This window comes from Mya arenaria, chromosome 8 (assembly GCF_026914265.1).
Source record: "Mya arenaria isolate MELC-2E11 chromosome 8, ASM2691426v1".
In the NCBI taxonomy this organism is placed as follows: Eukaryota; Metazoa; Mollusca; class Bivalvia; order Myida; family Myidae; genus Mya; species Mya arenaria.
Window position 1 is genome coordinate 47,094,106 of NC_069129.1, and position 144,179 is coordinate 47,238,284.

The 144,179-nt window shown below is 34.5% G+C and overlaps 3 protein-coding genes across 4 annotated transcripts; 2 read left to right on the forward strand and 1 right to left on the reverse strand.

The window, feature by feature from the left end:
- Positions 1–256: 256 nt before the first annotated feature.
- On the reverse strand, positions 257–4,956 carry LOC128244822 (ankyrin-3-like). Its single transcript, XM_052962912.1, has 3 exons — positions 4,895–4,956; positions 2,727–2,858; positions 257–2,231 (listed from the first exon to the last, which is right to left on the reverse strand). The coding sequence occupies exons 2-3, from the start codon at positions 2,824–2,826 to the stop codon at positions 319–321; spliced, it is 2,013 nt and encodes a 670-aa protein (XP_052818872.1). The 5' UTR covers positions 2,827–2,858; positions 4,895–4,956; the 3' UTR covers positions 257–318.
- A 2,403-nt stretch (positions 4,957–7,359) lies between these two features.
- On the forward strand, positions 7,360–20,552 carry LOC128243866 (uncharacterized). 2 transcript variants are annotated; one of them, XM_052961844.1, is made up of 4 exons: positions 7,360–7,815; positions 11,413–11,568; positions 17,026–18,391; positions 20,224–20,552. In XM_052961844.1, exons 1-3 carry the CDS (start codon positions 7,476–7,478, stop codon positions 18,360–18,362), a joined length of 1,833 nt encoding a protein of 610 aa, XP_052817804.1. In that variant the 5' UTR covers positions 7,360–7,475; the 3' UTR covers positions 18,363–18,391; positions 20,224–20,552. The 2 variants fall into 2 exon arrangements, with proteins under 2 accessions (XP_052817804.1, XP_052817806.1); XM_052961846.1 differs by lacking the exon at positions 20,224–20,552 and having other exon boundaries at positions 17,026–18,462.
- An 18,501-nt stretch (positions 20,553–39,053) lies between these two features.
- Positions 39,054–52,215, forward strand: LOC128242085 (forkhead box protein F1-like). Its single transcript, XM_052959124.1, has 2 exons — positions 39,054–40,188; positions 51,647–52,215. The coding sequence occupies exons 1-2, from the start codon at positions 39,054–39,056 to the stop codon at positions 51,775–51,777; spliced, it is 1,266 nt and encodes a 421-aa protein (XP_052815084.1). The 3' UTR covers positions 51,778–52,215.
- The last annotated feature ends 91,964 nt before the right edge of the window (positions 52,216–144,179 follow it).

Below are 144,179 nucleotides of genomic sequence, written 5' to 3' on the forward strand. Positions count from 1 at the left end.
TGACTTAGAATACAACCTCATTGGCTGACACATTGTTTACACAAACTCTGGCGCATGGATTATGTATCGAATGAGTGGCAATTTGGCGGACTTTTATACACCCGCGTAAGTTGAAATTCTTAATAATTAAGCCTGTTACTTAATGATTGAATATCTGCAATTTTTTTAGCTGGAAATGTGGGTTGTATTCTTAAGACTTCTTTTTAGTATACCGATGAAAAAATGAAACGGAAGGCAGAACAATATGTATAAAATACTATAAATCCAAAAATATACGACGATGACACATTCTGTTATAAAAAATCTGCTAATTTACATTTAATAATTATCATCCCGATATCTGAGTCTATTTTTCAGTTTTCTCGGGATTGGAAGTTCCTGCATACTAGAGAATGGTATACTGTTACTGATGAAATATTTCCTGACTGTCACCAAGCATACCAGCTCAAGCTTCCTTGACCTTGAATACATGTCTTTTACCAAACCCCTAAGTCTCGGCGCTGGTTCGTCGTTGTCATCATCATAGTCTGAGTCGCCGTCATCAGTATCTATGTCAGAATCACCATCGCCATCAGTATCATCATCATCTTCGTTTCCATTTAACTTACTCGACGTAGTAGCCATACTATCGTTGTTATCTTGGAAGATCCATTCATCTTTTGCAATATCAATACCATTCTCGACCAGAAACTTTGCTACCTTCACTTCAGCAGGAAGACAAGACAAATATAGAAGTGATACCCTTCTACCTCTAAACTCATATTTTTGATCTATATCCGCCCCGTGGGAAAGTAGTACCCGTAGCATTTCAACCAGACCAAGCTCGCAAGCACGTTTTAGCATTTCAATCATAGATTCTTCATTCCCATGTTCAATTTGATCAAAGGTGGTCTTATTATGCTCAAGGACGACATCCATTAACACATGATTTTCATATTCAAAAGCGTTCATAAACACGGTCTGGCCCGTATTATTTGAAGCAATTCTACCTCCCCGGGCAAAAATGCAGTTCACAAGATCTTTGATTACATTAACGGACTTGGCTGTGGTTTGTGTTATTTTAACTACGGCGTGCAATGGTGTGGAACCGTCCACATTTTGAATATTGACATTGGTTTCAGGACAATCTCTTAGAAAATAAAAGGCAGCCGAAACTGAATTGGACCATAAAGCATTATATAAAGGCACGTTCCCCATATTGTCCGGTTGATTAACATCCGCAACGTTTTTCACCAACAACTTTGCAAGTTCAAGGTCATTGTTACACGCCGCTAGATTCAAAGGTGAAAGATCAAGGTCAGGATTACTAGTAAACCTGAAGCCTCTCACCGACGCCCTTATGTTGGGATAAGCTCCCATCTTCAGTAACAGCTTAGGAATTGCAATATCGCCAGTCAACCAATATTTGTCAGAGCAAATTGAAAACAAAAGCGGTGTTATATTCATGGAGTCTTTTTCGTCGATGCTTGCCCCCCATCGTGCCAACTGACACACAATTTCCTCGTGCCCATTACGCGCTGCCAAGTGAAGACAGGTCTGTTTTTCAAATTTTGTTACGGCGTTCAAGTTTAGGAGAACACATTCCTGGTTTTTAGATCTTTCTACCTTTACTTCATGGATTAATTTCCTTTCACCGTTTATTTTTTCAACTAGAATTTGCATGATTTCCGTGTGACCTAGTTTCGCACATGTATGAAGCACAGTTAAACCCTCCCTGCTGAATGGAAATCCGACAAACACCTTTTCTCCTGTGAAGACTTTCTCCATACAAGTGTCACTGGCCAGAAGATGTTTTACCATATTAATGTTGCCGGTCTCAACCGCTAAATGTAACGCCGTCTTACCACCCGCGTCTCTAGAATTCACTTTACATTTGACGTCACAACGTGACGTCATAAGCATTTCCACTACACCGGTCAAATCCTCTGAAATTGCGTAATGTATCGCCGTCTGCTTAGTGATAGGATCAACTTTATTCAAATTGCAGTCTTTATGGTTGATAATGATAGGAACTATTTCAAGACAAGCGGCATCATCTATACTGGGTTTGAAATTCAGTGTCATCGCATTTTTCTTTCTCAAGACGGGAGCGGCTTTACGTATAGCGAGCATGATCGGGGGTTCTCCGTCAAAGTCACGTGCGTTGACATCACATCCGGAAGTCAGCAGGAACTTGGTGATTTCTAAACTTCTTGCTTCAATCGCCGCACAAAGCGATGTTCCCCGCATTCCTAACAAAAGAAGATCGAACAGTCGTGCAAAATTTATAAAACACAATCGAATTGGGTATTGGCAAATCTAGATCTGCAGAAAATTAATAATAAACATTAAACGTCCGCCCCCCTAAATAGTCCAAGTTTACTCTTTATTTCAATATAGGACAAAAAGGTTATAAAATACGCCCGAATTGCACTATTTTAAACTAGAAATTGTTAAAATTTCCTTCGGGGAGAACGGCTACCCACCCTCCCACTGCCAATACTTTAAACCAAATAAATTGCGGTTCTGACGGAGGGACGCAAGTCACAAGCTTACTCCCCTAACACCCCAAACGTAAAATCCTGGATCCGTCCCTGGTAAATAAGTCATCAATATTGCACAAATATCCGAGACCTTATTTTCTAGCTAATGCAATTTAAAAAATGTCATCTTCTTGTTTAAGTTATTAAATTAAATAAATTTCATTTAGTTATCGATGTAATGCAAATAACGTGTGAAAGCCGAACCGAGTACGTGGTCCATGTCCGCCCCCTGCACCACTAGCCGCCTTACTTCCGGAACTAGGCCGACCTGGATGGCCCTATGTAGCTCCTCCGTTCTTTTCATGGCTAACAGGTTGATAGTGTTGACGATTTCTCCTTGAAAACAAACAACAGCAAACATGTCAGTGAGTCAATATTACATACAACACATGTACATGTAGGTAGTGTTGGGAATCGGTTGCAATTTTACTATCGATGATCGGTTCCACTCAAGTAACCGATTATCGATAGTACAATCGGTTTTTAAAATACTAGATAGAACCTGAGTTGTAGTTTTATTCATGTACAGTATTAAACTCTTAATCATTATATGTATATACGTTATGTCTAAGATTGAAGTTATTAAGTGTTGTTGTATAAAAAATAGTTCATTTTCTTGCTCATTGTGGCTTTCATCAGCCATTTTGTTAAATATAACATCTGAACACTTACTAATGTTTATTCTTTTTCGATAATCGATTATAACTAAATACTATCGATTGTCGCCGATTTCAGGTCCAACCAATCGATTTTCGATTATAATCGATCATCGGAACATCACTACATGTAGGTCCATATCCTTTGGTCCAATGCCTTCGGAAAAAGTTTGGTAAGAAATATTTGAATATACCAAAGTGCAATATTTCAGGCTTAAAAGAACCAAAATGTTGAAGGGGGAGGTCCCCGAAAAACTCACTTTAACTTCACATATACCCCCATCCGACCCCCCCCCCCCCCCCCCCGAATAAAATAAATAAAAACAACAACAACATCACACACACAAACTGAAAAAACAAAACAATAACACAAAACAACCTGTAAAACCCGGATCCGCATGTGTAAAAAGATACGATTTATGGTGTAATATTGAGTTTAACTCTTATAATACCATATGCTTGCATCATCGGTCAAGTTAATAGGCCTTTAACCTTTTCCAAATGCGCCCGTATCATATTCCGGCCAACTCTGTCACACTCATCCTGGTAAAACAATTTTATCTACGGATGGACATATACCACACAGGGGCTTCTCTCGAAAAAACACACCCTATTTATTGTCCTCTTTATCGGAATGCTATGTACATTAGTTATATGACAAGAACTAACATTTTAATGATTAAGAATGGGCGGAGTAAACGAATCGAACGAGCGCTTCTTAATTATTACGATTTTAATTCAGGTCGTCTGACTTAGAAGACACATTGTCAACGCAAAATCTGACGAAGGGATTGTGTATCGGATGAGTGGAACTCTAAACACCTGCGAAAGTTGAAATTCTTAAAGATGTACTCTTACTCCCAAATAAGATGTACCACAACTAATACAATTGTTTTGATTTACCGAAAAGAATGAATAAATATCGAAAAAAATGTTTCTAATGAAGAATACTATGTTAAATGTGAAAGAGATGTATAATAAAACACGGAACTTTTACCTTATGTAGTATGAGGCGATCACAGGCAATGAAAAACTTTTTTGTATATCAAAGACACTAAATATCTTCAGATGTGTTGTTTATCTCATTGTATGTACCCAAAATGGTTTTAAACAACATTTAAGTGACAAACAATGATTCAGACAATAGTTGATCACAGGTCTTATAGGACTCACCAGTCATTTAATATTTGTGCGTATCAGATATTAAATACGCGCCGACGGTTCCACTATTGTCATCATTAATTAATATTTTCCATATATTTAGCAAGCAGTTAGAGGTTGATCACTCAAAATGGTAGTTGCCTCCTAATGTTCGTCTCTTCGTTAAAAGAGGAACTTTTAATTACGTTTTTTCGCTTTAAGAACCCGTATCAGGATTGCGCAATCGGTGCTGTACCCATTGTCCTTGCGATATTAATGCATTAGGGTTAAAAATCGAGCCAAAGTATATATTTGACTGAATACAATCCTAATACAAGTATCTTAGTTTGTAGTTTGCGGTGATGATTGATAAGATTGCGACATAACAGTATCGTTCATGTATCAGATAACAGTCTGCAAATGTTCGAGGTCATATTTGGTATCGCGAAAATGTATGACTAAATTCAGTTTATGTCATAATATTATATTATTAATCTGTTATAAAAGAGCCGATTGTCAAAATGCATAAATCGAAACCATACATTTAACTGCCACAGTCCGAATAAAGTCGCTTACCTTATTATGAACGTAATAAGCACCAACTTTTGAACGATATATTAAATTTTATAGAGCGTTGCTGTTAGTAAACAAAATGAAATAAGGGAAGTAAGTAGCATTTTCTTTAAAAATTAAAGTTTGTAAAGATATACGAGTTACCTCCCTTGTTGACAGAGTTATTCAGCGCACTTAATTAAAGTGACACTCTTATTCCAAATCAATAAAAACACATGTATAACAAACATAAATTTTGACTGATAAACCTTTAATTAATTACTAAATAATGCATTTATGGAAATATTAATAACTGATTACAAGACTGTAACCGTGAGTTTAATAACAGAAGGCGCAAAAATATTAAATAATTGGTGAATGCTAAAAGATTTACTGTGGTCTACTATAGTCTCATGAGGTATAAATACTTTGATATATGCTCATTTCTTTCAAATTAAACTCGATATATTTCATAAGAACCATTGTTTTTTATATTTATTCATCCTTTTGGAATATTAAAACAATATTATCATTTGTGGTAAATCATATCTGGGAGTAAAAGTGCATCTTTAAAGACACAATTTATGATCATATGGGTACGAGTCTTTAGAGTCTGAGTACTGAATAATGTCCATTTTAGTTGAGTTAATTTTTGAGTACTGCTTTTTTACCTGAAACGCCGCCACCTGTTTGTCCTGATAAATACAGTCGAACCCTCTTGGGTCGAACTCCCAGGGAGCGTCGAAAAAACCTCGAGCCTCGAAAAATTCGAGCCAAGCGGGAAAGCTTAGATTCAAATTAAAGAAATCGGTCCTTTAAATCCAGTTCGAGCCAACGAGGAATTCGAGCCAAGAGAGTTCGAGCCACAGGGGTTCGACTGTATTACCAAAAGAGGTAGGTAACAACAGTTAAATGTCCAAAATATTCTTATAAAAACAAGACGACTTAGTGGTTTGATATCTTTCTTTTTAAATGAATATAAGCAACAGAACTCGTAATCTTATTGATATGAAACATTTGATTCAAAGAGAGAATGTTCACTTGTTATTGGACCTTGTATATAAAAGCTATTGAACTAAAATTATATGCATTTTCGCTACAAGGTCTATTTGTCCAGCCCCCGTACCCCAGGCCACGGCTCTTGCACTAAAACAAACCATTGTTAATTTATTATATGCTTAAAAAGGATATAAAATGACATTTAAATACTAGTTTGTTCAATACATTGCGCCGATTTGTATTCGACCCTAACGTCATTTCGAAAATGACGGCGTGTCCCAGCCCTGTGCCCGCAGGTGTTTGAAACGGTATACCGTAAGGGCCATCGCCTGTGAATGTGGTGATCTGAAACGCGATACTCGATCGTACGCTGATGATGACGCGACAGTACGTTGACGAAAACGCGAAAGTATGGTGGTAAAAACGCGACAATACGATGGTGACAACGCGAAAGAAAGGTGGTAAAAACGCGACAGTACGATGATGATAACATGACAGTACGTTGATGAAAACACGAAAGTACGAAGGTGAAAACGCGACAGTACGGTGATGATAACGCGACAGTACGATGATGATAACATGACAGTACGTTGATGAAAACACGAAAGTACGGTGGTGAAAACCCGACAGTACGGTGATGCTAACGCGACAGTACGATGGTGAAAACACAACAATACGATGATGAAAACGCGACAGTACGATGAAGAAAACACAACAATACGATGATGAAAACGCGACAGTACGATACTTCGATAACGAAAACTCGAAATCACAATATTACGATGGCGAAAACGCAAAAATACGATGGTGAAAACACGCTAGTTTATCGGATTTTCATCATCGTACTGTCGTATTATCGTGTTTCGTTATCGTACTGTCGCGTTTTCATCATCATACTGTCACGTTTTTATCATCATAGTTTCGTGATTTCGCGTTTTCATTATCGTACTATCGAGTATCACGTTTCAGATCAAAACATTCATAGGCGATGACCCATAGGACATTCTGTATGGATTTGAAATTGAGAGCTAGCTAAAAAAAACGTGAAAATATCAATTGAAACCATAAAGTGTCAATTTTATTTCACTGATAAATCTCTATAAATCACCAGAAAGCATATAATAAATGTAAGCACAACCCAATTTTGCAACCTAAACTTTGCCTTATCAAACCAAACCATCAGGGACTCAACTGGCTGCTCATTGAAAATTTTAAACGAGCATTTATATAAAAATGTTTTTAAATGATCATTTAAATACTCATTCGCTATCAATCAGTTGCTGTAATCTTCATCATAATCAACCCACCAATGCCCCACTACATTAAACACACAACTTCTTACATTTTATAACAATGCATTTATAAAATACGTTCTCTTTTCAAAAATTACTGAAGCTAAAACAATTTCCATTTTACTTATTAAAACCAATGAACCTCAAACGAATAAATCAACCCATGCATTTCAACATCTTTTTTATTTGAACGTTCACCATTGTGGGTCTGTAAACAATGATCTAATATACGATTGTGTTTATAGTTTTTACTTTAATAATATATTTGTTTGCAACAATCCATAACAGGTCATGTTTGTCAATTGTTTTTGAAAATGGCAAGCAAGGATGAGCCGAGAAATAAAGAAAACGGAGATATTTTAAGAAAAAGCGTTTCGGAGGAGCCAAAAAGCTATTTTCGCTGGGAACTATGTTTGATTATATTGTTTGTGTTGTGCACGTTCTTTCATATCGCGGCTATTGTAACCCCAGGATGGAAGATAGTGTCCGTGGCGGCCGGAAATTCCAGCAACGTGACGGCTTGGACGTCGGTGTATTACGTGACGTCATGCGTTGAAGCGTCCAATCGATCTGAATGCGAATCGAAAACAGCTCTGCAGACCCACATAGAGACATACCTAAAATCAACTGATGAGGTCGAAAAAGCTTCTTTAGGTGTGCTATTTTTATATGCTTAGAAGATCTGAATGCTTTATTTTAATTTTAATTTTTAATCTATTTTAGCTAGCTTGTGACAACATTCCTGTATATTAAAGGGGCTGTACTCCGTATGATAAATTGCGAAAAAAGAAAGAAAATTGTCGAAAACTGACATAAAATTGGTATCGATGTGTACAATGCATTGAAACTTACTAACTAAAGTACCACATAGTTTACAATTAATTTATTTTTCGCAGTTTTTTCGTATTTTTTCTATTAAAAATGATTACTAGGTATGTCTACCTAGTAGAATTCATTCCTTATGCGTGATTGGCTAGTCGATGTTATCACGTGATATTACCAAGTTAGGTATATAGTTTAAATATTCCAGAATTAATCATTTTATTATATAATTGTCCTGAGATTCGTTACAGAAATAAACTTTTTTCCGTGCCAATCTGGTGTACAGTCCCTTTAACTGATTTTAAACTCGTTCGGTCCGTGTTCTATAAACAAATACTTGTGTGTTTTTAAGAAGCCATGAGAGCGCGACACTGGTTCGGCTCGAATCTAGAACCTCCTGGATGACAGGTGGAATATTTCTTTTACTTTGACAGTGGAAACAGCCCTGTATTAGCTAATAGTAAACACTTCCGAGTCAGTTTTCTGAACAGAAACCGTAGTGGTGTCATTTTAAGAGGCAATGAGAACGTATAAAGGCTTGAATCTTTGTTTGGGCTCGAATCTCCGGATGAGCTCGGATCTCTGGATGGGTTCAAATCTCTGCTTGGGCTCGAATATCTAGTTGGGTTAGAATCCCCGGATGGGCTTTAATCTCTGGTTGGGCTAAAATCTCTGGATGGGCTCGAATCTCTGGTTGGGCTCGAATCACTTGTGGGCTCGAATATCTGGTTGAGCGCGAAACTCCGGATGGGCTCTAATCTCCGGATGGGCTCGAATCTCTGGATGGGCTCGAATCTCCGAATGGGCTCGAATCTCTGGTTGACCTCGAATCTCTGGTTAAGCGCGAATCCCTTAATGGGCTCGGATCTCATGATTGGCTCAAGTCTCCGAATGGGCTCGAATCTCTAAATGGGCTCGAATCTCCAAATAGGCTCGAATCTCTGGTTGGGCTCAAATATCTGGTTGGGCTCCAATATCCCGATGGGCTGTAATCTCTGGTTGGGTTCGAATCTCTGAATGAGCTCTAATCTCCGGCTGGGCTCAAGACTCCGAATGGGCTCGAATATCTTGTTTGGCTCGAATCTCTGGTTGGGTTCGAATCTCTGGTTGGGCTCGAATCTCCGGATGGGCACAAGTCTGAATGGGCTCTAATCTTTGGTTGGGCTCGAATCTCCAGAGGAGCTCGAATTCTGGTCGGGCTCGAATCTACAACGTCCTTGACGAGAGGCGGGATATTTAACCTCTGGACCTCTCTCACGATGTTTGCTTTCAATATACGTGCATTTACTTTTATTGCAGGTGAATTCAACAGGTGAATTATTTCTGAAATTTAAAATTGCTTCAGGTTGATATTTCATTATATACGTTCGGTGTGAAAACGACTTAATCTGAATATTAAATGGGGCTAACGTAATAAAAGCAATCAATATCAGTCAAGCAATAAGGCAAAGTGTGTTTCATCTCTAGGTATATTATATTGCAATACAGATAAGCGAAAGTTGTGCATGAGATATACTATTTACTTTATCGGTGTAAATTACAATTGGATGATATATGAGAAGATTATTACACTTTAGGACAATGTTTACATAGAAATAAAGCTGCATTTATTTTTTTGTCTTTGAATCAGCCATTTTTGCGTAAATGTCTGAACAAAAGTGATACAAAACTGCTGACGAAAGATCAGATCGCAGGTTTTTATATTAGCGTTCAAAATTGATGTTTATGCCGAAAACGTCATTTTCCTTAAAGTGACACTCTTATTCAAAATCAATACATACACATGTATAAGTAATATAAATTTTGAGTGATAAACCTTTAACTACTTACTGAATAATGCATTTATGGAAATATTTATTACTGATAATAGAATTGTAACAGTGTATTTAACTGCTGAAACGCAAAAATTAAATGATTGGTGAATGCTAAAAGATTTACTGTGATCTACTATCGTCTTATAATGTAGAAATACCATGTTCACCTTTCTTTCTAATTTAATTAGGTATCCTTCATAAGAACCATCGTTTTCAGCATTTTTTCTTCCTTTTTTGTCTATTAAAACAACGCTTTTAATTTTGGTAATTCTTACTTTTGAGTAAACGTGCATCTTTAAAACGTAAGTAACGCTTTAGCCAAAAAACACCGATTAATATTCAATTAAATATTAAAAACCCGCGATCTGATAGTCTTATATCATTTGTTTCCAGACATTTACTCAAAAACTTGCTCATTGTGTGGTTTTCATAGATACTGAGTTGTGTCCCTTTATCCACTTAACAATGTACAGGAGCGATATCATATGCTTGCGATGTTATTATTACTGTGTAAGGGGCACACCATAAGTTATACTTAATAGATGCACAAGTGTTTTTTTTAAATTCTAATGTATCATGTTAAACTCATCTATTTAGATTAAACAAAATAAGCGTATGATTTATACACAGATTAAACAATATGACATTTATTTTGGCGCATCTATCATTGGGGAATTTGTGACCCCATGGCTATTAATTGAAAACACAATTTATGAAGGCTATTATTACATGATCTTTATGATTGCACGATTTATTAATTTTCGAAGACATAATAAAACGCAATAATAAACCTGTCTATGTAAATACCGGAAACAATTTAGCATATGACGTCATAATATATCACGCAGTATCATGTAATAACACTGTTATTTACTTATTAGCTGTAAAATATGCAGAATACCCCAAATCTAATCTCATTAAAATCATATCGTGACGTTCACTTCATTTCATTACGTTCTGTACGTAGCATAACAAACATCAATTTTAGAAAGTTAACATGAACAAAAAAATGCGATCTGATACTTTGTAGGCAGTATTATATCACTGTATTTCAGAATTTTATGCAAAAATTTGCTCATTCTTAGAGAAAAAAATAAAAAAGTTGTCAAACGTTCCATCTGTGAGAGTGCAGCTTTAACTCCTCCATGATTCAGCGTCATCAACGTTGTCGCCGCTTTAGCTCTAACTTAAGATTTTATCTTTTCTACAAAAATGATTTAGAATACAACCTACAATTACAAGCGAAGAAATTGCAGAAAGGCAACCATTTAGTCGTAGACTTAATAGTTAAGAACTTTAACTTTTGCGCGTGTTAAAAAGTCCGCCTACTGCCAATCACCCGATACACTCTCCCTGCGTCAGATTTTGCGTTGACAATGTGTCAGCCAATGAGGTTGTATATGGAGTCAGTTAGATGACCTGAAGTGAATTCTTAATAATTAAGAAGGGCTCGTTTGCTAAGCTCACACCGCCCATTCTTAATAATTAAGAATTCACTTCATGTCATCTAACTATTACATAGTATTTTTTTATAACATAAAAAAAGTTAAAAAAAACATTTTGGGATAAAAGAGCAAACATAACTAAAATGGTACAATTTATCTATTCCCGGCAGATCGGGACTACAATCTGACGGTGCGTGGGCAGGTTGACGTCCAGGTGGCGTTTATCCTGGTTGTCGTCTGCTTCATCGTCTGCGTCGTCAGGTGCACTAGGAACGGCCATCACATCAGGGCAACTCTCGTCTGCGTTATCCTTATGACTGTGGCGTGTAAGTTGTAACTTTATTTAATATTTATATGATCTAATTCATTTTTATTTTTGTCAAAAAAGCCGGACCAAGCATGTTTTTTTTTCAATCCAGTTCCCGTAGTTTTATTTAGAGAATTTGATAACTAGTTCCAGACGCAGTACGAATCAGAGATGCTATTTTTTAAGATAATATACAGTCGAACTTATTGGCTCGAACTTGCTTGGCTCGAATTTCTTGTTGGCTCAAGCTGGTTGTAGAGGGCCGATTTCTTTATACTGTAGGGTAGAATTTTTTCACCTGTCCTTGGGAGTTCGAGCCAACGGGGTTCGGCTGTATTTATAAATAATGAAAGCCTGACTCGTGATACTAACACATCAGATCAAACTCAGCTTAGTTTCACCCCCCCCCCTCCCCACTCCTACGAGCCCCCGCTACCAAGCCTTCAACCAGTTCAACCTCTTAAAAATAAAACTTATAAATGCTCACAAAATTTTAACGATACGATCTGTCTTTGTGTTTGTAGTACATTGAAAAAAATGATGCATCGTTATTATTGTATTTGCAATAATATTAACGATCCGACTGAGTTAAAATGTCTGTGTGTGTTTTTTCTGTCTATAAGGGGGTAACAGTTTTAGGAGGGTGTGTGGCAACAGAGGGAAAAGGCTCCAGGGACGGTGCAAGAGTTTAGTGGTGACGCACTCGATGGAGAAACTAAGGACATGCTCCCATGACCCCCCCCCCCCCCCCCCCAACATCCACACTCCCGAAAAAGGGCATCGAACTCCTTCTCGAAATGAATGGCTAAATTTAATTTAAAATGGTGCAATTTGTGTATATTTATTCTACCAAACTGAAATGAAAAACTAATTTGGACACTTTAAGGGTAGCGCGCTCATCTATTTCACCGCCCCCCCCCCCCCTCCTTCCATCCCCACAAGTGCGATATTTATTTAGGTACAATGCAAATTGCAGTAGTTCATGCTTTATACGTTTTACTTATTTTTCAGAAAGCTGTAGAAAACCAATTTCATATTGTAATTCACATTATATGTCGACATATAATGATTTATTTGTTTTTAATGAAATGTTGTAACAGCCTAATACCCCCATGCGAGACTAATTGTCGTGTCTAGCTAATGTGTCTTGGTATAGAGAGTTATTTCTAAAATTTCATAGATTTTCACAGTTGAAAATCATCATTTGAGTGTTTAATAGAGACGAATGTTCAAGTCGATTGGGTTGATCGAGTATTGATTGAGCGCAGTGAAAGATGAAAAAAATATGAGCAATATATGTCAGGTCAATATAAATTAATTGTTTGATTTTCATCCATTTTTTTCGAATCGGGGGCGGGTGTGACATTATTATTTTTTGTTTTTCTTAGATGACTGTTGCACCGTCGAATATGACTTTGTGTTCATGCTCTTTTTATTGCATAAGATACCATATACATGAGTTTCTAGACGAACCAAAAACACGATAATAATAATTATATTTTTTACATGTGAATGTTATACATCGACACCGGATGGATACGCAAAAACAGACCTTGGCTTAGCATTTTTATTTGAGTCAATAACATTTACGAGACGGCGGAAAAAGAGGTGGGGATGAAAATCAAGCAATTAGTTTAAAGTCGCCTCATGTAAATAATTTACTTTAGTATCTCTGTTAAGTAATATTATTAAACACTATAATGGAAAACTACGTACCCTTTTCTTTTATAAACAAATGCAAACTACCTACACAAATCATTGAAGTGATAACAAATCATTATCTTCAAAGTGTTTGTAATGTATTTGTACTTGTTGTTGAACATAATACGGTTGAATTCGCTTGACAGCGAAGTTTGTCACAAATAGAAGTTTTACAAGTAGAAACCCTTAACTCTTTTAAATGAAAAGTGACGATGTTTTCCTTGAATACGTTACAAGAGTCAATATACTACCAGACATATTTTAGAACACTGAATATGCCGTATTTATATGTGCATAATAACAAAAATGTCCCTATACTACCACCATCACGCTCATAATAATTGTTAAAGACTTCAAAGTCAAATATGATTTCTCTAAATGCTTTAAATTATAAATCACGATGGTTTTACAAATGTATTTAATGTTCCTTGAATACGTGTAAGGGTTCGCAGCTCAAGTCCCAATATACACACGTTTGACCAGTACCCTATATTTTCATAAATACTGATTAATCATTGTCAAACTTAAAAAAAAGCACTATGGATCAAGAGGGACTCAGCCCCCCCCCCTCCCCTAAATCATCCAATTTTACTTTTTATTTTAATTTAGGAGAAAAACAAGTAATAAAATATACCTTAAATGAACCATTTCGACCTAGAAATTGATAAACTGTTTTTCTTTAGAGAGTACCCAAACCCTTCTTCCAACACTCTAAAGTCAAACAAATTTCGGTTCTAGGGGAGGGGCGCAAGTTAAAAGGCTACACCTCTAACAACAAATCCTGGATCCGCTCCTGAATGCCATACATTAGCAATATGAGCTTCATCATAATTTCTGATGAACAAAATATTGGCATTTTATAAAATATATTCATGTTTCTCACTTGAAATATAAACGCGTCCAAAAATACCCCAGTGGCAAATGTCCGACATGTAAACGCAAAACAACGTTTTAGAGTTCGTCCTTTCAGTCCTAATATTCACACATGGTAGACCACTAGAACATGTGCAATAATGCATTTATGGAAAATATTAATAACTGATAAAAAGATTGTGTATGTTAAAGCTGAAAACGCAAAAATGTTAAATGATTGGTGAGTGCTGAACTATTTACTGTGGTCTACTATAGTCTCATTAGGTAGGTGCACTCTAACTCCCATATAAGATTAACCTCAGTTCATACACATGCTTTAATATACCAAAAAGAATGCATGAATGTCGAAAACAATGGTTCTTATGAATAATACCGAGTTGAATTTGAAGGGAAGGTGCAGAAAACACGGCATTACAGCCTTATGAGACAATTGTAGATCACAGTAAATATTTTAGCACTCACCAATCATTAAATATTTGTGGATTTTCAGCTATAAAATACACGGTTACAATCTTGTTCTCAGTAATTCATATTTTCCATAAATGCATTATTTAGAAAGAAATTAAAGGTTTATCACTCAAAATTGATGTTTGTTATACAAGTGTATGTATTGCTTTTAAATAAGAGTGTCACTTTAATAGTTGAAATACAACTGAATAACCTTTGTCACGCTGAAAAACTCAAGTCATGTTACTAACTATTCATTATCAATGTTTGTTGTGGTGTAGTTTGTTATTAATTGTTATTCACGATACATCTCCATCTATATCATACGGAATAAGGAATGGTTACAAATGTGAAAAAAACTAAGAAACAGCAAAATAAAACGATATAAAAAAACTATGATTTATATCAATTATGAACGTGTTTTATGGGGTGTGTCAAAAATATAAAAGATAATGACCTTAGTTACGTTTTCAGTTGATGGACATTATTTACCTAAAGCGTAAAAAATAATGTTTGTTTCCGGTTTCCGACCTACCCTATTATTTGTCTCGACCCTGAACCATTTATTGCTGTTTATTTGGCTGTTAACGTTTAACAATTCCGGTGATGCTCATTCTGATTAAGCATATAATTTAAAGGTTTTGGATACAGAAAACTCTCAAGAAACAATATAATTAAAGTAAAATAAAAAAATGAGGATTTTCCATCGTACCCTCCCTATTTATTTGGGGGATGTAACCAAAACACAAACATATCATTATTTACTCTCTTTAGACATTGTTTCTCCAGCCCGTAGTTTTTAAAAGGTGTACCCAACACTTGATTTATTATATCATATTTATACAAAGACATAACTACCATAAATACCATAAATATCACGATCGGACTCAGGGGAGAGGGGGTGCACCCGGCTCCCCCTTAAGTCCAAGCTATCGTTTTATTTCAATACAGGATATAAAAGGCAATGAAATACGCCAAAATGCGTCACTTCGGACTAGAATTGTAAAAATGTAAAAACAACCTCCCAACACGTTAAGCAAAACAAATTTCGGTTCTGAGGGAGGGGCGCAAGTCAAAAGGTCACGTCCCCTCAGTTACAACCCCTCTAATGTCAAATCCTGGTTCCACCCCTGAATACGGTGCATTCTGAATCTTTTTGGGGCGCTTCGTATTCGTACAAAGAGCTTTAGTCATATTCCAATTTGCTATAATTTCCGCATGAATAACAAAACATGAATTAAAAAAAAAGTTTAACAATAACTAATTGTTTTCTTTTTCATGTTGATTTCGATCTGTTTTGCTATTTATTGTTTCGTATATACAAAAGAAACAATTATTCTTGACAAAAGAGACAACTTGTTAGCTTGACAAATGCCTTTATACATAACTAACTGTTAAGTGGTTCGGCTCAATAAATCACAAAAATACCTATGTCAAATTACACGATCAATTTTAACTCGTTAAATACAACAGCAAAGGCATTCGGAACTCTTCGGCCGTTTTTCATCGAAAACAACCTCGGTTGTATATGGACAGTTTACAATGTCAGAAATCTTTACACTTTAACTACGCTGCAAGTAGATCGCGTAGTAATTTCAATTAAGCAGTTGAACTTAATGACATAATGTAACTCTTGGGAATCTTAATTATGTTTGTAATAATACACTTCGCTGGTAATCAATTTAAACACAGATAAACAAAATACACCTTAAAACACTACATTTGATTAATAATATTGAAAATTTACGAACTTCTTCTACTAATGTACCGGCATACATCCGAGGTTGTCTTCGATTGGAAAAGGCCGAGGAGTTCCGAATGCATCAAAAGTAACTAAAAATCGGACACATTTTTTCCTTTACAATAACACATACTATCATAGAATATGTTGATAAAAACTCATTGGTCAAAATTTCAGAAAAAACAACAATGGTTATAAATAATACACATTGTTTCTGAGCAATTAATCAAGTCCATTTTATGCTCTTTGAAATACTGACAAACTATCTTTTTTACCAACATTTGTTTTTGCGAACATACGTTTTAAAATGTTTCAACAGTAGTACAATAAGGTGGGAACACGATTAAGATTTGTCTTCAGTCCCTTACAACAAGATTAAGCTAAGATCATTATTTTTGTTTTGGTATATTAATTGGGTATTTTTTTTCGTTTTAATGAGTTTTGAACGGACATTTTAAAAGATAATCATGATGAAATATGGTTTGGTTTATTAATGTTAGTTGGATAAAAGAAATATAATACTTAAACCTGTTACGCTTAAGATATGCCGAAAAATAATTGGGGCCTGTCCCCGATAAATCTGCCATGCAACGCAGGCGACATACTATTGAGGCGTTCAGTAACTTACCCGATGAAACCCGATAAAACCCGATAAATCGCGAGAAAGTACTTTTAAGCCTTCAGATCGTTTTAACCTTTTTTTTTAAATTTCAGGTATCTTGATGTACCACAAGATTTACGAAGTCTGCGTCCAACTTGCCTACGTCACAAGTTATACGTCATCAGTCGGTGGTCACGTGCAATTGCCATATTCGCTGATCATCTACATTATAGCGTTCTTGCAAACGATCGCCATTTTGGTTATTGTCGTCTGCTTATTCTTTCGTGTCGTCAGGGAGATACAAGGAACAGTTGTCACGTACCGGAAGCGTGAAAAGTCGTTAGAAGAGGAAGTGAGGTATTTACGTTGGTGTCTTAAGAAACGTGACAGCCGGAACAGCGACAGACGGCCGACGCCACGTGACCGACGTCCGCGCGTGCAAAGTGACAACAACGAGCCGCCACCGAAGAAGATCACAGTGGATGAGCTGTTATCGCGTTCACATAGCGTCTCGGCACCGCGGCAAAAAACATCTAGTGATATAACGCCTTTGGTAAAAGAGTTTGGTGTAAACACAGAAACACAAACAGAAGTTAGGGATGAAAGTGTTGTTACTAAGAAAGATGATGCTGACAATGTAAAACGTTCGCGCTCTTTTAATGCGACGTATGCGACAGAAAACGAGAAAGGTGTCAGGTATCCAAATCGAGCTCACTCATCAAACACATTGCCTAGAAATGTTAGGCCATTTAACTACATGGACCCCGCCTCAGGGGATGCAAAGGTAAACGAAACACCAAAGTGGCGAGACACTCAACGTGCAACTGATTATACGTACGACACTGTCCCACGGACAAAGAAACAACAGAAAGAAAACGCGACAGTTACCAGTATGACGCCACCGGACAAAGACGGTGATCGCTTTTCTCTTGAAACACTAGACCTGTATTCATTGTCGCCAACGAAAAGCCCAGCGCTAGGTGTCAATGGCATCAAGAATGTTGGTCCCCAAGCAAAGAGCAATCCGAAAATCGATAAAAACCTCAATGATATGAAGAAAACATTAGCAGAGACCCAGAGCATATTAAATCAACTAAGGCAAAAACGCGACTCACACAAATCACACCTGTCCCCAAACAAACAAGACAAGGATGATGAAGATTACGTGTTGGAGATCAAGCCCCTTCTGCCTCAAGGTCAAGGGCCCAGGTCCCCTACCACGCCCACTTCTGAGAGAAACATTAAGCAAAACTACGCTCGCAACAACAAACCCGTTTCAGTGAAGAACCTCCTATTCGTCGAAGGTGACGGGACAGCTGATACGGCGAAATTGGTACGGGGACACGCGATATGGGGGTACAGGGATGACCAAGACTATGATACACCGAAGTCGCCGGCATCCAGGGTGCCTATTCCGAAGAGAAGAGGAGTGCGAATGAATGAAACATAGATGGAATTACATGGAATGATATCATATTGGTATTGACTCAAGTTTAATATATTTAAATTGTGTTCTAATTTCAATTTCGAAAATACAAATTTTAATGCTACTAGTAATACTTATGCATGAATAATCATTTTGCGGACGTATGCAATTCCTAATTTATTCATGATTTATACATTTGAAGTTGACGGTTGTAACTGTTTAAAGTTTTACAATACAAAAGAGTCTCAATCAATCAGAATCTCGATCCAAAAGAGTCTCAATCAATCAGAATCTCGATCCAAAAGAGTCTCAATCAATCAGAATCTCGATCCAAAAGAGTCTCAATTCCAAAGAGTCGCAATCAAACTGAATCTTAATATAACAGAGTCTCAATCCATATAGCATAGTCTTAATATAACATCAATCACACATGGACTCAATCAAACACAGTCTTAATCAAACAAAGTCTCAATAAACATGGTCTCAATCATACAGAGTCTCACTCATACAGAGTCTCACCCCAGCAGAGTCTCAATATAACATAGTCTCAATCAAAACAGAGTCTAAATCAAACAGAGTCTTAAAACAAACAGAGTCTCAATCATACAGAGTCTCACTCATACACAGTCTCACCCCAGCAGAGTCTCAATATAACATAGTCTCAATCAAAACAGAGTCTAAATCAAACAGAGTCTTAAAACAAACAGAGTCTCAATCAAACAGAGTCTCCCCCATACAGAGTCTCCCCCATACAGAGTCTCACCCAAACAGAGTTTCAATAAAACATGATATCATATAAAATAGATCCTCAATCAAACATGGTCCAGTCAAACAGAAATTCAATCAGACATGGTCTCGATCAAACAGAGTCTCAATCAGACACGGTCTCAATCAAACATTGTCTCAACCAAACAGAATCTCAATCAGATATGGTCTCAATCAAACATGGTCTCAATCAAACATGGTCTCAATCAAACATGGTCTCAATCAAACATGGTCTCAATCAAACATGGTCTCAATCAAACATGGTCCAGTCAAACAGAAATTCAATCAGACATGGTCTCGATCAAACAGAGTCTCAATCAGACACGGTCTCAATCAAACATTGTCTCAACCAAACAGAATCTCAATCAGATATGGTCTCAATCAAACATGGTCTCAATCAAACATGGTCTCAATCAAACATGGTCTCAATCAAACATGGTCTCAATCAAACTGAATCTCATCAAAAATGGTCTCAACCAAGCAGAATCCCATTCAGACATGGTCTCAATCAAACATGGTCTCAATCAAACATGGTTTCAATCTCAATCAAACATGGTCTCAATCAAAATGAATCTCAATCAAACATGGTCTCAATCAAAATGAATCTCAATCAAACATGGTCTCAAACAAAATGAATCTCAATCAAACATGGTCTCAATCAAAATGAATCTCAATCAAACATGGTCTCAATCAAACAGAATCTCGATCAGACATGGTCTCAATCAAAAACGGTCTCAATCAAATATAGTTTCAATCAAACATGGTCTCAATCAAACTGAATCTCATCAAACATGGTTTTAACAAAACAGAGTCTCAATCAAACATAGTCTCAATCATACGGTCTCAATAAAACTCAGATGATGATGTGTTTAATGTATTTGATCATAGTCATTACAATTGAAATCTCGGTCAGCCCAGTGTCTTTAATAACGAACGTATTTGGCATGGATCCAGGCCTCCTGGGAACCAAAACCAACTCGTGACCGTCACTCGGCAACCCTCGGCGTTTTTCCCGACCGTCATTCATCATACTGACGTTCATTCCCCCTCGCTCCCACAATACCACACGTACAAATTAATTCACAGAAATATAATTTCTCCATTATACATTCTCCTTCAGGCTTATTTTCTGACACGAGCCATCTGGACATTTAAAGTACAGGGAGAAACGAAGTCTAAGAAATCTCGTCTTTGCGAACGAGATTAAACGAGAAAGGCAGGCATCAAACAGAGGCAAAGGAACTGAAGTGCACTTCCAGAAATGCTTTCAAAGCCCAACCAGACCTCCAAGCAAGTCAATAAATTGTTTGTTTGTATATACAATAGTTTCTCTCCGGCTTTCTTCCAGCGACTCGTTGGCTCCGCATTGTTGGCGAAATTTGTGACTGTCAGTGGCTATGGTTTACATCTATGTTGTACGAAACGATCTTGCGCTAATAAAACAATACTGCGATTTTGACATTTATTTCAATGCTTTTTATGTGAGGCGAGTGTTTTTTGGGAAGGTAAACTATTTAATTTGAGTACAGATTTGATTGGTTTACGAGTAAATCGCCTACATGGGATCATTCTTTTTGGCAGGTCATACATAGTTTGGCAATATACAATGGATGATCCCAAATAACTTCTATTCAGTACTTAAAGCTAAATAACATCTCAAAGTGTAATGTTTTCACCGTTTAGAAAGCAAATTCCGAATTGTAGCATCACCGATTTGGTTTAACCAGAATTTATTTTGATAATATAATAAATTTGAAACACATCAATATGTGAAAGTATGAGATGGCAAGAATTAGCCCTACTAGCAATTAAAATACACATATACAGACTTGAGAAGTAAGCATCACCCATTTAAAGCTGCACTCTCACATATATATTGTTTTTACAACTAATTTTATCTTTGTCTTGGAAAGAACAAATTTTTGGTTAAATATCTGCAAACCAATGATAAAAGATTGCTGAAAAAAAAATCAGATCGCAGATTTTCATACTTCCGTTCGAAATTCATGTTTTATGGCTTACACCGTTAGTAACGGTTTAAGAAAAAATCATTTATCATCTTTTTTTGCTCTTAAATATGAAAATCTGCGATCTAATTATTGTCAGCAGTCTAATATAACTGGTGTCCATGCATTTTTGCAAAAATTGGCTCGTTCCAAGACAAAAAAATAAAAAAAAGTTGTCTAAATGTTCAATCTGTAAGAATGCAGCTTAAAAGGGGCACACGATAGGTCACACTTGATAGATTATTATAAATTATTAGTTTTAAATTTCAATGCAATAGTACATCGAACTCATTTGACTTTTATCATCAAAACAAAAGAAAGCATATCAGTCAAGTCAAGTCAAGTCAAGTTTATCAATTTATCAAGTTAAGTAATTTACGGCCACCAGCCCATAATACAAAACATATTTACATCAATGTCATTCAATAATATCATTGTCATTTTCATGACTATTTTAACAATATTAACAATATTATAGAAACCTATCAACAATTTGATAGTTAGTTTTCATAATTGCATGAATGAATTGGCATTTCTTTAACAAAGTGTTATAAATTTTGCATGAAAGTTTGCTATAAAATACTTCTACAGAAGAGTGTGCAGTTGCAATACTATCTAAGTAAAAACATCGTAAATTATTTGTGTACAGATAAAAAATATTAGCGATATTTTCGCGCGTTTTTAGCCATGGAATTTATGACCACGTTACGATAATTAAAATCACCACTTCTAAAGGCTTATCTTTAAAACTTAACACAAAAAAGAAAATGTTTTTTTTTCTATTTTTGTTTTGATCTTTAAAGTCAAAAACGTAAAACATAATAATACAAAAAAATACTTGTTTTGGCATCTATCAAAGTTTGAACCTATATTGTCCTCTGTACAATCTACAGCCATTCGCAATAACAGTAGTTTTATGAGCATGAACTCCTGCTTTGTTGTCATATAATCTGTATTTCTAGTGACATTTAAAGATACAGTCTTACTCCCAAATACGATTTACCACAATTAATACAATTGTTTTATTATACCAAAAGGAATGAACAAATGTCGAAAACAATGTTTTTAATGAAGGATCATGTGACAGAGTTGTATTTGAAAGAGAGGTGCAGAAAACACGGTATTTCTACCTTATAAGACTATAGTAGATCGCAGTAAATCTTTTAACACTCACCAATCATTTACTATTTTTGCGTTTTCAGCTATTGAATGCATTTGTTACAACCTTGTTCACAGTAATTAATATTTTCCATAAATGCATTATTTAGTAATGTAGTTAAAGGTTTATTGTTCAAAATCTATGTTTGTTATACATGTGTATGTAATGATTTTGAATAAGAGTGTCCCTTAAACATATTGTTATCAAATTTATATCCGATATTTAGGCATTTCGAGATTTTCTGACATTTTTAACTGCAGTAATTCATAGTTATTTTATGCTAGATAGTTTGTAGGAGTAAACCCTGAAGAAAATAAGTCTAAAGAAAAAATACATTCAAGGTTAAATGTCACTAAATTTTGTACAAGCCATATAACACCAAAGCAGGATTTCATTCCCTTCAAACATGTGTGTTCGCAAACATATAATTTCTAAACCCTGCACGTAAACTTCAATCTATTGAGTGTATATTATCAAGGTCAGATACCACTTTGTAAGTTTCCTTTACATTTTACATTCAATTAACCGATTTTCACGCGAAATAACAAGAAGTTCTAGTGTTTCACGACCCCCAACACCAAGTATGGAAATAAAGTTCCACATGTGTACTAAACATCTAACAACGTAAAAAAATGAACGTAATTACTATGCATTCCATAACGTGACCACATCCGGTATAAGTGACCACATCCGGTATATTAGTACACAATGAGCTGAAACATCTTAACAAAAAGTGGATACAACATGTTCAGTGAGGTTTTTAAATCACAACCCATTTTGATACCAATATGTTTCTTCATCTGGTTGTGTTTTTGTTTCTAAAACCACTGTAAACAGTATAAGATATTGTTTCCTTATGCTAGCAATGACCTGAAGACTATGTACCAGTCAATTGTTACCACGCCACCCCCCAGATCCGGGGAACAGCGGGGACTTTGACGGATATTTTGCGCGTAGACAAAACCACTGCATCCACCAGCACTGCGGGTAAAAACACGGTCCACTTACCTGGTATACCCCCGGACATCGGGGGGGGGGGGGAGGGGGGTTATAATTGACTAGTGCACAAGCGACAAAAGGTCATTAAAATTCCTTCTGAATATACGTTTCTCGTGCAGTTCTATCATATCAAACAGTTGCGCTCACACGCACACGTGCAAATACATGTACAACTTAAACCTTTTTGTAAAGAATATGTGCTGGCTTTTACCAGGATTCTTAACTGCAAACACCTATTATTTTTGGGTAAGCATTTTCAGAGAATTTTCTTCTGCCTTTTAATGGCAAATATACCCAAACATCTACATACGTTGGGCCCTGACCAATACCTACGAATTCAGGGGCCTACCAAACAGATACGAACGTAGGGGCCTACCAAACAGCTTAGAACTAAGGGCCTACCCAAACAGCTACGAACTTAGTGGCCTACCCAACAGCTACGAACAAAGGGGCCTATCCAAGCAGCTACGAACAAAGGGGCCTATCCAACATAAACGAACAAAGGGGCCTATCCAACAGCTACGAACAAAGGGGCCTATCCAACAGCTACGAACTTAGTGGCCTACGCAACAGCTACGAACAAAGGGGCCTATCCAACAGCTACGAACAAAGGGGCCTATCCAACAGCTACGAACAAAGGGGCCTATCCAACAGCTACGAACTTAGTGGCCTACCAAACAGCTACGAACAAAGGGGCCTATCCAACAGCTACGAACAAAGTGGCCTACCCAACAGCTACGAACAAAGGGGCCTATCCAAACAGCTTTGAACAAAGGTGAATATCTAACAGCTACTAACTTAGATTCCTACCCAATCAGCTACAAACTTAGTGGCCTACCCATCAGCTACGAACAAAGGGGCCTAGCCAAACAGCTACGAACTTAGTGGCCTACCAAAACAGCTGCGAACTTAGTGGCCTACCCAATAGCTACGAACAAAGGTGCCTAGCCAAACAGCTACAAACTTAGTGGCCTTCCCAAACAGCTACGAACTTAGTTGCATACCCAAACAGCTACGAACAAAGGGGCCTATCCAACAGCTACGAACAAAGTGGCTTACCCAACAGCTACGAACAAAGGGGCCTATCCAAACAGCTTCGAACAACGGTGCATATCTAACAGCTACGAACTTAGTTTCCTACCCAAACAGCTACGAACTTAGTGGCCTATCCAACAGCTACGAACAAAGGGGCCTACCCAACAGTTACGAACAAAGGGGCCTATCCAAACAGCCACGAACTTAGGGGCCTACCAAACAGCTACGAACTAAGGGGCCTATCCAACAGCCACGAACTTAGGGGCCTACCAAACAGCTACGAACAAAGGGGCCTATCCAACAGCTACGAACAAAGTGGCTTACCCAACAGCTACGAACAAAGGGGCCTATCCAAACAGCTTCGAACAACGGTGCATATCTAACAGCTACGAACTTAGTTTCCTACCCAAACAGCTACGAACTTAGTGGCCTATCCAACAGCTACGAACAAAGGGGCCTACCCAACAGCTACGAACAAAGGGGCCTATCCAAACAGCCACGAACTTAGGGGCCTACCAAACAGCTACGAACTAAGGGGCCTATCCAACAGCCACGAACTTAGGGGCCTACCAAACAGCTACGAACAAAGGGGCCTATCCAACAGCTACGAACAAAGTGGCTTACCCAACAGCTACGAACAAAGGGGCCTATCCAAACAGCTTCGAACAACGGTGCATATCTAACAGCTACGAACTTAGTTTCCTACCCAAACAGCTACGAACTTAGTGGCCTATCCAACAGCTACGAACAAAGGAGCCTACCCAACAGCTACGAACAAAGGGGCCTATCCAAACAGCCACGAACTTAGGGGCCTACCAAACAGCTACGAACTAAGGGGCCTATCCAACAGCTACGAACAAAGGGGCCTATCCAACAGCTACAACCAAGGGGCCTACCCAACAGCTACAAACTAATTTGCCTGCCTTACAGCTACGAACAAAGGGGCTTATCCAACAGCTACGAACAAAGGGGCCTATCCAACAGCTACGAACTAAGGGGCCTACCTTACAGCTACGAACAAAGGGGCCTATCCAACAGCTACGAACAAAGGGGCCTATCCAACAGCTACGAACTAAGGGGCCTATCCAACAGCTACGAACTAAGGGGCCTACCTTACAGCTACGAACAAAGGGGCCTATCCAACAGCTACGAACAAAGGGGCCTATCCAACAGCTACGAACAAAGGGGCCTATCCAACAGCTACGAACTAAGGGGCCTACCTTACAGCTACGCACAAAGGGGCCTATCCAACAGCTACGAACAAAGGGGCCTATCCAACAGCTACGAACAAAGGGGCCTATCCAACAGCTACGAACTAAGGGGCCTACCTTACAGCTACGAACAAAGGGGCCTATCCAACAGCTACGAACTAAGGGGCCTACCTTACAGCTACGAACAAAGGGGCCTATCCAACAGCTACGAACTAAGTTGCCTACCTTACAGCTACGAACCAAGGGGCCTATCCAAACAGCTACGAACTTGAGTGCCTGTCTAATAGCTACAATTATGGGGCCTACCCAACAGCTACGAACAAAGGAGTCCATTCAACAGCTACGAATAGCATTGACTTTTCTTCCTCTCGCTCTATTATATACTTAATTATATTGCGTGAAGACAATACGAAGAAAAAAAATGTACAAATAACATTAGGAAAAAACACATGTCTTCGATGATTTATAAACAAAATTAAATCTGAATCGGTGCCAACTTTTTTATGGCAATTATGAAACATTTTACGAATTTTATTCAATAATATTAAATTTTATCTGTATAGAGCAGTTGATTTGAACTCAGATTGTTTTTCCATTAGCTAAAATTAATTAACTGTAGCCCACTATCAAATCAATGCTAAAAGAAATTCTATACAATGTTTAACCAAAATTAGCCATTCTATTTGACTGTAAAAATGAAACAAAGATGTTAGCAGAAATAATAGATATATTCGCAATTCAACCAGTAACGCACGGAAATTTGAATAAAACAAAAGAAATTGGCCGTCTCGCGAATGGAACAATCGCGCTTACCTGTCTACACGCGATAAAAACAAGTTTTGCATAAAACTCCCCGCCCACCGCCGCCTATAGCCCCGCCCCCTCTAACGAGATTAAACCGCGGAGCCGATCTTATCCAGACACCGTGACATGCTCCGTTACTATGGTAACCACGTGTAAACATTCTGACACCTAAGATCTTTTCGAGGACTTTGATGTTATTTTTGTGATTAATTGCGGAATTGGGATTTTTATCTGCAGTTAGTTTCATCTAAGGTTTCAACCTGTTCACGTTTTTGTCGAGACGTGAGTGTTTGTTTTGGCGAGATTTGGCAGGAATATCGCGCCGGCCATCACACGGAACCATTAGTATTGGACTAACGGTCGCCGGTTGATTCTGCATGGTTGAAATCTACATTTCTTTCATATGAATTGCATTGAAATGATTATTCGCCACAAACAACGTGAATATTAATGCATGTTACAAAAAGTCAACTCCTTGAAGATTATTCATTTATTTCCAAACAAATATTTATATATGTATGCCAAGATCTTTATCACGTCGATATTATAAACATAATAAAATATATATCTTTGTCTGTTTACCGAAGTAGCATTTTAGATATTAAGTTAATCCCAGAGTTAATGTTTAAAATTATTCCGCGTAAAAATTAAAACAAACATACAAATATGTTGTCACACAGAATGGCTCTACCTTCACCAAACTGTACCATGTAATAAAAATATTCCAATAAACATAACATATCCGATGGGAGTGCGGTGGTGTCGGCTGTGAACTGTCTACATCCGGGGCGTCATTCTCTGGCCGACCGTCTGTCAACACCCAGGCGTGTCTGTCAGCGTGAGGAGAGGCTTTCAGCGCTCCGGCGACCGCCGCCTGAGTTCCGTCATGTTGTCAGTGGAGTTCACAACTCGACTAGGAATTTAGTGACGTACCTTATAGTCCAGAATTTCCTTATAACCTAAGAACATGTATAAATATTAAATAATGAAAATGTTTATAAAAGATCCAGTATTTAGATATATATATAACACGGTCGGCCAATTGAAAGAAACATGTTTTGATGTTTTAGGTATGGCAGATAATATTGACTGCCGGACTGAGAAAAACAGTTAGATAAAGTACAATATCAATATATTCGTTGAACATAATTGCTTCCAATGAGTAGTTATTTGATGACGACATAAAATATTTAGCAAGGTCACCATAAGAACGAACATCTGGCATAAGTTTGATTGAAAAAGACACACCAAGTTTCATAAGTTTACTATCATATCAATACGACAAACCTTACTTAAATATCTGACCGACGGTTGACAATACATGAGCAGTATCTTATATGTTTAAAAATGCAATCTTACTCCCAAATAAGATGTTCCACAATTTATACAATAACGGTTATTTTATTTACCGAAAAGGATGAATAAATAACGAAAAATTGTTCTTATGAAGGATACCGTGTTAAATTTGAAAAGAGGTACAGAAAACCGGTATTTCTACCTAATGAGGCGATAGTTGATCACTGTAATTCTTAAAGGGTCAGTGATAAATATTTTCCATAATGGCATTATTAAGTGGCAGTTAGAGGTTTATCAATCAATTTGATTGTTTGTTATACATGTGTATGTATTGCTTTTGAATACGAGTATCACTTTAATCATAACAATACTATTTATGTTACCATGTCAACAAGAATTGAAAATAAGAGTGAAATCGTGTCCAGAGTTTTATGATATTATATAAAGACAGGGGCTGATATTCATAATACATCTTAAGCCTTTCCCTAACTTAAGTCATTTTCCTAAATGTTGTATCTCACTGGTCATATGATATAAGAATTTAATAATATCTATAATACATTATTTTTTAATGAACCATATGTACTATAATACATACTTTTATCTTAAATGCACTTTTTTAAAGTTGACTATGAAAATCGACTTAAGTTAAGGAATAACCTAAGATGTTTTATGGATTCCGGCCAGGGTATGTTAATCTATCATTGATTTTTTAACAGATATAGTATATATACTAGTATATTCTATTCATAACTGTTATAGACAAATATAACGTAAAATGCTTCTATGACTACATGTGTATGATTATGTACACTGTAATTTACACGTACGTATTGAAATATAAAAGAAAGTTATAAAAACAGAAAAAAATCAAATGTTGCCAGTAGAATCAGGGTCGTGCTAAAGTATAATTATTGATGTTTCATTATTATGATTAAAACCAGTTACAAGAAATAATTTATCGTTAGTTTTCAGTTTTGACTGTAATCATAATTATATGGACGCATCAGAGGTTGCTGTTGTTAGAAATTAAAAAAATAATATCTTGCGTAATAATCTGTAATATAAAAAATACCTGATCGAAGGTAACGTGAACTATTGATTTTCTCGTTGGCTCGAACTGTATGAAAAGGACCTATTTCTTTACACTAAAGGACAGCATTCCCGCATGGCTCGAACTCCCCGAAGCCCAAGGTATTTTCGCCGCTCCCTGGGAGTTCAAGCCAACGGGTTTGACTGTATTCTGCTGAAACGTCGTTGGCAGTGTTTGCGATTAGAGATTGACAAAATTGAGTTGTGTGGCGTACCTTGCAGTCAAAAATAAAACGCATATTTGCACACGGATGTAACTTATCTACACAGTTATGTGCATATTGTAGTTCATTCTTATGAAAGTCACATGTAATATATACTTTAATACAGAACATGTTTGTAAAACGCATGTTTTGGGGGGTCATTAGCTGACGTGACTGTCTCCGCGGTCTCTGGCAAGCATCGGGTGAATGAAAGAATGATCACTGTCATAATCGTCCTACTCCTACTCCTCCTCCTCATCATTTATCATTATCATCATCATCAGACGATGACGATGGCGAGGATGGCGACGATGATGAATACCATGATAATGTTGATGATAATGTTGATGATAATGTTGATGATAATGTTGATGATAATGTTGATGATAATTTTGATGATAATGTTGATGATAATGTTGATGATAATGTTGATGATAATGTTGATGATAATCATATGGTTTATATAGAAAGGTTTTATTTTGTGTGTGTTAAAATACATCTCTTAATAGACAACATCGTATTGGTCTAAAACCTATATCAAAATCATACTAGAGCAGCTACGCCGAAAACCCAAGACATGCGTACAATGGTCTTTTGTGGAACTTTACTTTGTTTTTTTAATTAGCCATGTGGATGACGCTATTATTTTTTTTTTTGAAAAACGACCTTCAGAAGGTAAAATGTCCTACTAGTAGGGCGCCATATTGAAAGTGGTAGACGCCATATTGAAAGTGATAGACGGTAAATGAAATACCATATAAGGATTTATCAATGTTAATGCTGTTTAATGTAAATTTGAAATGTAAAATATACAATTTGTTAAGAAGAATACTTGACTTGTACAGACATTACTTATTTGGAGGACAAAACTCCAACGCCACAGAATCTATGGTTGGTCCATTTCCAAAACAATACGGAACATGCCGAGAAGTTACGGCCATTGCCGAGAAGTTACGGCCATTGCCGAGAAGTTACGGCCGTTGCCGAAAAATTACGGCCATTGCCGAAAAATTACGATTGACAATTAATAAGTACTTACCAGAACTGTAAATAACTGTGTCCTGACATTTTTCGGAAGTGGCCTTTTACTGTTTTCTTTTAAGACCAAACAATCAACTACCATCCGGGTCGATCGTATGAATGATGCGAAAGAGACACATGGTTACTTTTTCTGGCAGATTTAGAACCTGGACATACAGGATCACCCTCACGTCAGGCTCTTTTGTTTTTCTTGTTACCTGTGATCAATAACAGCCACGAACCCTACAGAGCTCACAGTGGAGCTGAAAAATGTGTATGATTGCTGCGCGTGCCAAGTAATCAACGCCCAACAACGCTTCAATATAATGTCGCTATGGGGATGCTCCTTCAATTTCAAAAAAAATCTTGGCACAATCTGTAACGGTTCCTGTCAACCATCGTACCACACCATTGATGGGAATTCATAGTTATAGGTATAGTTGTACTTATTATTAAGTACTTATTATTAATCAACTGTTACGTATTTTAAACGATACCGGGACAATCGTAGTACTAAAACTTGACAACGACGAAAATATATGCACACTCTCGTCCAATATCGAGTTTCTGCTGTTTTGATTGGCTACTTTACTCGCCAAATATGGGATAAGGGGAACGGACCATTTTCATTGGCTGTCTGTTCACTCGCCCTAATATGAGACTGCTGTAAATAATTTTAAAAGGCAGCCATTTTGTTTTCCGTTATACCGACTGTTAAAACGAAAATTGTGTGCCTCGTTTAAAATATATATGGAATTGCAAGCCTATTAAATACTTAAACTACGGTTTGCTATAACAGTTGTATATAACCTGTCGTTTAATTTACAAAAAATGAAGCCAAAGGGGGATTTTGCCCCCACCGGTCGCCAGAGGTGTAATTTTGTACCCAAAATGCCGCGATGAATGATATCTACAGTGGTTCCCATCTCTGGCTATTGGATATGGTATCAGCAGCGTCATTCTTATATATGGCCTTTATGGCAAATGCATTTCTTTGATGTTGTGGAATAAACAACGCCCCCCTGCCGAGGCAAAATGTTGTCCTATTCTATGCAGTCCACACATTTTCCGGGACCGTTACATTTTTCATGAGCGTTTAGCACCCATCTGAGTACTGCTCTTACACCAGACATTTTTCGTGATCGTTGCTTTGTTTTTGCTAATGAAACAACCATCTACCTACTGAGACCATTCCATGGATGCCATTAGAACGACACATTGTTGTTTTCTTTTGGATGAATTAAGAACCTGGACATTTGGTGTCACCTTCACGTCGGGCGCAGTAGAACATGTCGGACGACTTTGTAGTATGATTGCTGCGCGTGCCTTATAATCAACCCCCCAACATACGCTTCACTATAAAGCCGTTATGAAGGTGGTCCTTTCATTTCAATATCACAAGCACAATCAGTAACGGTCCCTGCCACTGCTCGCGCAACGCGTGGGCAGCAGTTCGTGGTTTCCCCTACCAAGCGCGCCAGTATTACATGTCTGACGACTCGTGTGATTGCTGCGCGTGCCTTATAATCAACCCCCAACAAACGCTTCACTATAAAGCCGTTATGAAGGTGGTCTTTTCATTTCACGACCACTTAAACAATCAGTAACGGTTCCTGCCAATGTTCGCGCAAGGCGTGGGCAGCAGTTCGTGGTTGTCCCCTACCAAGCGCGCCAGTAGATAGTTCTTTCATTTCACGACCACAAGCACAATCAGTAACGGTTCCTGCCACTGTTCGCGCAAGGCGTGGGCAGCAGTTCGTGGTTCTCCCCTACAAAGCGCGCCGTAGGAACCACCGTTGGCATCTCGTAAGAACGCGAGTAATGTTTTGTTTCTTTCTTTTGCGTACACGATAGCGACATTCATAATTAACGCGAATTGTGTTTGATAAACTTTCACACAAACTTAAAGTGACACTCTTATTCAAACTCATTACATACACATGTATAAAAACATCAATTTTGACTGACAAACCTTTAACTGTCTACTAAATAATGCATTTATGGAAACTATTATTAAATTACCGATAACAAGATTGTAACCGTGTTTTTAATAGCAGAAAGCGCAAAAATATTAAATGATTGGTGAAAGCTAAAATATTTACTGTGGTCTACTATAGTCTTATAATGAAGAAATACCGTGGTTTATGCTCATTTCATTTAAATAAAACTCGGTATCCTTCAGAAGAATCATTGTTTTCGACATTTATTTATCCTTTTTGGAATATTTAAACAATACTATTAATTGTGGTAAATCTTATATGGGAGTAAGAGTGCATCTTTAAGCTGCACGCAATATAGCCAGCATTGACATTGCTCTAATCAGTGACTATCTTATAACGTATATCATTACGTTTTTCAAAATACATGCAAATCTTTTTCGCAAGCCTACATACAGCTCTATCTATGCAGAAAATCTGACAGTGTACGTTGTCAAATTAGAGAAGAACTCCCAACGGCTAATAATTAAGAATGCTCTCTGCATCTTATTTTTTACTCACATGCACAGATATCGCTCAGCGGCACAATGTAGCTTTCGGCGAATCATGATGTTTTCTCAGAAAACTCCCCGATCGTCCAAAAAGAAATTAATTAAATTCATGTCATCACGATGCTATCAGCGCGGCTGAAATACGGGATATCTGAAATTATAAATCTCCTTGGCATTAATGTGCACCTCAATAGATACTCAGTTCCCCATCATGATACTCATTCATTCAACTGACACAAACTTTAAAAATACATAAGTTTGGAATCGAAGAAATTATCTGCTGCAAATGACATCGTAAAGTGTGGGAATTCTAAGATGCTGCTTATGTTTTTATTTTTTCATTAACGGATTTGCTATAACGAAAAATACCTTATGCAAAAACTTAAAATATCATTAACCAACATATTTTTTCTGTTTGGTAAAAGTTCTATAGCATATCATATCTGGTCGTCCGGTAAGCTTTACTAAGGCGTCCCGGCTTTGATTCCCGGTCTGCGAGTGTGAATTGTGGTCACCAAGCCGGACACGAGAGTTTCCTCCGGGTACTCCGGTTTCTCCCCTATAACATATACATTATAGTAACAAGACCACACTCTCGACGTTTCTTGCCAACGACAGCGATTTACATAATGCTGTTGTAACTTGTTCCCCAGTCGTTGTAAAATAATAAACTAAAATAATAATGATGAAAATGCATTCGATCGAAAGCCCAGCACACTCAACATTTTTTTGTCATGTGACACAAATATGGTAATGTATTAACGCTTTTGTTAAATAGATATAAAAAAGAAAACAACGCAAATGTTTCTGAATTTACTTAAAATGTTAAATACATGCATTATTTTCTTGGGTTAATATAAATGTCACTGGTTCCTCTGTTTGTCTGACATTGTGTGTCTTGCATGATTCTCCATATGAAAAGATTTTGGCATACGGTCATAACATTCATCAGTTCATCCGTACCTTAAAGTATGTACATGGAATACCCTTGCTTTCCATTATATCTATACATGTACATGCATTTAAGGAAATAATTGGGTGAGTGATGTCATCATCGGGGTATGAACGCAGTTGGGCTGGTTAAAGTGTTTGGAGTCCGAAGGACAATAGTTTATTTATGTATGAAAACGCGATGGTTCGCGATCCAAACATATCCGAATGTGGGATTCATCGGAAAATATTCGCCGAAAGGCCGTTCAATGCAGGAATGGAAGTTGAGGTACAAATGAAATTTCGACCTCAGAAAGGTTGAAAATGATAACCAGTCGAACTACAGGATTTACCTAAGGCAAAGGTGTTTCGTTGGCAAGTGGTTTGACATATCTTCCGATCATTCACTTGATTGTCTTCGATAATGTCAGAACATATCCGATAACGCTAATTGTCACGTGGCACCGATGTTGCGGTACTGAACTGTGTTGGTACCGTAACGTTGATTAGTATCATTCTTGTTAGCCTATTAACAAATAAGTGTTAATTGCTATGATACTGTTATAGATAGTCACACGAGAAGAGACTGCAAGTGTGCCCCCTTTTACGCCATTCGGAACTCCTCGGCCATTTTTATCGAAAACAACATCAGATGTATGCCGGTACATCAGTTGAAGTAGTTCGTAATTTTTTTAATCAGATCATTAATTAAATGTAGAGGTTTAGAGTTGTATTTATTGATCTAAGTTTAAATTGATTCCCAGTCAAGTGTATTATTGCAAACATAATTAAGATTTCCAAGAGTTAAGTCATATAGTTTAACTGCTATATAAAATTACTACGCGATCTACTTGCAGCGGACTTAAACCTACCTCTTTCTGAGTATGTAAACCGTCCAAATACATCCGAGGTTGTATTCGATAAAAATGGCAGAAGAGCTCCGAATGCTTATACGCATCTCCGGTCATTGATGTTCTTACCAATACGTCAAAACAGAAATAAAAATATATATTTGTTTTTTACGAAATAAGGGCATTTAACGAAAACCCTAACATAAATATCATTTTCTCCAAATACATACATCTAAACAATAATAGGAGTTTATTTTGTACATATCTTTGTAAAAAACAATTTAAATTTCTGGATTACTTTAATGAAATTTCTTACCTCCTTCCCACCACAAACCAGCATTATTCCATATTCCACCACCAACCAATGTTTCTTTCAACATTTCTCCTAGTAACGATTGGGCATAGGGAACTTGCTCTTAGAATACCAAAATATTCAACCTTATAAATTTTATATAAAAACCGATTTTCTGTATTGCATCTTTAAAATTAATTTGCAACTTTTGTTAAAGGACACAATTGATCAGTCTCTTTGGCATAGGTGGTACTTATAGGCAAGGGAAATCATATGAGCCAAACTTCCGTCTGGTTTAAATGTTGCATTGATGGTGGGAGATTAGTTATTAAATTGTCTCATTCCCTCAACAAACGACACTTGAATCTTGAGACCAAAAGCCTTTCAGGGAAATGGTTACTTTTCAATTGAATAAAACATAAGTAGGAATCCAGGATTTGTAGAGTGAAGGAGGGTGCACCTTTGGACGTGCGTACTTCACAAAAAAGAAGAAAAATGTATGGTTTGGTCACATTCTGAAACACATCTTTTCATAAATGTTTTATTTCTTCTAACACGTATTCTGTATTATTTCATATACACACATATCAGTTCATGTTGAACTTGGAATCTACCCATTGGGTTAGCGATCATGCCCGAGTGTTCGAGGGGAAATTCCTGTGCCAACGTTTATATAACAGGTAGAACGAGCAAATTGAACATAGGTGGTGTTTATTTAGCAATTATCCTTCGTATAATATACCCAGTGCAATATTGTACGTACATTTCTAGCGTGCATCCAAAACATCTTTCTATTACTGTAAGATGAAAAACGTACATTTCGTTTTTGTTAGAATTCTAGGCCCGTAGTCCTGTTTTTTCCGACGTCATTGAAACGCATGAGAAAATCAAAAGAAAACACTCTTAAAACAACACTCTTACAGATGGACCGTTTTGACAACTTTTTTTAGTTTTTGTTTTTGAATGTTTCAATTTTTGAGTAAATGTCTGGAAACCAGTGATACAAGAATCCTGAATTTTTTTTATATCTTTAATATTTACGTTCGAGAATTGATGTTTTATGGCTTAAGGCGAAACTAAGTCTTCAAGAAAAATGTAATTTTAGGCAGTTTCTCAAACAATTCAGAAATGTTTTATTGTGAATTGAAGGCATTGATACCAAAACTAGCTTATTTTGAGACAAAAATGGTCAAAACTGTCAATATGTGAGAGTGCACCTAAATAAGACAATAAGTTCTCTTTTTATATACATTTATTGACGTTTGCCAAGATCCGAGCTGAATGCATAACCTAGTATATGTAATATCTTAAAACTGATGTTGATGAAGTTTATTAAGAGTTATTTTTTACAGGATGGCAATGTTAATGGCCCGACTGAACCTTAAAGGCAAAAACAGTACGTGCATTAAAATCATTTTGTATTATTTTAACTCACCAGTATCCCAACCTAAGGAATAGCCTGTCTTTGAAAAAGTAAAATCATCATTAAACAGTCAAAAATAAGTCATATGTTCCGCTTGTTACAAATGGACATGTTTATTTCTGGAGGCTGTGCGACATCAAAGACCCGTAAAGTAAACACGAGCCGGTACTTAAATCCGCATTTTAGCTCGGGTAACAGTCAAATTCAGTCAAATTTCGTCGAGCAATCCAGTAAAACGTGATGTATGGTGGATCTGGAAATCCACTTCATAGAGAACAGCAACCGCTGATGTATTTCTGATAGTAAAGGCATCGAAATAATTATCTTGTAATTTCATAATGGCGGCCCTTTGAAGTCACGTGATTTGCAATTGCTTTGATTGATTGGAAACAAGTTATTTTTTGTGTTACTTCAAACCTTTTTCAGAAAAGCATGAAACGAATTCGGTTTTTACTTTGTATTGCAGTTTAAAAAAAGTTTGAACAAACGCCCAAGCCACGATTTGACGTTATTTATATGAATGCTCCCCTTTAACAATTGTGTGTGCCATTTTAAGATTTACTTTCCTCCAAAGAACTTGAGATCCGTAAATTCTAAAATGTTTACAAGGTTTCTGAGATTAAACACCTGTAGGTGGCATCTGTCGAAATATGTTATAAGCCTGACCCCATTCTAAAACCAACCCAGTGGCAGTTATACAATTTGTCAAAATCTTGATGACCGGCCATCTTCAGAGATTTAATCGTTTAACTGGAAATTACGCTATGTACACAAACAATCGTCACATCCTGTGGCGATGCATGCTGGGATCGCTCGGGAGTCTGACGCGGTCTCGCGAAAACCCGCGATGCGAAACGAGGTCCATGCTGTGACACTTAGTCGAAACTGCTGAACGAAAATTAGCCAAAATTCACACTTTAAATCCTTGTTCTATGTAAGATAATATAATTAAAAGTTTTTAATCGGACCGAGTTGGGAAAAAAATCAATGCGGCAAAATGCAAAATGGCGATTTTCGAAAATGCGAAAACCCCCCAATTGTTTTGGGTCATTGACTGTTTTAATACAACAATCATGTAACCCTGCATGTGAGAAAAACAACAAACAAACACATTTTACAACATGTGACCATTCTACGTATGGAAAAAGAAGTCATTTGCGTTGCTTAATAAATTTTCTAATTCATACTGCGCATAACGCTGTCAAATGTGGTTATATTCTTATTTGTAGAAGTTAGAAGATCTCTTGTTTAGATTCGATGCAATACATAATTTTAAAATGCAATTTGACAACATTTACCATTCCCAAACAAATGAAAATACCAAGAAAATGAATCCCATTCACGGTGCGTTTGATATGAAGTAAACCAACCTTAGAACAACAGGGAAATATCGCTCCTACATGTAAGAAAGATGATTTGCCTCAAGTCATATTTCCCGAAAACAGGTGAGTGACCAGATTAATTCTACAAATTCCAATATCTCCACAAATATAAACAGTTTATACAAGCAGTAATTATAGAAATCAGCCACTTTACTTCCTGCGCGCTATGGACCAAAGGTCCGACGCCATGTGTGGTTTCATTTGGCCCATTCTGGCACACTTGTGGCTTATTTTACTTTCGCATAGTTAATTTAATACAACAAAGTCACAGAGTAGTACCACGTGTCAAAGAAATGCAATCGGCCACTTATGTCACGTGCATGGTATTAGCGGTAATCCCTTATCATTTGAAAGATTCAATTCATATCCATATACCATGATTAGCGTCATTCTTGGTGAATTGAATTACAGATCAATTTCGAAAATGCCTCCCAAGGCGGTCATAGTCGATTGTGGAGTTTGTTCGACTTCAAACTCTGAATGGAACATCTAAAAAATGCATAAAATATCATACCAGCTTTTTGCTTTTTTGTTCAAGTTAAACCACAAGCCCAATTCCTGTTTTCTGTTCAACGTCTGTTCAACAAAAGTATAAATAGGCAGATCAATTAAAACGTGTTTTAAAATCTTCTTTAAAGGACGAAAAGGCATGACTAAATTATGACGAAAAATATAACCACAATGAATTCATTGTTATTCATTTTTTTTTTGTCAAACCTGTTGAATGCCACACAGCCGTTCGGATGACTCTGACGTTTGTGTGATGACTGCAATGACGTCACATGGGGGTTAATGGCATGCATGTCAACGCAGACGACGAGAACAAGCTGTTCTATACTTCTAAGAAATAAGAGCCAGTAAACTTACATGATTTGGAATTTTACTGGCATTCTTGAAAAATGTCAGTTATGTGAATGATTTATATTTTGGTGTTAAACCTTTTGCAAGCAAGATACCTCAAGCAATTAAGTCTAGCATCATATTGAGCTGCATTTAATGACACGGTTTTAAAGAAAAGTTTTAAGATTTTTTTCGGCGATCCGTTCGTATGGTAAAGTAATTCGTATTCAGCCGCCTATACCTATTCAATACTGCATAAGCATTCTTGACTAATTACTAATTACCGGAGTCCGGATAATAGCCTTGGATGGACGGGCTTGTTAGCAGGCTGAGTGACACCAGCACTTACCAGGAGGCTATCATACATATCCAATCACATCTCCGGGATCTCGAATTACGTGAGATACAGCGAGATATGACGCGATCTTGATTTATCCTTCCTCGAGCTTATAAGCCCAGCCAGACACTCAAGTGGTGAATGTAGGCGGAGTCGGCTTCTGATAACGATCTTTTATTACCCCACCCACCCAGTGCTATCGTACAAGCTCGTGAAGCACGAACATTTTAGCATAATTTCTGAGATACAGATTGACTTTTGTTTGTAAATTATTTCGCGGATAATTTAGATAAGAACATCTGAGACAGTTGTAGAAAATCGCCACTTTGTATATTTTTGTGCGTTTTTGTGTATTTGTGCGATTTAGCTTGCCTTGGATTTTTGTTTCGTATTTACTTCCTCCGTTGACGACGGTTAAGTTAGTGTTTGATTATTCAATATAAATAGTTTATATTGAGATTTGGAGTTGAATCAACATGGGAATTAATTTTAAATAATTAATCTGTGTTTAGTGTAAAATATTTGTTTGGGTTGTAATCGAAGCAGTAAGCTGTAAACACTGTCTTATAGAAAGACTAAATAATGGATGGGTCTCATTTAGTTCCCGAAATAAAGCCTTTGGAGTCGCTAGACCAACTGGAGGACATTGATGATGCGAGTTTATCAAACATTCATGGACATGGCGAAGGCGACGACGATGAAGTTGACACAAGTCATGACACAAGTTTGTCAGAGGGAGGGGAGGGTGGTCAAAAGTCGCCGAAGAAAAGCGGGGTCGGCGTCCGGCGGCAGGAAAAACCGCCATACTCTTACATAGCCCTGATCGTGATGGCCATCCAAGCGTCCCCTAACAAGAGGTGCACACTGAGTGAAATATATCAGTTTCTACAACAAAGGTTCCCGTTTTTTCGGGGTTCCTACCAAGGTTGGAAAAACTCCGTCCGCCATAATTTGTCTTTAAACGAGTGCTTCATCAAGCTGCCGAAAGGTCTCGGCCGCCCGGGAAAGGGCCACTACTGGACCATTGACCCCTCCGCCGAGTTCATGTTTGAAGAAGGATCCTTCCGCCGCCGGCCACGCGGATTCAGGCGAAAGTGTCAGGGACTGAAACCGTTCGGAATGTTTAACATGAACGGAATGGGATCATCGCCTTCCATGCTAACCCCCCATTATGATTTATTTCATCAAAATAATATGTCAGCAATGAATGTCTCATACGGCGTCAATTCCGCCCCTAGCTATGATAACTCATCACTTATGCCAGCAAACACAGGATATCAACAGCCGTCATACAATGCCATGCAGCACCATACTGCTGCAAATTTAGCGAGTTGCAGTTTTAACGTAAACGTGAACGTCAACGGACGATTTGGTCCGAACTGCGCCATGTCAAATGGCATGGCTAACTCAGACTATCCGTACATGGCCAACACCAACCATACACCTTCTTTACAGACGTCAGTATACGATAGAGAAATGGTACCATCCGCTCTAACAACAAACACATCTCTGGCGTCCAATTTACAAAATCTCTCATCTCAGTGGACGTCGTCTTCGGCGTCAATGGCATCACGTTACGTCAAGCAGCAGCCAATGAGCCCGACCGGAAGTACGGGCTCGATCCCGAGCATGTCCCCCGGAAGTAGCGAGTCGTCGCCCTATCAGGTTAACAACACACCGACCACATCAACAGAAGCCATGGATCTCGCCCTTGCAGGTCGGTATTTAAATTACTTTAATTAAATCAATAATTGATTGAATATTCTTTTTCTTTGTATATGATTGAATTATTCGCTTACATTGAAGGTCCAAATCAAGTTTTTCTACCATTTAAAACACCTTGATAAAACTTAATACAAGCCACCTTATTGGATTTACTAGTATTCGTTGAGATTTCCAGGGCTGGTGTTCAATATCGTTCTTAATTGAATTTAAGAACGATATAGCTAATCGGATTAATTGTTATTAATAACTAACCAATAGAGTGAATGAAGTCAATGATATATGACTATTAGATTGACTTAAGTTGAATATTGATTATGTTTGTTTATTTTTTTATATCTAGAACATGTATTAAATAATGCTTACAGTTGAGTGCGGTAATGGTTTAATGAATGCAAATTTTCTACCAAATTGACTTTATGTTGTTTATTCCTTTAAGATTATTTATTATACTAAAAGCGATATATATATTATATATATTTTTATTATATAAACAATTATATTTATTTATATTTCATAAATGCTGTAATCGCTATAATCACAACCACCAACGTTTAATATAAATTCAATACACCAGTTCTCTGTCAATTATAGTATCAATGAACTCCGGGAACCATCCGGTCCAATCAAGGTGTGTAGTATCAGGTTCCCGGCCTAGAAATACTTGTCAAGTTTTGTCGAATAAACGTCATAATTTTTATGATAACGATTCATTAACGAAGCAGTAACTGCACAAAAATGCACGTGTTATCTGCGGGAGCGAGCCTTGCACGTTATCAACGTGCAGATTTACTTCCCAGGAGCTTTGTTCTGACAGGTCTAAAATATAAGTCAATCATTTTCGATTTAAGGCTTTTACTGTAAGTGTGAAAGTGCCAAATAAATAGCTTGTTTTTTGTGAAAGTAATTTTGATTTAAATGGTGTGTAAGTTGATCTCTTTTACAAGTGTATATTGAGTTATACAGAACGTTTTTATACTTTATTATATTAAAAACTATAGTTTCTTGGAAATTCATGGATTTTGTCCATGCGTCCTTTGTAACCCGGGGTCCTGTGTCAATATGATATTATCGTTGTACAATAAATATGCGAATCTTATTAGGACAGTCCGGGAACTTTACGACTGTCCCTCGAAGATCTTACACTGTAAAGAGTGGTCAGGGGCACCGCCAGAATCTATACAATCAATATTCTAAGGTTATCGTTTTACTGAAACGCAGTTTACGCCCAAAATACGACGTTACGCCTGGAAATTTACGATCTTAAGCCGCATTACCCCTCTTGAAACGGAACTTATATATTTGTCACACAGCAAAGATGGTTATACAGTCGCAATTAATCTGTTCTACAATGAGGCTCACATCATTTTGCCAAAGTTAGTTACATTATAGATATTTCGTAACATTTAAGAATTCAGTTTTCCGAGCCGAAACTCAGATTCAAGGTATTACTGTATACGGACTCTACTCATCAACTTTCAATAAGTAAATGATATTTGCATTATACATATTACTAAAAAGCCAATATATTCAAATTTAATTCATGTTAGGAAGACAGGTTTCAAACACTGACACAAAATTAGCCGACTGTTCCCAACTTAAAGTTAACACCGTTGTTAACGTCATCGTTGTTAACTTTCAAAATTGTACTGCCCTTGATGTTTAATGGATACCCTCTGACCTGTACTATTTCTACAACACTTTGAAACAACGGTTTTCGCTTAGCTTTTTTTTTAAATGTGTGATCACATAATACAATGTTTGACGTTTAAAAGTTAACAACTATCTCGCTAACCACGTTGTTAACCTAAAGTTAACAAAGCTCTAAAGAATCGACTAATTATGAGTATCATGTATAAATAATTGAATGAACACAAAGGTCATTTTTATACGTATACATCGAGGGGTGAAAGCGAAAAGGTTCCATCTTTTTCTTTATTTAATATCAGTTACGACCTTTTCACATTCACCAAACGACATGTACATTATATTGTAAGTACAATATGTGAAACTTCACACGATTTTGTTGGCAATTCCTTCAAAATACGCGTACATTAATACATGTTTTAAAGCGTAATTAAGTGAAAATGATATGGACCGTTATATGTTCTTTAAACTAGCTTGTAAAAAAGCTATGAGCGGTTCAGGGCCATAAATAATGATATGGAAAAACTTGTTAAAAGATGAGAACCATCCGGTAAATGACAGCTATTTCATTTCATCAACCAGTTCAGTGGGAAAATTTAATTTAATTTCCATGTGAATGCTTGTACGGAATTTGTATCCGAATAAAATGCCATCTCTTGAAATTGAAGAAATTTTATGTTATTATTTTTCTTATTCTTTTTCCTATTTTCATGAGAAATTGAAATAAGAATAAAAATCCACCAAAAACACGTGTAACATCAATTTCGAAAGAATAATTAATGAATGATTAAAATGCAACACTAACCGATTAACGAGTGCACGAAACTTCGTGCACGTTAAGAGACCAGAATTTCATGACAAATGGCCACGTGTCAAAAGAAACCCGTCCATCTGCGCATCGCAGCTCATGGGAGTAATTCTAATTCGGAAGGGGTATTAGTTGGTATGTTTTTATTACACGATTCCTTAAGTATGACCGATGAAAGAAAAGCGTGTATGAATAATAAACATTAATGCCGAAAGCCATATCTTAAAGAAAAGTTTAAAAAAATACTTAATAATATATCAACTGAATAAATTAGTAAATTAGCGATGTACAATATACATGAAGGAAATAAACTGTCGGTCTGTTTGTCTGTCTGTCTGTCTTTCTCTCTGTCTGTCTGTCTGTCTGTCTCCTACTAATTCATTTCCCTAAATTTTTCAGTGTAAAAAGGCTACCTTCAGATTTGATAAATGCCATTTCTAGAGTCTACACGACGACCATACATTTCCCCAGTCCAATCAGTTCAAAGCCAATTAATTTAACATTAATAAAATAAGTCATATTTCTCCTAAAATCTCCACTCACTTTAACGTTTAGCACCGTTAATTTGTCACGGAATCCATGTTCCGTCAGACCGGAAGTAAACAAACTTCTCGTCAAGCAGAAAATAATTGATCTGCGAGATATTTATGAATTTCTGTCTCTCTGCTTTCAGGTATTAACTGAGTTCAAAGTATAGCAACTTTACATTTTGGGAATTTATCAGACTTAAATAAAATATAAGACTGAAGTAGCAGTCCTGGACCACATCCGGGCACTTGGTATTTAGTTATAACGTACCTTTCATAGAGCGATTCCTCACAACCGCAAAAAGTACAAGAATGAAAAAAAAAAACATGACAAAAATCGTCGAAAATATTCACAGTTGCGATTATCAACGACAGGGCGAATGGGGAAAGCGTTGATGTATTTTAATTAAGCGATTCCTAATGACCGAATAGCATCGACGTGAAAAAGAATGTAAATACTCGTCGAAAAATGATATATTTTACTATACGGTGCATACATACAAATTACTCACTTGTGATAATCGCTCGGATAACCGGTATGCAATGTGAAAAGACCGTTGTCTTATCTCGGGAATAAATACGCGTTTTACACGTGTTATCGATGCGTGCCATGCCAGTAGACTAGCAGATAGCCCAAGACAGACGACATTTGTAATGCCAAGAGTCTAGCTAGATTATTCTTTGGTTCCCCGATGTATGTATACTGCTTATACACTGCTCAGGATTATCTTTTAAAATAAATAGCTGTTGATAGGGTGACTAACAGTTTAATGTATACGTTATCAACAGAATTTCGACAGACAGTGGGGCGATTGTTCATAACACTGTTAACTTGATCATTGTAAGCTTTCAAATATTTAAAGTGACACTCTTATTCGAAATCAATACATACACATGTATAACAATAATAAATGTTGAGTGATAAACCTTTAACTACTTACTAAATAATGCATTTATGCAAAATATTAGTAACCAAAAACAAGATTGTTACCGTGAATTTAATAGCTGGAAACGCAAAAATATTAAATGATTGGTGAGTGCTAAAATATTTACTGTAATCTGTTATCGAATCATAAGGTAGAAATACCGTGTTTTCTGCACCTTTCTTTCAAATTAAACTCACTATGCTTCATAAGAACCATTGTTTTCGACATGTATTCATCGTTTTTGGTATATTAAAACAATTTTATAAATTGGTGTAAATCTTATTTGGGAGTAACAGTGCATCTTTAGTACTCTGACAGTTTCATAGATAAAACATGTGATCTGCGGTACTTTACACACAAATTGAGGCAACTGATACAGCTATGCTTGTTTTACGTTATTATATCAGCAAGTCGTAAAATAGTTCACCTTTAAAAGTTAACAACGATGCCGTTAACAACGTTGTAAACTTTAATAAAGTTCTGAACAATCGGGCATAGTTCAATAATGTGAACTGACGTCAAATCTGACGTCAAGATAAATAAAAATATCCTGACAACAATAAATACCACATGATAAGTATAAAGCAGAGACCATTATGTTTTTATAATCAAATGTCATAAATAAACGTGAATGAATATCAATCTTAACATTTATGATTCATATTTCCTTCGTCCGTAACAATTTAGTTATGTCCCTCAAGTGGTATTAAAGCACATTTGAGTAAGATTTTGGTTAGAATTGTTCTGTTTATCGTTGTATAACAAACAACTTGATGAAGGCCAAAATGGCCAAGGCGTTGTAAGAATAAACGTTTGGACCCTCGTTAGAATAATTGGTAAAATTCTTGAAATTCTGTAATAATTTCTTTTGAAAGTACTCGCAAGCATTGTTCTGCCAGTCAAAAAGTTCTCAAAACTTATAGGCTTATTTATACATGATGGACAATTAGCACTCGCCCTCCTGATCTTGTAATTCTGTAACAATTTCATAAAAAGGTACAAACAGACACATTTGCCTTTACGCTATATATGATGGCATGTACGCACTACCCTTCGCCTCAGACTTATAGGCCTACACGCTATATATGATGGCATGTAAGCACTACCCTTCGCCTCAGACTTGTAGGCCTACACGTTATATATGGTGGCATGTAAGCACTACCCTTCGCCTCAGACTTATAGGCCTACACGTTATATATGATGGCATGTAAGCACTAATATTCGCCTCAGACTTATTGGTCTATACGTTATATATGATGGCATGTAAGCACTAGCCTTCGCCTTAGACTTATAGACCTATACGTTATATATGATGGCTTGTGAGCACTAGCCTTCGCCTCAGACTTATAGACCTATATATATGATGGCTTGTAAGCTCTAGGCTTCGCCTCAGACTTATAGACCTACACGTTATATATGATGGCTTGTGAGCACTAGCCTTCGCCTCAGACTTATAGCCCTATACATATGATGGCTTGTAAGCTCTAGGCTTCGCCTCAGATTTATAGACCTACACGTTATATATGATGGCTTGTGAGCACTAGCCTTCGTCTCAGACTTATAGGTTTATACGTTATATATGATGGCTTGTGAGCACTAGCCTTCGCCTCAGACTTATAGACCTATATATATGATGGCTTGTGAGCACTAGCCTTCGCCTCAGACTTATAGACCTATATATATGATGGATTGTGAGCACTAGCCTTCGCCTCAGACTTATAGACCTATATATATGATGGCTTGTGAGCACTAGCCTTCGCCTCAGACTTATAGGCCTACACGTTATATATGATGGCTTGTGAGCACTAGCCTTCGCCTCAGACTTATAGGCCTACACGTTATATATGATGGCTTGTGAGCACTAGCCTTCGTCTCAGACTTATAGGTCTATACGTTATATATGATGGCTTGTGAGCACTAGCCTTCGCCTCAGACTTATAGACCTATATATATGATGGCTTGTGAGCACTAGCCTTCGCCTCAGACTTATAGACCTATATATATATGATGGCTTGTGGGCACTAGCCTTCGCCTCAGACTTATAGACCTATATATATGATGGCTTGTGAGCACTAGCCTTCGCCTCAGACTTATAGACCTATATATATGATGGCTTGCAAGCTCTAGGCTTCGCCTCAGACTTATTGGTCTATACGTTAAATATGATGATGGCATGTAAGCACTAATCTTCGCCTCAGACTTATAGGTCTATACGTTATATATGATGGCATGTAAAAATAGCTTTCGCCCCAGACTTATATAGGCCTATACATTATATATGATGACATGTTACGAATAGCCTTCGCCCCAGACTTATATTGGCTTATACATTATATATGATGACATGTTACGAATAGCCTTCGCCCCAGACTTATATTGGCTTATACGTTATATATGATGACATGTTACGAATGGCCTTCGCCCAAGACCTAAAGGCCAATACGTTATATATGATTTCATGGTACGAATAGCATTTGCCCAAAACTTATAGGTCTATACGTTTAATATTTACATGATGACATGTGAGCATAACACTTAGCAACCATTGAGTAGTGCATATTAGTCTAATGTCTTTTTTTCTATTCGTCTATGTAATTGTATTATAGTTACAAATATTTGTCGATGCTGTTATGGTGATCACATATTAAAGTTATATCAGGTTATTTATCAAGTGTTTCGACATATTCACAATTGATTGTGTATATATAATTATACATGAGTCGGTTGTATATTATTACGCCAATACTATAAATATAAAAGGAATACCCAAACTAATATAAAATAAACAAAATTGAAAAAATTGACTCAAATTCTAAATACCCTCAGATTCAGCCAAACCTAGCCTCGTTTGCGTAAAACGTAGGATTGTTAAAAAAATATGTAGAATTTTGTTGTCGAGGGTATGAAAACCTAACATTTGAAAATGAGCCAAAATCAACGATTTTACAGTGCTTATTATAATTAGAAGATCCTGTTGCTCTATGCTCTAGAACTTTGCAAAACAGAACAAAACTTAACACATGCAATTGTATAAAAGTCAATGTCAAGTGAATATTCATTGTAAGTGCGAATATAAGCATACATGCTGTATAACATGAACACGGTATTGTGTAAGAAAAACAATATTTTCGTATAAACAATAGTATGGCAAATAAATATATTATTCTTGAACATTAATTGCAGGCAAAACTTAAAGTGACACTCTTATTCAAAATGAATACATGGATATGCATAACAAACAAAAAATATTGATTACAGGATTGTGACCGCGAATTTAATAGCAGATAACGCAAAAACATTAAATGATCGGTGATTGCTAAAAGATTTTCTATAGTCCAATCAGGTAGAAACACCATTTTTTTCTGCATCTTTTTTAAATTAAACTCGGTATACTTCACACGAACCATTTTTTTTTACATTTATTTATTCTTTTTGGCATATCAAAACAATTGCACTAACTGTGGTAAATCCTATCTAGGAGTAAGTGTGCATCTTTAATAAGCTCACATTTATTTACAGTTTAATAGTTGATGGAATTTTAAAAAAGAGGGGCGTACATAATATATACTGTTTGATGTTTTTCTGCCTTTGTAACTAACTATATAACATGAGCTTACACACACAAAATCGAACTCATGTTCAATATCAACTTGGTTACAACATTTCTAGCGCACCATCCAGTTTGAATTCTTAATGGATATACCGATATTCGCAAGCTTCAAATGTAAAAACGGTATTTCCTTGGTAACACATTCAAATTTTCTTCATGATATCGGAATACATTTACAAATATGCTTTTAGGAATGCTCAAAATTTCAGTTACAAAATTCTGCACCTAGTATCAAGTTTTGACACTCGGAACCGCGATAAGCGGTCGTGTAAACCCCCATGTAACTCATGTAATTAGGATCGTTAATGACCTACCAATTAGCTAATTGATTTCCGGGAACAAGGGGCCCCTTGTCGGCACCCCAGGTGACCCTTTCGGCAGGGAACGCAGCATCCGGGACATTTATTACATCATTGTGTCATTTGCGCGTGCGCGAACTTTTTCATGGAATGATTAATTTAATTCAGTATCAACTCTTTATGCTTGTTTTTATATGATATAATATATCAACAACAACAGCAACAACAGCAACAGCAGTAACAACAACAACAACAACAACAAATCATCAACAAATTGGTTACAAGTAAGATATGTAATGTTGATTACAAAAACAACAACAGCGACGACGACGACGACAACAACAACAGCAACAATGCGTTTTCCAACTAAACGATATTATTTATGAAACGGAACACGATTTTGTTCCAAGCATTTTGAAATCAATTGCAACCAGCAAACTAATATATCGGGACGTCCGATTCATCTTTAGATAATTGAATTTTTTCTTAACATTTGATGGTCTTAATATTGTGTTTTAAATGAATTTGCTTCCAGGAAATCAATGCAATGCAGTTCAAAAAAATTTGAAGACACCATTCCCCCACAGAAGTTATAATTGCAAGTAACATACATGTGCAATCGGAGCACCTCGGCCAATTTCCGTCGAACCTCGGGTGTATATGGGCGGTTTACAATGTCAGGTTTCTTTACATTTAACTACGCTGCAAGTAGATCGCATAGTAATTTCAAATATTCAGTCAAACCTAACGATTTACTCGTAGGAATCTTAATTATCTATGCATAATACAATTCACTGGGAATCAATTTGAACTTAGTAATACGAATTACACGTTAAAACACTAAATTTGATTAACATTATAGTTATTAATTTTACGAACTTCAACTACTCATGCACCGGTTTACATCCGAGGTTGTTTTCAATGGAAAATGGCCGAGGTGTTCCGACTGAGTACCATATTGCTGCCATCAAATCCGGTGTGCCAAATATCTCATTTCGTGAAATCTATATTGCCGAATATAATAATTACCCCTGGAATAAATATTTACAAACTATTGTCATTGAAAAGTAAACCGACATGATAACATTTCTTCGAATTGATAAAAATGCCATAACTCATTTGTAAACGGTACTTGAGCGAGTAAAAAAACAGGAAATATAAAGAGTTTCGTGTAGTGGACATTAAGTTTCTTGTAAGGAAAAGAAAAACAAACAAACAAACAAGAATAGTTTCATAGTTTTTTTCATCATTGATTTGATTTAAAAATACATAATGGTCTTATGCCAATGAGCATACGTCATTCATAAAATAACATATTTTTTAAATATTTTTATTAAAGCATATACAGCATATATCACCATATACAATTCAGCAATTCATAAATCATAAATAAACATATACTCACACATTGAACGGTATATAATTCAATTATAATTTATAACAAAGCGTAGCATATTGATATACATAAAGATACGTAGACAAATATTAAGAAATCAATCGTTGTCCGTATATAGTATATATAGTATATATAGTATACACAATATTAACGAATGCATTTAACATTTATAAAGAACAAACACTACTTATAATATTATCGCCGTAATATTATGCATTTATAAATATTGTATGTTTTACAAAATGAAATGTTGTTCACTAAAATAAAACTATTTTATTTGACGTAACAGTAAAAATAAGACTTTTGTATTGAAGACTTTTAAATTATGTTCTTTTTAGCAAAGTAAAATAATACAAGGGTTATTTAAAATATAATTTTACATATGTAAAAATCGAAACGATGTGGGAATCTAATGAAATAATTTGCATTTGAATTAACACAACTAATTTATCAAACAAGACATTAATTTTGACTTTGTGTGTTTTGTCTCGATAAAGATATAGATGTAGTTGAAGATGAGTACCATGTTTTCTTTGAATGCAAGAAATATAATAGCATATAATACGATGTTTTTACTTAGATAGTATTGCAACTGCACACTATTCTGTAGAAGTATTTTATAGCAAACTTTCATGCAAAAATTATAACACTTTGTTAAAGAAATGCCAATTCATTCATGCAATTATGAAAACTAACTATTAAATTGTTGATAGGTTTCTATAAAATTGTTAATATTGTTAAAATAGTCAAGAAAATGACAATGATATTATTGAATGACATTGATGTAAATATGTTTTGTATTATGGGATGGTGGCTGTAAATTACTTAATAGACTTGACTTGAATTTCAAGAAAAAAGGTGATGAAAGAAAGCAGGAACGAAGCATTGTGGTCCGTGTCACAGCTTGCGTTATGCAAAAGAATATTTACGGGCAAAATAACATTTAGGTTCCTGTGACCAGACGACACGGAGTATTATAAACGAGGAATAAATTTTAAAAATATTACTTCAGAAGAAGCACAAATTACCATGTTATAGTTTTGTATGGATTAAAACAATGCATTTAGTTTTTCATATCAGGAATTGATAATGTCTTCATTTTAAAATACCTTTTTTAAAAGTGACTTTCAAAGAATAAGTTCATTACTCAAAACACTTGTGCTAGTAACTAGTTAGGACGCGTTGAAGAGCACAAACGCTTTGTTTCAAATATCCTCACCCTCTATAGCAAGAATGCCAATACAAACACTTGCAAACATTACCAGCCAAATGAGGCGTATCAGTAGTCTGTCGACACGTCATTAAAGGTCGGTGATCCGCGCAGAGGTCGGAGATGAGTTTGCCCATACGGATGGTTTACTGCGTAGAAAGGGAATATTGAAGTAGGCCCGTATAGAGTTAGAAAATGTTTTAAGTCTTTGTCACTCGGTCATCATTTCTTTTTACAGCAAATACTGTTTGTTATTTATGCTTCTGTCAATCAACGTATCATTTATTATTTGCATAAATATCGTCATCATAATTTATCATTATCATTATTATTATTATTATTATTATTATTATTATTATTATTATTATTATTGTTATTATTATTATTATTATTATTATTATTATTATTATTATTATTATTATTATTATTATTATTATTATCATTATTATTATTATTTATTTTTATTACCATTATTTGTTTTTATTACTATTATAATCATTATTTTTAATCATCATTATTATTATCATTATTATTATTATTATTATTGTTATTATTATTATTATTATTATTATTATTATTATTATTATTATTATTATTATCTCTATCATTTTATTATCATTATCATTATCATATTTATTTTTATTTAAATATTTTTATTATTACTATTATTTATCATCATTATTATTATTATTATTATTATTATTATTATTATTATTATTATTATTTTTATTATTTTCTTTTAATTATTTATATTATTTCTCTTATTTATATAACTCTTATTACTGTGAACACTATTATTATTATTATTATTATTATTATTATTATTTTATTATTATTATTATTACTTTTATTATAATTATTGATTATTATTATTATTTTTATTATTGTTATTATGATTATTTCAGATCTATCTTATTTTCCCGCTTAAATACCATTTCGGATGTCCTTTACTGTAAAACACAGTTATACTTAGGAATTTATAGTATCTAAGTCGCATTTGTGTAACTCTCTAATGGTCGTGTATTTTCAGGAATGCGGCTGCCACACCAACAGTACAGCCAGAGCTCAACTTGTGACCGGAAGCCGTACTTCAACTACGCCCCTAACGTCATGAACCCCGCCATCTCACATTCACCGTACTACGAGAAATGTGTCATGTGATGTCATCATTCTACGTGTATACTCCGTGTTATGATGCAATGTGTAATGTGACGTCACCACCTGATGGTCTGGTACATTACGCATAATGCTTATGTGACGTATTTTGTATGACGCTTGACTACGAGAAATGTGACGTCAGCATTGTTTACACCGTAAATTTATTGAACGAATTATGTGATAACACATTTTCATACAAAAAATAGCCAAGTGTGGTTTTATTTGCTGCCACCAGAAATATGTATATGTTGACTCGCGTAACGGAAGGATTTGCTTATGGGTTATCTCGCTCAAAATGCCGACATCTCTGCATTTTCTACAAGAACTATTTTGTGGGATATAATAAAGTCAGTTATGATATACAGGAAACTCAATTGGATTAAAATATTAAGCTATAATGGGTGCCCTGTTATTTAATAGTTTAATGTATGTCAAAAAATAATGCAGTCATAGATTATTTTTTATTTTTCCTTGACTAAACTTTCTCCTTCTTCTTCTTAATTTTCATTAGCGTTTAACTAACGCTTTTCGGCTAAAGAGAGCATCTTCTGTCGTTTATTTCAATTACTTTAAACAATACAGCTAATTTGAACTTTTTGTTATCATTGTTAAAAGCATTTTGTTCACTTTTCGCATGAAAAAAAAGCAATCGATGTTTGACCCTTTTAAACGTGACGGAGCCCTTTTGAGCTGCCTCTCACAGATTGACCGTTTTGGCAATTTTTTTACAGCAATTTGCGAACGTAAATATGAAAAACTACGATCTGATTATTTGTCAGCAGTCTTATTTCACTGGTTTCCATGCATTTTCGCAAAAACTGGCTCGTTCAAAGACAAAAATTAAAAATAAAAACAAGCTGTCAAAACCTTCAATATGTGAGAGCGCAGCTTTAAGGCAATCCTTCCATCATTGATACAAACATGCTACTGGTAAAGTTTCAATTTAAAGTTACAAACTGTTAAATTTTATGATTTTTAAACTTTTCACTGAGAGCATTTTTTAATATAGACATTATGTTATTTAAGAAGCAAATTGATAAAATTACTGTTTAATCATAGTAAAAATTATTTTATTACCTCCCTTTAAGATATAAAGTTATACTTTTAACGTCATTATGGTGTTATTTAAAAATGCAAAAATAAACTAATGCTTAATCAATTTGAATTGAACATAAAAATAATGTCGATGTCAGTATAAAATCATTCGGAACTCCTCGACCATTTTCCATCGAAAACAACCTCCGATGTATATGGACGGTTTACAATGTCCGAAATTGTTCCTTAAATCTGAAATCTTTATTATTTATGCATTAACACACTTCACTGGCAATCATTTTAAACTTAAACTGTGACACGTTATTACAATTCAACTAATTAATACTTTTACTTAAAACTTGACAAACTACTTCTAGTTGGTGGATCGGTATACACCCAAGGTTGTTTTCTTTGGAAAATGGCCGAGGAGTTTCGTATGTATAAAATTCACTTACACTTGTTTGCCTCCTTATGGTGGACGGCATACCTTCATGTTGAAGATTTTTTAGGAATGCCGTGGATAAAATATTTGACAGAAATGTGTTATGGATGAACGTGCAAAAGACACATATGTATTGTTTTAGAATTAGCGACACATTCTGGTCATCATGTACATATTATTTATTCATTTATATTTTAAATAAATGTCTATTATAAAAACACTATGTTTACAAATGGTATTATTGATTATTGTCTTGTTAAATAAACGCTGAAAAGTACTATAATTCTTCTCTTTGCTAGACTCAAAGATACCATGTAGTGGTAAAAGGTTTGTTAGTATGTACCCAGTCACATTTATTCTGTGTAAGTCCATTCTAACAATCCTCAACTTATTTAGTGGTCTACATAATATTGTGTAGACTAACCACGTTCACTGTTTATATACATGTATACCGCCAATAACGACTGAATGCTGATTTACTGAAATAAATGTAGTGGCAAATTTGAAGTATACTGCCTTCTCTTTGGACAAAATATAATGTTGACCACTAATAATTGCAATGATTTATATGAATCACATGTATTTGTGCAGTCCACAGGTTGTTGAACTTTTATTTAACGTGCAGTGCAGAAACAATACAATACATAACTTGCTCTGTATTCCATGCGAAATGGGTTAAGTAATTTAAAAGTGCCCGAATTGCGTAACCCGAATCATTGAAGTATACTTCATTGATACAAATCTGCAGAGTATTATTTTACTTATTACATACATACTTAAACTACTTGTATTTTACTTAAGTCACGAGTTCCATGCCATTGGGTAAAATGCATAATATCACAAAAAGCAAAGGCGTTTTCTTATTAATCATTTCGACAGCCCTTTCATATTTTCAATGCAAAAGTTAGCATCCCATTTCAGTTTTCCATTCCGATTTCTGCCATTCGCATTTAAAGCTGGACACTCACAGATTTGCCGTTTTGGCAACTTTTTTATTTTTTTTATTTTTTGTCTTTGAATGAGCCAATGTTTGCGTAAATGTCTGAATATTAGTGATAAAAGACCGCTGCCAAAGAATAGATCACAGTTTTTCATATTTATGTTCGAAAATTGATGTTTTATGAAATTAAAAGGCATTTCTTTAATGCGTTAGTAACGCTTTTCGACGCCAAACTTTTCGAACGTAAATATTAAAAACTGCGATCTAATATTTTGTCTCCAGACTTAAATCACTGGTTTTCAGATATTAACGCAAATATTGGTTCATTCCAAGACAAAAAAAAAGAAAAAAAAAGTTGTCAAAACGGTCCACCTCTGAGAGATGCAGCTTTAAAATCTATCGTTGCATTTAAGATATTTACAATATGATAGGTCTGAAGACTTTATAAAATCAAAATGAATATAGTTAATAGCCTTTGCCAAATGTTGGAACTATGCACTTAATAAATCCATTAAACAACAAAGAAAAACCTTTTTACACATAAACATTCATTGAAGTCAATAAAATTTCACATCTCAACTTAAATGTTTTCCATCAAAATAAAACTATGAAACGCAATATTAACTAGCGTACACCGAATACCCGCTAAAACCTTTTATCTAAGAACTCGTCAGATTACGGCCCACTGTTATGCATTATCAAATATAACTCAATAATCTACATGAGCTGTTTTTATTATGTTCCTTAGTTTCACATATGGGGTAGATTCCGAACCTATGCAAACATTTTACTGTCGGAAAACTCAGGAACCATTCAAGTTTTGTTGTCCTGAACAAATAAAAATTTGTCAGTGAGCAGAGAAGAGGGTAATGTGATCATAGATAAAACAAGGCACGAAACACAGCCACCGTATGTGGGTGGGCCTCTACGTATCCGAGCAGGTATCCCGGGGACTTTGACGCCTAAAATAATCCAGTTATCATGCCATGATATTGCGTCTTTTTTAGCTCTACGTAATTACTGGATTCATGTTTGATTAAGCACATTGTTATGCGCTTATTCATTGTTATCATTCTCTGTTTTATTATTGAACTCCTATTCGGCATCCGAGAGTATACTTACTAGTTAACCTCATGAGCTAGATGTTAAGTACCTACCGTTAATACACGGATAGAAAATGCAAGCACAAAAATTATTTTAACTTGTAAACTATTGTGACGTAAAAATTCCTTCGGTGTCATCGAATAAAGTTCGCTATGATTGAATATGACGGAATACGAGTCACTCCACATGGCAATCGGAAAACAACCTCTTTCATCAGGAGTTGTTCGTAATGTTAGTACTACTGATAATAATACATTGTAGTGCTATAACATGTAATTTATACTTCTAAGTTCAAATAGATTCCCATCGTTGTATTGCATGTATCATTAAGATTCATATTGAAATTAAAACGCGATCTACTGACAGCGTAGTTAAGGTGACTCGCTCATTTTTTTACGGACCCAAAAATTGTTTTCCCAGTTATGCATCTGAAAACACTTATTTTATCATTTATATTTTACTCTGTGATATCGAAAGGTGCAAAAAACAACAACAGTTTAACGTACTATTAGCATTAACGTATTTTGGTTTGAGTGGGGTGCAAACCCACGCTGGCAAAGTCAAGAAAAACACTAGAAAACCGACACCTTTACCACAAGGCCACCAGGTCTTTAACAAAACTGGTGGATATTTTGCCATCTTAACAATACATTGATAACATCACGTGATCGTGTCAACCAACCAATCTCGCGCAATTAAGCCGTAATTACGTTGTAAACGCTCATAAAAATTATGGTCTTCAAAGACGACATTTGACCAAATATCACCATTTGCTTTAGGGTTCCAGCTTTTGGTATCTTAGTTTAAACACTCCTAATGATTAGCCACACTTAATTTCGTCATACAAAAAGTGCATTTTACAAAAAACATGAGCGAGTATCTTTAACTTTTATACACGGATGAAAAACATACACTATTTTCTTCAAAGTAAAACTTTATAAAGCAAAACGACTTCATAAGTCATTCCCTTCATTTGAATATGATTCATTATGATTGAATATGACAGAATATGATGTCATCTGAATCTTGGAAGTGGAATACCGCAAGTGGGTGGTGTTGGTGCAAGGGGTGCTGTCAATGGGTAATCTAAATCATATTGAAACCGTTATCTTCATATATCATATCGTACCCATTTTGCGGTATACGGATCTCACTTGTTGGTGGCCGATTCAATAAAGATTTTGGTCGATAATAAAATTAAACCTGTCATATTTGCGTTATTTTGCTTCAAATGTGTGTGAATTAGATATTAGCCTGCATTAATAATGAGCACAAAATTGAAGAAATAAAAAAAATCAATGTGCTGTCATTTGTGACGTTTATAAAGATTTAAGATATTTGTAGTTAGCAATGAAAAAATTCTCGATATAGAGACTATACACGAACTATTTGTGAACTGTGTGTATGTGTGTGGGAGGGGGCTTAAATATAACAGAACCAAAGATTTTGTTGATAAAAGTTTTTTGTTCAAATGAGTAATCGAAATTAGCTTAAAAGCGTTGCATCTTGATAGAGAAACAGCCTCAATTTGAATATGTTATATATAGAAATATACACTTGTATTAGGATTTCGAATAGTGTCATTTGATTAACAATATAATAGCAATGTTATCCCTGCTAATATGCATAAATGAATTCTACCATTTACGTTTATCTACCTTTTATAACCCAGAAACGATACGATTTCAAAAACGATCCGTTGTGACACATTTAAATGTTAATATGTTTAATAGCCTTCGCGGAATACCACCCAGAAAATAAAGTATGAAAGCCTAATTGCTTCTGACAAATGACAGGGAATTATCGTGCACCGGGCCATTTCTTAGATCAACACTATCTACGAGATTGAAGTACAAGGAGGTTCATGGTTTGTAATCAAAGAGACCTGAGGCGTATATAAAACGAGTAGTACAGCATTTTAAAAACTCCACGCAGCAGTTACTCCCCTTTGTTGTGCGTTAGTAAATGCTGTCACGCGTAACACCAGTCGGAATGCCTCGGCCATTTCCCGTCAAAATGAATAATAATGATTATACTACTATAAATGATGATAATAATACTATTACTTATGATGATGATGATGATGATGATGATGATGATGATGATGATGATGATGATGATGATGATGATGATGATGATATAATAATAATAATAATAATAATAATAGTAGTAGTAGTAGTAGTAGTAGTAGTAGTAGTAGTAGTAGTAGTAGTAGTAGTAGTAGTAGTAGTAGTAGTAGTAGCAGCAGCAGCAGCAGCAGCAGCAGCAGCAGCAGCAGCAGCAGCAGCAGCAGCAGCAGCAGCAGTAGCAGTAGCAGTAGTAGTATAAGAATAATAATAATGATAATAATAATGTATTTTTTTAACGTGGTTTTTGTTACTAAATTCAAATTGATTGCCAATGAAGTGTATTATTGAATTTATTATTAAGATTCCCAAGAGGAATGTCCTTTTATAGGTTTAACTTGATTAATATGCGATCTTCTTGCCTCCGAGGTTGCTCTCGATGGGAAATGGTTGAGATGATCGTGACCGCATTAAAACTATTGAGATCCAGCTTATGTTGGTTCGAGGTGGCAGATATCAATTCTTCTCGTTAAGTTGGAGACATGCCATTATCCTTTCACAGGAGCTTTTTATAATAAGGCAATATGTACTCAGTTCCCAACCAGTATATCGTTAGTTTGTACGCAATTTTTATAACTGAAAAAGTTTACAAAAATAACATTCGCTGATAATTAATCGTTGAAAAAAGTTGCAACGAGATGACTTCAGAGTTCATCTTCATTTTAAACCAAACGCTCTGAATCTATCTAAAAGTAAAGGTTTGCAACATTAATCATAGGATTTTATCATTGAACTTGAAGCTTACATTTGAGAGAGCTAGGTATTTATAAAAATGCGAACGGTCAACCGAAAATAACATGTCTAACAGCATAATCTCTTTGATGAGTTTTCAGTATCGCCGAATGCTGAAAAGGTTATTTTAGAATGGTAAAGTGCATTAAAGCTGCACTCTTACAGATTTACCGATTTGACACCTTTTTGTAATTTTTTGTCTTGAAAAGAGCAAATTTTTGCGTAAATTTCTGCAAACCAATGATATAAGACTGCTGACAAAAATCATAGATCGTAGATTTCCATATATCTGTTCGAAAATAAATGTTTTATGGCTTAAACCGTTACTAACGGTTTAAGAAAAATACATAACACATTAATTTTTGAACTTAAATATAAAAATCTGCGATCTATTTTTTGTCAGCAGTCTTATATAACTGGTTTCCATGGATTTTCACAAAAATTGTCTCTCCCAAGACAAAAAATAAAAAAGTTGTCAAAACGTTCAATCTGTGAGAGTGCAGCTTTAATATTTAACCGATGTTACCATCGTTGCTTTTACACATTTGTAATATACCATTTGTTGTCTTGGGCCGAAGGACTTTAGCAAATAAATATTGAACTTGAACTTGAACTTGAAATGGCAACTTTTGTGTGTGACAAAACATTTTTTCTTGTAACAATTATTGAACCTACCTGTAGCTTTAATAGCATTTAAAAAGGCATTTTTTTGGGCGACAGCACATATTTTGATATACATTTTACAAGACCTACATTTTACCTCGTAATATGGAGTTACACTTATTGAACGTACCTGTAGCTTCCAAAACATTTAAAACCCTCGTTTACTTTAATTTATTATGATTGTCCACTTCGAATGCTTTATTAAAATGGCATTTTTTGGGCGACAGTACATAGTTTGATTTTTAACTAGCCCTACATCTTACCTGGTAAAATGGAGTTACACTTATTGAACGTGCCTGTAGCTTTCCCATCAGTTAACAAGGAACGAGCACGGGTTCTGCAATGGCTTCTGTAGGGCTAAGAACCCTGCAGAAGTTAGCACGTGTCCATTAGCCGTCAGAACAGAAGAAAACCAGAGAGGCAGCAACAATAGAAACGTAATTAACTATTAAAGTGGAGACATTTTGTGTGGAAAAAGATTTTTATTCTTTTATATCTGAACTGGGTAGACGGCATACACTTACATCTGGCATTTGATCAGTAAGTTATATGTTTGTACTGCGGTAATTAGAAATGGTGCAGGCCAGCGGCATGGCTTATCATGTATCATTATTTGAAATGTAAGTCTTTAGTGGTTACTAATGCATTTTTCAGGCTTAATAGCCAGGGACTAGGAGCCGTATACACGAAGCATCTTAGTGAGAAATCAGAACAAAGTGTACAAATCCATATTTAACAAACATTAATTCGAGTCTCCTTCATGAAATTGATTCAAATGCATACATTATAGGTACTCTATTCTTGTTTAGTGTCATAATTCTGGTGTACAAACATTGTAAGATTTCTTTAAATTCATCAAGAAAAACAAACTACACTTAGTAGAAATATTTATTTACCACAGCTTCTAGGGCTGTATGCATACACATTTTTTTTAAAAAAAACTTAAAATGTAAAATGTTCGAAATCTGACCTTTTATCATATTTTCATCGTGAAAGTTTATACACAACTCATTCAGATCCAGAGATTATGCTAAAAAGCACAGAAAAATTGCTTTCCACACCGTAAACTTACTAATTTCATTAGTTACCTTTACTTATTTGAGTTTTAGATACGCGTTTTTTTTTATAATCTTATGACCCACAACGTATGCTTGTGTGTAATAACTGTCTTAAAAAGGATATTGCGATAAGTAGATATTTAATTGTTTTTACCATAATCATTGGATTAATTTGTGGCATTGTACGATTGTTAGGTAAATGCATATGCTGTGGTATTATGCACCGAGTCATAATCAATTTATTGTTAAAAAGGTATTTTAAAAAATCTGGATTTAGACACACATAAATGTTTATTATTAAATAAGCTTAGCAGTCGTGAATACAGTATATATGTAGATAATCGATCTAGATATATTTTTGTATCATTAAATGAAGCAAAGCATTTATTGCTTTTTATACAAATTTGTTAATGCCACTGGTTTTACCACGAACGTAAACAGCAATGGATTTTGTAGAGTTGAACATTTCTAATGAAATCTGGTTGTAGTATTAAGTATTCTTTCATTTAATTGTCATACCTGTCGGAATACATGGTTTTGTATGAGCACACCTTTGACCCACACTACATAATTATAAGCATTTCTTATCATTTAGTAATACTTTTCTCCAAAAGTCTGACATTATCGGCATTCCCATATAGTCAGATACCATATAGTTGAATTCAATGGTAGTTCAAATTAATCATTAACTCAAACAATATGATAGATGTTTTTTTTTTTTTTCAAATAAATCTCAATACAAAAATCAGTTTTCGACAAGTCATATTACAAGATTGTTATGTCAATTTCATTTTATAATGGATTTCAATTGTTGAGGGAAAGAGAGCGCAGAATCAATGTCAGTAGTTTATTTATACAAGCGTTCAGCAATTTGTTCCAATTACACTTCATGTGTTTTGACATAAGAAATTTACGTCAGATTGTCTTAGAGGAGATTACGTCTTATCTGGAAATTTTAATGGGAACATAATTTGTCACCGCGTGAGATGGCTCGTGACAGCACGTGACAGCACGTGATTGACGTATCAGAAAATCTGGAGATAACGTGGCTCCATATACTTACAAACAAGCTCATTTGCATACGTAAAATCCTAAACTATTTCTGGGAAATTCTCTCATTACATCGAAATCCCCCTGCTATCAAATGTTCTGAATTGCAGACATATGACTTTGAACTATTATGTAATAGAGTACATGTGGGTAATATAAGATTATGCATACCCGCACAGTCAAAACTCGCTATATCGAAGTCGATGGGACCTCGGTTGATACTTCGAGATTCGATATAACTGAAATAAAAAAGTGTGTGACTAAACCGAAAAAAAAAATCGAAATATTTTTCGACATAACCAGATATCGAGATAACAGAGTTCGACATATCGGGTTTCGACTGTATTTTAATTTTACCCCTGGAATAAGTGACACGGCGTTCCTGAAAAGTTGAGTTGGTTTACCACATCCCCGAGCAGTGTGACACATCATACATTGAACGGGAGAATGTTCGTTTATTCAACAAGGCCACAGGACAACTCATGGTATCTTGAAAATAACACACAAAACTCATGAATGTTTCACGATGGTTTGAGTATGTTCCTTAAATGGCAACTGAATACAACAATCCCAAAAAATGGCAAAAACTTTTTATCAATGGTTCTCTTCACATACAAAAAAAAACATTTGCGCAAAATCATGGAGTAGATGGGTTACTATAACTTAGTCGTTGGTGTAGGGTGTGTAACATATAAGTCATAAGATCGTACGTGAGAGAAACAACATATATACTGGATATGAGGAGATATGAGGAAGTCGTTGCTGCCATTCTCATCGGCCTCGTTTAGCTTTCGGTTATGTGGAGAAACCACAGTAATCATTAGGCACCTTTTTTGAACACAACATTTTGAGCAAGGACTATGCCCCTTAAAAGAGGCAAAAACGATGTTGCCTAAAATGCCGACACATCTTGTAGTTCCGATCAAGCATCGTTGGCGAACTCTGACCCGCCTGTGAATGTGGAAATTGATTGCGACCACGGCTGGTATTCAATATGCTACTTAAGTCAATCTTATGGTCATTCTTCATTGACTCCATTCACTGTATAGGTACGCTATTTATATCAAGCAATCCGATTAGCTACATCGTTCTTAAATCAAATTAAGACCGGCATGGATACCACATCAGGAGTAGAAACAGAACACGAAGGACAACCCCGGACCCAACGCTATTACATTCATTGTCATAGTCAAATTGGTACCAACAACATAAAAGTAGACCTAATGTTTGCATTCCCGTCCTGATTACATGCATTTTGTAGAAATAAAATCAAGTACTGATGTGGATGAAACGGCTGATTGATGTTATAACGTTTTAATGAGATAAGGATGTTAAAGCAACACTCATATTCGAAATCAATACATATTTATGTATAACAAACATGAATTTTGAGTGATAAACCTTTACTAAATAATGCATACATTGAATATATTTGTTACTGATAATACGACTGTAACCGTGTATTTACTAACTAAAAACGCAAAAATATCAAATGAAAGCTGAATGCTAAAAGGTTTACTGTGATCGACTATCGCCTTATAAGGTAGAAATACCGTGTTTTCTGCAGATTTATTTCAAATCAAACACGGGTTCCTTCATAAGAACGTTTTTTCGATATTTATTTATCAATTAGGTTAAATGTGATTCATCTTATTTGGGAGTAAGAGTGCATCCTTAAAGATGCACTCTTACTCCCAAAAAGATTTACCACAATTATTTATATTATTTTAATATTCAAAAAGGGTTATATGTCGAAAACAATGGTTTTTATGAAGGCTACCGAATAATTTGAAAGAAATGAGCATAAAGCACAGTAGTTCAACCTTATGCGACTATAGTAGACCACAGTAAATCTTTTACCATTCACCAATCATTGAATATTTTTTGCGCTTTCTGCTATAAAATACACGGTTATAATCTCTTTATTAAAGTAATTGATATTTTCCATATCGTAAGCGGTAAAAGGATTATCAGTCAAAACTGATGTTTGTTGTACATGGAAGTTGGGCGTTGCGGTAACATAAATTGATGCATCAGTTCATTTTAAATTTTAAATTGTTTACTGTCTTATATTAGAAAAAGGATGTCTATTCAAAAGAAATTTACAACAACACTGTATAAAGGCCATTATGATCCGTGATAATATTTATGCAATACAATGGCTTATATATATATATACATGTGTGTTTATAATCTTTCAATATTGTAGATGTCCATTTCGCTCTTGTTTCGACGTGTTTTGCGTATTTGAACTAAAATACACCACTTTGCTATAAGATAAGATTTGCTCTTATGAACAAACTTAGTAATGCTTTATGCAATATGACATATTTGCATTAACGTTGCTTCACAAAACTATTGCTGGCATAAAAATCTCCCATAAGATGATCACTAGGTTCTAATGGTGACCAACATAATCTTTAGTTTACGGTTTGTCGTCAATCATCAGTTTTCGTTCCAAAACATTCATTAGCATCACAGGGTATTGAAGACATTTCTCACTTCTGTACTTGACAAAAAGAAACACTATGTTCAAACTACAAGACGAATAGAAACCGTGGGAATTTAAGAAATGTGTAGACCAAGGTCTTAATCGTTCCAATAAATTATATTCAACAGTTGCTGAGACTCGTATCATTTTCGCGGTGATTTCAATACAAGCACCGGTTGTACCTCTTAAACGCTTTTTGTTTTAAATACGAGGGTTGTTTCAAATGTAATGTTGTCAGATCCAGAAAAGCGGAAAGTTAACTTATTTTTTATCAGCTCACCTGAGCAGAAAGTGCTCATATTGAGCCCGCTGTCTGTCATCAACAATTGCTTTAAACCATTTCTACCCTGAACTTAATTAGCCAAAATTTCTTCGAAACTTGGCATAAAGCTTCCATACATTAATAAAATGGTTTCGCTTCATGATCATCGCCAGAGCTACATGCATAGACATATTATGGTTGTCCGGTTAGCGCAGTAGCTTCTCAGCTTTCTCGACCCAGGTTCGATTTTCGGCCTGGGCGCAAGTGAGTTTGTTTTTTTAATCACCAAGCCAAACAAGTGGGGGTTGTTCCCGGTACGTCAGTTTCCCCCAATAACACAAGACGACACTCTCGCGTAACATCGTGTCAACGAGAGTGATTAATATAATGTTGTAATAACTTGTTTCGCAATTGATGTAAAATATATAAGTTTAAAGTAGATATATTATGAATATATTGTCCCAAACTGCTAACCATACAGCATGTATCAATAGCGAAAGGTCATTTGGTAATTTACAAAGTTTCATCAAACATTTGCTAAATCACCCATCTAGGGTCAAGGATTGCACATCTCGGAGAATGTCAACATGGACGGCAAAGTTATAAAGGCAATATTTTTGTCAATGAAACTAGAAGGCACATAATATATGTACGACATGTAGTATCTTAAAGGCTAATCATTAATAGTATTCAAACTAAGATACTGACGGCTGAAACCTTCTAACAAATGTCGATATATGCTGAAATATTGTCTTTGTAGTCAAATATTTTGAATCGTTCGCTCCCAACCATAACCAGTATGCTTACACTTTTATTGTATTTTTTCTGCAATTACGGTATCAAAGAGTTAAATAATTATAATATTAGTATTTCAAGATGTATTATACCGTGCAAAAATATTTAGGTCCAAAAAAACAGGAGCAAATCCCTTCAAAGGGTCAGCCAAACAACGTTTAACTAAGCACCGGTCTTCGATATGTATTACACAGTATTCTTCTTGCGGACCTTTTGACACAGTGTGTGTATACCACGTGATAAATTACGTCACATATGCTAGTCAGAAGGCAACATTTTGCTTAAAATGAAGATTTAAGTCAAAGATAACTTTTCTTTTACTACACCATTTTAAATGAAACAAAAGGCAGTCTAAGCCGCTTAAAGAGCCACGCCTTCGTTGTATTACCGGAGCTTGATAAGATGATTAGTTTCATCAAACACTTTGACAAACCTATACGTATTGTGAAAAGGTTTGTCGAAGTGTTTTAAGAAACTTAACTATCAATCAAACTCTGGTAAAAGACCAAATGCGGGGCTCCGTAAGCGGCGTAGATTGCGCTATGTTTCCTTTAAAATGGTGAAGAAATAGGAAAGTGTTCTTTGTTTAATGTCTTATTTGGAAGCAAAATATTGCTATCCGACGTAGCATTTATGACGCAATTTATCACATGGTATACACACACTGTGACAGAAAGTTACCGTCTAAGCTTTCATTTTTTAGGTCTACTCATTATTCCGCGGAGTTAACATGCTTTTTGTAGACCAGGCCCCAATATCACAAAAAATATTCAAGTCAAATCTCAATCTCAACTTAATTTATAACATAAAAACATAGTTTGATTTAAAATCTTGCATGTTTTTTATACTTTTTGAAAACGTATTTTCTCATAGAATTTGTTGATAAAAAGATTTAACCAATCAGAATTGTGCAAGCGCACCAAATGTACGACGTAGTTTCAAAGAGCAGATAAACAGTCTTGGTTAAAAATATGAGGCAAAAAACTTAGGAAATAAACAGAAGCAATAGATCCTCTACCAAGTCTGTTCAAATTGTGCCCGTGGGATCCGGGTTGTTTCATCGAACCTCCTGTATAAACCAGAGTTAAACAATCGAAAATATAATTGTTCATGAATAAAAGGCACTTCTACATAGACCCTGCCAAGGGGCTGATTTTTCAGGTGAGAGATTTAAAGGCTATGTTTTGTTCCTCCATTGGATGACAACGTTTCAGCAAGAATGTACTACAGTCGAACCCCGTTCGCTCGAACTCCCAGGGACCGGCTAAAATACCTCGAGCCTCAGAATATTCGAGTCAAGCGGGAATGTTTACCTTAAGTATAAAGAAATCGGTTCTTTCATCTAGTTAGAGCCAACGAGAAATTCGAGCCAAGCGAGTTCGAGTCAACCGGTTTCAGCTGTATTAACTGTTTAAAGTAAGAATGTGGTATACACAACCCAAACTGCAATATTACACAAGTGGCTTACTGTAATGATGCAAAAACACAAACACACAATCAGAACAAACAACATCGTTAATGTTAAAATTATGATGCAATGAAAATGACATATTAGCTTGTATCTGAAGTAAAGCAGCGAATCGGGATCCGGGTTGGTTCCTCACACCTGCTGTATAGAATTTTTATCTGAAAGCATGTTAAACTTTGTTCACGACAAAGGGCTGATTTCACACGTTATGATTACAACATCTCAACTCAAATTAAAAAAAATACACAGTTGTCTTTACTGTTGCAAAAAAACAAACAAACACAATAACATCCTTAATCTTGTTATGATGCGTCGCCATATAGTATACACTTTTATTCAATTTAAACCATTTATTTCAATAAATGCCGTCAGGTACTTACATACCTATAGCATATGCAAACAAAATCTTTTCAGCGAGTTCAGGATATTTGTCAAAAAGCGAGCTTACTATAATACTGACCGACTGACTTACTTACTTACTTTGGCGAGCTTACAAACATATTCCCTGGACGATTTGAATAAATTGGTGTTTCATTTGATGACGAACGTCAGATTATTAATCGCAAAAAAAATACCCGAAAACCACAAACTGACAAATTAATGCCATGCACCGCGCTACATACATAGCAGACAAATCTAGTGCCCGAAAGAAATTTAAGCCAAACAGTATATCCGATCGTTTTGAAATTCCGTTTAGAGGTAAAGTGATTCCAAGTAAGAATCATTGTACGCCTTTTAATGGTATTTGCTTTCTTTTAAATAGTGACGACACATCCGGTATGATGACTATCAGTTTTGTATTATATTTATGATGTCATTTTCGGTTTAAATACAAAAAGTGACGAACGATTTAAGAACGTATTGGTATGAAATCCACAGGATAGATAACGTTTTGCTTAATTTATTAATTAAATGGAGAATGAACAACTTTATTCAAATAAATCCTTATCATTAAAACAAAATAAGAAATAAACGAATAACTTGCTGACATATTACCAATAAAGCAATCATTGTTTGCAATTAAAATGTTTACAAACATGTGGAGTGATATTATTGTATTACACATGTGTAAAACAGAATAGAGATGATAATATTTAAACCTGAAACAAGGTACAGCATGTAATAAAGAAACATCCAGGTTTCAAAATAACGATACCAATGCACTGATACAATCGAAATGGACGCGAACCAAATGTCTTTCCATCATGACACCAATTTAATGTTTGAACTTTGTAGTTATTTTTAATTCATTTTTTAAAATTTATTAAAACTGTATTATCTGATTTTGGTATTATCGGGTATTATCTTTACACATAACAGTATGTTAAAATAGTTAAACGGCGTCACAATTTGATTACAGGTATAATTGCAGATTAAAAAAAGTTGGAGTGTATTATTAAGCTCACAGATAAATAACAAAACAGAACAGAACAGAACATTTAGATACAAGCACATACAGCTTATGATCCGCAAAACAACCATCATAGCATGCACATACGCATACATCAATTAGAATGATTATAAACAAATAATAACACATTGTTTTAAGAGAGCAATTACATCCGGTTGAAGTTAAACTGGAATTTTCGCTACATAGTCTCTTATCTGATTGGCAACAATGATTTCTTTTTAGAGTTAAGAAGAGTAATAAATTTTAATATACTCGGTCCGCTACGATAAGAACTAGGTGTATAATGATATCTTAATTGTTGTTATTTATCACATATTAAATTAAAATGATATTCATCTTCAATGTCATTCCATGAACAATGTGTACAGATGGGAAGCAATCGTGCTCTATTAATGAGTTTAAGGTGCTAGAGTGACGCCCCTTTTAAATTTTAATGCGTGTTTGTAAGATTGTTATTCAGTATTAAACCCATGATCAAACATCATCATCATCATCATCATCATCATCATCATCATCATCATCACCATCATCAACCGCATCATCATCATCATCATCATCATCATCATCATCTTTAACATCATCATCTTTAACATCATCATCATCTTTAACATCATCATCAGCAGCAGCAGCAGCAGCAGCAGCAGCAGCAGCAGCAGCAGCAGCTCAACCAAAACGTAACGTTTACTGACGGCAAAAACACCTTCACAATATGGTTCCTCCTACCTGTTGTATATCAACCAAAATCATTGTTCATGACAAAGGGCTGATTTCACACATGATCAGTTTGTGATCTTCCATTTGTTGACAAAAAATTAGCAAGTAATGTATTATTAATTATTAAAAATAAGAAAAACACAACATCGTTAATATTGTGGAGATTATGATGCAATGAAAATGGCACTGACTGTTCACGGGAGTATATAGAGAATCTGACACGGGTCGCCATATGATACACCAATTTATTCTTATTTTTGGCGAGCTTACTTACATATTTCCTGGACGAGTAAAATAAATTGGTATAATATATCATAACGAGTGTCAGATTTTTTTTATCACATGATTTATTCCCCCCCCACCAAAAAAAACCAACAAAAAAACAACAAAACAAACAAACAAAAACAAACAAACACACTACCTATTGACAACTGTTTACAAACATGTATAGTGATATTGTTAGTTTACACATGTGTTATGCAAAAGAACACATTATGATGTTTTATCTACCTGGGACAAGGTTAAGAATGTGATAAAGCAGCATATTGGTTAAACTATCGATAACAATGCACTTGTAAGATCGAATAAGGGCATTAGCCCAATGTATTTCCATCAATGGTACTCAACTATATGTTTGATCATTTATGTATGTAGTTTCTTTTTAAATTCACTTTATTTATAAAACTATTCTCTTTGAATTTGCTAGTGATCTATCTGGTATTATCTTCACACACAAAACCTTGTTTAGTAAGCTAAACGACGTCACAATCGGTATGCAAAAAGAAAGTGAAGAAGTAGGAGTGCACTATTAAGCCAACAGTTTAAGCCACTAGACATCAGGCGCGGCATAGGGGAGGCAATTACGCTCTATTCAAGAGATTTTCAGGTGCTGGGATGACGCCCCTTTTAAACTGCGATGCATGATTTTCATAGAAATACTTTTATTCAGGAAGGTTTTAGTCAGGTTTTAGAAGGACGGGGTGCTACAGAAAAGGGACAGGGTGCTGAGGGACAAAAGGGAACGTTGTTTCTGGCGGTGAATAATGAAAGCCTTATGATTTGTTTTAGAACATGTAAAAAATTTAAAGTATTATTTTGTTTCAACTGCCAAATATGAATAGTTTGTTTGAATTCATAATCATATTTTGACTTTTAATCAAAACAAATAATATTATTATTCTATTATTTAATTCTTTGAAGGCAGGATGCACATCTGGTCTCCATGATGGCAGAAGGGCACCGTTTAAAAAAAGGACAGGGTAGAACATCCTCCCATAACCTTCTAGCTAAAACCCTATATTCAGTGTCAATATATACAACATACATTAATTTGAATTTATGACCCATGATCAAACATGTCATTTCATATCCGGCATATATTGCAATATGGACGGACGTATAAAAACATACATGAGACGGTATATATAACGTTCAGCTACCCTTGCAAGACCGTTATCCTAATTTGGTGATTTTAGAATATCATCAATTCATATCCTTTCTAATCAGAACGGTTTAAAGGCCTAGAATTATCAAAACAAACTAATATGAGAGGCCGATAATACATCATTTTACATTATTAAAAATAATATTTTGTCGCTGTCTCAGCTGAAGTTACCCGTGTTAAAATACATGTAGCACATTATGGTTTCTCAGTTTATAGTGTGAATACGTAGCACTAGAAAGTCACGTGATTAGTACAGATACATGTATCGACGCTATTTTAAATTTACTGGATTTACGTGGTAGACAATCCCAGCCAGTAAGATTCAATGCGTTGTACACAATGAAATCAATTTATGTTAGTTTTTGACAATTATTTTTTCTTGCAATGGTATCATCCTGTATCTTGTCCCCTTCAACTCACCGTGCTGCGATGATCGGCATTCGCAGCTCTGCCTGTCCACGATGTCAATCATATCAGTGACACATCCAAATGCCCTGAATTTTAGTTTCAGAGCTTTCCTTTGATGTTCCCGAAACTATCGATCAGCAGGCAATCGTGGATCGACGCCACTACTCAATGCCTCCAAAGCTCAGAATGTTAATTAACAACCATAATAAACACGCTAAGATAATAATTTCTGACACGAGGAAGAGGTATTTCCTTATTAGCACTGATAATCATATCTGCACTGAACAACTCGTTTCGTGAGGATTTGCTTAACGATATAATTAACAAAAGAGGACGGTTTGTCGTAAATTAACACTAACTTGTAGAGACCGTCACAAAAATGAATAAACTAGCATTAACGTTATCCCAACTCTCATTAGTAATGATAGCAATTTACTGAATTAGATTGAAGCAAAGTTTCCATGTAGCCACACCAGCGTTCATTAAGGTATCATAGGTTTCATGATAACAGATAGTATTAAAAACATTCTAATCACAATTAGTAAAATGTATCTAATTTATATGTTGCAAGTTGAATGACTCTAGGAATACTACATTATTTTTCTATATGGATTATAAAGGACAAGGTAATCTTCTTGCGGTAATGACAAGAGTGGTTTGGAAATGAATTTAACTTATTTAATATTAAGTTTTGTTTTCAGATGAAGCATATTCTCCACGCGGTAGACGACGCTGAAGTTATGCGTGTTCACAACGTATTTGGTAACGACCGCCAACAAAAATGTTCAGTATCGTTTACATTGAACATGTTTGGTAGTTTAAAGGAGACATCATTGTCATCAATAAACAACATGGTCATGGCCACTTTTGATTGGCGTAATAACTCTGAATCATTTTATTGAATTCCATTTATCAATTATTGAATTTTCTTTATTAATTCATTACGCAAGCAAGCAAGCAAGCAAGCAAGCAAGCAAGCAAGCAAGCAAGCAAGCAAGCAAGAAAGCAAGCAAGCAAGCAAGCAAGCAAGCAAGCAAGCAAGCAAGCAAGCAAGAAAGAAAGAAAGAAAGAAAGAAAGTAAGAAAGAAAGAAAGAAAGAAAGAAAGAAAGAAAGAAAGAAAGAAAGAAAGAAAGAAAGAAAGAAAGAAAGAAAGAAAGAAAGAAAGAAAGAAAGAAAGAAAGAAAGAAAGAAAGAAAGAAAGAAGGTAGGTAGGTAGGTAGGAAGGTAGGTAGGTAGGTAGGTAGGTCAGTCGGTCGGTCGGACAGTCCGTATGCCAGTATGTCAGTATGGTAGTAAGCTCGCTCACTTTTTATATAATACTTTCTTAATTTTCTCTCGTAGAATAAACTTTTATTTGGTTTATTTTACTCGAGGACGTCGAATTTTTCAAACAGAATGGTAAACCACACGTGCCTGCACGTTGAAATGCATGTCGGTCAGTCAGTTAGTCGGTCGGTCATTCGCTCGGTCAGTATGTCAGTCAGTCCTTCAGTATGTCAGTATGTCAGTATGGTAGTAAGCTCGCTAACCTTTTTTATAATAGTTTCTTGATTTTCTCTCGTAGAATAAACTTTTATTCGGTTTATTTTACTCTAGGACGTCGAAATTATTCAAACGGAATGGTACATCACGAGTGCCCGCACGTTGAAATGCACAAAGTCTCAAACATGGACAATAGGCCCAACACCAACTCTGACAACGGCACGAAACGACAACCTTACAATGGAAGTAATAACAATTATCTAGCTTTACAGAGGGTGAAGATGAAGATCCTAATTCCCAGTACAGAAGTGACCACGAAAAGCTCATACAGAGTCTGAACAACAGTAAGTTCAAAGAAGAATCGGGTAAGCTAGAAAATGGCCCATTTAATCCGATGATGCACATGCATGCAGTAAAATCGTACTGCAATGGATCGGGAACGTCAAGTGCTATGATGGATGTTGGTGGAAGAGTGATATCCTAAGTAGAATCTGTAAAATTTTAAATGGGACAATTCTGATGGCAGACCATAAACGACAAGCCCGACTACCAATGACCTTTATTTTCCCGACCATTCCCTAGCGTTCTCGGATAGTGATAGCGGTCAGGAGGATAGGGACAGACTGCAAAGAGTGGATAATTTTTCCAAGCAGAGCTTGAATTCAATATACGTGCGTCCGTTTGATTATCACAGGTCTCCTCATAAAGTATTAAAATGAACACCAGTAGCGAGATTCTAGCGATAATCAAACCTCCCCTACCTCCGTATGGTGTTGAAAACAATCAGCATTCTAAACAAACTTACACACAAAAAGAATAATTCATTTTCAGCATATCTATTACTGCCCAGTTGCCGTTATCATTTGCGGTACTTTATTTTTACGATCGTACGACGTTGTTTTTTTGCATTATAAGAAAGCGTAATTAGTATTGGTTTGTATTTTACTTTCAAAAAGTATACATTTACATACAAAATATCATCGTACTTTTACTATCAAGAGTTTTGTTTCTTCCAAGGTCGATTGAGTTTTTCCTATTACCTATTATTTAAATGTCTACTTCCCTAATAATGCGTTTTCGCAAATCATAACAACCGCAACAACATCATAATCATATGTTTGATGTTTCTTGATGTGCATTTATCACCAACGCTGACTATGTTTTAACTAGTATTCATTGCTTTTAAAGTTTTATACTTTTATGTGATCTGCATGGGTATACAACTTATATTTTAAATGTCCTTGTATGTGCATTCCTTACTGAAATAAATCTATCTATCTATATAAGCATACAAGCCTGGTCAAGAATCCATCCAGAGATAAAAACGATATATTATAAAATATATTTTGAAATTTCATTAGTTTTGCATCGCTATTGTTTATATGCATTTTCTAATTATATTATTTTAAGTTGACTATGCTTTTATTTTTGAAGCCAAGTTAACACCCCTTTAGTCTCATATTCACTATCGCTATTCTCAAAATACACATTTTAATAACGAAAGCCTGTCTCTTGAGTATTTATTTGCTAACAACAAGCATACTGTTCTGTTAAACGTGAATAGTAATTTGCAATACGAAAATGCATCCAATATCGGAAATTACAAACCAATACCAGCACCTCAAAGGTATTCAATGCATGGTCACTAATTCCTATGAATGCGCGCAAATTAAGCAACATTCGAAGGACAAATTGAATCCGGTTCCCCGAGGACTTGTTCTTTGAATCGTATGACAGGGGACATCTAGTTATACATTGTAGTAATGAATACGTTTAATACTCTTAAATTCGCGCTATTCATTGACGGAACGCGCCATTCAAGAGTTCCATTAACCTAATAATCAAGTTGTATCCGACAAAAAAAAAATGCGCAATGGATATATCGTTGATTATATATGCGGTGAACAAAGAGACTAAAATGGATAATACTGAACAGTTTTAAAATATAATTTATCTGCGTATTCATATTCCAGAAAGGAAAACCTCATGCATCGCTTCAACGTATTTGATGAACAGGGTTTTGGATGATGACAGAACTGCAAGTAGCTTCGAAAGATACAGGAGTCATACCTTGTTACAAGTTGGAATGTCGATGACAAACCAACTGATCTGAATGTGTGCATGCTCAGAGCTGCAATTGGAATACAGGTTTACCAACAATTTGGAACATGAAGATGCTAAAAGTTTACCAAAGACAACGGGTTAAAGCATATTAGATGAAGTATATACTAAGATATTAGAAATAATTCAAATAACTAATAAAATTTAAGCATTCTAGATGACAAGACAAAACAGACTTTATTATATTGTTTAAATGATTTGTGTGGTTTGTGGTAATTACAATTGTTTTTCAATTTAATTGATATATTTCAAAGGTATCGTTATTACTAAAATGTTTTAAAAGATGAGTTATGTTATTATATTTGCATAACAATCAACACCTTTTCGTGTTTTTTTTGCTGCTTAGTTCTTTCACTGGATTTTCTTACCGGTCTGTCGTTGAAATTGATTGCTACATTTTTAAACGCTCCAAAAATGTAATAACGTCGTACTTAAGAGTTCATCATTTCAGTTTCCTTAAAAGTATTATAAGATTGCCTATGTTTTTTGTTAATAAAATTATAAACGTTTAAATAATATACCTATGTTTCCATTTGTTTAAATATAATAGTTAGAATAATAAATATAATAGAGCGAGACAATTAAATATCGTGAATCTTATTGAATTTCACGTATACATGTATATCAATAAAGCTATTCATAAATAAGTAACGAAATATTTGCAAATATATTTCATTTTTTCAAACCATGATACCAATAAACTGTTTCATTTTGATTTTTTATTACATGTCCATAATTTAGTCCTTTACATTTTCATTAAAGTAGCTGTTAATCATTTGAAAAATATTATACCTATATATTAGTATAGAACGTCCGATAAAAAGTAATATAGAGACTGATGAAATATTGACTGCTTAACCATTTCAAGGAATCGAAATATATAAATCATTTCGATGCAACTCTACTGCCAACAGGAACATACACATGTTATTAAAATATTAAGTATTAATGTTAATTAATGACCCGTGTGTTCATTCGAGTTTAAGGTGACCGACCGAAATGGCCTCCACATTATGTTTGATTTCACGGACGTGTGTGTTAGTTCCCGAACCTTACTGAGCGCGTCGACCGCGTGCGTGATGTAACGGCGCGTGCGAGCACCTGCTGACGTAATCATGGAAAAATACCGCTTGCATCATCGACATAAAGTATTCTCAGCTGAGTCTGAGTCTAAAATCGTTAGTGAATACCAAAATCAAAATAGTCTCAGCATAGCCTGAGTCTGAGACTGAGACTGAGTCTGAGTTTGAGTCAATAAAAAATGTACGTGAATACGGGCCCAGGTTCTATCAAAAGCAAATACAAAACCTATTGGACAGGTAAGTGATGCTGCTACTAAAACTGAAGCATAGACACGGTCGGTTATGTTACATATATAATTTCTTGGTGACATATGCAATTAGCTTAAAACTTTCGAAAGAGCGAGCCCATATTAAGCCATAATAAAGATTCGTTTTATGAAATTATTTGTTTTCCTTATGAGATTTAAAAAATCGATAGGTTTACACGAGGAGTTGTCTCATTTAACTTAATAGACAATGGCACAAAACACGAGGATTTGTCTCATCTAACTTAATTAGACAATGGCACAAAACACGAGGATTTGTCTCATTTAACTTTATTAGACAATGTCACAAAACACGAGGATTTGTCTCATCTAACTTAATTAGACAATGTCACAAAACACGAGGAGTTGTCTCATTTAACTTTATTAGACAATGGCACAAAACATTTGGTTGTCAATAATGGTTAGTATTTCATTGATGGAAGACGTCCCATAACAATTGCAATAAAGTACTAGTAACCTAAAATATACTGTTTTGCATAGCAGTATCAACTTCGAAGTCTATACGTTTTTCTATTAATCCGACTATTAAGTATGACCAAACGTAGCCCATGACTTATAATACTGCTAGAATACAAGGCATCATCGTTAATCAGACACATGCGGAATATACTATTTCCTTTTTAAATTATTACTTTCAATACTTTTGCGAGTTGTATATGTACTTGACTGGTTCTAATAACATTTTCCGCAACTTTTATTTAGTTTTTGGTGTACAGTACGTTCTTCGGTCGTTTTTCCAGCAAATCTAGTAAATTTATCTCACGAGTTCCTATACGTGTGAAAACCATTGCGTAATTCTCCAATGGATTTTTACCACTTAAAATGACAGGGAACTACATGATCAATTCTAATTTACAAATGTACCTCAGAGAGTTTAAAGGAAATGCTTGAACACCTAACAACACAAAAATGCCTTATAATTGCTAGTACGAACCTTGTCAACAGAGAATATTAAATAACAATAAAGACGCAACCGCACTTGCATTAACATAATAACCTAAATTTGCTCCTTCTTACATATGATATATTTTGATTCTATTACGCCCACCAGTACTTCAATGTGACATCCATTTTGCAAATGAGCAACTAATTAATTCGGTTCTGTAATTTTAATTCGTATTAAACTACTAAAATTTGTTAAACAATTCAAATTGTTTGCAATAAGATGCACTCTAAAAATGTGTATGGTTTTATTTCAACTTTTTTAATTAACATTTAAACTGCATTGCTTAGATGACATTACAGCATACAAATGTTCCGCGTGTTGGACTTAACACTTTCTCAATTAAGTAAAAATCTTAAATGCCACGGCCTGTTTGCAGAGAGATACTGACATACATCTTCAGGATTATACATGATACACCACGGAACATCTCCTCATTCCAGGGCACTCGAATTCGCTGTGTCTGATGTGAAGTTGTTTATTTGAGACGTCTTAATGACACTTGCTGATTTGTTGCTGTTAATTTAGTGCCGCAATTGACCAGCATGGCCTTTGTTTATTCAATATCGTTAAGGAGACTGGTAGACTCATGAAACGGCCTTTGTTTATTCAATATCGTTAAGGAGACTGGGAGACTCATGAAACTGTTTTACCAAGATATGTAAATGCATTGATATTCAGATGAGAACACAAAAGCTGACCTGTTGTGATTGTTTCTTTTTTCTTTTTCTTACTGTCGTAAATAACTATAAGGTTTTCGCATCATTAAAAGGTTTTGGCTCATTTACATGCCATTCAAGCTTTAAATCAAAATTAAAGCAAACATCTTAGCAACCGATGGTCTTGGCTGAAAACTGCTCTATAGTATTTGGTCTAATAAAGTTAAACGAGACAACTCCTTGTGTTTTGTGCCATTGTCTATTAAGATAAATGAGACAACTCCTTGTGATTTGTGCCATTGTCTAATAAAGTTAAATGAGACAACTCCTCGTGTTTTGTGCCATTGTCTATTAAGATAAATGAGACAACTCCTCGTGTTTTGTGACATTGTCTAATAAAGTTAAATGAGACAACTCCTTGTGTTTTTTGCCATTGTATTGTCTAATTAAGTTAAATTAGACAACTCCTCGTGTTTTGTGCCATTGTCTAATAAAGTTAAATGAGACAACTCCTCGTGTTTTTTGCCATTGTCTAATAAAGTTAAATGAGACAAATCCTCGTGTTTTGTGCTATTGTCTATTAAGATAAATGAGACAACTCCTTGTGTTTTGTGCCATTGTCTAATAAAGTTAAATGAGACAACTCCTCGTGTTTTGTGCCATTGTCTAATAAAGTTAAATGAGACAAATCCTCGTGTTTTGTGCCATTGTCTATTAAGATAAATGAGACAACTCCTTGTGTTTTGTGCCATTGTCTAATAAAGTTAAATTAGACAACTCCTCGTGTTTTGTGACATTGTCTAATAAAGTTAAATGAGACAACTCCTCGTGTTTTTTGCCATTGTCTAATAAAGTTAAATGAGACAACTCCTTGTGTTTTGTGCCATTGTCTAATAAAGTTAAATGAGACGAGTTAACTCCTTGTGTTTTTTGCCATTGTATTGTCTAATTAAGTTAAATTAGACAACTCCTCGTGTTTTGTGCCATTGTCTAATAAAGTTAAATGAGACAAATCCTCGTGTTTTTTGCCATTGTCTAATAAAGCTAAATGAGACAAATCCTCGTGTTTTGTGCCATTGTCTATTAAGATAAATGAGACAACCCCTCGTGGTTTGTGACATTGTCTAATAAAGTTAAATGAGACAACTCCTCGTGTTTTGTGACATTGTCTAATCAAGTTAAATGAGGCAACTCCTCGTGTTTTATGCCATTGTCTAATAAAGTTAAATGAGGCAACTCCTTGTGTTTTGAGACATTGCCTAATAAAGTTAAATGAGGCAACTCCTTGTGTTTTGAGACATTGCCTAATAAAGTTAAATGAGACAACTCCTCGTGTTTTGTGCCATTGTCTAATAAAGTTAAATGAGACAAATCCTCGTGTTTTGTGCCATTGTCTATTAAGATAAATGAGACAACTCCTTGTGTTTGGAGACATTGCCTAATAAAGTTAAATGAGACAACTCCTCGTGTTTTGTGACTTTGTCTCATAAAGTTAAATGAGGCAACTCCTTGTGTTTTGAGACATTGCCTAATAAAGTTAAATGAGACAACTCCTCGTGTTTTGTGCCATTGTCTAATAAAGTTAAATGAGACAAATCCTCGTGTTTTGTGCCATTGTCTATTAAGATAAATGAGACAACTCCTTGTGTTTTGTGCCATTGTCTAATAAAGTTAAATTAGACAACTCCTCGTGTTTTGTGCCATTGTCTAATAAAGTTAAATGAGACAACTCCTCGTGTTTTGTGCCATTGTCTAATAAAGTTAAATGAGACAAATCCTCGTGTTTTGTGCCATTGTCTAATAAAGTTAAATGCGACAACTCCTTGTGTTTTTTGCCATTGTATTGTCTAATTAAGTTAAATTAGACAACTCCTCGTGTTTTGTGTCATTGTCTAATAAAGCTAAATGAGACAAATCCTCGTGTTTTGTGCCATTGTCTAATAAAGTTAAATGAGACAAATCCTCGTGTTTTGTGCCATTGTCTATTAAGATAAATGAGACAACCCCTCGTGGTTTGTGACATTGTCTAATAAAGTTAAATGAGACAACTCCTCGTGTTTTGTGACATTGTCTAATAAAGTTAAATGAGGCAACTCCTTGTGTTTTGTGACATTGTCTAATAAAGTTAAATGAGGCAACTCCTTGTGTTTTGTGCGATAAAGTTAAATGAGACAAATCCTCGTGGTTTGTGCCATTGTCTATTAAGTTAAATGAGACAACTCCTTGTGTTATGTGCCATAAAGTTAAACGAGACAAATCCTCGTGGTTTGTGTCATTGTCTATTAAGTTAAATGAGACAACTCCTTGTGTTTTGTGCCATAAAGTTAAATGAGGCAAGTCCTCGTGTTTTGTGCCATTGTCTATTAAGATAAATGAGACAACCCCTCGTGGTTTGTGACATTGTCTAATAAAGTTAAATGAGACAACTCCTTGTGTTTTGTGCCATAAAGTTAAATGAGACAAATCCTCGTGTTTTGTGCCATTGTCTATTAAGATAAATGAGACAACCCCTCGTGGTTTGAGACATTGCCTAATAAAGTTAAATGAGGCAACTCCTTGTGTTTTGTGCCATAAAGTTAAATGAGACAAATCCTCGTGGTTTGTGCCATTGTCTATTAAGTTAAATGAGACAACTCCTTGTGTTTTGTGCCATAAAGTTAAATGAGGCAAATCCTCGTGTTTTGTGCCATTGTCTATTAAGATAAATGAGACAACCCCTCGTGTTTTGTGACATTGTCTAATAAAGTTAAATGAGACAACTCCTTGTGTTTTGTGCCATAAAGTTAAATGAGACCAATCCTCGTGTTTTGGGCAATTGTCTATTAAGATAAATGAGACAACCCCTCGTGGTTTGAGACATTGTCTAATAAAGTGATATGAGACAACTCCTCGTGTTTTGTGACATTGTCTAATAAAGTTAAATGAGACAACTTCTCATGTTTTGTGACATTGTCTAATAAAGTGATATGAGACAACTCCTCGTGTTTTGTGACATTGTCTATAAAGATAAATGAGACAACTCCTTGTGTTTTGTGACATTGTCTAATAAAGTGATATGAGACAACTCCTCGTGTTTTGTGCCATTGTCTAATAAAGTTAGATGAGACAACTCCTCGTGTTTTGTGACGTTGCCTAATAAAGTTAGATGAGACAACTTCTCATGTTTTGTGACATTGTCTAATAAAGTTAGATGAGACAACTCCTCGTGTTTTGTGACATTGTCTAATAAAGTGATATGAGACAACTCCTCGTGTTTTGTGCCATTGTCTAATAAAGTTAAATGAGGCAACTCCTCGTGTTTTGTGACATTGTCTATAAAGATAAATGAGACAACTCCTTGTGTTTTGTGACATTGTCTAATAAAGTTAGATGAGACAACTTCTCATGTTTTGTGACATTGTCTAATAAAGTTAGATGAGACAACTTCTCATGTTATGTGACATTGTCTAATAAAGTGATATGAGACAACTCCTCGTGTTTTGTGCCATTGTCTAATAAAGTTAAATGAGACAACTCCTCGTGTTTTGTGACATTGTCTATAAAGATAAATGAAACAACTCCTCGTGTTTTGTGACATTGTCTAATAAAGTTAAATGAGACAACTCCTCGTGTTTTGTGACATTGTCTATTAAGATAAATGAGACAAACCCTCGTGGTTTGTGACATTGTCTAATAAAGTTAAATGAGACAACTCCTCGTGTTTTGTGACATTGTCTATAAAGATAAATGAGACAACTCCTCGTGTTTTGTGACATTGTCTATAAAGATAAATGAGACAACCCTTGTGGTTTGTGACATTGTCTAATAAAGTTAAATGAGACAAATCCTCGTGTTTTGTGCCATTGTCTATTAAGATAAATGAGACAACTCCTTGTGTTTTGTGCCATTGTCTAATAAAGTTAAATGAGACAATTCCTTGTGTTTTTTGCCATTGTATTGTCTAATTAAGTTAAATTAGACAACTCCTCGTAATTTGTGCCATTGTCTAATAAAGTTAAATGAGACAAATCCTCGTGTTTTGTGCCATTGTCTAATAAATTTAAATGAGACAAATCCTCATGTTTTGAGCCATTGTCTATTAAGATAAATGAGACAACCCCTCGTGGTTTGTGACATTGTCTAATAAAGTTAAATGAGACAACTCCTCGTGTTTTGTGACATTGTCTATAAAGATAAATGAGACAACTCCTCGTGTTTTGTGACATTGTCTAATACAGTGATATGAGAAAACTCCTCGTGTTTTGTGACATTGTCTAATAAAGTGAAATGAGACAACTCCTCGTGTTTTGTGCCATTGTCTAATAAAGTTAAATGAGGCAACTCCTCGTGTTTTGTGACATTGTCTAATAAAGTTAAATGAGACAAATCCTCGTGTTTTGTGCCATTGTCTAATAAAGTTAAATGAGACAACTCCTCGTGTTTTGTGACATTGTCTAATAAAGTTAAATGAGACAACTCCTCGTGTTTTGTGCCATTGTCTAATAAAGTTAAATTAGACAACTCCTCGTGTTTTGTGCCATTGTCTAATAAAGTTAAATGACACAACTCCTCGTGTTTTGTGACATTGTCTAATAAAGTTAAATGAGACAAATCCTCGTGTTTTGTGCCATTGTCTAATAAAGTTAAATGAGACAAATCCTCGTGTTTTGTGCCATTGTCTAATAAAGTTAAATTAGACAACCCCTCGTGGTTTGTGCCATTGTCAAATAAAGTTAAATGAGACAACTCCTCGTGTTTTGTGCCATTGTCTAATAAAGTTAAATGAGACAAATCCTCGTGTTTTGTGCCATTGTCTATTAAGATAAATGAGACAACTCCTTGAGTTTTGTAACATTGTCTAATAAAGTTAAATGAGACAACTCCTTGTGTTTTTTGCCATTGTATTGTCTAATTAAGTTAAATTAGACAACTCCTCGTGTTTTGTGCCATTGTCTAATAAAGTTAAATGAGACAACTCCTCGTGTCTTTTGCCATTGTCTAATAAAGTTAAATGAGACAAATCCTCGTGTTTTGTGCCATTGTCTATTAAGATAAATGAGACAACTCCTTGTGTTTTGTGCCATTGTCTAATAAAGTTAAAAGAGACAACTGCTTGTGTTTTTTGCCATTGTATTGTCTAATAAAGTTAAATTAGACAACTCCTCTAGTTTTGTGACATTGTCTAATAAAGTTAAATGAGACAAATCCTCGTGTTTTGTGCCATTGTCTAATAAAGTTAAATGAGACAAATCCGCATGTTTTGTGCCATTGTCTATTAAGATAAATGAGGCAACCCCTCGGGTTTGTGACATTGTCTAATAAAGTTAAATGAGACAACTCCTTGTGTTTTGTGACATTGTCTAATAAAGTTAAATGAGGCAACTCCTTGTGTTTTGTGACATTGTCTAATAAAGTTAAATGAGGCAACTCCTTGTGTTTTGTGCCATAAAGTTAAATGAGACAAATCCTCGTGGTTTGTGCCATTGTCTATTAAGTTAAATGAGACAACTCCTTGTGTTTTGTGCCATAAAGTTAAATGAGACAAATCCTCGTGGTTTGTGACATTGTCTATTAAGTTAAATGAGACAACTCCTTGTGTTTTGTGCCATAAAGTTAAATGAGGCAAATCCTCGTGTTTTGTGCTATTGTCTATTAAGATAAATGAGACAACCCCTCGTGGTTTGTGACATTGTCTAATAAAGTTAAATGAGGCAACTCCTTGTTTTTTGTGACATTGTCTAATAAAGTTAAATGAGGCAACTCCTTGTGTTTTGTGCCATAAAGTTAAATGAGACAAATCCTCGTGTTTTGTGCCATTGTCTATGAAGATAAACGAGACAACCTCTCGTGGTTTGAGACATTGCCTAATAAAGTTAAATGAGACAACTCCTTGTGTTTTGTGCCATAAAGTTAGATGAGACAACTCCTCGTGTTTTGAGACATTGTCTAATAAAGTTAAATGAGACAACTTCTCGTGTTTTGAGATATTGTCTAATAAAGTTAAATTAGACAACTCCTCGTGTTTTGTGCCATTGTCTAATAAAGTTAAATGAGACAACTCCTCGTGTTTTGTGCCATTGTCTAATAAAGTTAAATGAGACAAATCCTCGTGTTTTGTGCCATTGTCTAATAAAGTTAAATGAGACAACTCCTTGTGTTTTTTGCCATTGTATTGTCTAATTAAGTTAAATTAGACAACTCCTCGTGTTTTGTGTCATTGTCTAATAAAGCTAAATGAGACAAATCCTCGTGTTTTGTGCCATTGTCTAATAAAGTTAAATGAGACAAATCCTCGTGTTTTGTGCCATTGTCTATTAAGATAAATGAGACAACCCCTCGTGGTTTGTGACATTGTCTAATAAAGTTAAATGAGACAACTCCTCGTGTTTTGTGACATTGTCTAATAAAGTTAAATGAGGCAACTCCTTGTGTTTTGTGACATTGTCTAATAAAGTTAAATGAGGCAAATCCTCGTGTTTTGTGCCATTGTCTATTAAGATAAATGAGACAACCCCTCGTGGTTTGAGACATTGCCTAATAAAGTTAAATGAGGCAACTCCTTGTGTTTTGTGCCATAAAGTTAAATGAGACAAATCCTCGTGGTTTGTGCCATTGTCTATTAAGTTAAATGAGACAACTCCTTGTGTTTTGTGCCATAAAGTTAAATGAGGCAAGTCCTCGTGTTTTGTGCCATTGTCTATTAAGATAAATGAGACAACCCCTCGTGGTTTGTGACATTGTCTAATAAAGTTAAATGAGACAACTCCTTGTGTTTTGTGCCATAAAGTTAAATGAGACAAATCCTCGTGTTTTGTGCCATTGTCTATTAAGATAAATGAGACAACCCCTCGTGGTTTGAGACATTGCCTAATAAAGTTAAATGAGGCAACTCCTTGTGTTTTGTGCCATAAAGTTAAATGAGACAAATCCTCGTGGTTTGTGCCATTGTCTATTAAGTTAAATGAGACAACTCCTTGTGTTTTGTGCCATAAAGTTAAATGAGGCAAATCCTCGTGTTTTGTGCCATTGTCTATTAAGATAAATGAGACAACCCCTCGTGGTTTGTGACATTGTCTAATAAAGTTAAATGAGACAACTCCTTGTGTTTTGTGCCATAAAGTTAAATGAGACCAATCCTCATGTTTTGGGCAATTGTCTATTAAGATAAATGAGACAACCCCTCGTGGTTTGAGACATTGTCTAATAAAGTGATATGAGACAACTCCTCGTGTTTTGTGGAGACATTGCCTAATAAAGTTAAATGAGGCAACTTCTCATGTTTTGTGACATTGTCTAATAAAGTGATATGAGACAACTCCTCGTGTTTTGTGACATTGTCTATAAAGATAAATGAGACAACTCCTTGTGTTTTGTGACATTGTCTAATAAAGTGATATGAGACAACTCCTCGTGTTTTGTGCCATTGTCTAATAAAGTTAGATGAGACAACTCCTTGTGTTTTGTGACGTTGCCTAATAAAGTTAGATGAGACAACTTCTCATGTTTTGTGACATTGTCTAATAAAGTTAGATGAGACAACTCCTCGTGTTTTGTGACATTGTCTAATAAAGTGATATGAGACAACTCCTCGTGTTTTGTGCCATTGTCTAATAAAGTTAAATGAGGCAACTCCTCGTGTTTTGTGACATTGTCTATAAAGATAAATGAGACAACTCCTTGTGTTTTGTGACATTGTCTAATAAAGTTAGATGAGACAACTTCTCATGTTTTGTGACATTGTCTAATAAAGTTAGATGAGACAACTTCTCATGTTATGTGACATTGTCTAATAAAGTGATATGAGACAACTCCTCGTGTTTTGTGCCATTGTCTAATAAAGTTAAATGAGACAACTCCTCGTGTTTTGTGACATTGTCTATAAAGATAAATGAAACAACTCCTCGTGTTTTGTGACATTGTCTAATAAAGTTAAATGAGACAACTCCTCGTGTTTTGTGACATTGTCTATTAAGATAAATGAGACAACCCCTCGTGGTTTGTGACATTGTCTAAAAAAGTTAAATGAGACAACTCCTCGTGTTTTGTGACATTGTCTATAAAGATAAATGAGACAACTCCTCGTGTTTTGTGACATTGTCTATAAAGATAAATGAGACAACCCTTGTGGTTTGTGACATTGTCTAATAAAGTTAAATGAGACAAATCCTCGTGTTTTGTGCCATTGTCTATTAAGATAAATGAGACAACTCCTTGTGTTTTGTGCCATTGTCTAATAAAGTTAAATGAGACAACTCCTTGTGTTTTTTGCCATTGTATTGTCTAATTAAGTTAAATTAGACAACTCCTCGTAATTTGTGCCATTGTCTAATAAAGTTAAATGAGACAAATCCTCGTGTTTTGTGCCATTGTCTAATAAATTTAAATGAGACAAATCCTCATGTTTTGAGCCATTGTCTATTAAGATAAATGAGACAACCCCTCGTGGTTTGTGACATTGTCTAATAAAGTTAAATGAGACAACTCCTCGTGTTTTGTGACATTGTCTATAAAGATAAATGAGACAACTCCTCGTGTTTTGTGACATTGTCTAATACAGTGATATGAGACAACTCCTCGTGTTTTGTGACATTGTCTAATAAAGTGAAATGAGACAACTCCTCGTGTTTTGTGCCATTGTCTAATAAAGTTAAATGAGGCAACTCCTCGTGTTTTGTGACATTGTCTAATAAAGTTAAATGAGACAAATCCTCGTGTTTTGTGCCATTGTCTAATAAAGTTAAATGAGACAACTCCTCGTGTTTTGTGACATTGTCTAATAAAGTTAAATGAGACAACTCCTCGTGTTTTGTGCCATTGTCTAATAAAGTTAAATTAGACAACTCCTCGTGTTTTGTGCCATTGTCTAATAAAGTTAAATGACACAACTCCTCGTGTTTTGTGACATTGTCTAATAAAGTTAAATGAGACAAATCCTCGTGTTTTGTGCCATTGTCTAATAAAGTTAAATGAGACAAATCCTCGTGTTTTGTGCCATTGTCTAATAAAGTTAAATTAGACAACCCCTCGTGGTTTGTGCCATTGTCAAATAAAGTTAAATGAGACAACTCCTCGTGTTTTGTGCCATTGTCTAATAAAGTTAAATGAGACAAATCCTCGTGTTTTGTGCCATTGTCTATTAAGATAAATGAGACAACTCCTTGAGTTTTGTGACATTGTCTAATAAAGTTAAATGAGACAACTCCTTGTGTTTTTTGCCATTGTATTGTCTAATTAAGTTAAATTAGACAACTCCTCGTGTTTTGTGCCATTGTCTAATAAAGTTAAATGAGACAACTCCTCGTGTCTTTTGCCATTGTCTAATAAAGTTAAATGAGACAAATCCTCGTGTTTTGTGCCATTGTCTATTAAGATAAATGAGACAACTCCTTGTGTTTTGTGCCATTGTCTAATAAAGTTAAATGAGACAACTCCTTGTGTTTTTTGCCATTGTATTGTCTAATAAAGTTAAATTAGACAACTCCTCTAGTTTTGTGACATTGTCTAATAAAGTTAAATGAGACAAATCCTCGTGTTTTGTGCCATTGTCTAATAAAGTTAAATGAGACAAATCCGCGTGTTTTGTGCCATTGTCTATTAAGATAAATGAGGCAACCCCTCGGGTTTGTGACATTGTCTAATAAAGTTAAATGAGACAACTCCTTGTGTTTTGTGACATTGTCTAATAAAGTTAAATGAGGCAACTCCTTGTGTTTTGTGACATTGTCTAATAAAGTTAAATGAGGCAACTCCTTGTGTTTTGTGCCATAAAGTTAAATGAGACAAATCCTCGTGGTTTGTGCCATTGTCTATTAAGTTAAATGAGACAACTCCTTGTGTTTTGTGCCATAAAGTTAAATGAGACAAATCCTCGTGGTTTGTGACATTGTCTATTAAGTTAAATGAGACAACTCCTTGTGTTTTGTGCCATAAAGTTAAATGAGGCAAATCCTCGTGTTTTGTGCTATTGTCTATTAAGATAAATGAGACAACCCCTCGTGGTTTGTGACATTGTCTAATAAAGTTAAATGAGGCAACTCCTTGTTTTTTGTGACATTGTCTAATAAAGTTAAATGAGGCAACTCCTTGTGTTTTGTGCCATAAAGTTAAATGAGACAAATCCTCGTGTTTTGTGCCATTGTCTATGAAGATAAACGAGACAACCTCTCGTGGTTTGAGACATTGCCTAATAAAGTTAAATGAGACAACTCCTTGTGTTTTGTGCCATAAAGTTAGATGAGACAACTCCTCGTGGTTTGAGACATTGTCTAATAAAGTTAAATGAGACAACTTCTCGTGTTTTGAGATATTGTCTAATAAAGTTAAATGAGACAACTTCTCGTGTTTTGTGGCATTGCCTAATAAAGTGATATGAGACAACCCCTCGTGGTTTCTGACATTGTCTAATAAAGTGATATGAGACAAGTCCTCATGTTTTGTGACATTGTCTAATAAAGTGAAATGAGACAACTCCTCGTGTTTTGTGACATTGTCTTATAAAGTTAAATGAGACAACTCCTTGTGTTTTGTGCCATTGTCTAATAAAGTTAAATGAGGCAACTCCTTGTGTTTTGTGACATTGTCTTATAAAGTGAAATGAGACAACTCCTTGTGTTTTGTGCCATTGTCTAATAAAGTTAATTGAGACAACTCCTCGTGTTTTGTGCCATTGTCTAATAAAGTTAAATGAGACAAATCCTCGTGTTTTGTGCCATTGTCTATTAAGATAAATGAGACAACCCATCGTGGTTTGTGACATTGTCTAATAAAGTTAAATGAGACAAATCCTCGTGTTTTGTGCCATTGTCTAATAAAGTTAAATGAGACAAATCCTCGTGTTTTGTGCCATTGTCTATTAAGATAAATGAGACAACTCCTTGAGTTTTGTGACATTGTCTAATAAAGTTAAATGAGACAACTCCTTGTGTTTTTTGCCATTGTATTGTCTAATTAAGTTAAATTAGACAACTCCTCGTGTTTTGTGCCATTGTCTAATAAAGTTAAATGAGACAACTCCTCGTGTCTTTTGCCATTGTCTAATAAAGTTAAATGAGACAAATCCTCGTGTTTTGTGCCATTGTCTATTAAGATAAATGAGACAACTCCTTGTGTTTTGTGCCATTGTCTAATAAAGTTAAATGAGACAACTCCTTGTGTTTTTTGCCATTGTATTGTCTAATAAAGTTAAATTAGACAACTCCTCTAGTTTTGTGACATTGTCTAATAAAGTTAAATGAGACAAATCCTCGTGTTTTGTGCCATTGTCTAATAAAGTTAAATGAGACAAATCCGCGTGTTTTGTGCCATTGTCTATTAAGATAAATGAGGCAACCCCTCGGGTTTGTGACATTGTCTAATAAAGTTAAATGAGACAACTCCTTGTGTTTTGTGACATTGTCTAATAAATTTAATGAGGCAACTCCTTGTGTTTTGTGACATTGTCTTATAAAGTTAAATGAGGCAACTCCTTGTGTTTTGTGCCATAAAGTTAAATGAGACAAATCCTCGTGGTTTGAGCCATTGTCTATTAAGTTAAATGAGACAACTCCTTGTGTTTTGTGCCATAAAGTTAAATGAGACAAATCCTCGTGGTTTGTGACATTGTCTATTAAGTTAAATGAGACAACTCCTTGTGTTTTGTGCCATAAAGTTAAATGAGGCAAATCCTCGTGTTTTGTGCTATTGTCTATTAAGATAAATGAGACAACCCCTCGTGGTTTGTGACATTGTCTAATAAAGTTAAATGAGGCAACTCCTTGTTTTTTGTGACATTGTCTAATAAAGTTAAATGAGGCAACTCCTTGTGTTTTGTGCCATAAAGTTAAATGAGACAAATCCTCGTGTTTTGTGCCATTGTCTATGAAGATAAACGAGACAACCTCTCGTGGTTTGAGACATTGCCTAATAAAGTTAAATGAGACAACTCCTTGTGTTTTGTGCCATAAAGTTAGATGAGACAACTCCTCGTGTTTTGAGACATTGTCTAATAAAGTTAAATGAGACAACTTCTCGTGTTTTGAGATATTGTCTTATAAAGTTAAATGAGACAACTTCTCGTGTTTTGTGGCATTGCCTAATAAAGTGATATGAGACAACCCCTCGTGGTTTCTGACATTGTCTAATAAAGTGATATGAGACAAGTCCTCGTGTTTTGTGACATTGTCTAATAATGTGAAATGAGACAACTCCTCGTGTTTTGTGACATTGTCTTATAAAGTTAAATGAGACAACTCCTTGTGTTTTGTGCCATTGTCTAATAAAGTTAAATGAGGCAACTCCTTGTGTTTTGTGACATTGTCTTATAAAGTGAAATGAGACAACTCCTTGTGTTTTGTGCCATTGTCTAATAAAGTTAAATGAGACAACTCCTCGTGTTTTGTGCCATTGTCTAATAAAGTTAAATGAGACAAATCCTCGTGTTTTGTGCCATTGTCTATTAAGATAAATGAGACAACCCATCGTGGTTTGTGACATTGTCTAATAAAGTTAAATGAGACAAATCCTCGTGTTTTGTGCCATTGTCTATTAAGATAAATGAGACAACCCCTCGTGGTTTGTGACATTGTCTAATAAAGTTAAATGGGACTAATCCTCGTGTTTTGTGCCATTGTCTATTAAGATAAATGAGACAACTCCTTGTGTTTTGTGCCATTGTCTAATAAAGTTAAATGAGACAACTCCTTGTGTTTTTTGCCATTGTATTGTCTAATTAAGTTGAATTAGACAACTCCTCGTGTTTTGTGCCATTGTCTAATAAAGTTAAATGAGACAAATCCTCGTGTTTTGTGCCATTGTCTAATAAAGTTAAATGAGACAAATCCTCGTGTTTTGTGCCATTGTCTATTAAGATAAATGAGACAACCCCTCGTGGTTTGTTACATTGTCTAATAAAGTTAAATGAGACAACTCCTCGTGTTTTGTGACATTGTCTATAAAGATAAATGAGACAACTCCTCGTGTTTTGTGACATTGTCTAATAAAGTTAAATGAGACAACTTCTCATGTTTTGTGACATTGTCTAATAAAGTGATATGAGACAACTCCTCGTGTTTTGTGACATTGTCTAATAAAGTGAAATGAGAAAACTCCTCGTGTATTGTGACATTGTCTTATAAAGTTAAATGAGACAACTCCTTGTGTTTTGTGCCATTGTCTAATAAAGTTAAATGAGGCAACTCCTTGTGTTTTGTGACATTGTCTTATAAAGTGAAATGAGACAACTCCTCGTGTTTTGTGCCATTGTCTAATTAAGTTAAACGAGACAACTCCTCGTGTTTTGTGCCATTTTCTAATAAAGTTAAATGAGACAAATCCTCGTGTTTTGTTCCATTGTCTATTAAGATAAATGAGACAACCCCTCGTGGTTTGTGACATTGTCTAATAAAGTTAAATGAGACAAATCCTCGTGTTTTGTGACATTGTCTAATAAAGTGAAATGAGACAACTTCTCATGTTTTGTGACATTGTCTAATAAAGTGATATGAGACAACTCCTCGTGTTTGGTGACATTGTCTAATAAAGTGAAATGAGACAACTTTTCATGTTTTGTGCCATTGTCTAATAAAGTTAAATGAGACAACTCCTCGTGTTTTGTGACATTGTCTAATAAAGTGAAATGAGACAACTTCTCATGTTTTGTGACATTGTCTAATAAAGTGATATGAGACAACTCCTCGTGTTTTGTGACATTGTCTAATAAAGTGAAATGAGACAACTCCTCGTGTTTTGTGGTATTGTCTTATAAAGTTAAATGAGACAACTCCTTGTGTTTTGTGCCATTGTCTAATAAAGTTAAATGAGGCAACTCCTTGTGTTTTGTGACATTGTCTTATAAAGTGAAATGAGACAACTCCTCGTGTTTTGTGACATTGTCTAATAAAGTTAAATGAGACAACTCCTTGTGTTTTGTGCCATTGTCTAATAAAGTTAAATGAGGCAACTCCTTGTGTTTTGTGACATTGTCTTATAAAGTTTAACGAGACTACTCCTTGTGTTTTGTGCCATTGTCTAATAAAGTGATATGAGACAACTCCTTGTGTTTTGTGCCATAAAGTTAGATGAGACATCTCCTCGAGTTTTGTGACATTGTCGGTGGACTGTTTTTTTATATAAGTGATAACCGCTATAAGCCAGACATTTTCAATATTGACAAATCTTTTGATTTCCTAAGCACGCACTTATAGACTACGAAACCGGAAGTAAAAGAACAGAGGCCAAACTGAAAAGATGAATAATCGTTCATTCCAGGCTTGCTCCACTATATTTGTTTTCTGACAGAAGTAGAAATGTTCACTACGAACGGAAACGCACTTCCGTTAAAGGTATATCGTATCCGAGGTTAGGGCATCCGTGTCTACATAAAACTGTTATCCACAGCATTCAGACTCGGTTGGTATTATCAATATTTTGTCTGATAATATTATGTGTATTGAATTATTTGTCCTTGTCTTTATACTAGTTCTTAACCATTGTTCTTTTTAGAATACAAACATTACAACACTACAAATGTGCACGAGCAAGTGTTAAGTATCATAGATTAGGTGAACACATTGTATGGTCTATTCCTCCCTCTGAAAATGGTGACCATAGAACAATGTATCAAGTGATATTCTATACCGCTCTTTTAAACAAAGAAACGGATCTATTTGACTGCAAGCCATAGCCCTACAGCACCCTATTCAAACATTTCAGCAAATGATTATTCCATATTGCCGCAATGATTTTGCTGTTTATAGGTGAACACAACAAATTCTTTTAAGAGTTTCTGTACATTACCTATTTGCAAGTTGAAACGCAAACTGTTAAAATGCATATTTCACAAACCTATTTGCATTGTCATAATGTCTGTGGACATATGTCAACAACACGAAGCGTAGCCATAAATCACATTGGAAGTAAACTCTAAAGCCAGCCATTACGGTAAATAACGACTTGGGCGGTGGATCAAGATCAGATTACTCACAATTTTCCATTACTTCAGAGCTCTCTCTGAAAAGAAAAATAACAATATATCACACCGCCATGCACTCTCCGATGTCTTGTCGTCGTTGTCATTGATGTATTGACTTTACTACCATGTAGCACTTGTATCATTTGGACATCTTCTTTTGTATTTGAATGTGGTGCAAAGTTCATGAAGAACATATGTTATCAGCCTCTAATTCAAATCCGTTTAGAAACTTTAATAAGAGAAATTTGATACAAAGTCAGATTTTTGTATAACAACGAAAATATCATTTTACAAGTACGTGTTTCAAATTGGCTATTGTATAAAATAAAGCTTTGATAGTTGATGTTTTTGAATTGCTGTTTCACATCCACAGTCGTAGATTTTCCGTTTATGACATTATGAAATATTATATTTTATAGATTCATTTAGCTTTTTCTCTGTAGTTTCCATTGTATTATTCAAATTTTCATCAATTTTAAAGTTATGCATTTTATCATATATAAAACAAAATGTTACATTTCGTTGTCAATGTATGATCACGAAACGGTATGATGTAACCACGCATTTATAATAATATAAAACTACATATTTCTGACAACAAAGAATTCAAAAGTATAAAGTGTGCTTTAAACGATTAGATGAAGAATAATTGAGGATTCATGAATGGCAAATCTTAGTCTTTTTCAATGGTTTGTTAAAGAATTCAGGAAGTTTGTTTCCCTCTGTTCAATTCGTCTGCAAAAGAAATGATCAAAATCAATGCTAGTCAATTGTTAACGCTGATAAAGGAGAAACTGTCACTGGGTACAACCTTATTCATTATAGCTTTCTGCAGAAGAGACAGACTGCGGTAAAATAAAATTGGGCGTATTCCATTTACCATTGTCGGCAACACCGTTACTTAATATCGTTCGTATAAAACAGAAGACAGAGGGTAAAAGTACACTGTTCGCATTTAACAATGCTTCTAATACAAACACGTATTTTGAGTTTGACTTATTATTGTATTTTAAAGGGTGAGCGACAAGCCTATAAGGATGAGCTGGCTAGAGTGTTTCTAGCAGTAACACTACACAAATCAGGCATTCTCATTTTAGCCAGCGTCCTGTAGATTGACAGGCCTTGCTCTTAAAAGAAATGACATTTAAATTTTTAAAATACGAAATTATTTTCTTCCTTTTACAATCCCAAAAGACAACAACTTTGTGTATCGATTCAACAAATTACGCTCACATTACACGATATTCATACTCTAACCGAATTATGGCTGATTGTTTCTGTATTGCATGATTGTTGGTTATAATGAAAACGAAAACAGTTTTATTAATAAAGCATATAATTATGTGTCTATAAATGATTCTTATAAAATAATGATCCTCTTATAAACTTTAGGAAAAACCGATTTCATTAACAAAGACATACAGTGTTGTATAAGTGACACAGAGATTGTAGTTTTGAACCTTACATGTCATGAACAGGGTGAGTCAATGAGAACTTTTCCCCTGAGACCATTTAATTCATGGAACATTGGACATGTAACACCGTGGCTGTAGCCCAAGAGAGACAATGTCCATTGCTTCGCCGACATAAATAGCATGACAGGGCTTTTGTCTGGCCGGTGTCCAGCATTATTTGTGTACAATGATTTACATTTCTGTCAAAAGAAGAATGTTGAGTGTGGAAGCATCATCAGATTTTCTCATGAACTTTAACACACCACCTCAACTGAAAGCTAGAGTCTTATTCAGCAGTATATTTTAGAATCATGATGCTGACGGTTAATATGCATTCCGTTTAAGCTGCACTCTCACAGATTGAACGTTTTGACAATTTTTTATTTTTTTGTCTTGGAACGAGCCAATTTTTGCGAAAATCCATGGAAACCAGTAATATGAGACTGCTTACAAAAAGTAAGATCGCAGATTATATAATATTCAAGTTCAAAAACTTATGTTTTATGCATTTTCTCAAACAATTAGTAACGGTTTAAGCTATTAATCATTAATTTTCGAACGGAAATATAATAATATACGATCTATGATTTTTGTTAGCAATCTCATACCATTGGTTTGCAGATATTTATGCAAAAGTTTGCTCTTTCCAAGACAAAAAATAAAATAAAAAGTTGTAACAATGGTATATCTGTGAGAATGCGGCATTGAATATATGTAGAGGATTATTTATCTTTTAAATTCATAATGAAACATAAAGCATTGTAAATGGAGGCAGCTACAAGTCTGTAACGAGACGCGCCTATTTCATAACAACGACTCATCAGTGGCTTCTGATACAACTTATACTGGTCCTTAATAATTAATTCAGTATACGCAAATGCCTCATAAATAAGCAACATTTCCATACAGTCTCTTTAATACAGACATTTTACGACACAACTAGAACATTGGGCTGGTATTGATACATTCAGAATTGGAATTTCCATTAATAAGGCTAATTTTTATTATTATTACAGTCTCCTAAACACAAACATTAACGACACAAGGCTGACATTTATACATTCGGGATCAAAACTCCGAAATTGGAATTTGCATTTATAAGACTGATACTGGGTGAAGTACGGTGACTCAAAACCTATCTATCTGCATTTTCTAAATGAACGCTGTCTTTATTCATGAAATTCAGATTATTATTGATTCCTTTAGCACTTTATTCATGGGACAGTCACATGAATAATTTGTCTTCCAAAATGCCGCCATACTTTGAAAATGTGAATATCCACGATTAATAGGGATCATGATTTGTTGACAATGAATGAAAGGTATAACAAAGAATGTAAATAGTAAAGTCAAAGCGTCGTCACGCCTGTATCTCTGTATTTCTAATGATTCCGTAAAGATGCACTCTTACTTCCAAATAAGATTTACCACGACTAATAAAATTGTTTTAATATACCAACAGATAAATAAATGTCGAAAACAATGTTTTTTATTAAGGATACCGAGGTTAATTTGAAAGAAAAATACATAAAACACGGTATTTGTACCTAAAGAGACTAAAGTAGACCACAGTAAATCTTTGTGCACTAACCAAACAATTTATATATTTGCGTTTTCAGCTATGAAAAAACAGTTATAATCTTGTTATCAGTATATAATATTTTCCATAAATGCATTATTTAGTAAGTAGTTTAAGGCGTATCACTCAAAATTATGTTTGTTATATATGTGAATGTATTGATTTGAATAAGAGTGTCACTTTCAGGATGTCAAGCACCTCTAATTCTAATTTTTAAATTATAAATTATGCAATTAATACGTTAGCGTGATTCTTGAGGTCGATGTCTTAGTAATAGTTCGCAATGATGACTACACTATCGCTGTAATGCAATTACTTGGTCGTTGCAAAATCATTCACCAAGGCAAAACATATAAGTGTATCAAAACTAATACCACACATTTGCATTCATTGGTTTTCTGTGTCTATACAACCACTCGACAATACAGCATGAAGGACATTGAACTGAGGCTGTTATGAAGGTTATGATGTCAATTCACTTCATGGTTAGTAGGTATTAAACGTAGGGTGTGTAAATTTGATGGGTCAAGGAAGGATGTATCCTTTCACTAAGAATAGTTTACCAAGTCAACCATGAAAGATGTAAATTCCAAGACTTTAAAATAATTGCTAATATTTCAAAATAAGTTCATCCGATGAAAATTCTTTTTGTGCTGAGACTTTCCTTGCATATCACTTAAAGTCTTTATTGCCTACAAAAAGTATGCACCATGTATATTTATTTGGTTCATATTCATGTGGAACATTTAAATCTGAAAAAAGAATGAAGGCAGAAAAGTTTCAAGTGTTAGTACTTAGTAGCTTTAGTTTTATAACTGATATCAAGCCATCCTCATGTCGCATGAGAAATGGGAAAGGTATCTCCCAGGTTCATTCTGCACATATTGTTATGATTTTTCGAATGTTGAAAATATCTCCAATGGCTCAAGACCACAGTTATCTGGACCTCGTTGACCAATATCCGGATGTTTATACATAAAACGAGTACTTGAGTTCAAGTTTAAATATTTTATTAAACTTTATGGAAGATAAGCAACAGGTGCTCTTTTTGCATAGAACTCTCCATATTGTTGAATCTTTATTGCAACCATTAATAGTTAACAGTGTAAATATTGGACCAATCAAAGCCTGTGGAGGTTTGTAGTGGGTTTGTAGTCGAATAACGACAAATAATGATCATAATGATATCTGTCATGTGTTTACATTCCGGATAGAAAAATCCGACCAGTCGGCACCTGCGTTACCAGGTAACGATGCTTGCCTAGTTATCGGCTACGCAGCGTGCGCAAGGATCGGATTTTTCTATCCGGAAAGGAAAGAAATGATTCATATTTTTTCCAGCACACCTTAAGTAACATTTGTTTTTTGTAAAAGAATACATAGAAAGGCAACTTTTGTACATTTCACCAAAAATATCGTGCAATGATGTTTACTGACGTCATGACGGGCCGTAATTTTTGTTCACTGCTTAAGACAAGAAGTTCTTTCAGTTTCACGTCTTTTAAGGGTTATTTGTTTTGTTTTGAAGGTATATTTTTATAAAGTTAATGTTTATGGAACTCATCTATTGAAATTTATGGTTACATAAATTGTAAAATAATAGAAATAAAAAGTATTACGTCACAGCGCGTGACTCATCTGGCATGGGGGATGCCAGATGGAGTTTTCTAGCTCGGCTGAATTCACCGGAAATGCCTATTCGTGTGCTAGAATAGGGTTATGAAACTCCATTTAGACAGCTGGGTCTAATTGAATTCCACTTATGAATCAATAAAGCTACTGATAAAAGATTTTCCAAGAAATTTGAAAGAACATTTCATTAATTCAAATACAAACACACATCAGTCTTAAATATCAAGACTATTTCATTTATATTTTTTTTATAATTTTTCCAAAATTTAGTACTATATAGCAACTGCCATTCTCAAGGGGCTTATATTTCATTCAATTTTAACAAAGCAGCTGTTTATCAATTGGGTAATACTTTAAGTATATAGTGTAGGATAAAAAAGTAGAATGTAAGACTGATTAAAAAGTTTCTTCTTATACATTTCCAGGACTCGAGATGTATGCAATTCGATGCAACTTAAGTTTCCTCAAGAACATAAACATGTTGACATTGCATTTTGTAACGTAGACTTTTGGTCTGTCGAATTTAAGTAAGCTCATAAGAATATTAAAGATATCCGTTTTTAACGATCCGTTTTTTATCTTATACGTATGTTTAAGAAAGCCCAGTTTTTTTAACATTCCATGAATGAAAATGCTGTATAAAATGTTTGCTTGAATTACACTTAAAAAAGAATCATTTTTGGCCAAGTTAGAAACTGAAACCCCTATATCTGAGTCATGCTTATGTAGAGATGTGTTTGTCCTTTTTCTTTTCATATGTTTGTTGCACTAAACTCGAACGCTGAAATATGCTTCTTGGCATGACCAAGTAAGTTTCAATTGATAACATAATATGGACAAATTATAGTGCGAACCATTTATATTTCGATTTTATTCCTTGCCGTTGGCTATCTTGTACCTCCACCGTTAAACTGGACATTCGCACTTACACTGTTCGGGAATTCGTTGTATTCACGTTTATTACTACATTTAAAGTTTTGTCATAAATTTAATATTATCATGTTTCAGACATCCTTTGTAACAAGAAGTACATATGAAGGCTCAAGGCATCCAAAATTGGGAACTGGAACTTGCTATCCAAATTCACACCGGAAGTGAATCCCGTGTTTTATGCGACTTAACTGTGATCACCACATCATGTTTTATTTAACAGACGTGTTCCTTAGGCCTAAAAAAATAAATTGTGTGGTTCGGGTAACATGGTCCCCAAGAAAAGGTAGGGTAGGTCGCGATTTTTTTTTAAATTTTTCTTTTTAGTTTGGTACAGGTTTGTTTGCTTTGTTTTCGTCCTTTTTCAACAGAATTTCAGTTATATAAGGACATTGCTGAGCATCGCTGCAGTTAGGTGTTGTGTCATTGCTAATATTTATGTTATTCGTCACACACCTTCCGAAAGCAAACCATATTGATAATTAAATGTGACAATACTGACCTGCTTCAGCATCTCAAAAACATTTCCCTGCCATTCTCCAAGAAGTAAAGTTAAGAATAATTTATAAACTGTACAAATGGCAACAGACCCAGGTTTCAGTCCCAGTTTAAAAGAAAGTTGCATTTTGTAAGGCACCAGCCTATGTCAGAACACCCAGTACTTTATATTTCCTTTCTATGGATACTAGTAGTATGTTTGCCCTGCTGCTATTTTATTTAAACTATTTTTTTATGATTGCATCTGACAACATGACAAGTGAAAAGGGTCAAATTAGACCGGCATTCAATCTTATGTGTGGGAAAACTTATACTCTTATCCAGAGACATTTTGTTCCATTGTATAAACCTTACTCTGAAGAGCGAAAAGTCGGAGAATTTCCCAATAAATTGTACGACAGGAATATCGTACAGTTGTTCTTCATACAAACGGGTCCATGCCCCCTTGTCGGATCTTGACATGTCAATCTCGGATACAGATCCCGGCTCGAACAAAAACATTATCTCTACATCTTTGAAACTAATCTTGGGTGTTTTGAGCTTAAACTCCCGACGTTCTGGAGTGTTTTTTTTTCGCAAGTCGCACCAAAAAACAGTAGGGTCAGCGATATTTTCCAGGTAGGGTCGGGTGACCCGAACCACACAATTTATTTGTTTAAGCCTTAGCGCCTTAGACCTTACAGAGCTCATGGACCGCGCGTGCATAGAACCACATGCCATCAATGACAACTACGATACGAAAGGTGATGTAACAAATTCATGAATTATGCAAGTTGCTCTAAAAATCCGAAAGAGCGAGCATTTATATCTATATCATACAGCGAATGAGTTAGCCTTGAGGAGAAATACTAAACAAATGACGGTCCTATCTTGACGCATTTGTCATAAGTAAATATATTATTTACATGCTATTAATACATACAATATTATACTTTTACTTAATTTGTTTTTTATGAGAAAGGTGTAATTTTCATTTATAGTTAATACGTTAAAGGTTGGATTTGGGATAAATAATTGAAGAGGTAAAATGTATTTATCAAGTATCTTATCTCGCTAATGAAACCTGTTTCACATCAGCAAGCAGGAACACCTCAAACAGCTTCGTGCATGTGCCAATACAAAAACTCTCCTTTATAAATTTTGGTGTATAAAGACATCAATGGTTTCCGTTGGTTGCTTAGCGTGCTTGAAGGATTGCTTTCGTTTAATTAAACATGATATGTGTCCAACCATCAAGCCATCAACGTATCGTTTAACCATGAAATATATTTTCAACGAATTGATTTTATTGATTCCAACATGGTAAACATTTCTGTTTTATACGAGTATATAACTTGAAACGGACGTATCATCCATAATGATTGATGTTTTGAATTGATGAAACATATAGGTACAGTGCAGTATTCAAGATTCTTTTAGAAAGAAGATCTTACATTATTTCTGTAGCCTTTTCAGTGTGTGTATACCACGTGATAAATTGCGTCATAAATGCTACGTCGGAAGGCAAAATTTTGATTTGAAAAAAGACCTTAAACAAAGATATCTTTACTATTTCTTTACTATTTTAAATGAAACATAGCGCAGTCTACGCAGCCTACGGAGCCCTGCCTTCGATCTTTTACCAGATTTTGATAGAGTTTAGTTTCTTAAAACACTTCGACAAACCTTTTCGCAATACGGCCGTCTGATGGAGCACTGTCAAAACATTATTTTGGAAACAGGTTTGTCGAAGTGTTTGATGAAACTAATAAACTTATAAATATACGGTAATAAAACAAATGCTAGGCTCCTTAAGCGGCATAGACTGCCCTTTGTTTCATTTAAAATGGTGTTGTAAAAAAAAGTTATTTTTGATTTAAGACTTCATTTTAAGCAAAATGTTGCCTTCCGACCTAGCAAATATGACGTAATTTATCACGTGGTACACACATTGTTTTTACGGTGTGGATGCAAATGGATTTAAATAAAATAATTCCTTCGTAAATTTTGTATCACCCACAAACATATGATAATACGTCAGAATGATAAATGTGTCTCGTGATATCGAATTCGAATACTTCAATGACAACGGCGACAATACATTGAGTGTGCATGGTTTCTTTATATCCGACAGAGCTCAGTTATGGATTCGTATGAGTAATCTGATCATCTTATCCTCAAAAATCCATCCCCCAAAACAAACTTGAAAGTTTATAAAATTGCTATGTGCACGTACATGATACGATATTTTGCGGCAAATGAAATTAGCATTTTTTGAATTGTTTGAAAATGGATCTGTAGGGCCATCTTAACGACAGTGCGTTTCCGGTAATTGTGTACATTTTACTACCTATCCCCACTTTTAATGGGAACAAATGTAAGAGTGCATGACTGGAATGAATGATAATTGATCTATATTTTATTTAACCCAAATTATTTCACTTCCGGTTTTGCAGTCTATAATTGTGTGCTTGGGAAATTGAGCGCTTTGTCATGGTTAAAAATGGCAGGCCTGTAACCGATATCACTTAAACAAAAAAGCAGCCCGTCCACCATGTAACGTAATACCTTTTCTTTTTCTATCAAAACAAGTACATTCAACTTCTGTTGATAATTAGTGGTTTCATTTAACTTTGTTAGACGAGATATCATTTAGCATTTTCTTATCTTAACATAAGTACAATTCAATCAGGACCATCGGTTTCAAAGACTTATGCTCGAACAATTTGATGAAACTTCAATAACATGTATAAAGCCAAAATTAGTTTAGGGTTTACATGCTGTAAATACCATATTTTGTATATCGACAATGAGGAAAAGAAGAAGAAAGTAACCGCAATAGGAGAGGGTTGATCTTCTCATTTAAATTGTATTTACAAGTTTTAGCCTTTAAATAAGTCTCCCAGTCGTCATTAACGATATTAAAAACACACAAAGACTTTGCTAGTTTATGTTGGCACTAAATTAACATGAACAAATGAGCTAGTGTCATTTCGACATCATCTTACCCTGCATAATTTGGAAGATGTTTTTCTGTATCTGGCATTTCATAGAAGTAAACAGGGAGAGAGTTAATCTCAACAGGTAGAATATCCATATGCTGTAATGCCATCTAGAAAGTGCAGTTTAAATGTAAATCAGAAACGTTGGAGTCGAGATCTTGTTAGAAAATTCACATTTTTTTTCAAAGTGCATCTTATTGCAAACATATTAATTTGAATAACACATTTGAATAGTTTAAATTCTCAATTAATCTACAGCTTCCAATATATTAAATATCAGTTGCTAATTTGCAATATGGATTGTACATTGAACTACTGTTTGAAATATTAGAAATCCATTAGTGATCCAGTAGCTATTGTTGATGTAGGTTAAGTACAATACATGTGTAAGATATATACGAAGGGGTAAAATTCGATTAATATCTTAATGCAAGTTCCATTCAGTATTTCGCTTACATCGTTTTTCGAAAATGTTATAATTCACGGTGACCAAGATTCTTACTATACATTATAAAGCATTTTTCATTTCTAAGAAAATCTCTCTTTTACACCTCTGGGGTACATTTGTAATTAAGAATTGATAATGTAGTTTCCTGTCATTTTAGATGGTTAAACGCCATTTGAAAAAAAATACGACAATTGATTCTATGGGAACAGAAGAGCTTTGATCTGTTAAGGTTAAAGTGTTCCCGATTTAAGATTGTTTTAGTAGATGTGCTAGACAATACGATCGAAGACCGTATCATTCAACATATCATAGAAACTGAATTAAAAGAGTGGTTATGTATATATGCAATTAGCACATGTGTTGATAGCGTTGGAATTAATCAAAATTCTAACTTGTTGTTTTTCTGATCAATTCAATATGGGTCCGATTCCCGTCACGAATGCCAAAATTTCAAGCAGAATTATAGGTGAATAGCTACGCTTGTTTGTAAGAATAGTCTATTTAATACAAAATGATAAAAAACTCGAATTAAATTCTTTAATGCAAAACGGTAAAGTAAGCTTATTTAACTGCCATTGTGATAGAATGCTACGGAAATCAGTACTTAATTTTGACGTCCATTTATTGACTTTTTCACTTCTTCCATGAATGAATTACTAACCATTTATGAAAACCAAATGGAATTTTGTTTATTTTGCGATTAATTGTAACACCGAAAATGTTTTGTACTTTCTAGAAATGTCACGTTGTGCTATGCATACGCGGAGTACTCGCTAAGTAAGGTTCTTGGAGCCAAGAAAGACACTCGTGAAATAAAACATGACGGGCGGCCGTTTCCTTCCTGTCACATTGAAGTTGTATGACACGCAGGAGTCACTACCGGTATTGGCGTTGTTTGCAAGCTCCAGTTTCTTGTGTTTATTATCCAGCGCCTCCATATCCATCTTCTCTTTACACAGTTTGTTTACACTATGATACAAAATTGAATTATAGGGAAATAAATAAATATAGAACTAAACTTGGTGACAAGAAACACACTTAAGGCAAAATTTCGAACGACTAGTTTAATATGGATGTCACGATATGGTCTTGGAATCTACAAGAACAATTCAAGAAATTCAAAAGTTCACGCTCTAAATTGTCGGAAATGTTGAAACTGCAAAGACATGCCAAGAAGCAAATCACACGGTTCTAGGTTTGCACTTAAAACATATGGTCATAGGAAAAAACCCAAACACAACAAAACTTACGCATGACACGCCGTCAAAATTTGCTAAGCAACACATAAACCTACAGTACACAATGCTCTGTCGAAAATGCAATTACTGATTGATTGTTAAAATACATCTGTATGGTCTTGGTGATAGTAAATTCATTCCTTCATATTAGTTTGCGATAACTATTTAATCAGTATAATGGGAAGTCTACATCGCATCCTATATACTAAAAACATTATCCAATTGATAAACAGCTGCTTTATTGAAATTGAAATACAACTCTCTTTAGATTGATGTATAATATTTAATTATGGACGTACTATAAAAGCTCTAAGCAAAAGTGTTTTGACATTATAGATGGTTGTGTATTTGTATCATGATATATGATACCAAACATCTCGTAAATATATCGTTGATTCAGAATCTTTGTCATAAAAGTAAGGATAATATTATGTTTTAAGTTTCAAATGTTAGTATTCTTAGGACAAACTGTTGAGCATATTACTTTACAAAACATGTGGATGTTATATAAAGCAAAATAGAATAACAACATATATTGATGAAGACGTCGTACAGAAGCTAAATAAGGATGCAAAATAGACGCTCAGGTTCTTTCAATGTCGCATCTGAGTTAATTGCGACATTCCATACAGTTACCATGTTTACAAGAAGTTATTGATACCCCACTTACATCACTAGGTAGATGATATTCTCCTTGGCAAGTCCTTCAAGTTTCATTTAATGCTTTTAGATATAATGCATCACATTTACTTGTTGTCATTATTATGTATTACATGGAATTTGGTCAATACAAGAACTGAGTTATAGAAGGCGTTTGATAGAATATACCCGGCTCGTGTCATGGCTAAGAGTAAATCATGGGTGAATCACTCCCTACGATGTAATTTAATAATTTCTGGCAGTCATTCGGAATATTAATTTCACTTTATTTGTTACATCCATACCTTTATTTCTTCATGTCTAACATTTTAGCACACTAATACGCTTTATTAAAACTAAATTAACCTTACTTTATATAAACGTTAATGTGAGTTTGTTTATCAGTGTATATGATTTCTTTTGGGCATTTTTTATTTTTGTTAGGTCAAATCATAAACGATAAAGGAATAATTCAAACAAATAATTCAAACAGTCCCGCTAATTCTTGTTCAACTTCTTACAAAATGTTGTTTAATTACCAAATGTGGGGACATTCAAATATACAGATAAACGTAAACGTTCAACTCTTCTTGCAATGGTGCATGAGATGCACTCGTACGTTTTGAGTAATATAAGGTGAAAAAGTGAAACGAATATTTCTTATACACATGTAAGTACTCTTTAACACCCAATTAGCTTAATCATTGCGATTATTGAATGTATACAATAACTAAAAGTCGGAACTACATATTTCATTTTTGAGTATACATAACCAGTTTTTGCACACAAGGCTGTTTCCCTTAATCGTATTTCTGGCTAGATTTCTTTTAAAAGGGTGAAGATATATTCTGGACGAGCACTAAATACATCAATAAAGCAAAAGTTTCGGGTCGAATGAGACTGGTCACTAAAAGCAACACTAACTTTAACACCAACAGACTATCAACGACTTATGCAGATTTCTTTTTCCCCAAAAACATCACAGTTAAGAAAAGAAGACGCGTTTAACAAGTATATAACAGTAATTGATACTTGATATCCTATTTTTTCGACACTATGTAAAGGGTTTCCATTTAACGTGGACTTTCTAGTTGTATCACACGAAGCATAATTTGTTGAATTTTTATACATCCTCTTTGCATGTGACAGTCCCATGAATAAATTGCTTAAGGAATCAATAACAATCAGAATCTCATAAATAAAGACCGCGTGACGCTTTCATTAAGAAAATGCAGATGGATTGGTATACAGTCACCGTATTTCAGGAAGTTATAGCCTTATTAATGTAAATTCTAATTCCGGAGTTTTGATTCTGAATGTATCAATGCCAGCCTTATTTCTAGTTGTGTCGTAAAATGTCTGTATCAAAGAGACTGTATGGAAATATTGCTTATTCAGCAGGCATTGGAGTGGTCTGAATTGATCCTGTATGGAGCGATATACGCGCTATCAGAAGCAATGTACGAGTGGTAGTTATGAGACACTTGGAGATGCTTAAGTTCACAATGCTGTCACAAGCTGTCAGTTTTTTTATTAAAAATAAATAAAATAAGAAACATATAAATTCAAATTTTTACAAAACAATATCTCTTTTATGTTGCAGTCTCTTAATTGTTAAGATTATAACTCCCTGTCGCAAGGGTGTTTAATTTAGTACTTTATAGTTTACAAATCTAGTTCCATTGTTAGGAGATCTAGATTTATTAAAGTTTACAAACAATTGGTATAATATCAGGATTTGTCTAGAATATTCGATTCTAGATTGTTAGAGAAAATCCCTGATTTGTTTTAGTAGAATGTTCGTGAACATTATTATAAGGTAATTTTTATATATAAGGGCCAAGTGATCTTTTGTCCTTGGGTATTTTTAATGAAGGGTAACCAGTGCAAGAACATGTCTAAAATCTTGGATTTAATTAAATTATTCAGGTAGGACTATATTTCAAACTTTTGTAAAGGTGTTGTTTCTCATCTTATGTGCTCAGTATTGCATGTGACTTAATGTATGTGAACGACAAAAAACAACACAAAAACCCCCCAAACAGAATCAGTGAAGGGTTCGAGATTGAGTCTTAACAGGGGCTAGTCAGCCACCCCGCCTATATTTTTGTGTCTTGTTCTGGGGTGACCTACAAAAATCTGGACCTGATTGCAACAGAAATGTTCTAAAGCTCGTGCCAACTTTCGAATGACTTTTAAACGAACTAACTGTTACATGTATTTTAATGATTTTGTATCTAATGAAATGATTATTTTGCATTGTCGGTTCTTATCTATCAAACAGACAATACACAAGATAAAGGCATTTCTTTGAAGAGTTTATGAAGTCTACGCATGTTGAAAAGGAAAGTCAAAGAAGATTGCAGATTATTATCATTATTTTTTTTTATCAGTATTATTATTATTATTTATTTTTTTAATCAGTTTTATTATTATTATTATTACTATAATTACAATACATAATGCATACAATTTTAACTACACGGACATGCCGAGAAGCCAAAAACTTACTGTAATATTGTTTAATGGCATATAGGTCGCTGTTGCAAAATGTGCGCAATTTCACATAATAGTTTTACCATCGTACACCGGCAACATAAGTAATGTTAATGAAAAGTGCTGTTCTAAAAAGTACCTCAGCAGGGCTTTTGCGTAGTGTTAAAATCCCACGGTCTTATCTATAAAGTTTCTAAATGAAGACATTAAGGTATTACATGGGAATACATAAAGATAAAACAATTCCTGTTTGGTATAGTATGTACAAGAACATAGACTTATTGACAAATATTGCAAAAACATTGAAATTCGAGCATTTTTGGTTTTCATATGACATATTTGATTCATGTACACATGCAAGTTTAAATCGGTTATTAAGTCGTACGTTTAACTCTGCAAACGAACATCTGTCGAAATGATTAAAAAGGAGAAAACACAATAAGGTGTCGCAATAAACCAGATTTGACATTTGGATAATTTGGAATCTAGTTCCGCTTCTCGATGGCGCTTATTTTGCCTGACGACATAATGTCTAACCTCGTTAATCCAAAACTTTGATATTCTATTAAAATAGTATTGACGCAATTAAATGCGACAGCGGCATAACATTCCACAGGACACGGATAATTCTCAAACATACTTGAGTTACCTGGTTGCTCCTAATATGTTTGTTTGCGTTTGCAGGGAATGATTTTATCATAAAGCTTGGAACAAGCAAGGTCCATTAGCGGGTATTTTGAGCACCGTATCGATTTGGATTTGGTTGTATATTTTCGAAGTGAAGCAGTTGAGGTCGCTTTTTTTCATCACAGAAATTGAATTAAATAACTGATACGTCTTTAGATCGACGGGTTGAAATTATCTTATACAATAGTACTCATTGTGCCTCTTCCAACTTTCGCTTTTTATCATCATAGTTAAATATCTAAAATAGGCTTGATATCAAAGCCTTAGAAGAAATTAAAAACATAAACCTTCTGGACATATTTGCGAGCTCATTATGTGTAATTATAAAGCCTCTACATACTGGAAGAAAACAAAATAAAATGCATCTTGAATAATTCATACTTGGATGTTTAATGAAGAATTGTTTGAAGTAGTTTCGGATTTTTATTTGTATTGCATCGCATTTGCTCACATACATGGCATTTTTGTTGTTCACTGTTTTTTATAACTGCATTAACAATAACCATAATGTTTAATTTCTAATCATATTTATTAGGAAAGACGTTCTCGTGGGTCTTCCCACGGGTAGGCACTTCCGAATAGGTGGAATTTGCGCACGGCAAATCTGGTCAATGCGTAATCACTCGTTCACATGAATGGGCGCCAAATAGGCGACATCTAGAGAACAAAATGAATCAGGTTTCCCTTGGATTTGGTCCTTGAAATATAATATAGGGGACATATAGTTGTACATGGTAGTGATGAATGCGTTTAATACTCTTAAATGTAGCCAGTCTGCGCAATTCACTGGCACAGCGCGCAATTACAGACTTCCAATAACCTAACTACCAATTATATTGTATGAGACGAAAAAACGAGAGAGAAAGGAAAATGTTGTTAAAAATAAATACTTCAAGGAAAATATTGAACACTCGAAACGCTTTGAACAGTTTTCCATTCATCATTTCAAACAGTTTTTGAACAGTTATTGGCTGATGACATAACCGCATGCTTCTTCAACAGATATTGGAGTCACACCTCGTTACAAGTCGGAATGTCAACCATTGGCCAATGGATTGTGGTATTGAGGAACTGAGTTTTTGCATGCTCAGAACCGCTATTGGAATAAATGCTCACAACAATTTGGAGTATTGTGTTGGTCGGCATGTGAACGAAAGACAGTTAAATAGAGTGGAAATTTACTATAAATAATTACTGAAAGTTCGGTGTCAAAATAACAAGACAAATCACACTATATTAAATCGTGACATAATTTTATAGTGTGTAGCAATTAAAACAAATATATTTTCAAGTTATCGTTATACCTCAGTTGTGTTAGAAGATGGATTATATAGTTAGCTGTGGATTACAATCAACATTTTCGAGTTACTTTCTCCTTTGTTTGCTCATCGGGTTTTGTGACCTATCTGTCGCTGAAATTAAGAAATGTGAGTACTACAGATATGTTTTCAAATGCTCCAAATACGTGATCGTACATCATTATTATTATTATAACTTGATGTGAAGAGACAGCTAGGGTTTTTCTATTCTATTGTTTTACTGTCCTGAAATACATTTGTAAAATTGTTTTAAAACAAAACATATTTTACGTTTAATGCTTTTTTTTGGCTGAGAAAATTGTATATTGACCATAATAATTCGTAACCCGAGTGTAACAATTAACAAAGAAATCATTTCAAAAATATAAATAATTATTTATATTATTATTATAATTATCATTATTATTATTATTATTATTATTATTATTATTATTATTATTATTATTATTATTGTTGTTGTTGTTGGTGGTGTTGTTAATGTAATCATTATTATTATTATTATTATTATTATTATTATTATTATTATTATTATTATTATTATATGTTTTATAATTATTATAATAATAATAATAAAAATGATAATAATAATAATAATAATTATCATTATGCTACAGACACGCTATGTAACGAAAAGGTTGATATGGAGGCGCAGGGCATCCAGCAAGGGAAGTTGGAGCTAGCCATTCACACCTACACCGGAAGTGACTCTCGTGTGTCCTGCGACTTCACTGTGAGTGCCGGAAACGGCCGACACGTCATGTTCTATTTCACGGACCTCTTCCTTGGCTCCCCAAACATTACTGAGCGCGTGGACCGCGCGTGCATAGAGCCACGTGACATCAATGGAAATTACGAAACCTTTTTGACAGGTAAAGGGATCTCATTAAAACATGAAACATAGACACGTATTAGTACATTAATTATTTCTTGGTGTCATATACAATTTACAATGAAATTACATATAAAGTCTTTCTAACTGAATTTCGTGATAGAGAAGAGATAGACAGGTATACAATTAACTGCACAATTAATCAAAATCTCATTTTTTTGTCATTAATGCTTCATTTTTTATAAATTGAAAAAAAATAAAATGAACGTCAAAATTGCGCACTAATTTCCGCAGCTTCCTATTACAATTGCAATTAAAATTAGCTAAATTCACTTTTTTGCGAAAAAGAGTTATATTCCAATACTTCATCAGTGTCTATTAAACCGGCTATTCACTAAAAGCGCGCCTATAATCACCGATAGTATTGCTTGAATACTTATTAGATTATAAAAAGATATTAAATTGTTAAATTCCACTGCGGTCAATACAGTTGCTAATTGCATACGCACTTGACTGGTTCTTATAACATTTTCCGCTCCTTTCATGCAGTTCCTGGTATTAGTTGACGGATGTAAAGTTCGGTCTTTGATCGTATTGTCTAGCACATTTAGTAAAATGAGCTCTAATCTGGAACAATTTAACTTTGATAGATTAAAAGCCCGCTGTTCAGTTCCCAAAGGTATGAAACTCTTTGTCGTAATTTTCTAATGGCTTTTTACCATCTAAAATGACAGGAAAATACATGATCAATTCTTATTAACAAATGTACCTCAGATAATTTAAAGGAAAGGCTTTGAAATCTTAAGCAGAAAATGTTTTATAATTGCTAGTTAAAATTCTGTCAAAGGAGTATAATAAATAACATTAAAGACACAATAGCTGAAAGCCAAATAATGCATAATGGATCGTTATTATTTTGTACTTGACTGTACATAAACAAATGTCATCATTTCTTTACTGCTGAAGTCGTTGATATTATTTCCAACATTATTTCAATGTGACATACATTTTCCCGATTAGTAACTGTTAATTAATTCAATGTGTACAGTAATTTAATGCTATATTGAAACTTAACCATTTGTTATTAACTGCCCTACTACATACTTAGCATGATGTTAAAGTATTTTTTTTATTAACGTCATTGCCTTTAACAACATAAATATACTTATATTCCGCGCGGGAATATACTCTTTCTTAATTAAATAAACATCCCTAAGCTTCGATAAAATGCCACAAATTGGTTACAGTGAGTTCAACGTTATGGAGGATGAAAAAAAAAATGTATATCTTCATTTCGACTTACTCGAAGTGGCAGTGAGCCTGATGTTAAGATACAAGTATATTTCAATTTCCTCTGATTAACATTTAAACTACATTGCTAAGAAGAAATTACAGAATAGATATATTCCGCGTGTTGGAATTTAAACTTTCGCAATTAGCTAAAAACCCCTTTGCCTCAATAAAATGCCACAAAGTGCTTAATAGAGAGATACAGATTCAAGATTGTACCATTTCTTAAGTCCAGGGCACTTGAATAAGCTCAACCTGATTTTAAAATAAAGGTACATTTTTGACTTCTAAATGACAATGACTGATTCGTTTTTGTGCCGGCATAGACTGACATCACCTTTGAGTAACTAATATCGTTAAAATGACGTGTGTGGGGGGGGGGGGGGTGAGGGGTACAAGACAGAAGGAAACATGAAAATGGTTATCCTGTTGCGGTTGGTTGTTTATTCATTATTTTCATTCTAAAAATATATTATTCGTACCATGCTTCTAACCATGAAATAGCAGATATCATTTCTAAAGCAAAAGCGTATGGAACCATGCATCTGACTAAAAAAAACATATTTTCCTTTAACTTGAGAAATGCTCCCAACAATATTTCAAGAAAATTGTATTTTTCGATATAGCACGGAAAATCTTATCGGGATATTGTCAACAGACTGCTTTTTATTTAAACGATAAATTTGTACGGCTGACATATTCAATATTGGCAAATCTCTCAATATCACAGGGCACGCTATTATAGACTACGAAACGGGAAGTGAAATAATTGAGGCCAAATTTGAAGCATGGCTGATTGTTTATTTCAGGCATGCGCCCCTACGTTTGTTCCAGGACGCAAGTGGAAATCGGCAGTAAAGTGTACGCTACCACAGGAAATGCCTTGTCGTTAAGATTTTATCGTAACCGAGGTTACGGCATTCGCGTCTACGTAAAACTGGTATTCACAGCATTCAGACTCGGTTGGTATAATAACTATTCTGTCTGATGTTTCAATGTGTATTCTTTTATTTGACCTTGCCTTAATACCGATTCATTAACTTTGTTGTTCTTCGAATACAAACAATAGAAGCCACAAATCTGCGAGTGTTAGTGTTTCATACGACACGTTAGTTGAATACTTTGAATGGTATAATCCTTGTGTACTCTTGTTTCAGAACTGCTATATGTAAATGAAATATGTTATATTGGAAAGACTAAAATGTGAATTTAGAAAAAAAACGAGATCATATGACGTTTTGTATAGCTCTTTCAAACAAACAAACAGATACATAAAAAATGTATTATCATTAAACGCGTATTGCATTCCTTTGTTACGTTTGTGATAACATAAATGTGCACACAGCAGATTATTTAAAATACGCTAAATGGTAGGAATATTCTAGAACAAACTGCTGAAATGCTTATTTTACATTTTTATTTTTTGTTATGACCATATTATGTGACATTCGTCAACACCTCGAAGCAATTAGACGATTGCCGTAAATCATATGCTTAGTAAATTCTAACTACAGCCATCTTGTTAAATAATGACTTTCCTGATGGCTTTTGGATAGTGACAAGATCGGATTATTTACAATGTTTCATTACCTTAGAGCTCTCATAGTAATATTGCCAAACATCACACGGCTTGGGGCTCTCAAAAGTATAGTCTCAATTGTCATTGCCTTAATTTGCCTTTATATAACATGAAACGTGAATTATTCTTTCATGTTCTGTTGTGTTTGAGAATGATGAAAGTTATATGAAGGAAACGTTGTTGCCAGCGTTCTGTTCAAACTCGTTTGAATTCCAAATAAATGAAGCTGCAGGATAATTTAATCAATATGAGTACGTCTGGGAGATTCTAACATTTTATCTGCACATAATTGTTTGAAACCATCAACACAGCCATCATGATGTCTAATTGTTTCTTGAGGATTACTTATTTTTCAAGAAATGATTTAATTATTCAGAATTTCGTAACCATGCAGAAAAACTTTTACTGTTTCTAACATATTTCTTGTTCGAACAAGACATTGTAGGTTGTATTGTTTGGAGTTTTGGGGCACATACAGTATTCAATATTGCAGGATATCAATATTGGAATGCACAAAGTTTTAATAAGCTCTGTTATGATCACATTGCGCTACGAACGAAAACCATCGATGGATGGATGGACTAAAAATCATAAAATAAGAAAACACGAAAGAAAAAACATCGTGGTTGGATGTTTTGCTGTCATGACATGACACATTATGTCGTGGGCGGCAAGGTCCTGTATAACACACCATATAAAATAGGTTTATTATTTTTCTTCAAGTTTTGGTACAATCATACTTACAATTTATTTACTTTTAAATGCATCTTCTAGACAAACTAACCTAACAAGGTGCATTCATATAACGTTATAAGTAATAAACATAATCAAAATTATACTGAACCATTTCTGATCCTCTTAAATGAACTAAAGAGAGAATAATTCTGATTCTAATTTGGAATATAGTAAAATAGCATACACAAACACTTTAAAAAAGCAGCCGTGTTCCAATACCCTTCGCACTCGTGTAGAAAAAGAATTCAGCTTAGTAAACTACAGTTAGTAATTTGCATGCAACCAACGCGCTGAGATATAATAGGTCCCTCGTGTAAAAGTCATAATTCCTTATAGACAGCTCACCCCCTACCTGGTAGTGCACAAGATGGCATCTAGCGATCTCTTGAGCATATGATTCATGGCAATTGTGAAAGATACTCTGATGATCTAATGTAAATAAATCCACTACTCGGCTATTATTGAATTACCCTGATCCTAGTATTTGATTTTGTATGTGATTAATGTGTGTGTACGGACGTAAAATATTTAGCAATTTAGTAACAGAGAATTTTGCATTCCCAAAGGATAACAATTACTTATTATCTAAATATAGAAATTAACTGTTGCCAGTTGGGAGCAGATAGAGACTGAACAATGTAATAAAGACGTAACACTAAATAACGGAGTCGCTTTGTGAAAAAAAAATCATTACAACGAATAATGACATTTGTCTTGCCAAGCTCGCCAAAAAGGCGATACTCGGACCATTATTAACTCGACTATTCGAAGAATATGGAAAGCTATACTACTCACCCAAGCGTCGGCGTCGGCGTCACACCTTGGTTAAGGTTTTGCGTGCAAGCACACATAGGTTAATATCTCAGCAACTACTTGAGGTATTGCATTGAGACTTTATACAATAGTACTCAACCATCCAACCTACTTAATTAACCAAGTTAGATAACTCTAGTTTGCATTTAATGCAAATAATAGGCCTTTAATATTCGACTTTAAATTCTGGTTAAGGTTTTGCATGCAAGCACACATAGGTTAATATCTCAGTAACTACTTGAGGTATTGCATTGAGACTCCATACAATGGTACTCAGCCATCCAACCTACTTAATCAACCAAGTTAGCTAACTCTAGTTTGCATTAAATTCAAATAATGGCCCTATTTTATTCGACATAGAAATTCTGGTTAAGGTTTTGCATGTTACCACTTTTAAGTCAATACCTCAGCAAATACAACATGTATTGCATTGAAACTTTACACACAGGCTCCTAACCATTTAACCTTCTTCTTTAATCAAGTAAGATAACTCTATCTTTCATATTATATAATTTTTGCCCCTTTATTATGCTATTATGCTACTTAGAAATTCTGGTTAATGTCTTGCATGTTAACACATATAGGATAATATCTCAGCAAATACTTAATGTATTGCATTGAGACTTTTTACAATGGTATTCAACCACCCAACGTAATTGAATAACCAAGTTAGATAACTGTATTTTGCAAATAATGGCCCTTTATTATTAGACTTAAAATTCTGATTAAAATTTTCCATGTAACCATTATGTTAATATCTCAGCACATCATGTATTGCATTGAAATCTTATCTAACAGTGATCCATGCATGATTTGCCAAAACTTTTCAATCCTTACACTGAAAAGCGGCGGAATAGTCGAGCGCGCTGTCTCTGTGACAGCTCTTATATAGTCTTGCCAAAAATGTGGTTTTCGTTTTGTTATATACTCTAAATAAACGCTTTCGATATGAAACAAAGGAACTTAATGCATCTTGATCAGTTGAAGTTGTGTTTTTCCTTATTTACGTGTTTTAAAGTTTAAACCAACCATGACAAGATAAGCAAGAACGAACTGGATATTTCGTTAGATTTGTTTCAAGGGAATATTGTTACATACAGTCGATTACGTCTTCAACTCTTCCAATAATCATCTAAATTTGTCTGGCATTTGTGCTATTCAACCGTTTTTTAATATAATAACAAGAATGAATACTCATATTTAATTCTTGCTGATAATTAATTCTTAAATTTAAGTAAAACAACGACACATTCTGACATTTCAGGGTCCTGCCGTACAACTGAACGGAAATGCAACAACGAGCGGTGCATTGCGCATGACATCGTGTGTAATGACCGGAACCCATGCGGGGACCACTCAGACTGTCCCACGGGCCTTGAACACCTATCCAGCTGGGCTATGAGCGGCATTGTGATTTTGGCTCTTTTGTGTGGCGGCATCGTCATCATCATGGCAACCGTGTGTCTCCAGCGAGCTGGCAACAAGAACTATGATTTGGTAACCCTCTTATTCGATAGTTGTGTTTGTCAGTGTAGTTTGCTCTGCATTAAAATATTCAATGCGACCATCTCAAAATGAATTAATGTTATGCGTCATCATGCAAGTAGGATTCCAAAATAACCTTTAAATTAACAAAATTTAAATTAAGCTAACACATATGTGAGCTGACAACATACTTAGTTAAAAGAGTACTGATAATTGATAATAAAATAATCATTTTCAGGAATTGTTTGACTTTTATGAACTTGCATATAATTTAATAATGCTTTCCTTTATTTTCATGAGTGAAATCAGCATTTGTATATTATCATATCTGTATTGATCATTATCTTTTTATTTTTTTTATCCTGGTAGTTTTTAAAAATGAACGCTTAAGGTAAAATCAATTTAGTATGGCCTAATACAGATCTTAAACACATCATTTTCTTGTAATGTAAAAAAGGAAAGCAGCGAGTGTAGCTTTGAAACAAACGTAGCTTTGTTTCGTCTATGTGTATCAGTGTATTTGGTTATATATTTCTTTCACTGAAACTTATGGTGTTTATTTTTGCATTGCATAACTGTTGGATACTCCAACGTTTTGAAACTATATTGACCTGATGTCGAGCATTTAATACGTAGCGTTATCAATAATTAATGCATTCAGTGAAACTGATCGTGATTATCACAGTAAAAATGCTTTTAACAGTTCGCTTTCGGAAAATCGTTCGCTTATTCTTCAGCCGTGTCTGTATGGTACATTTTATGGATATTCCCAAGTGGCAGCATACATAATATGTTTAGAAACGAAATCAAGATGTTCAACTTAATATGTATTTCTTATGTCCACTTATATATTTATACCAAAGTATATTCTTGATTTTCTCTCGTAGAAGAAACTTTCAAACGATTTATTTTACAACAGGACGATGTCACGATTCCTGCAAACGGAATGGTACATCACGAGTCCCCGCACGTTGAAATGAATGTAGTCCCAAACAGCGATACAAAGCCCCACACCAACTATGACAGTGGCTCGAAACTACAATCGTCAAATAGAAGTATTAACAAACTATCTTGGGTTACAGAGGGTGAAGATGAAGATCTTTTAAGAGCGGATTCTGACTCCCAGTACAGAAGTGACCGCGAAAAGCTTATACACAGTGTGAACAGCGGTAAATTAGTACTTGACATAGCCAGAAAAATGGAAAATGAACATTTAAATTCGGTAAAGCCCACGCATGCTGTAACAGTCAAAACGTATTCAAATGGATCGGGGTCATCGAGTACAATGATGATTAATTATGGTGCAGGAGTGACAACATTTGTGGGAGACGACCAAAAGGATACAAGAGATGACTTGTGTTACTGTCCAAATGAGCCAAAACTCAACTCAAGTGGCCTTTATTTTTCCGGCCATTCTTTAGTGTTCTCGGATAGTGATAGTGGTAATGAGGATGAGAACAAATTACAAAGAGTCCATGATTTCTCAAGACAGACTTTGGATAAAAAATACGTACGTCCTTTTGATGATCACAGTCCTCTTCCAAACGGTTGTAAACTAAACAATACTAGTGAAATGCAAGCGATGATCCAACCGTCCCCACCTTCGTATGGCTTGGAGAAAAATAATATTTCCATTTCAACACATTAACTGTTACTCAGTTGCCGTTATCCGTTTTAGTGGTTCTTTCTTTTAAAGATCGTATGGCCTTGTGGTTGTAATATAAGATTGTGTAATCATTATTGTTCGTATTTTTCAGACGAAAGAAAACATGTACATTCTTAATATCTTTATACCTGTCACACATAATCAAATGCCGAGACGACATACATTCCTTTGCATGGCTTTTTCTAGGGATTTAATAGGTGTGGGAGAAGTTTGATAACTAACAAGTATACTTGTTCTGTATAAAATATAATAAGAACATCATTATATTAATAAAACAGCTGTTGTTCAACGACGATGACTGGGCTCAGTTTCAACTGTCAGTTCTCGTATCATACCTGTTATGTATCCATAACCTTACACAATCCTTGACTTATGTTATTGAAACGTGAATATACCTGTTATAAGCTTTTAGGCCGCATTCTGGTCAAAGAATGTAGCTATGTACCTTAATACCTAAAATGAGTTTAACGTCTATTTTCGGTCATCACTTTGATAGACGTTTTGACAAAAGCATACAATATATTTGTATTCCTATTTGCCTAAAGGTACCGAAAAAACCGTTGCAAACTGTACACATTAATGCCATCATTAACAAGGGACCGTCTAAGATATCAGGCGGCAAAATAATATCTTCCGGAAAATGTTCCGTAAATCATTTTGAAGCAATTTCTCAGGAATCTGTTTTATAAATAATAGCTAAGCTGATGGGTTTCAGATGAGGACAAGATCTGATTATACGAAGAAATCCATTACTTAACGGTTCCTTAAGGACATATACACAAATACATCAGAACGTCGGATGACAAATTCCAATCTGTGGTTTTCTCTTATCAACACGTCTCACCATCGCATATGGCAGTGTTGCTGTAAACTCAACCGTTATGCTCAGGCAAAATAAAAGGGGCTTGTTGTAGAATATATTATTATGATTATCTATAACAAAATGTTCGGTGTATTATAATGTGTACTTTGAATCAATAAATATTTCGATAATAATGAATTACAAGATAAAGAAATACGTAAATAAATATTGATTACGTGTGAGTAGTTCAAAATATGTCACTGGGAAGCAATCTTTGACATCACAATTTAATTGGCCTTTTATCGATATAATGAATGATCAACCAGAAGCTTCACCCAATTTCATTGTTTACGATAATTACAAAAAGCATTACAAGTTTTTTTCCATATCACACTGCCCAAACACATAACCATAAACATAACCTGTGGTCAGGTTTTGTCATGTTGCATTTTGTTCCATATTGTCAATATGATACGTTCATTGACGATCCATCAGCTTAGGTGGTATTCATTTATCACGAATCAGTATTCAAGTCCATAAAAACTTTATATAGTCTGACTTTTCAGACTCTTTTTTTATAATATTACTCACCTACATTTACTTTAATTTAATTTAAATCACCGTTAACTTGCTGTGATTATTAAATCGTAGTGGTTATAAAATAGCTGAACACAAACAATGTATAAAAACTATATAACAATGAACTTTCCTAATCGCTTAGCAATTGTTTTACACAAAATATAAACAAATATTTTCACAGTGCTGCTTGTATGGTCGCATATCTCCGATTTTATATTAAATAATTAAAAACTTCTTCTTCGTATTGAAACCCTATGATATAGAAGCATTACTTATGTATGTAGTAAAATCTTCTTCAAAAAGACTTCCAGAACATTGAAACTACATTATAATTCTTAACTTGCATGTAAAATTAAGTTTGTGTAAGTTGTTTTTGAAACATCCCTAGATTTGCATCGCATAAACATTGACTTTTATAATAAATCTTTTAAAAAGTACGAAGCTTTTATATTTAACTAAACCAAGTTAACTATATAAATTATAGCTATTTTTCGATTTAATAATTAATCAATTTAATAAGTTAAAACCTTTTTTTAATTATTTGTTTGTAAACAACAAGCATTCTGTTATGCCTGATAACAAATTCTCATCACGATTTAGCTTCCAACATCGGAGAGTAGAAACCAATACCAGCATGGCAATCTTGTTCAATGCATGGTCGCTGATTCCTATGAATGCGTGCGAATAAGGCAACAACCAAAGGACAAAATGATTCCGGTTCCTCGAGGATTTGGTCTTTGAATTGTATGACAAAAGATATTTTGTTACGCATTCTAGTTATGAATCTCTTTGATACTCCTGAATATGTCTAAACCGCGTAATTGAGTTTCGGTAACCTTATTTTAATTGAGTATCCGAAGAAAAGCCTTCACAATCGATGTTCTATTGTGGGTACATGTGGTGTTAAAAGATACTTACGGACACATTGAACAGTTTTAAAACACATTAACTTAAGTAACTAGAAATATCATGCATCACTTCGACACAATTTATGAATGGAGTTTGCAAGATTATATCACCGCATGCTGCTTCAAGTTATATTGGACACGCCTTCTTACAATATGGAGTTTTAGTCATTGGCCAACAGATTGAATTAATAAACTGATAGTGTATATGCACATAGCTGCTATGATAATAATTGTTACCGACAATTTAAAACTTGGCGGTGGTCGACAAGTTAACCAAAGATGGGGTTGAAACATATTAGAAACAACAGTGTTCCAGATAGCGAGACAAGGTAGATTTTATAGCATAGTAACATTGTTTAATATGTGGCAAATAATTCTACATTCAAATTTGAAAAAAATATATATAATTTATCTTTGAACACCATCCTCGAATATTGTAAGGTTTTATTTATTGTTAAACAAATGAATCCTAAACATGAACCACAGCTTAAGCTAAAAATAATTATGTGACTGCTTCACTTGGGTCAAGTTAGTAGTTACAATACGAGGAAATATGATTATGCGTAGAGAATTATCAGCTATGTATATTACAGCATTGGACATTTACAATGACAAGCTTTGCTTTGCTGAATAAGTGTTTGGTCAAATTCAAACAAGAAAATATGAGTTTTAAAAGAATCCATTAATATCTAGAGTAATGTCTTTTACGTTATCTAATCGAAGTATATGATGCATCCCCCCGGGGTGTTATATGGGAAACGAATATGAATATTTGGGAGGTTCTTTTAAAAAAAACACATTTAAGGTAAGGGTTAGGGTTAAATCGCCCTCACCATTTAAATTATGTGAAACATTTCCAATATAAACTCCACCGTTGTATCTATCCAACAAAAACAACGGATTCCAATTTCCTAACAACATAACGACAGTAACACGCTAAAATCAGGCCAAAGAGAGTGATAATATAATGTTGTCATAACTTGTTTCACAATCGTTGTAAAAATATTGGTTTAAAGGAAACTAAACTACTAATTTAAAAGAAAATGTCTTTAAAGGCAGCTAAGCACGAAAGCTTCTATACACCTATCTAAATACAACTCGATGAAACACTTCTTGTGTTGTCCATTTGAAAACAGAAAAATGCAAAAATAAAGTGAAGAAAGTAAAACAACTTTTTTAAGTTTTACTCCATACGAAATGCAGGGTTCTATGTTAGAATTGAACTTTTTAATACATTTTATGCGTTTAAAACATTTTAGAAATATAACACACCACTGAGGGTTATATGACATTATAAGGACCGGCCAGTCAGCCCCCGAAGGTGTATATGGACCGAGACGTTAGCCAAGGTCCATTCACCTTCGGGGGCTGACTGACCGGTCCTTATAATGCCATATGGCCCGAAGTGGTGTGTTAATTTTTTTTTATTATACCGAACATTTTTCATTACAAATCAATATTTGTAAAGCGATTTAAATGGGTTTTATTGAACAAAGCTAATAATGTTTACTTGCGACAAGTTTTCGCCTTTGTGAAAATAGCAAGCCGCACTTACCAATTGTATGACGTCAGCGGTCCATATTACATTTTTGGCGAGGTCCGGACCGGCCAAAAATATGATATGGACCGCTGACGTCATTTAACTAGATTTTCATCAAAATACAGTTATAAACGGACCGATCGAGTTTATACAAAGAAGGGACAAATTTATGTGAGGTATAATATATAACAATAGATCATTTCGATATCAATTGAAATGAAATATCTCTATTGTTTTCATTTGTGAAGTAGTTAAATTAGGCAGATTACGAAAAGGGTTGCCGTGATACTTCGTACATTTCTGTCGCACAGGTATTGTTTTGCTAGTTTTAAAAATAAAATTAGCTGCCCTTAATTGAGGTTTCTCGGTTTATTAAAATTAAACTGATGTGGATCCATCCGAGAGAACCATATAAGGGAAACTTTGTTCGCCATAATGGCACAATAATTTATTCCCACAGTATCCCCAATGTACAACGATTGCATTTAGTTGTACACCGACCTGACACACAATACAACATGCACAGACAGTCGAGAAAAATCCATAAAGGATGAGAATGGTTTAGTGATGAGGTGTTCGCCTCTCAGCCACGAGGTTGTTGGTTCGAATGGATTTGTACCTAGGAAATGATTTCTATCAGCTTCCGTCAAAATTAACTTCAATTGATTAGTATAATCTGACAAATCAACATACAAATTTATAATCAAAGAATCTCGGATTGTCGCCTTGGAACGGTCAGCAAGTCAGAGATAGGAATTCAGGTAGGAATTGACTACGGGTAAATACGTTGGAATTCAGTACGGGTAAATACGTTGGAATTCAGTACGGGTAAATACGTTGGAATTCAGTACGGGAAAATACGTTGGAATTCAGTACGGGTAAATACGTTGGAATACACTACGGGTAAATACGTTGGAATTCATTACGGGTAAAAAGGTTGGAATTAACTAGGGTTAAACACATACGATTTCATTGCCGGTAACACATTGAAATTCCAATAGGGTCGTTCGTACGAATGCACTGGGGTGAGCAATGTGTTTTTCTTGAAACCATACAACCTTTTCATTTGCCATTCTATCACGATCATATACGGGCAAATCAAAGTTGGCATATTTGTCCATAACTATGTTATAGCGCGAAGCTCATTAAGAGAATAATGTCGTAATGATATATTATCTGAATATAATCGTTCCTTACTAATTATTCGTGTATAACTAAACAATTGCTGATTCATTATGGATGCAGGAAACGTTTATAAATGGATCCGCTGCCCTCTTGAGGCGAAAATTTACCTTTAACCAAAGCAAACGTCCAATATAATTGTTTCTAAACCGTGTTGTCATAACAACGAATAGATCTGAATAATGTTATTGCAATTAGTTCTAGGACTAGTGTCAATTTCGACTTGATTATGAGTGATATAGCATTTTCATACTCTGTTGCTCTGTTCAATTAACAAATTGCAATGTTACCGATCGGGTGATTGCCGATGAACAATCTTAAATAAGTACCGTTAGATTAGTGCGCTTCCCTCGCTAGAATTTTACAAAATTTACGTATTCCCCCAACCCAATATTTAAAAGAAACGTCCCTTCTATAATGGTGTTGCTTGCGCTTAAGATAGAAAATGCTGACGCAAAACAGTCATATCCGGTGGCAATGATGGAGACCTGTTGTGTAGATAGAATCACAGAATAGATTTTGTAATCTGATGCACTGATGTCTCTGTCCATATTTGCTCGTCATTGGGTAATGGATTCTATCGTTTAATCGGCTAAAGCTAACCACACAAGCCATTATGCATACAGACAGAGTCTAAATATTTTTGCAGACAACTCTCCGGAATATATTACTTTTTGCCTGGTTTAACAAATGTACATATCATATTACATTAACATAGTCCGCTCTTTTCATGCATTTTCTTGTATACACAGTCGCATGTATAAGACGACATGTTTGCATGTTCCGTTATAGTGACACCAACTTCATATTTAAGGAAGTAAGCATGTAACTAATAAATTGAATTGAAGATCCATGAATAAATTATACCAATAACGACTTGCAAGATAAAATGCAATGTAAACTACATGGGCAAACCAAGCAGCCATACTATGATCTAGTTTATTGGAACATAAGTCGCTGTGAAAAATGTCTCATGTTTAAAATAAGATAACTATAACATAATGCACGTGATGAACTCGTGAGGTCCTTTTTAAATGTCGCATATAGTTAAACTGCAATTGCTCGATGACGCTGGGGACCGAGCTAAAACCTCGAGTGATTCGATGTTTCGAACAACCCAAGTTTCAATTTAAGTCAGTTATGAAATGTCTTACAACGTATTTTCAAAGTTTGAAGTCGTCAGTTTATTTCGGCATAGATTATGTTTTGCGTTGTGGACATCGGTCATATATTCAAAAGCTGTCGTATACTGAATGTGTAGATGTAAAAATAAAAAAATAATGTATAACTAGCAAAGTTTGTTTTGTATACTGGGTGAATACCTAAATCGGAACAGTACCTAAATAAGGAACACCTATTATAAAAGTGTTTATGATTGCGATCAGTTTATTTACAATTTTAATCAATAAAGACCTTTGTCTTAGATACAAATTCCAAAGAACACGATTCTCTGGTAAGTATTTCAAATACTGCTAACATTTAAAGATGTTCATGTTCAAATGTAAATACATGGCACGCGGGGGAAAGACCTCTTGCTTGCCACATTCACAGCATACTGGTACAGCCTGTATTTTACTAAAATCATCAAATTTTACTGAAAAAAATGACAAAAAAAAACAACAAGCTGAAAATAACATAAATCATTAATTTACTTAAACAAATCATGGAGCAATAATTTTAAAAGAATATATAAAAATAAATAACAAATTAAAACTGTTCCATATTTAGGTACTCCGAGGACGAAAATGGCAGTGCTTAGGGTTGCAGTTGATTAAGTTCTTTTCATGCAGATTGGTAGTATCTTGAAAAATGGCATTTATATCAACCAATTGGTCTTTAATCCTAGTATGCTGATGAAAATATTGTAGTTTAAGTGCAAGTCTAACTAAAGATATTTAAAAACTAGTACCGAAAGTGTTCCGATTTAGGTACTCACCCAGTATAGTTATAATTCGTGGTCGAATATAGTTTGAAATTAAAACAATACATTTTTGGTTATCGTGTATAACTTTAAATTTATTGAAAACATGTTCTGTATGCACTAATTAAGTATTTTTTTTATTTCATTAACCATGTACGTACATATTTTTCGAAATCATTCAAAACTTACGTTACTTTAACCCCATATGTCACGTTAGAAGAGACCGGAACCATTTTTGTGCTAAAAATATTTGATTTTACTCCACAAAGAATTATATCCGTCAAAAATATTTTCGTTAACTGGTTGCTCATTATAATTTCGCATGCAATGCAGAGCAAATCTTTGCCGTGTTAGAACAAGATAGGTGAATTGACGGGTAATTTGACAATCATATAGTCTTGGTATTTGTCTAGCAATCTAGTACAAAGTCCTACATATATGGTCGCTTGCTCTAGTCATACTTTAGAAATAAAATTAATCATTGAAATATTATTTCCATATTACATTAACATAGTCCGCTCTTTTCATGCATTTTCTTGTATACATTTATTTTTGTGTTATGAATCTTAGACTAGTAAAATCATGTCTAATCGGGGAGATTTTAACTTTGATAGATTAAAAGCTAGCTATTCAGTTCCCCTAGGTAAGAAACTCATTGACGTTATTTTCCAATGGCTTGTTCCATGTGAAAAAACACACAATAAACTACAATATCAATTCTAATTTCACAAATGACCAAAGAGAATAAAAAACGGCACGCAAATAGTTGAGCAGAACATGCCGTATAATTGCTAGTACGAATCTTGTGAACATAAACACTAACGACGCAATCACTGTAAGCATAACAATGGGTAATCGCGACAGTGATATTACACACACACACACAATACATGTAAGTCATTAACTTATATTTGATATTCACAGGAGGCACAATACCGAAATCACCTCGGTATTGTCAAACCCATGTCTGTAGCACAGCCAAAGTATTACGGTAAATGGAATTAACTTGTGACAAGACCTTATTGTTGAATAAATCTCGATAATCTCGATGTCTTCAAGGAAATTCTAGCTAAAGCATACATGTGGTCGACGTAAATAGCATTTATGTTACGCATGTAAAGCAGAGCGTTACATCCTTCCAAATCGGACAGTTAAGAAGCAATGATATGTTGCTTAACCGGAAGTGAACGAGAAAGATTTTGATAAGCAAATCAACCGAACCAGTTGCTTATTGCAATATTGTGTTTACTGTAATTGAACTAAAAGTTCAAACTGATATTCAAACAGCCCATTGCAGTATTTGCTATGATCCAAAGAGAATTAGCAAGGGCGCCCCATTTCACTGCTTCCCGTAATTATCATTATACTAAACTTATCGTTAATTTTTCTTAATTCAACAAATGCAATAACCTCTCAATCTGGTTTTGTACCGAAAACTGCACAAATTAAAACACGACTTCATTTTTTCCCTAAAACAAACCGAAAATGTCTTAATCTTACCATTGTCTTTCTTAAACAAATAGACGTAATATTGTTCAATGGGCAAGACGATATTTTTATATGTACTTCGATTTCATAGATATGAACACGTTTAAATAACATTTAAAAAAACCCCGTTAATTAGAGGAAATATAATAGATTTGACAAAGTTCTGATATTAAATTGCGTACTAAATCATTTCAGTATGCAGCGCAAATGGATTAAAAATTTGTTCATAATTGAATGGCGTACTGAAACAAATAAATCATTTTAATTCCATGACATAGTTAAAGAAAGAGAAAGAAACGTTAATTAGGGAAAGTTAAATGAATCCAGAATTTCATATGAACCGTGTGTCATTTGGCTTCAAAGAAGATAGTTATCATTTATACAAGTGCGTGTATTCAAATTGGCTGTTATTTCAAAGTAAAACTTCGATAGTTAAAACAAATCAATCTTTGTTTGACATTAAGAAAAGAGAAAGGAATTACATTTATTAGTTATTCATAAATAATAATTAAGTGATGAGTTTGATGACCCTTACATTTATTGGTAACTATATTTTAAATAGTATGTAGTATTGTGCATTGTTTGGTTCTGGTAGGAATTGAACCTTAATACGAGGCCATAGTAACGTATGTACTCGTTGGGCTTTTCCCAGTAGTTCTCATGGTATTATTCCATTTGCTTTTCAATGTTAGAACTATGATTTTACACCAAACATTCCCGAAAACATCGAATCAATTGTTTCATATGTATACGTTATGCTGAATAATTGCAATCAAAATTAGAAAGCCCTCGAGCGGAACACGTGAATTGTGGGTAAGCAAGAGTCATTAATATTATATATTGTAGCACACAGTGATATATTTATCACACATGATAAGTCAGAAAATGTAGTTGGAGAAGGCACAACTGGAGTAATTATCAGTTATAATAATAAATATATACTAAAAGACACGAAACCTGCCATACCAAAATGTTCATCCCATCCTAAACTAAAGCAAGCTGAGCTTCGAGGCCACAACGTTACGTTGTTACATTTAATTCTCCTGTTTACCTTTTAGTATGTTGTGATAAGAGTGTATGATCTTTGTTCGAGGTTTGCTTAGACTGTCATGGAAGTTACTGTATTATGAACTCCCAAGCGCATATTGAGTGTAATATTATCCTTCAATCAAACAATCCTACACCACTTGCTTCTCATTTAGATGATCATGATAACTGTTCTTAAAGTGTACCAAAGGCGGATAGCAATTGCAAATAATTTTAGGTACAATATTGTGCCTAGACTATTGAATGTATGCAATGTATGATTAAATACAATCTGTTAACAATCTTACCTTATTTTACATTGTTTGGGCGATACGTTTAAAGACGAATCCTAGAAGGTTTTAGTTCAATGAGCTTAGATTTCCGGTATGAATACTGTCTATAATAATGAGGTCCAACATGTGTCCAAATGATTGAAAATGAAATAAAATTAAGCCTACCTATGGCATTGTAAGAACTAAAAACCTCTTTTGTGCTCCTCCAGAATGCACATATATATGGCGTCAGTCCAATCCTTGGAAATTATATGTAAATACTGTATAATATTTAATACTATACACATAATCAAATGCATAAAATATATAACATTCCGCTAGGGACAAACTAATCTCAATCATACTTGAGTTACCTGGTTCTTCATTAAACTTCTGTTTGCATTGCCGAGCAGAACTTTGTTATAATGTCAGGAACAAGCAAGGTCCATTAGCGAGTAATTTGAGCACCGTAAGCGATTAAGCGCATATCGATAAAGTGCAACATGTACGTTCGCTTCTCATCATCAAAATAGGAATAAGTAACAACATGTACGGATTGAAGATTATTGATTTATTTCAGCGTATGATGGGTTCGATTCTTTAACAAGATTTCGCTTTATATCATCATACTTAAATAACTGAAAACTGCTTGATGTAATAGAAATTGCATCAAAAAAGAAAGCCTTTGTTAATATTAAAACCAATCGATGTAGCAACTCATTATGTGTAAGTTGAAAGCCTTAACACACTTGAGGAGAAATTTACTGCATTTAAAAATGTACATAAAACTTTAAAAAGGTTTGCTTGAAGAGATTTTTATTCGTATTGCATCGTTCTTGCTTACCTACATGCCATTCTTCCAATTATTTTTTAACCAAGGAAAATTAACTCTTTTTGATAACGTTTTTTTGCGTTGTAATGAATATTCATTTTATTACGAAAGCCAGTCTCATCCTTATTTTATTTGTTTATCAGCAAAGATAGTATTGTGCTTAGAAATATCTTTTATTTCGGAATGTTTCCAATATCTGAAATTAGCAACCAATATGGTGAACCTGTTCATTGCGTGATCACTGATTCGTATGATTGCGAGCAAACTAGGCATTATCCAGAGAACAAAATGAATCCGGTTCCCCAAGGATTCTTTCTTTGAATGGTATGACAGGGGACATGTAGTTGTACACTTAAGTGATGGATGCGTTTAATACTCTTGAATGTAAGCTATCTGCGTTATTCTTTGGCAAACAGCGAAATTTCTGACTTCCAGTAAGGTCGCTATCAATATTGTATCCAACAAAATGTGCAATGTGGATATAATATTGAGGGAATCTTAGGTGTAAAAACATAGAGAAAATATTGGACACTAGAAATATAATCGCATTGAACAGTTATTCAGAAAGGAAAACCTCATTCATCACTTGAAGACAATTTATGAACAGTTATTGGATAATGACATAAGCGCATGCTGCTTCACGAGATATTGGAGTCACACCTCGTTACAAGTAGGAATGTCAACCATTGGCCAATGGATTGTGGTATTGAGAAACTGAGTCTTTACATGCTCAGCGCTGGTATTGGAATAAATAGTACCAACAATTTCGAGTATGGTCGTGGTCGACAATGGTTTAAAAGATAACTTCGAGGAGTGGGAATATACTAGGATAAACTACTGAAAGTGCATTGTTTCAAATAACAAAACAAATTAAACTTAATATATAAAAGTATATATAAAAAATACATTATTGTTTTAAAGTGTATGACAATTAAAATTGAATTTCCATTGAATTAATATATTTTAAAGTCACCGTTATACCTCAGTTGTGTTAGAAGATGGATTATATAGTTAGCTTAGGATTACAATCAACTATTTGGAGCTATTTCCTCCTTTGTTTGCTCATTGGGTTGTCTGACCAATCCGTCGCTGAAATTAAGAAATGTAAGTACCACAGCTTAGTTTTCCAATGCTTTAGATACGTTAGCATACATTAATATTGTTATTAACTGAAGTATATAGAGACAATAAGTATTTTTATTGTATTGTTTTACTTCTCTGAAAGATATTCTTCGACTACTAGTTCCTTTTTTAAATAACGTAATTTTACGTTTTCAACTGTTATCTTGCTGAAAAAAGGTTTCTTTATTGAGAACTTTTTTTGTAAATCGAGTCTAACAATTGTCAAGAAAAAACTTCTTAAGCAAAAGAAAAGAGTCTTATAAGGCTTTATTAACTTGCTTAATTGTTATTAAAGATATACAAAAAAATGAAGCTCACTCTCAAAGTACATATATTATTATGATTATTATGATTATTATTATTATTATTATTATTTTTATTATTATGATTATTATCTAATTATTTATTATCTAATTATTTATTATAATTATTATTATTAGTAGTAGAAGTAGAAGTATTATTAGCATTATAAATGTTTGCCATCATATTTTCATGAATACAAACCTTGATATAAGTACACACCAATCTATAAGGGCAAAAACTGTTTCGTTAAACTATTTCATAATATGTCATTAATTTAGTGCTCTACAGTCATCGACATTTTAAGGGGAGTTGCATTTCAATTTCAATTTCAAAAAAAGCTGCTGTTGATTATTCTAAAATATGTTTAATATATATATAATGTGAGGAAGAAAAATAATAAGTATGTTTGAGTAGCTACTGCATATGAAATTCAGGGCGAATGCAAAAGTACGATTCGATGCAAATACATTGATAGTAAATAATATTATAGATATTGCGTTTCATGTTGTAGGTGTATTGGTTGCTAAGTCATATTTGATCTTCTCTACGTAGTCTTCTCGTTTTTGCCCCTCTCCATTGGTCAAATGTTGGTACCATAAATACGATTTTTAATGCAAAACATTCAATTTAATTTGTATACACATCATTTATTTTTCGCTAGTTGGGTTTTTTCTGTAGTTCAAATATATTTCACAAGTTTTTTTGACGGGAAATGCACATTTGCACAAATAAAGAAATTGCTTAAATGACCACATTTACAGATTTAAAAAGAATCGCCGCATTCCACCACAAAATCATTTTTTAATGTGCGAAGACAGAAAAACGTTTATGTAATATATCTCCACTTGTATGAAAACCTATTGTTTGAAATATAAGGGGTCTTGTAGATGTTTTGTTTTGTCGATGTCTTAGGCAATATCGCGTCTACGCATTTGGCCTGTAATTTAAATTTTTGCTGCTAGGTCGTTTCTTGTAAGCTCGTTTAGATTTATAGTTAAACATATTTGTCATGGATTTATTCTAACCATGTTGCAGACACGCTGTGTAACGAGAAGGTTGATATGGAGGCGCAGGGCGTCCAACAAGGGGAGCTGGAGCTAGCCATTCACACAAACACCGGAAGTGACTCCCGCGTGTCCTGCGACTTCACTGTGACTGCCGGAAACGGCCGCCACGTCATGTTCTACTTCACAGACCTCCTTCTTGGCTCCCCAAACTTAACTGAGCGCGTGGACCGCGCGTGCATAGAGCCACGTGACATCAATGGAAAATACGAAACATTTTTGACAGGTAAAGAGATGTCACCGAAACACGAGACATAAACACAGATACGCTGCATATATTATTTTTTGGTGACACGTGTAGAGTACAGAAAAAATGTCCCAAAAGAGCGTATATTCAGTCTTCGTAAAGCTGTGTTTTGCAACAGAATAATCTGAGAGATATTTTAGATCGATACGTACACCATTAACTGCCAAATTAATCAAAAACTCATTTGGTAGTCATTATCGGGTCATGTTTAATTAATGGAAGACATAAAAAGGGCAGTAAATGGACGTCAAAACTGCGCACTGATTTCCGTAGAATCCTATAACAATCGCAATTAAGTTAGGTAAATTTACTATTTTATTCCAATCTTAATGAGTTTCTATCAAACCGGCTATTCACTACCAGCAGGCTTAGATTTTCACCGATGATATTGCTAGAAAACTTCACATTTGGGTAAAACGACATTAAAATGTTTGATTTCACAACAGTAAATAACGGTGCTAATTGTTTATGTACTAGACTTGTTCTCATTATGTTTTATGTTCCTTTTAAGCAGTTTCTGATGTAAGTTGAGTTATGTTTAGCAAGGTCTTTGAAGGTGGTGTCTAGCACATCTAGTAAACTGATCTCCAATCGGGAATATTTTCACTTTAATAGATGATAAGTTTTCGCCTCAGTTCCAAGATATTGAACTTATTGTCGTTAAAGTAATTCCTTTTACTGTCTTAAATAACATGAAACTACATGTTCATTTCTATTTCACAGATTCACTTGAGCGTTTGAAGGAAATGCTTGGTAATCCAGAGCTGAAAATGTATTATATTTCCTAGTTATAATCAAGGCGTATAATTAATAACATTAAACTAAGACACAATAGATGAAAAAGATCTAGCCCGGAATTCATTAAACTGGGTTTTCCCCAGCCGGTACAAACGAAAGATGAAATTCATGTAACAGACCAATGACTCTATTGTTGTAAAATGGATTAATTAAAACGGTATAATTTTGTTTCTACCGAAGGATAAACTTTGGAAACCAGAATATGTATAATTCCGGGCTTTACTATTGGTATTAAGATGATATTCTTGATTTGCTCCTTCTTGCATATATGTACTTTAATTTGTAGTTTACTGCACATAAACCAGTTGTCATTAATTATATAATGGCTGAAGTTGTTGCCATTCTTTCTGACCTCATTTCAATATGATATATATTTTGCCAATGAGTAACTGTTGATTACATCATTGTGACCTGCAAGTTAATTCTATATTGAAACTTATGAACTTGTTGAATATATTAACTGCCTTACAATGATATTTTTTAAAATGTTTATTTAACGACCTTTTTTCCTTTCTATGATTAACATCAATACCTTTGTCACTATTGACATTCAAAAAACATATTTACAGCGTGTTTGAATATACTCTTTCCTATTTAGTTCACAATTTCTTTCTCTTGATAAAAAAATGACACGTAGTGCTTACAGGGAGATTCAAGATGATGAAGGATAAGATAAGGAACATATATTAATTTCGAGGCACTCGAAATAGCTCAGCATTTTCTAAAGATATATAAATTTCTGAGACGTCTTAATTACGTCATTTGTTTCTGCTAATTTAGTGAAGGGGTGCCCTTTGTTTACCTCGTGTTTTAAACATATTTGGAGATATGTATAAAAAGCTTCAACCAAACTTGTAAATGCACTCATATTTAGATGAGGCATTCAAAGCTGTCCTTTTGCGATTGCTTCGTTCTTATTGTGCTCATTGTCGTAATAAACCTATATACACCAGCTGCCCCGAACAAAATTTCAAGAGAATTGTATTTGTATCGATAAAAAACGTTTAAGTGTGTTTGACTGCTTTTTCTATTTAATTGGTATTGGCATACGCCTGACGTTTTCAATATTGACAAATCGCTCAATTTCCCCGACTAGCAATTATGGACTCCGAAACCGGAAGTAAAATAACTGAGGCCAAATTGGAAACATGACTTATTGTTCATTTCAGGCATGCGCCCCTACATTTGTTCCCGGGCTCAAGTAGAGATAGGCAGTAAAGTGTATTCCACAACAGGAAACGCCTTGTCGTTAAGATTCTATCGTAACCGAGGTTACGGCATTCGTGTCTACGTGAAACTGGTATTTACAGCATTCAGGCTCGGTTGGTATTATAATTCTTCTGCCTTATATGATGGATTTGTTTTATTTTCACATGCCTTTTTTACAAATTCTTAACCGTTGCTGTTCTTAGAATACAACGAATACAATTCTGCGGATGTTAGTCTTCGATACCATAGGTTAGGTTTATCCTTTCAATTGTGTATTTATTGCTTACCCTTTATTCAGAGTTTCAGTTTTCAGCCTTTAATTGCGACTGCGATTTATAATGTGCATCTTGAACATGCCAATACAAATGTTGAAATTATGTAAACATATTCGATATACTAAATTGTGATTTTTTAGAAAGAAAATGAGGAACTAGTTCATTTTCAAGTGATGTTTTGTACAGCTCTTACAAACAAGGAAACGGAAACATCTAAAAACAGATATTGACGCTAGCGATCTCTATCCAGCACTCTAGCAAATATCAATTTCATACTGTCATCATATTTGTTGGTCCACGTATGTGCACAAAACAGAGAACTATAGGAGTTTCAATGCGCTTCATGTTGGGATTTGTTAAGACCAACTGCTCAAATTCTTATTTAACATAAAAAAATATTTTTTTGCGATGTAACAATGCATCAAAAATGAAAAGGATTCAAAGAGTTGCAGTAAACCACATACTTAGTAAATCAATTCCAGCCATGAGATAAATACAATTCTTATACGATGGATTTTGGATGGTGAAAGATCAGATTATTCCCGAAGTTTCCATTAGTTTGAACCCTCAAAGTAACCTCACACGGCTTAGCGCTCCGATATGTATTGTCTCGGGTGCCGTTGTTTACCTTGATATTACGTAACACATGCATCGTTCTGACATGTTATGTTGTGTTTACAATTAAGCTAGTTTAACGAAGGGATGTATTTTGTCTGTGTTTTTTTTCCCCAAATCCATAATAACATTATTAACATTAGGTGCAGGAATCATTTGAATACGTCTTAAACAATCTTAAATACTTCTCTGTACACATATATTCAAATTGTTGAAGACAACGAAACCGTTTGAAAGTTGAATCGTTTTGTAATATATTTTTGGGTCAAACTAGACGTTGAAGGTTGATTGGTTTGGATCATTTGGATGGAATAATTATGCTGGATTCTAGTGTCTTAAAGCTACACTCTCACAGATTTACCGGTTTCCAACTTTTTTTATCTTTATCTTGTAATTAGTTTTTTTTTGCGTAAATATCTGCTAACCTGTGTTGAAAGACTGCTGACAAAAAATCAGATCGCAGATTTTCATATTTCCATTCCAAATTTATTGTTTTATGGCTTTTATTAATGGTTTACAAATATTTACGCCAAAAATTACGCCTTCAAAGACAAACAAAATAAAAAAAGTTGTCAATACGTTCAATCTGTGAGAGTGCAGCTTTCATGAACTAACTTTTGATACACTCTTTAATGCACGCACTAACCAATGAACGAGAACCGCCGATGGTTATATACTTAAATTTATAAAAGGAAAATTATTAACAAGACAACTATCTTGGTTTAATGTTTTATTGTATTGAAACAGGTACGTCGTGGGCTATGAGGTCTGTTAATACCCACATCGCTTTAAAATATTGTTACTGTTTTTCTTCAAATGTTGGAAGAATCTTACTAACAATTTATTATTTCAATTTGCATCTTCAAGACAACCGTACCTTATAAAGTACATGTATCATATAGTAGATAATATACATAAACAAATGAAAGCACCATGTCTGCTTCTCTTAACTGGACTAAGAGAGTTTAATTATCAACTTCTCATTGACACACAATATAAAAACATACACAAACAACTTAAGCAAACACTTGTATTACTATAATCTCTGCAATACTTACAGAAATAGAATTCAACTCAGAAGCCTACAATTGATAACTTAAATGCAACCAACGCACCGAACAAGGTCCCGCTTGTTAAGGTCATGTTTCTTTATCTACAATTCACCCCCTGTCTCGTATTTGCACAAGAGGGCATCTAGCGATGTCTGAGCATATGATTTATGGCAAAAGTAGTGACTACTCGGATTAATTGAATTACCCCTGGTCCGAGTATGTGATTTTGTCTGTGTACTGATGTGTCTGTCGGAACGTCAGATATTTAGTAATAGAGACTTTTTGCGTTCGCAAAGAACGACAAATTTGTAATTATCTGAACATAGAAATGAACTGTTGCCAGTTGGGAACAGATATGGAATTGACAATGTAATAAAGGCATGATAATAAATAACGATGTCGCTTTGTGAGAAAAATAATTGTGACTAATGATATCAACCAAGTTCGGCAAAAATATCGTTACTGGGACCTTTAATTTTGATATCCGATTGTTCAACGGGATGATCTGCGTTACATCATTGAACACGTGAAATGGCACAAAGTCTTGAATAAGGACCTCCGTTTACTCTCATGAAATTCCAAAGACACATCTGTTTACTTTCATGAAATTCCAAAGACATAAGACAATAATATAATAAACTTCATACTTACATTTTCAGTTTAAATACTTACCATATGCTAAGTAGTCGCAGTATATACGAATCATATGAACCGTTTGTGTATCAAATATATACATATGCATATAAATAAATGATGTAGATCTGTTCAATATTGATACATTTAGTCGGTTACATTTTCAACTGATAAAATGGTCATGTACAGTCTCGCGTTTGTGACTGTTAACAAAAAAATAGAGAAAAATACACTGTTTAAATGGCTTTGGTTGGTAGATGGCCAAGTGGGAAGAATAATTTCTCGAGAGCAAGTGTTCTTCCCTACTACAGCAATTACCAACCAAATTGCTTTGACCAAAATTTTCAAAATACATTTTGAAACTATATAGGGTTGCTAAGGAGGAAGGTTTAAAAGTAAAACAATGAAAAACAAACAATATGTTTTAGATGACGCCAGCTATTAAAAAAGTCAAATTAGATATTAGGATATTAAAAAACGATAAGATGTCGATATTTCAATTCTTCGATTAATGATTTTCTCATTATTTCTTGCTTATGTCGAATGATTTTGATATTCATTTCGATTCGTTAGTACAGGAAGGATCGATCAAGCGTAGGAATAGTTTCATGAGAGTCTCGGCTTGAATGACCCTAGTCATTTCGATTGATTCATTTACATTTCACAGCGGGATAAGTAATTAAAAATAAAACGCTTCCTTTTCACTGCTATATGTAATTGTGTAAAAAACGGTTATCCCATTAGCACACGTTATTGCAACATGAATTGTGTTTTTTAACTCCTAAACTAATTTCACCTTTCTTTCATCAAAATTTGTTGAATCCCCTTCAAAGTATCGCTTGTATCATTTTTTGCCTTCTAGTCGACCTTTTCTGTTTGTGGTCAGTTTTGCACGTGATCGTCTTCATCGGACAATTTTGAAATAATTGCACTCATAAGCCGTGATAATATCGTAGTTGGAAACGATTATCATATCTGCGGGAAACGAATTTCCATTGTAAAGCGTTACCATATATGTTACCATGTGTATAATTCTTATATGAGAAATATATTTTGATTATAAAAAAAATCTATAATTATAATATCGCGCAACAATACAAACATATAAGTTTTCCGTTCTGTTGCGGTTGTGCACTGAGGTAATTTGTTCTAGTGTGAATTCTGAACAGCAATATCAACTTCTTGCTTTCTTAATCTATAGTTGGATTAAAATTGTAAGTAAATGGAAAAGAAAGATTTTTATAACTTCGTTTCATATCGACAGTATTTAAACATAGTTAATAACGAAATTAAAAACACATTCTAATTGGCAACACTATAGACTGTCTTTAGCAACAGAGAATAGTTTACTTTTCGAGATTTCTCCTGAGTATTCTGTATGACCTATTTAATGTAATTAATCAATCATTTAATCAATCATTTGTAAGCTCTTATTTTATATTAATTTAGGAAAATTCGGCTCATTCTGACATTGCAGGATCCTGTCGTACAACTGAGCGGAAGTGCAATAATGAGCGGTGCATTGCGCATGACATCGTGTGCAATGACAGGAACCCGTGCGGGGACTACTCTGACTGTCCCACAGGCCTTGAACACCTATCCAGCTGGGCTATGAGTGGCATTGTAATCCTGGCTCTTCTGTGTGGCGGCATCGTCATCATCATGGCAACCGTGTGTCTCCAACGAGCTGGCAACAAGAACTATGATTTGGTAACCCTCGTTTCCCATAGTTGTGTTTGTTTTGATAGCTTGTTGTCGATCATTATGTTCAGAATTGATTTAATGTTTTGCGTCATTGTGCAGGTAGGTTTGCAGAAAGTTATGTCTTTAAATTTACACACTTTAAATTAAGCCTATACATAAGTGTTTCTAGAGCTTACTTGTTAAAACAGTATTGTTATGAGTTAAGAAATATATCATTTACAGGGAAATATTTCACCTAGTATTAACTTACAAATGTATATCATGAGGCTTTTCTTTTTATTAAAAGGTGAACCTAAAATGTATATTATAGAAGTATTTCTTGATCACTCTGTTTATTTTTCCTGCTGGGTAGGCAGTTTATGAAAATTGAACCGGATGCTTAACATATTATTAATATAAAATGATGGTTGTTCTTGAAACAAGCTTAGCTTTGTTCCGTCGATGTTCATCAGTTCCTGTGCTTTTTCCTTTCTATGTTTCATAAACTGAAATTGTCATTTGCAGTGTTTGAGGCGTTTTCCTTACTCAGTGTGTGTATACCACGTGATAAATTGCGTCATAAATGCTACGTCGGAAGGCAATATTTTGCTTCGAATGAAGACTTTAAACAAAGATAACTTTCCCATTTCTTCACCATTTTAAATGAATCATAGCGCAGTCTACGCTGCTTACGGAGCCCCGCATTCGGTCTTTTTCCAGAATTGAATTGAGAGTTTGGTTTCTTAAAACACTTCGACAAACCTTTCACAATACGGCCATCTGACGGAGCACTATCAAAATCATTATTTTGGAAACAGGTTTGTCGAAGTGTTTGATGAAACTAATCACCTTATTAAGCTTCGGCAATAAAACATGAGAGGAGCTCTTTTTGCGACATAGACTTCCCTTTGTTTCATATAAAATGGTGTAGTAAAAGAAAAGTTGTCTTTGATTTAAATCTTTATTTTAAGCAAAATTCTGCCTTCCGACGTAGCATATATGACGTTATTTATAACGTGGTACACACACACACACACACACACACACACACACACACACACACAAACCGATCGTGGTTTTCACAGAATAAATCACTTTCAAAACAGATGGCTGAGAAAATCTTTGTTTATTTGATCGTCAGCCATGTCTATATGAATTATTCAGATAGTTTGTGAAGTAAACGGGTTTGGACAATTTTGTCAAGCTGTTCTTTAATCGTAGGAATTCAAAAACAATGTGTAAACATATGTCCTTTCCACGTTTTAAATACTTATATATTTTTAACGATCTATTAAAGGCGCAGACCGAAGGAGTTCTTCGATTATCTGTAAAACCTTAATTTATCATATAATATGGATAAAATAATTTGTTGACCAAACGGAATCGGCAAAAATTTAATTCCCGTCATTTTTCATTTCATAAAACGCTATGGTTCATGCAAATCGATGTTATATGAAGCATACATCATATGCTAAGAAATGAAACCAATAATTTGGAGTTAATGTGTATTTGTAATGTCCTCTTATTTTTTTCTGTCACTGTACATTCTTAAATTTCTAACGTAGAAGAAATATTCAAATGATGTATTTTACTACAGGACGATGTCACAATTCCTGCAAACGGAATGGTACATCATGAGTGCCCGCACGTTGAAATGCACGAAGTCCCAAACATCGATAAAAAGCCCGACACCAACCATGACAGGGGCTCAAAACGACAATCTTTTTTCAATGGAAGTAATAACAAACTGTCTGGGTTTACAGAGGAGGGTGAAGATGAAGACCTTTTAAGAGCGGAATCTGACTCACAGTGTAGAAGTGATCGTGAAAAGCTCATTCACCGTCTAAACAACAGTACGTTAGCGATTGACGAAGCCGGTATGTTGATGGATAATCAATTTAAATCGATGAAGCCAACGCATGCTGTTACAGTCAAAACGTACTCAACTGGATCGGGGACGTCAAGTTCAATGATAAATAATAGAGGTGGAGAGACAACATCTACTGGAGCCGCGCCAAGTGGTTCAAGAGTCGACTTCAACAGCAATTCAAATGAGACAAGACCCCACTCAAGTGGCTCTTATTTTCCCGAACATTCTTTAGTGTTGTCGGATAGTGATAGTGGTAACGAGGATGAGAACAGACTACAAAGAGTGCACGATTTCTCAAGACAGACTTTTGATACAAAATACGTGCGTCCTTTTGATGATTACATATCTGATGTTAAAGTAAGTGAATGGAACACCAGTAGTGAAATGCTAGGGATGATCCAACCGCCTCCACCTCCGTATGGTGTTGAGAACAATCAAAGTGCTTTAGACAAACCCAGTCACAATAATACTATTTCCATTTCAACACAATAACTGTTGCCATTATCGTTCATGGTGGTTATTTATTTGTAAGATTCGATCATATGATAAAAAGTGTTATGATTTGTGTTTATATTTTTTTCTGACGTAAGTATACAGGCATACTTAAATTATACGAAATATCCTCATACCTAAAAAACATAATTTTGTAATGTTGCCTAGACGATGTACCTTCCTTTGTATGTAATCAACGGCCTTTTATAGCTGAGGGAGAATTTAAATGTTAATTATATAGGCAATCAAGTTGTTTTTCAAAAAATATAATAGGAACATCATTATGTTAATAAACGGATGTAAGTTGTGTTTTTTTACCAACGATGACAAGGCTTTGTTTTATGTGTCAAAAATGGCATCATACATGTAATATAGTACATGTAGTAGTCATTAACCTTTTTTATATCTGATGTTACTTTAACGTCCATTTTCGGCCATCAGTTTGATGGAAACATATAGATAAGCATAGAGTAAACATATAATCATATTTCCCTTTTGAAAGTACCGAATCAAGCCTGTCCCCAACCAAACAGATCAACAAGAGATTGTCTGAGAGATCAGCTAGTGAAATGTTTTCAGGAATCTGTCTTGATATATATAATGGCTAGTTTGATGGACGTCGGATGGTGAAAAAGAACTGTTCATACGATGGAATCAATTTCTAAACAGTTCCTTCAGGTCATATTGAGAAAGACATGAGATCGTTGTATGACAATTTCTAATCTGTGATTTAAGCTCCTCAACATGTCTCCAACATTGAAACCGGATATGGCAGTTTTGTTGCATAATTACAATCGTTATACGCAGGCACTTAAATAAGCACGTTAAAGGCTTGTTGTTTTTAGTATTTTTGATTAACTAATACTACGCGTGGGTGTTTTAAACATTTATATGTTTAACATTTAATACAATGAAAACCACAGTGACCAGCAGCGCATTCTTAGAAATTTAGTTTAAAAAATAGTTTAATTACTCAATTTCGCGTAGTAGAAGCAACGACAACAGTAAAACAATCAAAGAAATACCCCCGTTAATCTGACATTCAAACAGGAGTATATCAAAGCAGCAAATATTTTCTTTCGGAATATTTTAAGTAAATAATCAATTAGAATATATACGGTTTATGGGTTTCATATGATGACACAATTTGGTGATATAATTTTATCCTATACTTTAAAATTCACGGAAGTTATATATACCAAACAATCTGAACATTGGATACCAAGTTCTTATAACTGATAAGAACAAACAAGTACCTAGCGTGTTAGGTATCGCATCCGGATAAGACATTTGTGTAATAAATTTCAATCAATAAGGCGCTCCAGAAATCATGTTAAATCGAACTTATTGTTTAAAGGTTGAACTCACGATCATCTCAAGCAAGAATATATATATGATACACTAAACAATTAAAATTTACCCTGAAATGTATTTTAATTTATAGGAATGTAATGAAACATGAAACAATGTTCATAATTGTATATGACATCTATGCCTTGTGAGATTAATAAAGAAATGAAATTGCTAGGTATTTGTACTGTTTTATGAATATACAGTGGACACCACAGAGAAATGTTCAGCACCCATAATATAACGTTGACGTTGTTAAGAAGCACAAACATCAAACTCAAACAAACCCTCAAGGAGAATACAAAGTACAAGTACAATTACATAACACACGTGCATTAATCATCCGTGCTCAAATAAATTTTGAAAATTAGACAAAATACACTTTTGGTTATCATACTTAGACTTAAATATATTGAAACATGTTCTTAAAGCAGACATTACGTTACAAGAGACCGAAAACAATGTTGTGCTGGAACATATTTGACCTTACGTCATGATGTCTATATTATCCGTCAAAATACTTGCGTTACCTGGTTGCTCCTAATAATTGTGTTTGCATTGCCGTGCAGGTCTTTATCATAATACCTGGAACGATAAAAATACCTGGAACAAGCAAGGTACATTAGCGCGTTGATTGATAATCGTATCAATATGATGTTTGATTAGTTACTACAACGTGCAGCATGAAAGGTCACTTCTTATAATTAGGTCAAAACAATAATATTAGATAATTGAAAACCTCTCATGGTCTTACAGATTAAAACCCTCAGATAAAAAAGCACTCGTTATGAACATAACAGATAATTCATTTATAAATGTACATAATGCATCATCTTCTTATCTACAAATGAATGAACAGTAAACAAACAAACAGATCAGGTGAGGATGAACAAAACTATTATCTAAATAAATATTCAAAGATGATCGCTGATCTACTCAGAGCTGGTTTAAGAAACTAAGAATTTTTTATGAGTTCTTGTTTATTTCTTGAAATGTGTTTAACATTTCAATAAACGTAAACACATTATGAATACGGTAAATTCGTCCACAAATTTCCAGGACATTATAACTGCATTTATAATTCATAATTGCATGTATAATTCAGTTTTGATTAAGGTTGGATTTCATTTTCATTCGTTTCACATCGCATTTGCTCATAAATTTTGCATTTTCTTATCAATATGTTTTAGATATTCTGTTCCGTTTTTTTTTTTGTTTTCAACTTAATCAATGTAACTCTAATCATTATCGGTATTCATCGCTTTAATAATTGATCATTATAATAACTAAAGCCGGACACGTTAGTATTTGTTTGTAAACAGCAAGCTTAAAGCCATGTTAGGTCTGTTGGGGATTTGTCCATACGGAAATGTTTCCAATATCGGATACTGGAAACCAATACTATCAGGGCAAACTAGTTCAATGCATGGAAACTGATTCCTATGAATGCGCGCAAACAAGTCAACACCCAAAGAACAAAATGATTGCGGTTCCCCGAGGATTTGAATTGAATGACAAGGGGCATCTAATTATCCATTCTAGTAAATAAAGTGTTAAATACTCCTCAATAAGGTCAATCCACGCTATTCATTGAAGGAATGCGCAAATGAAAGGTATAATATAACCTAATTTTGAATGTTGCATCCGCCGAAAACAACTCAATCATTGAGGAATCATGTGGGGAAAAAAGAGACTAAAGCGACATTTTTGGGCACACTGAACAGTTCTTAAACATATTAACCTTATTAATGTGACACTCTTATTCAAAATTAGTACAAACACATGTATAACAAACACAAATTTTGAGTGATAAATCTGAAACTACTAACTAAATAATGCATTTATTAAAAATATTTATTACTGATAAGAAGATTGTAACCGTTTATTTAATAGCTGAAAACGCAGACATATTAAATGATTGTTGAATGCTAAAAGAATTACTGTGATTTACTACCGTCTCATTTTGTAGAAATACCGTGTTAACTGCAGCTTTCTTCCAAAACTCGATATCTTTTAAAAGGACTATTATTTGTGAAATCGTTTTCTATATTTGGTATATTTAAACACATGTATAAATTGTGGTAAATATTATTTGGGAGAACGAGTTCATCTGTAATATTCCACAACTTCATGCATTACTTCAAAAGTATTGATAAAATGATTTCGCATGATAACATCACCGCATGCTGCTTCATGAAATATCGGATTCATACCTTATTACAAGTTTGAATTTACAACTATTGACCAACTGATTGAGGAGTTGAGAAACTGAGTGTTTGAATGCACAAAGCTGTAACGGAAATAAATTTGACTAACAAATGAAACATGGTCGTGGTCGACAAGTAAACCAAAAACTACTTCTTAAGATAAAATATACTGGAAAACATTGTTTTCTTGCTTCTTGACATGTCCCTGTAGTTCCATATGATATCACAATTCTGACAATTAATAAATTAAAAAAAAACATAGCTCAATTCGTTGTTTAATGCCATATCGTGTTTTCGCCATAAAACTAGACGTTCGCTTTTAGTTGTAACGGTGTTTTTTTGCGACCATGTTAACTGCTACCTTTACAGTATTTATGCCACGAATTTATTTTAATCATGTTCCATTCTGTGTAGAAGATGGAGCATGCTTTCAATACAAACACTGGAAGTAACTCTCGCGATTTTCATAGCATTTAACAACAATCGCTATAAAGTTAGCTAATTGCACTGTGTTATACTCTTCTTCGAAAGTAATTTTATTCTGATCGATTTTCTTTCAAACCGATTAAATTTATTTCAAGCACTTCTGGCTGTTCATCTATTATATTTCTAGACATCTCACACATTTTAAATAGGTAAACAAATTTTAGACTTGTTATATACCGGTGCTTAGTGTACATGTACTTGACTTATTCTGATAGCATTTTCCTCTCCTTTCATATACTTTTTTGTGTTAGTGAAATAATTTATATTATAAATAATGTAATTAATTAATGTCTTTGATGATATAGCCTAGAACATCTAATAAAATGATCTGTGACCGGTAACATTTCAACTTTGAAAGAATAAAAGCTACCATCTTCGATTCAAGGTAGGAAACCACATTATCAATTATAATTTACAGTTAAAAAGAAAGGCTAGAAAATCGTAAAGCAGAAACAGCATACAATTACTAGTAAGAATCTTGTCAACAGAGTATAATTATGATATAAACAAAGCAACTGCTGTTAGTCAAATATTGAGTATTTGCATTTGCATTAAGGTAGTAATCGAATATTGCCCCTTCTTATATATCGTATGCTATATTATAGCCTGAATAGATACTCAAATGTTATTGGACGACTTCGTTGCTGTATAAACAGTATTGCAACGTGTCATCCTTTTTGCAAATTAGTAACTGTTAATTAATTCACTGGGCTTTGGAACTTAATTGTTTATTTAAACTACAACCATGTATTAATAGATAGATTGTTCGAATGTCTTTAACAGGAGTTCGATTTCATCATTTCCTGATTAATATAAATTGCATTTCCTACAAGAGATAAAGAATGTATATATAACGCGTGATTTCATTATCTCTTTAATAAGTAGGAAACCTTTTACCTCTATTAAATGCCACAAAGTGCTTACAGAGGAGATATAGAGTTACATTTCCTACAAGAGATAAAGAATGTATATATAACGCGTGATTTCATTATCTCTTTAATTAGAAGGAAACCTTTTACCTCTATTAAATGCCACAAAGTGCTTACAGAGGAGATATAGAGTTACATTTCCTACAAGAGATAAAGAATGTATATATAACGCGTGATTTCATTATCTCTTTAATTAGTAGGAAACCTTTTACCTCTATTAAATGCCACAAAGTGCTTACAGAGGAGATATAGAGTTACATTTTCAGGAGAAAGCAATAAAACCTCTTCAATTCATTCGAGGGCGCCCGAAGTAGCTTTGACTTACGTTAAAATAGATGCTTATTTGAGGCGCCTTAATGACACTGGTTCATTTGTTGCTGTTAATTTAGTGCCGGTATTGAGAAGCGTGGACTTTGTTTCGATAGCCTCAATGATACCGGAAAACTAATGAAAAGGTTTAAGACAATTTGTAAATACACTGAATTTCAAACGAATGAAAAAAGGAAAGTTGTCCTGTTGCAGATTCTTTTATTTTTATTTTCATTATTTTCGTTATAAATTATAGACTCGCAGTATTTATGTACACACTAGAAGTGTTTTGCCTTCTTTACTTGCCAGCAAAGTTCTATAACATTGGCTCATAAACATGCTATTGAAGTTTTATATGATCATTATAGCAAAAATCTTTGCAACTTATGATCCTGGCTAAAAGTACCTTAAAATGGAAAATGCTGTATAATATCTGATCTAATATAGGAAAATGGGACAACTCATCGTGTTAGGTGACATTGTCGACGGACTGCTTTTTTGTAAGTGATTAAATCTATTAGCCGGACATTTTCAATATTGACAAATCGCTCAATTTCCTAGGCATGCACTTAAAGACTACGAAACCGGAAGTGAAACAACAGAGACCAAATTTAAAAGATAAATAATCGTTCATTCCAGACATGCGCCACTACAGCACAATGTCGTTTAGATTCCAGCCTATCAGAATTTACGGCATCTGCGTGTAAATGAAACTGTTCTTCACATTATTAAGACTCGGTTGGCATTATTATTATTATTATGTCCGATAATATGATGTAAATTTTCTTATTTGTCCGTGCCTTTATACTAATCATTTACCCTTGATGTTCTTAGAATATAACCAATACAACACTTATGTGAAAAAAACTACAGAAACAAGCTCAGTAGCCAAACGTTCAAACATAAACCCCGTTTAATGGCACAGGGTAAACGCTAAATACATAGAACACAAACATAAACAAAAACACAAACAAGAAACATGGAACAACAGCGCAAAGCTCCACAAACAACACAGTGGATATATACTATATAAAACAACTACTATGGTATGTTTATAAAGGATTGTTAGGTAGTGCATTTGAACTGTTAGTAAAATGTAAATTTAGTGGGGGTTTAATCCAGTTTGTGTGAATAAACTCATTCTTATCTTACAAAACTACAGATGTGCACGAGAACGTGTTCCTATTTATTTATAGATTGGATAAAAACATTGAAAGGTCACTTAATAGTTTACTCTTTATTTACAATCGCATTTTCCGAGAAATGGAAAATGCAAATGAGGATTTCATT

Bases quoted from the DNA above. Each gene is read 5' to 3' on its own strand.
- LOC128242085 (XM_052959124.1), top strand. From the start codon at position 39,054: ATGGATGGGTCTCATTTAGTTCCCGAAATAAAGCCTTTGGAGTCGCTA. The intron at 40,189-51,646 runs GTCGGTATTTAA...GTGTATTTTCAG, and splicing joins CATGGATCTCGCCCTTGCAG to GAATGCGGCTGCCACACCAA.
- LOC128243866 (XM_052961844.1), top strand. From the start codon at position 7,476: ATGGCAAGCAAGGATGAGCCGAGAAATAAAGAAAACGGAGATATTTTA. The intron at 7,816-11,412 runs GTGTGCTATTTT...TATTCCCGGCAG, and splicing joins GGTCGAAAAAGCTTCTTTAG to ATCGGGACTACAATCTGACG. The intron at 11,569-17,025 runs GTAAGTTGTAAC...TTTAAATTTCAG, and splicing joins TATCCTTATGACTGTGGCGT to GTATCTTGATGTACCACAAG.
- LOC128244822 (XM_052962912.1), bottom strand. From the start codon at position 2,826: ATGAAAAGAACGGAGGAGCTACATAGGGCCATCCAGGTCGGCCTAGTT. The intron at 2,232-2,726 runs GTTCGGCTTTCA...TTCTTTTGTTAG, and splicing joins GGACATGGACCACGTACTCG to GAATGCGGGGAACATCGCTT.